Source organism: Thalassophryne amazonica, chromosome 6 (genome assembly GCF_902500255.1).
Source record: "Thalassophryne amazonica chromosome 6, fThaAma1.1, whole genome shotgun sequence".
Taxonomy (NCBI): Eukaryota; Metazoa; Chordata; class Actinopteri; order Batrachoidiformes; family Batrachoididae; genus Thalassophryne; species Thalassophryne amazonica.
In genome coordinates this window covers 16,922,209-17,066,387 of record NC_047108.1, presented here as the reverse complement: position 1 = coordinate 17,066,387, position 144,179 = coordinate 16,922,209, and the positions used below count along the sequence as shown (strand labels likewise).

The 144,179-nt window shown below is 42.2% G+C and overlaps 2 protein-coding genes and 1 long non-coding RNA gene across 5 annotated transcripts; 1 reads left to right on the top strand and 2 right to left on the bottom strand.

The window, feature by feature from the left end:
* Positions 1-2,397: 2,397 nt before the first annotated feature.
* On the bottom strand, positions 2,398-2,714 carry LOC117511894. Its single transcript, XR_004561121.1, has 2 exons — positions 2,669-2,714; positions 2,398-2,533 (listed from the first exon to the last, which is right to left on the bottom strand). It is a non-coding gene; the product is annotated as an uncharacterized LOC117511894 (long non-coding RNA).
* A 28,895-nt stretch (positions 2,715-31,609) lies between these two features.
* Positions 31,610-41,275, bottom strand: LOC117511417 (CMRF35-like molecule 5). Its single transcript, XM_034171444.1, has 2 exons — positions 41,181-41,275; positions 31,610-31,974 (listed from the first exon to the last, which is right to left on the bottom strand). Exons 1-2 carry the CDS (start codon positions 41,218-41,220, stop codon positions 31,610-31,612), a joined length of 405 nt encoding a protein of 134 aa, XP_034027335.1. The 5' UTR covers positions 41,221-41,275.
* A 28,320-nt stretch (positions 41,276-69,595) lies between these two features.
* LOC117511890 (CMRF35-like molecule 5) lies at positions 69,596-143,930 on the top strand. 3 transcript variants are annotated; one of them, XM_034171809.1, is made up of 7 exons: positions 69,596-69,667; positions 116,574-116,915; positions 126,051-126,215; positions 131,521-131,619; positions 131,706-131,746; positions 138,083-138,238; positions 143,679-143,930. In XM_034171809.1, exons 1-6 carry the CDS (start codon positions 69,628-69,630, stop codon positions 138,227-138,229), a joined length of 834 nt encoding a protein of 277 aa, XP_034027700.1. In that variant the 5' UTR covers positions 69,596-69,627; the 3' UTR covers positions 138,230-138,238; positions 143,679-143,930. The 3 variants fall into 3 exon arrangements, with proteins under 3 accessions (XP_034027700.1, XP_034027701.1, XP_034027699.1); XM_034171810.1 differs by having other exon boundaries at positions 116,571-116,915; positions 126,156-126,215; XM_034171808.1 differs by having other exon boundaries at positions 116,571-116,915.
* Positions 143,931-144,179: the final 249 nt, after the last annotated feature.

Sequence of the window (144,179 nt, the reverse complement as noted above, 5' to 3'; positions counted from 1 at the left end):
TTGTTGCTGTGAAATGTCACTGTTTGTCAGCTGGCCCCGCCCACAACTGAAGTAGGCTGTCTTGGGCAACAACACCCCGACACCAGGGGCAGCACCACCCAGGGTCCAGACCTCCTCTCCACACACACACACACACACACACACACACACACACACACACAAAAGCACGTGTGCACATCAGGACGAACTTGAGGGTTAAAGATGTTTCTCAAAGGCCCTCAGGAATTTTCCGTTCGGACCTAATCAACCCCCTCCTTGACCTAAGTTCCCTCCAAGCCGTAAACTTTGATGGTCTCAGATGAACCCTGACTACAACAAGAAAAGTTTGCAGTTCCTTGACTGGCCATTTAAGACTGGCTCCAAAAGTGAGCAAGTTCCCACTGAAGTCCATGTCAAAATGTCCAACTTTAAAGCAGAAATAAACATGTTTACAGTTTGGAACAAAAACAGTTTTGGTCTGTATAGATACTTCCTGCCTCCATGACAACTCTACGGGGTGAATTTTTTTGTAACTTCTGAGTTTAAGACTTTTTAAGCCATAAAATTCTGTATAAGTAGGGGCGTGGTCGCTTTGAGTGACAGCTGCAGAGCCCAGTAAAATCCTGTAAAATCTTGTAAAATCCTGAGGGGCTGCAAGTGGAAAGTTTCAGGCAGGTTCTGACACAAGGGGGCACCACCACTGTTGGGAGAACGCTGGAGCATCGCAGGAATAGGGCTGGAGTGTGGTGGGAATAAACCTGGAGCATCATGGGAATAAAGCTGGAGCATTGTGCGAATAAGGCTGGAGTGTGGTCGGAATAAAACTGGAGCATCGCAAGAAGAATCCTGGAGTGTTGTGGGAATACAGCTGGAGCATCACAGGAATAAAGCTGGAGGGTGGTGGGAATAATGCTGAAGCATGGGGGGAATAAACGTGGAGCATCACGGGAGCAAGAGCAATTGGAGATTTCTGACATCTGCCAATCCGAATCCAGATCACCTCCAAAATTCAGTGGCGTCTTCCATGGCCAAATATCTATCTGTGGTGCAAGTTTGGTGAGAATCCGTGAAGTAGTTTTGATGTAATTCTTCAAAACCTATAAGAAAGGGAAATCTTGATTGAGAATCTGGATCCGGATTCGGATCACCTCCAAAATTTAATGGAGTCTTCCATGGCCTAATATGTATCTGTAATGAAAATTCTGTCAAAATTTTGTCATGGGGCCATCTGTTAGGGTTTTTTTTTTTCGTTGATTCCTGTCTGTGCTCCCTTTTAGTCTTGTTTGTGTTTATGTGTTTCTTTTAGGTCTGTTCCACTTCTGCGTCCTCTCACCTGTTTGTCTGGTTTTGTCTTTGTTCTCTTCACACAGCCTCTTGGACTTTCTGTTGTATCAGCTTGCATTGTGTTTCTTTTCCAGTATCCTTGGTCTCTTTGATTATTCTTTTTGGAGTGTCTCTGTGTTTTTATTGGGTTTGCATTTAATTCTTAAGTGTACTTTTAGTTGTGTCATAGTCTTAAGTTAGGTTCCATCACTTAGACTTGTCTTCGTATTTGCTGCCACCTTGTGTTCCCTTTGTGTCAGTAGATTTTCTTCTTTTTTTTTTTTTTTTTTTTTTTTTTTTCTTTTTTTTTTTTACAGTCTAATCATGACAGCTGGGTCCAATTAGTCCAGCTGGTTATTTAAGGTTACTCTTTTTGTTCCTCTTTGTGGGTTGTTGTTGCTTGTGCTTCTCGTGGTGTAGTGGTATGTAAAATACTGATCACGGAAATTCTTTATGTTTATTTAGTCAACGTGTTCAGGTAATTCCCAGGGGCTTTAAGCATTTTTGTCTTTTTGTTTGTACTTTCTGCTTTACTGCTTTTCCCCTCATCCTGCATACAGGGTTAGTTTGTATTTTAGTTGTAACCTTCCCCACTCCTGCTGGGTTTTTTTTTTATACCACACTCCTAATCGGATAAAGAGTGTATTTTTGTTGAATCCTTACCCACTCCCGTTTTTGTATTTTTGGCTCACTGACTGTGTATTAAACATCGGCTTCTTTTTGATCTCACCCTTGTCTTGGCTGTTTTGCATTTGGGGTTCTTGTTCCACTTGATGTAATAAATGATGTAATAGAGCTGGAGTGTGGTTGGAATGAAGCTGGAGTATGTTGGGAATACGTTCCAAAATGTCACAGACTGAGTGGGAAATTTGGTGGAACGTGACCAAAACATTTTCCTGTGGAGGTTTTTGGTGTCAGATTTTCCAGATTACTTTTACAGTGTATTTTAAACATCAGTCAGTGAACTTTATCTTCTCACACTCATGGCCATTTTCAGACTGAAAGCAGAAACTCACCGTCTGTGACTGATCAGAATCTTGTATTTGTGGTTCTCAGCAGAGTTGCCATCAGCTTGAAGAAGTGGTGTTTTTGTTTTCACATGTTTCTCTGCAGATTAACTTCCTCCTTCCAGGGCAATAAAATCTACATCCAACTGTGATATCTTCTCCTTCTCTTCCAGAATGGACCTCTTGTGCAGTGATGATGTCACTGTGTCGACCGCACAGAGCTGCTGAACAGATCAACAATCAGTAGTTAGGATCAGAACTTTCTCTGATCACTAACAAAATGACAAAGATCATAAAAACCCAGAGGTCTGTTTTGGAATTCTGACATTTGCAGAAGATTAAAATAAAAGTTTACTCACTGAAGAAGAAGAAGCAGCAGATTGCAGTTTGAAGGACGTTCATGGTGATGTGTGTTGACTTCACCCTGCCTCAGGGTTTCTTCAGCGACAAAACTTCAGAGAATTTATTTCTCAACATGAGATCTAACTCTGGTTATCGGAGGTGTGTGTGTGTGAGTGTGAGAGATCGGGGCCCTGCCAGGGATTTTGGACCCCATGAAAAGAAACCTTACTGAGCCTCTCCATAGCCGGCCACTAGGCCGGAGGGAAATTTTGATAGTTTTACATAAAACTATGCATTTTAATGATATTTTTTACTATCATTCCCATATTTGTAGGAAGAAAAAAATAATTTGACAGTTACTTGTTAGGGGAAGCACTGAAAATACAATGAAATTCATTTAGATTCAATTACTTGCTGCAAGACTGATACTCTAGATTGACAAAAGATGGTGGCGACAAAGGCAAAAACTGGAATGACTCAATATTTGAAGGACAAGCCAACAAAATGGGGCCTGAAACGTTTTATGTTGGCTGTTTCAAGTAATGGCTACACACTCACGTTCACATTACACTGCCAAGACTGTGATCACAAGTGAGCACGGGCTGTCATACAATGTGGTCATGAACCTGATCCAGCCATTCTTGCTTGGTACTGGGTACCACATTTACATGGACAATTTTTACACGAGTCCCAAACTGTTCATGGACCTGGCTAACATGAAGTTTGGGCCATGTGGCACATACAGGGAGAACACATGAGGATGCCCCAGAGGGAGGTCAAATGCTCTCACAAAAAAATCTGAAAGAGGATCTATAAGATGGATAAGAGAGGGGCCTCTGGTGTTTGTAAAGTGGATGGACACATGGGAGGTGTCTGTGTGCTCCACCATCCATCATGTGTTTTCGGGTGAGACAGTGCGGAGAAGGGTGAAGCATGAGAAGGATGGACACTGGACAGTGAAAGACATCCCCTGTCCTACCCCAGTGCTGGCTTATAATATGAGTAAAGTGTTGTGCAGCAGCACAAAGCTCACTCATGGTACAGGGGGTCCTAAACAGGAAGTGTCAAAAGCCAAGTTCACAGTGAAACAGGAAATGTTCAAATGTCAAACACTTCCTGGTTTGACAGACGAGATCCCATGGAATCTCACAGGAACTCAGTGGCAAGCTCACACTCAAACAGGAAATGCCGAATTCTCAGTCACAGTGAAACAAGAAATGTTGAACACTTCCTGGTATGGGTGGAGCTAGAGCGGAGGCCGGGGTTTCACAGGACTCCCCTGAAATCTGATTGGACACAGATGACTGACATGTCATGCCACCACGTGTCTGGTTGAAAGAGCTGCATTTTCAAATCAGTGAGTCACACTGACTGCTAGGTTCTTCCTGTCCAGTAGTTTGTGCTGTGTACCACAAAAAGTTCTAATCCAACTTAGTAGAAGAAGAAAAATGTTTGCTTCAGATTTGAACTGAACACATCGTTTGAACTATGGACTTCTAATGACATCAAACTTATTTTGGTGAGTAAACGACCGTATTTTATGCCAGAAATGAGGTCCAGGTTGTTAAAAGCAGCATTTCTCCTTTAATTCAGGTTGCCATGTCTGTCTGTTAGCTGTTTAAGAGTGCAAACATGTTTAAGCTAACAGACAACAGCTGGTTTGTGTTGGCTTATTAGTGCAGCAGATAACTGAAACAATCCTTCAAATGGTCATACAAGCATGAAATTCAGCACAAATACAGCTGGAGCAAAATTAATGGAACAACTTTAAGTTTTGACCCCTGTACAAACTGAAACTGACCTTTGTCACCATTCTTATCACTTATGTTTCCATCTCTTGACTTGTCTAAAGAAAACTGGCAATAAAACTGATTTATTTACAGGTTTTATAGGTTTGCTTTCAGTTTGAGTTTGAGGATGATAATTTTAGAAATTTTTATTCTTTATTTTTTGTTTTTCTTGTATTTAAAATGGCATAAACAAGTTAAAATGTATGAAATACCAAGTGTTCCAATACTTTTGGAGGGCACAGTATCCAAACCTTTTGATGAGTGCAAAATGAGTGTGGTATTATTACTGTTAGTTTAAGAATGTTTAATTTTCACTGATGCTGCACTTTGTGTCAAATCATAGTCTATCGTCATCGTATATCATATTGATATGAAAATTCAGTAAGGTATATCTTCTATTATACATTCCAAATCTCAGGTGGAACTCTACTAGTGTTTACTAAGGTACACCGAAATAGCTTTAAAAAAGAGTAGAGTCAAGCCACTGAGGTGCCTGGTCTTGAGAACCAGGGATAGTATGTTGTAAAGCTTTTTTATCCCATGGGAACTCTCCCTACCCACCTAATAATATGACAATATTGTGATATGATAATGTGGCCATATTGTACAGCTCTACTGTCAACTAGCTGAAAACTTTGAATATTAATTTACATCTATATTTTAAAAAAATGCTTAAAGTGGCAGGGGGTTAAGAGGGCTGTAATGAGGGGGGTCAGCTGAAAAGCAAAAAAAGAAAAATGCTTAAAAAGGTGGGGGGTATGGGGGGGCGGAGCTCCCCCATAAGCTGAAAGGTTTTAGTCATGCTCCCAAGACCCATTCTACTGAAACATCTGAAGGACCTAAAGGACATGGTTAAATGGCGAGGAGCTTTTCCAGGCATGTGAGGGGTAAATAAAGAAAAATGCTTAAAAAGGCGGGGGCGGAGCCCCCCCAAGAAGCTGAAAGGTTTTTGCTATGCTAATGCTCTGCTGAAGCATTTACTCAAAATAAAGTCTGAAGGACCTAAATGACATAATGAGATGCTGACGAGCTTTGCTTATTCATGTCTGCGACATATGCATATTAAAAGCATGGGTGGAGTCGACCTATCTGACGAGCTCATCCAGTTCTACTCCACCCATCGGAAAACTGCACGCTGCTACAGAACAGTGTTGCTGCACTTCCTTGACATTGCAACCACAAATGCATTCATCTTGCATTGTGAGATCAGCAGTGTCAAGCAAATGCAGCCCATGTGTGTCAACTGTGTGGCACAGACAAAACAGGTGTCCCACAGAACAGGAGCCAGAACCACGTTCCTGTGCCAACTGTGACAGGCACAGATCCTCGCCAAAAAGCCACAAAAGGTAGATTGAGGTGCCAACGGTGCCTTCAGGTGGACAACAAGAGAAGTGACACACCGTGGAAGTGTCAGGCCTGCGATGTGCCCCTCTGTGTTGTGCTGGACAGGAACTGTTTTTTTGAGTGGCACAAATAATTTGTGTTGCATCCAGGGCTGGACTGGGGAAATTTTTCAGGCCGGGCATTTTTAACCAAGACCAGGCCACCACCAGGTATCGAAGGGGAAAAAAAATTAAGCCTGCTGTGACAGTGTGTTTTTTTTTTTTGGTCCCTTAACCGATCAATGTGCACCAGGAGACACATACATTTTAACACTATAAGAAGCATTATGAAAAGTTCTCCCGAAATACAGTTATCATAGGCTTATCAAAAGTACGATCTATTGACAGTAGGTCACATTACTTTTTAGACATAATAAGCCGTCATTTCCTTCAGCCTTGTTACTTAAATTTAGAAATAGAAATTATAAAAACATTTGTTATAGAAATACTGTAGGCTATACTATAAATAATATATCATTACTTGTGTGATACAATTCATCATATAAAGCAAGAAATGACTGGATGACTGGACCAATGACTGGATACAAAGGTTGAACTTTTGAAACTGCAATACACAAAAAGGCCACAAGATGGAGATAGTTGTCTATCTCACTACAAGCTACAAGTAACATCAAGGATTTATTTTATTACCAATTTGTGTTGCTAATCAACTTAGAGAATGACTCTCAATTTAAAGTAAAATGTTAGGTATGTGAAATTATGCCAGCTTGGGAAAATACATTTTAGACAGGGACACCGTTATACCACGCCACCGCACCGCAGACAGTGCAAAACAGCATACTTCGTATGACCGACGCACGACCGTCACACAAATAGAATAAAGAATAAAGAAACAACCTGGTGGCGACAGCATGGTAGCGAGCCATGCACACCATTTGCACAGGTTACATTGCTAGGCTAGGTTACGTGACTGGCAGTGTTAGCACGAATGGAAATAATATCCAACCTTAATTCATATCTGAGTGACCCAGTTAGACAGCACTTTACTTCGGACCAGAAGATCAGAATGTCTCTCTCACACACAGATGTCTGATTTATGAACAAGTTAGGTTGCTGTTCATTTAATTAATAGCTGAAGTTAAACTTCACTTACCATCATGGCCGTAGTGGTCCCCGCCTCACTTTATAGTCACCCTTTCTTGACTTCAATGAAAATATATACTTGTTTTCTAAAAAGTAAAATAAAGACCTCTTTCTTGATTTCATATTTAACTGTTGACAGCACTGTAACAGTAAAACTTGTAATTTCTAACCTACATTGTTAATAAATGTAACTATTAAATTCTTTCTAACATTTTTCTAACATTTAAATTTTCTCTAAACATTTTACTTGTCAAAATTATTATTATTTTAAGTAGTATTAGTGCTGGGAAAGTGTAGTGACACGGACCCACAACAGGGGGCATAAATAAACGGTCAATAGATGAGCCAAAAGGTAACGATTTAATGTTGTGAATGTGCACAACGAAATACAGACAATCACAGAATTTGATATCAGTCAATATACAGAGGTGACGTGTGGGCAGGCTCGAGGATAGAAGACGTCTGTCCAGAAAAGAGTCGGGCCCCACACGATTTCCACTGCCACCGGATCTGGAACACACCGGAGTCGCCAAGTCCTGAATCCCCAGGTGGCCACCGTCTCCGGCTGTCGGATCTGGTACTGCTGGCAGGAGGAAGAAAAACAGTCAAGGGTGAGTGTGAGACAACACACCCAGTAAATAGTCAGCAAAACCAGCAGTTCTTCTCCAGGTGGGAAAAACATCTCCACCTCAAACACAGTAACATAGTTGTGCAGAGCCTGAGAGCTACTTATCCGTTTTGGCGTGAGGGGTGAAAAGCGTCACTCCTACACACTCCACAAACCCAGCACCCAGCTGAAAGTAGCTACAGAAACTCCTGCAAACACTCAGAGCACAAATACAAGTGTGTTTGGTACAGAACAGAATGGCTGAGAGTTTACCTATAGGGTAGACGATATCTCGGCAGGGAGGTGGAGTTGCTGCCCGGCTGTTATGGAGATGGTGGTTTGTGGTTGATGAGTGACAACTGGCGATGAGTGACAGCTGTCACTCCCGGCTGCTCCTGCAAGGTGGTTGCGCCCTCTCGTGCCTGTAGCCCGCACTTCAGGCAGGGCGCCCTCTGGTGGTGGGCCAGCAGTATCTCCTCTTCAGCGGCCCACACAACAATTAGTAGTTGTAGTAAAAAAGGTGTTGTGTGTGGGCCGCCAGAAGAGGAGGTACTGCTGGCCCACCATCAGAGGGCGCCCTGCCTGAAGTGCGGGCTTCAGGCACGAGAGGGCGCTGCCGCCATGGACACAGCAGGGGGTGACAGCTGTCACTCATTACCTCTTGACAGCTGTCACCCATCTACTCAACGTCCTCTCACTCCATAAAGACCAGACGTCATCTCCACCTCGTTGCCGAGATATCATACTTCATTGGAGGTAATATCCTCAGCCATTTGTGTTTACTTATAAGCTGTATATTGTGAGTGTTTGCAGGAGTACCGGTCCTTTTTGTGGAGGCTGTGCAGGACGGCACTCTTTTTCCTCTGAGGTATCGCTGCAACATATTGAGTGAGAGGTGGAGGTGGCATTCCCACCGCTGTTGTTACTGGGTGTACACACACCCACACTTGACTGTCTTTGTTCTTCGCCAGCAGTACCAGATCCGACAGTCGGGGACGGTGATCACCTGGGAATTCGGGACTTGGCGGCTCCAGTATTCACCAGGTTCTGTGGCTGGCGGAAATCATGTGGTTCCGGCTCTTCTCAGGACAGACGTCTTCTATCCTCGAGCCTGCCCACACGTCACCTTTGTGGATTGACTGTAATTATATTCTGAGATTGTCTGTATGTTCGTTGTGCACATTTCACAACATTAAATTGTTACTTTTTGGCTCATCTATTGGCCGTTTATTTGCACCCCCTGTTGTGGGTCCGTGTCACTACACTTTCCCAACAAAAGGCTTCAAAACTGGACCTTTAATCTAGGGGTGTTGTGAGGGGGGGACATCCTTGCCCCATGCCCCCATTCCATCTGGATTCGCCCCTGCTTTTGCGTTTGACCACAAAGAATGGATAACATTTATTTATGCAGAAAACATGACCAGATTTACAGGTCAGAAAGTTTTATTGTGTTTTCACATCATGCGCTCCCCAGAAAGAGATTTTAGGTGCATTTGAGTGGAAAATAGTGTTAGTTGTTGACGCGTCGCGGAGGATCAGCTGTTTTAACGAGGAGATACGGAGCAGCTCGGCTCAGCTCTAAATAAAGGAGGAAAAAAAAAGCATAAAAATGTCTTTGTAAAGCTCAGTACAGGTGTGCTGTTATCACCGCGCTTTAAGAGGTGAGGACGAGTCGTAGCTGCTACAAAAAAAAAAAAAAAAGCCAGTAGGCCATCAGGCCACGCCCGGTGTGCAATACTATCAGTCCAGCGGTTACATCTTATTTTGACATGTGATTGTTTTGTAAATAGTTTAGTATTAGCATTTCCTGCACTATATGTTTTTGAAATGTACAATTTCATATTTACATTCAGCAGGGGTGGTGGCCAAGTGGTTAATGCACTTGGTTTCAGTTCAGAAGGTTCGAGTTCAAATCCCACCCCTGCCACATTTCTCCATGTAATGTGGAGTTGTGTCAGGAAGGGCATCCGGCGTAAAACCTGTGCCAATTCAACATGCAGATCCACCTTGGATTTGCTGTGGTGACCCGAGTGCAAACAAGGGGGCAGCTGAAGGGACTTACTTACAATTTATATTTACATTCTAAATCTTAATGTGATATCTGACTGTTTTGTAAATAATTGTACAAAAACACCTTAAGCATTTCCTACATTTATGTAAATAGTTGCATTTAACTTTGTGTTTTTGCTGCATTTGTACATATGTTTTTGAAATTTACAATTTATATTTACATTAACTTTACATAACTGTAAAGTCCCACAAATGAAGTTGCGCTGAAAAAAAATGACACCAAACAAGGCCAGGTAAACACTTTTAAAGATAATTATAAAGGTAAAACCAAAAGTAGTCAAAAATGGCCAATTATACCCTGGACTCCAGAGGGTTAATCTTCTGATTTTCAAAAAATGGAAATATTTCTCTGATTGGATTGAGAGCAGTCACCCAGTCTGCATGCACTAGAAATGTTCTCTGTAGCTACTGCAAAGCATGGGAGTGAGAGTCCCAAACTACTGACCAAACATTATATTTCAGTGATAGTTGATGCTTTTGAAACCATTGAAATCATTCTGAAATAAACACAGAATATAGGCTTTTTAATTTCAAAATTATTTTTTGTTTTTTAAAGATTTGGCTCCATAATAACTGACTAATTCAACACATAGCTGCTCACCTCCTTCCTCAAAGTATTTGGGCTTGTTCAGGAGGGGACTGAAAGTCATGCTGCTGCTGCTGCTGCTCCGGATGTGTCTGTTTGGAACATCATATTTTTAAACAGAGCAGTTTGCTAAACGTTTGCCTCCATTGATTCTTTAACTAAAACAACAGTGAAATGTATAAATCCAGAGTTTTCTTCAGAAATATGAGCTAATATGGAGAGAAAGGTGAGCTAGCTTATAAACTATGGACAAAGTTAGGAACAGACAACAGGCTAACATTCCAGAGCTTTCTATCACAGACCCACCTTGCCTACGACAGAACTTGGTGATATACTGTTGACCCCTTGCATTTCTCCTGTCTGAGCTTTTTTCTTTACTTTTTTTTTGCTTCCTGAGCGCTGAGGTATACTGCCGTCTGCTGCTCCACTCGTTGTCTGTGAAAAGTGAAGGAGCAGGTGGACTGAACCATTTTATGTAGATACCCGGGTAAGGGGGTGGGGGAGGGTAAGCATTGAGAAATGTTTCCAAGACAAAAATACCTACTGTTTCCAATACATTGTAAATAAAATGTGTGATTGTAAGTTTATTATGCTTATGTCACTGACATGAAAGTGACATGATGATGAAGAGTGAAACTCTTCATCATCGCACCATGTCATTTAGGTCCTTCAGACTTTTTTCTGGTAAATGTTCTGGGGAGTATTAGCATGGCTAAAACCATTCAGCTTCGGGGGAGCTTTGCACCCCCTCCCCCCCCCAACTACAGCCCTCTTAACCATCTGCCATTTTAATCATTTTTCTTCATTTGCCTCTCACATGCCTGGAAAGTCCTCACCATCTAATTTAGGTCCTTCAGACGTTTTTCAAAAATGGTTCTGGGGAGCATTAGCATGACTAATAACCTTCATGTAATTCACACAATAAATAGTCTGACCTCATGTGCTGTCAAGGTGTGCTTTAGTGTCAACTCAATGTTTGGCATTTCCTGTGCGAGATCTCTATTCATGCGAGGTCTCTGCTTTGTCTTTTTTATTTTATATTTTTATTGAGACAAACAAATATTAACACATAAACCTTACAGAGGATGAACATACCACAGCAAAAACAATGTATTGAAAAACAGGCCACTCTCTTGTGCCATGAATGAGCTTGGGCTTGCACCGTTGGTGGTGTCTTTTAGCTCATGTTATTGAATGTTATATTATTTTGTCAGTATTATAATTGTATTAGGGGTCTCTCTGGGCCCCGTCAGTTATGGGCCACTTGAATCCTTCTCTTTATTCTCCACACACTTTTCCACAGACATGAAGACAAATCCAGTCCACACAGGCTTAATGAGGCTGCTCCACCAGGCTCACTGCCAACACGTCTGGGTTAACTGAAACACTACCCTCAATCGACTAAGCTATTTTAGCAAGTAAAATGACCTGGTGAGATGATTTATGACGCTGTATACCATGCATCCAGAAAGTATTCACAGCGCTTCACTTTTTCCACATTTCCACAGCTACAGAGCACAGATACAACAGCTAGGTTACGTCCATTTCAGTTACATAATAGTCTTGTGCAAGCTGCTTATAAAGTTCAAAACTACATGAGTCAGAATGAAGGCGAACGGGAGCTCTGGCTCCCACACGTCCCGCACAGCCTCCGCACCCCCAGCAGACGGTGGACACGGCCGACTAGAAACTGCAATCCAGCATGGGAGGAGCGAGTCTTCGCCTTGGCTCTGGTTTTACCGCCTGTTTTGCTGTTATGCTGTGTATAAGCCATCTCACAGTTATGAGTATGCCTGTGTGGGAGAGCCTATAGCACTTCCAGGTTTTGGGATAATTCAGGGGTCTCCAGTGACTTCGCTCTCCCCTGCTTCCCTTATCCCGTGCATCCATTGATTTGAAAAAGGGTTTTGACCAGCTATTTGAATTTGAACACAATTACTCTGAGGGCTAGACCACCACCCAGAGATTTATTAAAACAGAATTTAAATATCACAGTATTTGACAGAATTTTGAGTTTTACAGAATGAGTGAGATAAACAAAAGCATACCCAGACGTTCTGAGGGTCCCAGGAGCTGCAAGCTTCCAACCAGCAGTCTCGTGTTCCAGCAAGCTGACAGCAAGGAGGAACCCCGAACAGTGGGCTTGGCTCTGTTTTTATACTCCTCTGTCTTCCTATGCTAATACAATGATTCATGCTAATCTTAGGCGTTGTCCTTCATCTGAGTGGTCTTCATCCCTCTTCTTCATGGCTTTGGTCCTGCCCACACGCGCCATGGAGTGTTCTTGCTTCCTCTTTCTCCTAAAGTGACACTTGTGCCTAAACTGATAGGAAATTGTTTTGGGCCAGAAAACTACAAACTGCAAGATTGCCAGCAAGTCTCATCACGCGGTTATACCACAAGAATATTAACACATCTCAAAATTGCACAATATTCTAACAAACAAGTCTAATCATACCGTGTATCAAGTTTAGTCTCCTTATCTGACTGTTTGTGGTCAGTACTGGTGTCCTGTTCCATATGCTGTTTGCAACATGTTTCTCAGTGTATCTTCAGGGCTTTACCGAAACAGGGATACATCACATTACAACACTTTGAAAATTATTATATAAGTAAATCATCTTTATAACAGCATGCTAAGAAACTGAACTACTAAAGCAAAAGCAAATCTTGAAACAAAAGCAAATATAATCATAAACATAACTTTAATTTGGTACACACAATACACAGTTCAAAAGCATATATTTCAAAAGTATTTGAATATATACAGTAGTGTTCAGAATAATAGTGCTATGTGACTAAAAAGATTAATCCAGGTTTTGAGTATATTTCTTATTGTTACATGGGAAACAAGGTACCAGTAGATTCAGTAGATTCTCACAAATCCAACAAGACCAAGCATTCATGATATGCACACTCTTAAGGCTATGAAATTGGGCTATTAGTAAAAAAAAAAGTAGAAAAGGGGGTGTTCACAATAATAGTAGTGTGGCATTCAGTCAGTGAGTTCGTCAATTTTGTGGAACAAACAGGTGTGAATCAGGTGTCCCCTATTTAAGGATGAAGCCAGCACCTGTTGAACATGCTTTTCTCTTTGAAAGCCTGAGGAAAATGGGACGTTCAAGACAGTGTTCAGAAGAACAGTGCAGTTTGATTAAAAAGTTGATTGGAGAGGGGAAAACCTATACGCAGGTGCAAAAAATTATAGGCTGTTCATCTACAATGATCTCCGATGCTTTAAAATGGACAAAAAAAAAAAAAAAACAGAGACGCGTGGAAGAAAACAGAAAACAACCATCAAAATGGATAGAAGAATAACCAGAATGGCAAAGGCTCACCCATTGATCAGCTCCAGGATGATCAAAGACAGTCTGGAGTTACCTGTAAGTGCTGTGACAGTTAGAAGACGCCTGTGTGAAGCTAATTTATTTGCAAGAATCCCCCGCAAAGTCCCTCTGTTCAATAAAAGACGTGCAGAAGAAGTTACAATTTGCCAAAGAACACATCAACTGGCCTAAAGAGAAATGGAGGAATCTTTTGTGGACTGATGAGAGTAAAATTGTTCTTTTTGGGTCCAAGGGCCGCAGACAGTTTTTGAGATGATCCCCAAACTCTGAACTCAAGCCACAGTTCACAGTGAAGACAGTGAAGCATGGAGGTGCAATCATCATGATATGGGCATGTTTCTCCTACTATGGTGTTGGGCCTATATATCACATACCAGGTATCATGGATCAGTTTGGATATGTCAAAATACTTGAAGAGGTCATGTTGCCTTATGCTGAAGAGGACATGCCCTTGAAATGGGTGTTTCAACAAGACAATGACTCCAATCACACTAGTAAACGAGCAAACTCTTGGTTCCAAACCAACAAAATTAATGCCTCGTAGATGTGAAGAAATCATGAAAAACTGTGGTTATACAACTAAATACTAGTTTAGTGATTCACAGGATTGCTAAAAAAGCAGTTTGAACATAATTGTTTTGAGTTTGTAGCGTCAACAGCAGATGTTACTATTATTGTGAACACCCCCTTTTCTACTTTTTTTTTTTTTTTTTACTAATAGCCCAATTTCATAGCCTTAAGAGTGTGCACATCATGAATGCTTGGTCTTGTTGGATTTGTGAGAATCTACTGAATCTACTGGTACCTTGTTTCCCATGTAACAATAAGAAATATACTCAAAACCTGGATTAATCTTTTTAGTCACATAGCACTATTATTCTGAACACTACTGTAGATATCATGTAATTAACCTTAGCTATTGATTATGTGTTTAATAAGCATTGATAAATATTGATCACTATGAGCATTTGAGTAATATGTTCTTCAACAGCAACAAGCTCTATTAATATATAAGTAATCACTTCCAAACATTAGAACACACTCATAAATGTAACAATATATTCTTGGCTCAATAAAAGATAAAGAATAATAGGATGATTCTGAATGGAGGGGGGAAAAGCACAAATGGTTAATGCATATTTTAGCACATTTAGGATATATTCCTTCACGGGTTAATGGTCAAGTAGCCCAAACACTGGCTTGCTGCAGACTTAAACAATAAGTAAGTAAGTAAACTTTATTTATATAGCACTTTTCACAGACCAGGGTCACAAAGTGCTTCACATGATAAAATCAATAAATACAAAATAACACATACAAACATTTAAAAGAAAATCAAGCTAAAATGCAATTTTAAAAAGGTGAGTCTTAAGTTGCTTTTTAAAAACATCGACAGAGTCTATCGAGCGAAGGGAGCAGGGAAGCTCAAAACTGGGAAGCTCAAAACTGCTGGATCAACTTGCCGAGAGGGATGATATACAAAAGAAATAAAATAGGTCCCAGAACCGAGCCCTGCAGCACACCCCACAAAAGGTCAGCAGACTCAGACATCACATTATCAACAGACACACTAAAAGTTCTACCAACCAGGTAGGAGCTAAACCACTCTAATACAGGACCCGACATCCCCACCAGATCCTGTAGTCTCCTGATCAGGATGCCATGGTCAACTGTGTCAAATGCAGATGACAAATCCAACAAAACCAAGACAGTGCATTTGCCAGTGTCAGCGGCCATCATAATGTCACTCGACACTTTCAACAGAGCCATTTCAGTGGAGTGAAACTCACGGTACCCAGATTGAAAAGTGTCATAAATGTTGTTAGTCTGCAAAAAGAAAGTTAGTTGGACACAGACCACTTTTTCCAGGACTTTAGCCAGGAAGGGGGTTTTTGATATTGGCCTAAAGTGCTTCAGATCTGTAGGGTCCAGTCCAGCTTTCTTAAGCTGTGGCTCCACAACAGCATGCTTAAAAGAACTGGGGAACACACCAGTCGACAGGGACATATTAAACATTTTGGCAACACATGGCCCAATAGAATCAAATACATTCATGAAAAGTCTAAAAGGAAGAACATCTAGTGTACTAGAAGATGGTTTCATTTTGCTGATAATGGATAAAATGTCCTCCTGTGTAACAGGAGCAAATGATGCCCAGCATTGAGGGGGTGGTCCCATATGCTGGGGGCCTTGACAAGGTGGCACTGACTGTGGCAGTCTATCTTTTATAGCCCTGACCTTATCAATAAAGAAAGTCAGAAACTCATCACTAGTAGTTTTATAGTGAACAGGAGTGACATAAGTAGCAGGTGCCACAATAGAGCTAATAGTGTCAAAGAGCGCCTTGGGATTTCCTCTATTAGAGGAAATCAACAGATTGAAGTAGTTACAATACAGCTGGAGTTTGTGTGTCTGCTTTTTTCTGAACTACTGTCACAATTACCCATGTTTTTTCTCAATCTCATGTGGCTGAACACCACTTATAGGGACTCTAAGAAGCTGGCGCCGACCGCACGGGGCCACGTAACTAGTTAGTATGACGGAGTCTTGTTTGTTATCGGAATTAACCAGACAAATTGCTCCACCAACTAAGAAGGGTGAGAATAAACAGGAGCCAGTGGGAGCAAAAGAGTGATCATTCTGCTCATCCTTTCCGTGGCTGAGTGGAACAGTACATGACAGTAATTGTAGCTATGTTACTATATAAACAGAAGCTAAGATATCAAATGTTTTAGGTTTCTATCTAACGTTTACCCTGCTAGCAAGGTTACGAATTACTACTATAGGCAGACAAATTCCATCTTCTACATGCTTTCTAATGGAAACCCCAAACGTAGATACTATCTCTTGATATGTATTTAAAAAATCTTTTAAAATGAAGAACCAATTTGTCATACAGAAACCCTTGTTTAACTAATCTACTAGTAAGTTTGCAGCTTGGCACTCCGACGAGGGTGGTCGCATCTCCTCCACTCTCCCTTATCTCTGTTCTCTGCTTTTAACTTTCAAGTCCCTACTTCACCAGACTGTGAAGTCCTCAAATTATATTGGATTCTCGATCTATTGGACTACTATTGGATTAACCATGGAATTGATCAGCTGGTCTCTGAACGCTATTGACACCATTTTTTCTACAAGAATGTCAGGACCGGGGATCCTACCTGCCCAGATGGAACGTATCCTGTGGGCTATGTTCTTGACTCCTGGAGTTCCTGGCGTGTGGCATGCTTGGCGCCTTTCTCCACTGAGGATGTCGAGGATTTATTCATTTTTGGTCTTTTGGTAGCAGGGCTGGTACTTTTTGGCTTATGTGCTACCCTGATCTACTGGAAAATTGGCAAAACGGCGGCATCAAGAACCATGGCCCCTCGCTTGTCCGTCATGATTAACAAGGTTGGCAAGGCAGTGGATTCTCAGATTGCGATGACTCTTGAACTCAGACGCAAATTGAATGACATCTTGGAGGAGATGCGTGCCTTGCAGTTGAAGTTGAAGATTTCAGAGGCCGGTGAATATTCTTAATTCATAATTGGGAATATTCTTAATTCATAATTGGAATTTGGTTGTGCAAGTGGAACTGTTAAAAAGTGGTTTTCACTGCTAAAACCATAACACTACAGGCTTATCAAGCCTGAAGGTCAAATTGCCCGACTGTTTTCCTCCAGAGGAATTTTTTTCGGCCTGGGGAACATTGGCTGTTTCTTATCTCAACTCACAAAGATAATAAACTGCTTTTCACAGGACTGAAGCATGCTCCATTCCCTCCCCCACCCGCCTCCTATCCCCCATCAACACTCCCCTCTCTGGCACCTGCTAACATCACTCTTTTCCCCTTCGGCGGGGGCAGTGCAGTTTTAGCTGCAGCCCCTGTTCTTCCACCCAAGCTGATGGTGGCGCATCTCAGGGTTGCTGCGTGGCCTTCACCCACTTGCCTCAATTCAGGTAACGGACTTCTTCAAACTTAGTGCACATAAACAATGTCAAATGTGTATGTGCTGTCTTTAATTCTGATGTGTGCCATTATTGCAGTAAACAAGTAATAATTGTGGACTAATTGCTGTCTGAGGTAACTGGAGTGTAAACATAATTTCTCCACTGTGAGATCAATAAAGTATATCTCATCTCATCTCTCAAGTTTATGGTGTCTAGTGGAAAAACTTCCAAAAAGTCCAATTCTGATGAGTTGGGAGGTGTAAATACCGTATGTAGGTTTACTGAGTATATTACTACTCATGTAAGGAAATTTTACAATATGAAAGTCAAAATCATCCCGTTTGTCAAAAACTGCTGTTCTAAACTGTCTATCTATAATGCTCAACTCAATATCTAAATATGAATGTTTGTTATTGTTTTCTGTAGTCTTTTAAATCTCTAATTCTGATGGATAAATGTTTTTAATTTCATTCTTAAAATTAGGGTTATTTAAAGTAATTAGGTCATCAATGTAACAGAAGATATTACTAAAGGTTTTTGCTGATTGGCTATCTTTTTTAAGTTTCTTTCATAAATTTATATTCATAATAAAAAAGGTAAAGGCTAACTAAAAGTGGAGCACAGTCTGTTCCCATAGGTATCCCTATTTGCCCTATTGACGTATCCCATAATCCCTTGCGTGCCAGAGTCGCTGCAGTCAAAACAACATAGAGAATCAACACGATGACAGTTGTAAATTATTATACTACAAAAATGTAATTTTTTATGCTTTTCATCATGTTAATAAGAGACTGCATGCATGATACCCTGAAAACTTGCTAAAACAATTATAACAAATAATCTGTGTCTGTTATGTTTAATCTGCGTGGAATTTAATAAACGTAAACCGAATTTCATACATATTATATATTAGTCTCGAACAAAGAGGACAAACAGTGTTGTAAAGAACAATAATCAAGACGTTAAAGAGCAAACTTGTCTTTCCTCACTCTCCTCCTTCTTGTACAGTCACTCAGTTTTTGAGAACTGTCTACTCCACACAGATTTACCACAGAGTGCCAAACTGTTTGTATTTCTTCATAACTGATGGAAATAACATTCAAGACATATTCAGTGACTTGGAAATGTTCATGTATCCATCCCCTGACCTGTCTGAAGAAAACTGGCAATAAAACTGATTATTTACAGGTATCATACCAAAGGGGCTGATTACTTATGCAACCCATCATCTTGGCTTTTATATTTTTAATTCATTTGTATCAAGTTGTAGAGATTTGCTTTCAGTTTGATTTTAAGGAAAATCATTTTTGACATTTTTATTTTTTTTGTATTTTTTAATTTGAAATGGCATAGACAAATTAAAATGTGTGAAATCCTAAGTGTTCCAGTACTTTTGAAGGGCTCTGTAGATAGTTTCCTCCTCTACAATACAACAACTGTGGGCGGGTAATTTGTTGTTCTAACTTTTTAGTTTAAAATGTTTTAAGCCAAAATGTTCAATATAATTGGGGGTGTGGTCACACTGAGTGACAGCATCTCCACCTCTCACAGCGTTCGACAGTAACCCAGAGTCCGCTGTCAGCGGCCGCCAGCTGTTGTGGAAGCTGTCTGTCATTTTGTCATTTTATTACAAACACCTGGAATAATCAGGCTTGTTGTTTGGTGAAACACCTTAGTGGATCTAAGACGTCTCTGCTGCAACATTTACACTCACAGAAATTATTGTCATATTTAATGTTGTATGCTAACCGCATTAGTACTTTTAGCAGCTATCAGTAACCTGATCCGTTAAGTCTTGTTAATGCATGATTACTGATAAAATAAACACCTCTTAACTAGTAATGTCCACAACAAATGAGAACCACCACACAGTCCCCGAAAATATGATTTAACAAACACCCAATCCAAGGTTAGCCTGTTAGCACAGCTGGTTCAGACTCAAAGAGAGGGGCGTGTTCAGGCTTATTTCATCACCCACACTCCTCCCTTTTATGCATTAATGACGCCCAGAACGACGCCCAGAACATGAGCTTCATATCGGCTGTTCAGGGTCTCGATAATTAATTTACTCCATTTTGAAATCAGGCTGTAGCATCACGAAATGTGGAAAAAGTAAATATTGTCTGGATGCACGGCATATACGAGCTGTTGTTTTGTTGCAGCAGAAACTTTGAGATAAAACATGAGACACTTAGTTCATATGAACCAACAAGGTTTTTGGTACCACATCAGATGACTAAATGACACCATCCAGCCTCAGTGTAACATGGCCTCTACAAACTGTATGGTGGCATCCCAGGTTTCAATCCATAGCCAGATCAGGGTCAACAATTAAAAATGCTCCATTCATATGGAAACATCAATCACATTATTTGTCTCATCATAGGGATTCCAAAAAGGTATCGTTTGGACAATCTGTGACTGAATGTTATGGAGTTTGGGGTAAATCAGTAAGAATGGTGACAAAGGTCAACTTCAGTTTGTACAGGGGTTAAAAGTTAAATTTGCTCCAGTTTTAGTATAAAGTGATAAATTATTGGTTGACCTTATAGGATTAATAAATGGAATAGTTTTGACTGTGTTGAATGTTTGGTCTCCAAAGTAAAGCTCAAACAAGGTTGATGTCTATTGGATTCTATGACATGTGACATATGTTACCCTGTAACTTGATAACTAAACATGACACATGGTGCAAACTAGTCCTTTTAAAAACCCGATTAGCTCAACCAGTAATGTGTTCATGTCCATAGGTGTGGACAGGACAGTAAATTGACTGGTAAATTGAGAGTCTGAGCTGAGCTCCTTCTTCACCACGATGGTCTGGTACAGCGTCTGTAAAACATCAGATGCCAACCCAATCCATCAACCGATCTCACGCTCCATCTTACCTCGACTCATGAACAAGAACCTGACATACTTAAACTCCTTCACTTGGGGCAGTAATTCTCCGCTGACCCAGAGGGGACAGTCCAACCTTTTCATCTCAAACCTCTTCAGTGCACATCAGAGGTCACTGCCTGATGAAGCCAACATAACCACATCATCTGCAAAAAGCAGAGGTCATCAAACTGAACACCCTCTGGTCCCTGACTGCACCTTGAAATCCCGTCCATGAAGATCACAAACAGGACAGTCCTCCTGGAGTCCAACACCCACCGGGAACAGGTCTGATGTGATGCTGAGAACATGGACACAGCTCCTACTTTGGTCAAATATACAGTATAACTTGCATAATGCATTCAGGTGGACCAGGTAATTTTGTCTGTTACAATCGAAATGTGATATATGTATAAAATGGACAGAATCCGTCATTTGTATGTCACGGATTAGTTACAATCAGGAGGTGCCGAACAATCTATATGCAATGACGCTGACGTGTGCGTTACCCTTTTGAAGTTCTCTATTGTGTCTTAAAGTGTAGGTGATATGATATGTAATATTTTTTTGGAGTATTTCAATCAATCAGCATTTATTGCTAAAGCGCTTTACAGCACCAGATGGTGTCCAAAGTGCTTAACAGTAAAAACACAGATTCATAAAAATAAAACACACATACAACAAAGTAAAAACAGCACATAAAAACAGAAATAGGTGTTAAAAGCCAGTTTAAATAAATTAGTCTTTAACTTAGATTTAAAAAGTGCTCAGTCAGGAATAGTGGGTAGGTCGAGGGGTAGCTTGTTTCATAGTTTGGGTTCATGTACCGCAAAAGCAAAATCAGCCCAGAGTTTGTATTTTGACCTCGGAACATCTAAGTAAAGCTGACCAGACGTCCGTAATGTCCTACTGTAAGTGAGCAGAGTTACAATTTCAGACAGGTAAGGAGGTACAAAGCCATAAACAGCTTTAAAAACAAACAAAATCTTTAAATCAGTTCTAAAAAGGCGGCTAAAATTAAACAACAGTTTGAAATGAATGCTTTCTCAGTGCAACCCCTCTCTCAGCAGGTGTCAGCCAAATTCCAGGTGTCACACACAAACATCCAACACCTCTCTCTGGACATTTAGAAAAGGCGGGGCTATTCGCACTCCTGGCAGAGTAGAGAACAGTTACTGCAGCTCTGCACATCACCCTTGTTCTTAAAAATAGGAACCAGCACACTTCTAACTAGAGATGTACCGAATCCTGATTTTTAAGGTTCTGCCGAATACCGAATCTACTGCTTAAGATTTGGCCGAATCCGAAACCAAATACCGAATCCTACTCCAATCATCAGCTAGTACATTATAATGCAATGAAAACCATTGCACAGTGTATTTCCTTTCCTTAACAGTAAGATAAAACATAGGCAATAACTTCTACCATTATTTTTTTTATTTGAATGTAGTCACACTTACAGAACACCACTGAAATGTTAATCTTAAAGCCATTCAGTGTACAGGCTTAGTGTTCTGTTCATTCCAAAGAACAAAGAAAGAGAGCAAAAAGGTTATCTTCTCTTAAGCCTGGTTCACACGACAGGATTTTAAAATTATCTTTAGGTTTCCAAAACCTGAGAGACCACACGTGAAGATAAAAAATCATAGCTCTAACAGGTTTGGTGGTACAGTGTGTGGTGTTTAGCCACACGGTAAGAACAACAACACGAACAGATTTCACGCACGGACATTCACAGCTCAGACAGGAAATCTCGCAAAATCTCTCGAGATTAAACATGACTTCAGAGTAAACAAATGGAGATTTGAAACAGAGGGAAAAAAGATACAAAAAAAAAGAAAAGAAAAGGCGTTCTTTAAAGGAGTGGAGACAGCGTGACCACTCGACTTTCTGGTAAGTCAGAACAGCTGTTTTGATTTTATTTTCCGCTCCATACATCCAGTACCTCGCGTTATGATTGGCTGAATGTCACATTCAGCAGGCTGCGTGCTTGTTTTGGTTGGAGGACAAACACACACAGTGATATCTGCCCTTCCGAGCAGATCAGAGCGCTGTGAACACACCACACACGGGAGGAATATCTGATAAGATTATCTTTAGCATCATCACGATTGTCGGGGTGTCCTTAAGATTGTCGGAAGGGGAAGATCGGGTCCGATATTGGCCTAATTATCCTGCCGTGTGAACCCGGCCTTAAACATTAACGACGTAATCACGTTGTGCTAACGCGCGGTCGGATTCGGTTCGGTTGGCGCTCTAGGGTTCGGCCGAAACCGAACCCCGTCAACAAGGCCAATGTTCGGCCGAATCCGAAACCAAATCTTGGATTCGGTACATCTCTACTTCTAACACACTCCAGAAATCTCCTTTCTCCTTCAACTCACAACCTACCTGTGGGGCATATGCACTGATGATATTCATCATCACCCCTTCAATTTCCAACTTCACACTCATCACCCTGTCAGACACTCACTTAACCTCCAACACGCTCTTAACATACTCTTCCTTTAAAATGACCTCAACACCATTTCTCTTCCTGTCCTCACCATGATACAACCCCTGGCAAAAATTATGGAATCACCGGCCTCGGAGGATGTTCATTCAGTTGTTTAATTTTGTAGAAAAAAGCAGATCACAGACATGACACAAAACTAAAGTAATTTCAAATGGCAACTTTCTGGCTTTAAGAAACACTATAAGAAATCAGGAAAAAAAACTGTAGCAGTCAGTAACGGTTACTTTTTTAGACCAAGCAGAGGTGAAAAAAAAAAATGGAATCACTCAATTCTGAGGAAAAAATTATGGAATCATGAAAAACAAAAGAATGCTCCAACACATCACTAGTATTTTGTTGCACCACCTCTGGCTTTTATAACAGCTTGCAGTCTCTGAGGCATGGACTTAATGAGTGACAAACAGTACTCTTCATCAATCTTGCTCCAACTTTCTCTGATTGCTGTTGCCAGATCAGCTTTGCAGGTTGGAGCCTTGTCATGGACCATTTTCTTCAACTTCCACCAAATATTTTCAATTGGATTAAGATCCGGACTATTTGCAGGCCATGACATTGACCCTATGTGTCTTTTTGCAAGGAATGTTTTCACAGTTTTTGCTCTATGGCAAGATGCATTATCATCTTGAAAAATGATTTCATCATTCCCAAACATCCTTTCAATTGATGGGATAAGAAAAGTGTCCAAAATATCAACGTAAACTTGTGCATTTATTGATGATGTAATGACAGCCATCTCCCCAGTGCCTTTACCTGACATGCAGCCCCATATCATCAATGACTGTGGAAATTTACATGTTCTCTTCAGGCAGTCATCTTTATAAATCTCATTGGAACGGCACCAAACAAAAGTTCCAGCATCATCACCTTGCCCAATGCAGATTCGAGATTCATCACTGAATATGACTTTCATCCAGTCATCCACAGTCCACGATTGCTTTTCCTTAGCCCATTGTAACCTTGTTTTTTCTGTTTAGGTGTTAATGATGGCTTTCGTTTAGCTTTTCTGTATGTAAATCCCATTTCCTTTAGGCAGTTTCTTACAGTTCGGTCACAGATGTTGACTCCAGTTTCCTCCCATTCGTTCCTCATTTGTTTTGTTGTGCATTTTCGATTTTTGAGACATATTGCTTTACGTTTTCTGTCTTGATGCTTTGATGTCTTCCTTGGTCTACCAGTATGTTTGCCTTTAACAACCTTCCCATGTTGTTGTATTTGGTCCAGAGTTTAGACACAGCTGACTGTGAACAACCAACATCTTTTGCAACATTGCGTGATGATTTACCCTCTTTTAAGAGTTTGATAATCCTCTCCTTTGTTTCAATTGACATCTCTCGTGTTGGAGCCATGATTCATGTCAGTCCACTTGGTGCAACAGCTCTCCAAGGTGTGATCACTCCTTTTTAGATGCAGACTTTTTCCCTCTGCTTGGGAATTTTTTTTTCCTGATTTCTTATAATGTTTCTTAAAGCCAGAAAGTTGCCATTTGAAATTACTTTAGTTTTGTGTTATGTCTGTGATCTGCTTTTTTTTCTACAAAATTAAACAACTGAATGAACATCCTCCGAGGCCGGTGATTCCATAATTATTGCCAGGGGTTGTACAACAACTTGAACCCACCGCCGATGCTCCTGCTCTTACTTCCCTTCCATTTGGTCTCTTACACACACAATATGTCTACCTTTCTCCTCTCTATCATATCAATTAAATTCAATTTTATTTATTTATATAGCACCAAATCACAACAAACAGTTGCCCCAAAGCGCTTTATATTGTAAGGCAAGGCCATACAATAATTACGTAAAAACCCCAATGGTCAAAACGACCCCCTGTGAGCAAGCACTTGGCGACAGCGGGAAGGAAAAACTCCCTTTTAACAGGAAGAAACCTCCAGCAGAACCAGGCTCAGGGAGGGGCAGTCTTCTGCTGGGACTGGTTGGGGCTGAGGGAGAGAACCAAGAAAAAGACATGCTGTGGAGGGGAGCAGAGATCAATCACTAATGATTAAATGCAGAGTGGTGCATATAGAGCAAAAAGAGAAAGAAACAGTGCATCGTGGGGACCCCCCAGCAGTCTAAGTCTATAGCAGCATAACTAAGGGATGGTTCAGGGTCACCTGATCCAGCCCTAACTATAAGCTTTAGCAAAAAGGAAAGTTTTAAGCCTAATCTTAAAAGTAGAGAGGGTGTCTGTCTCCCTGATCTGAATTGGGAGCTGGTTCCACAGGAGAGGAGCCTGAAAGCTGAAGGCTCTGCCTCCCATTCTACTCTTACAAACCCTAGGAACTACAAGTAAGCCTGCAGTCTGAGAGCGAAGCGCCCTATTGGGGTGATATGGTACTATGAGGTCCCTAAGATAAGATGGGAACTGATTATTCAAAACCTTATAAGTAAGAAGAAGAATTTTAAATTCTATTCTAGAATTAACAGGAAGCCAATGAAGAGAGGCCAATATGGGTGAAATATGCTCTCTCCTTCAAGTCCCCGTTAGTACTGTAGCTGCAGCATTTTGAATTAACTGAAGGCTTTTCAGGGAACTTTTAGGACAACCTGATAATAATGAATTACAATAGTCCAGCCTAGAGGAAATAAATACATGAATTAGTTTTTCAGCATCACTCTGAGACAAGATCTTTCTAATTTTAGAGATATTGCGTAAATGCAAAAAAGCAGTCCTACATATTTGTTTAATATGCGCTTTGAATGACATATCCTGATCAAAAATGACTCCAAGATTTCTCACAGTATTACTAGAGGTCAGGGTAATGCCATCCAGAGTAAGGATCTGATTAGACACCATGTTTCTAAGATTTGTGGGGCCAAGTACAATAACTTCAGTTTTATCTGAGTTTAAAAGAAGGAAATTAGAGGTCATCCATGTCTTTATGTCTGTAAGACAATCCTGCAGTTTAGCTAATTGGTGTGCATCCTCTGGCTTCATGGATAGATAAAGCTGGGTATCATCTGCGTAACAATGAAAATTTAAGCAATGCCGTCTAATAATGCTGCCTAAGGGAAGCATGTATAAAGTGAATAAAATTGGTCCTAGCACAGAACCTTGTGGAACTCCATAATTAACCTTAGTCTGTGAAGAAGATTCCCCATTTACATGAACAAATTGTAATCTATTAGATAAATATGATTCAAACCACCGCAGCGCAGTGCCTTTAATACCTATGGCATGCTCTAATCTCTGTAATAAAATTTTATGGTCAACAGTATCAAAGCAGCACTGAGGTCTAACAGAACAAGCACAGAGATGAGTCCACTGTCTGAGGCCATAAGAAGATCATTTGTAACCTTCACTAATGCTGTTTCTGTACTATGATGAATTCTAAAACCTGACTGAAACTCTTCAAATAGACCATTCCTCTGCAGATGATCAGTTAGCTGTTTTACAACTACCCTTTCAAGAATTTTTGAGAGAAAAGGAAGGTTGGACATTGGCCTATAATTAGCTAAGATAGCTGGGTCAAGTGATGGCTTTTTAAGTAATGGTTTAATTACTGCCACCTTAAAAGCCTGTGGTACATAGCCAACTAATAAAGATAGATTGATCATATTTAAGATTGAAGCATTAAATAATGGTAGGGCTTCCTTGAGCAGCCTGGTAGGAATGGGGTCTAATAGACATGTTGATGGTTTGGATGAAGTAACTAATGAAAATAACTTAGACAGAACAATCTGAGAGAAAGAGTCTAACCAAATACCGGCATCACTGAAAGCAGCCAAAGATAACGATACATCTTTGGGATGGTTATGAGTAATTTTTTCTCTAATAGTTGAAATTTATTAGCAAAGAAAGTCATGAAGTCATTACTAGTTAAACTTAAAGGAATACTCGGCTCAATAGAGCTCTGACTCTTTGTCAGCCTGGCTACAGTGCTGAAAAGAAACCTGGGGTTATTCTTATTTTCTTCAATTAGTGATGAGTAGTAAGATGTCCTAGCTTTACGGAGGGCTTTTTTATAGAGCAACAGACTCTTTTTTTGATGAACTGATTCTAAACATCTTTCTATGACATTTTTCTATTATAGTCCTATAGTACATGCTCCATTTCCTGTGTTTAGTTTATTTATAGATATGTTTATATTGAGGCAGGTTGCTTGATGTGTGTACATGTGTCTGTGTATATATATATATATATATATATATATATATATATATATATATATATATATATATATATATATATGTGTGTGTGTGTGTGTATATGTATATTGAGCTGTCTTATATGTCCATGTCTTTTATATACAGTGAGGAAAATAAGTATTTGAACACCCTGCGGTTTTGCAAGTTCTCCCACTTAGAAATCATGGAGGGGTCTGAAATTTTCATTTTAGGTGCATGTCCACTGTGAGAGACATAATCTAAAAAAAACAAAATCCGGAAATCACAATGTATGATTTTTTTTAATAATTTATTTGTATGTTACTGCTGCAAATAAGTATTTGAACACCTGTGAAAATCAGTGTTATTATCTGGTACAGTAGCTTTTGTTTGCAATTACAGAGGTCAAACATTTCCTGTAGTTTTTCACCAGGTTTACACACACTGCAGCAGGGATTTTGGTCCACTCCTCCATACAGATCTTCTCTAAATCTTTCTGGTTTGGAGTTTCAGCTCCCTCCAAACATTTTCTATTGAGTTCAGGTCTAGAGACTGGCCAGGCCAATCCAGGACCTTGAAATGCTTCTTACGGAGCCCCTCCTTAGTTGCCCTGGCTGTGTGTTTGGGGTCATTGTCATGCTGGAAGACCCAGCCATGACCCATCTTCAATGCTCTGACTGATGGAAGGAGGTTGTTTGCCAAAAGCTCACAATACATGACCCCATCCATCCTCCCTTCAATACGGTGCAGTCGTCCTGTCCCCTTTACAGAAGAGCACCCCCAGAGTATGATGTTTCCACCCCCATGCTTCACGGTTGGGATGGTTTTCTTGGGGTTGTTCTGATCTTCCAAACATGGTAAGTGGAGTTGATTCCAAAAACCTCTATTCTGGTCTCATCTGACCACATGCCCTTCTCCCATGCCTCCTCTGGATCATCCAGATGGTCACTGGTGAGCTTCAAACGGGCCTGGACATGTGCTGGCTTGAGCAGGGGGACCTTGCTGCCCTGCAGGATTTTAAACCATGACAGCATCATGTGTTAGTAATGTAATCTTTGTGACTGTGGTCCCAGCTCTCTTCAGGTCATTGACCAGGTCCTTCTGTGTAGTTCTGAGCTTTCTCAGAATCATCCTTACCCCACAAAGTGAGATCTTGCATGGAATCCCAGACCGAGGGAGATTGACAGTCATCTTGTGTTTCTTCCACTTTCTAATAAATAATCATAACAGTTGTTGTCTTCTACCAAGCTGCTTGCCTGTTGTCCTGTAGTCCATCCCAGCCTTGTGCAGGTCTACAGTTTTGTCCCTGGTGTCCTTAGACAGCTCTCTGATCTTGCTATGGTGGACAGGTTGGAGTGTGATTGAGTGAGTGTGTGAACAGGTGTCTTTTATACAGGTAACAAGTTCAAACAGGTGCAGTTAATACAGGTAAAGAGTTCAGAATAAGAGGGCTTCTTAAAGAAAAATTAACAGGTCTGTGTGAGCCAGAATTATTGCTGGTTGGTAGGTGTTCAAATACTTATTTGCAGCAGTAAAATACAAATAAATTATTAAAAAAATCATACATTGTGATTTCCGGATTTTTTTTTTAGATTATGTCTCTCACAGTGGACATGCACCTAAGATGAAAATTTCAGACCCCTCCATGATTTCTAAGAGGGAGAACTTGCAAAACCACAGGGTGTTCAAATACTTATTTTCCTCACTGTATATAATATGTTTCACTGTGGTATATAGGTATATATCTATTTTTTTTTATATATTATTGCATGAGTTTTATGGATATGGATGTGTATATTGTGAAAGGGTTTTTATGTTTTTTCTATGACAACATCCTGTGATGTAAGCAGCCACACCCTATTTAAGATGGCTTTTCATTCATAGAAATTATTTGCTTGATGATGGTCATTGGCCGAAACGTTGCTTGATTAAATTCACCTTTGTGTTGCAAGCGAGGCAGTGTGCAAGAGTTTTTTTGTTTTCCATCTTTTATTATTATCGGTGATGTATGTATGTGCAAAATAAAATAAAACACTACTCCAGGTATGTTTTTGACAAGAATATAACATAACTTTGTTACAAGGTCAAACGTTGATTTTGGGTGATAAAGGCCTTTTAATAATAACTCACTAAAAGAAATAATGGCAAAACTCACATGTAAGTAAAAAAAACCAAAACGATTAATCAAAAAAATAATTGACCGATGAACTGATTAGTAAGATAATCAGTAGTTGTAGCCCTAATGTTTAGGCTGAAATAAAATATGTCTTTCCTAAAAAATGAAAGTCCAGATTTCAAAAAAGAAGAGAAAAAAGGACAGGGAAAGAAAACTAAATGAGGAAAAGCAGCTGCTAACCAAATTCTTTGAAAACAGAGGTGAGCTTGAAAGCTAGCTATATTGAGTTGGGGGGGTCTGGGGGACAAAATTGCACCATGGTGCAATTTGGTCCCCCAGACCCCCCAACACAATATTGCTCCCCCAACTTTAAAAAGGGTTCTGACTCCCACACTGTAAAAAATGTCTGTGAAAATTACAGTGAAAAACTGTGAAATGGCAACAGGAATAAACCGTAAAGCAAGAAGAAGCTTATTGTTGTAGAATAAACATTGAATTACCATAAATTTAAAAACTGATGAATGTTATTTTTAATTGTTTTAACATGTGAAATATATGGTGAAAAGCTGAAATGGTGACAGCATTGGACAGTCATATTAAAAATAGCACATTACTGTATTATTCATGGAATATCACCCAAGTCATCCAGAGGCATACATTTTTAACTTCTGGTTCAAATTTTAACCTACTCATTTTGGACAAGTTATTTAAAATTACTGTCATGTCTGAAGTTTTATAAAGTGAAAATATCAGATATATGTTTTCGTTTTAAAGTAATGTGCTAATTTTTAAGAACCAATCAGTGTTTAGCAGAGGGCACTTTTACCCCAGAATGCTTTGGCGGTCTGTGTTGTTACAAAAACCTCAGAATTAGTGCATTATTCAACATTAAAAGATATATGTTATATTTTAACTTTGTACAAATGACAGAATTGACATTAATGGAGTTATTCTATCAGTATTTTCACAAAACCATAACTTAGTATGACTTTATTTTTCAAGACCTCCGCCTGACTGGAGCATTATGATTAGTAGAGAACTGATTTTGTGGGTGCTCTCAGGATTTGTCTGTGCAGCTTCCTACAGGGGGCAGTATGGTCAAACATGGAAATATTGGCTCATTCTGTGGGTCTTTTGTCGCTTTTGATGCTTTCAAAAGCGATCGTGTTAAAAGTCAATTTCAGCTTCTTAGTAATTGCAAATGTACCAGAAAAAACACTGGAATTTTCGATTATCTGTAACTTCTGATACATTTTTGTGCTGTTGTTTTTAGCAGGAATAAACCATAAAATAGGGTAATAACTTATGTGGAATGGATAGAAATTCACCTTAAAAGCAAAGGGTTTATACTGTGAATTGAACAGTCATACCGTCAAGGCATAAATAATTGTGCTGTTGTTTTAACAGAAATTGACCATAAAATAGGACAATAAATGCTGTGGAATGGATAGTATTTCACTTAAAAAGCAACAGGGTTACATTGTGAATTGTACAGCTATACCATGAGCCTATATACAATTTCACCGTTATTTTAACAGTAACTCATCATTGGAACATTTTCAAACTGTTGTTTTTACAAGTGTTAATATACCTTACCGTGAAGCCATATACAATATCACTGTATTTTTTACGGTGAAAAAATGGCAACCACAGCTGCCAGTTTTTCACCGTAAATTTGACAAGATTTTTTTTACAGTGCAGGTGTAATCAAAGGGAAAACATGATTTAGACCTGGTTTGAGTATGCATTAGAAATTTGGTGTTTGCGTTAATAAAAAAGAACATAACAGTGGGGGGAGGGGGGGGGTCTTCAATATGGCTAGTACGTAGGGCCCAGAATTTGGTGCTACGCCCCTGCGTGTGTCCCTCCCAACAGCAGGTGGAATGTTTCACGGTTCCCCATTTTGTTTCTCCTTCTTTCATCCAATGTCGTGTTTTGTGTGAAAGGACCCTTAAAAATCACCGGCCTTGAATTACGCTCGGCCTCGTTTAGGTGCCGGGTCTGAGCACGGTTTGAAAAAATAAACGACCGGCCTTTCAATCACAGAAATAAGGTATGTTCTTTCCTTGAATTGGTGAGTGTTGAACTTCGCTTCATACCTCTGTTACTGGGCACGTCCAGACTGATCTGTTTGGTATGTGGGAGGGGTTTTTAATAGAAATACATTACGAGGGGACGGGACGTTTAGTCCGATGTGAACAAAATCCGTTATATACAGCTTTTATTACATAGAAAACCAAAGCATTGGGACTTTTGCTTTGTCTGATGAGTGCGAGTATCGGGTTTATACAGTGACGGTTTAGGCGAGTTTTACTGTAGATCAGATCGCTCGTTGCAGTGTTTCTGGTACTGTGAGATGCTCATAAAAATCATATGACATATGACTAAAAATCAACAAACATCCAAAATGTACTTAAAAAAATCACTGTTCTTCAAAAGATATTACTTTATATTTTTTACAGTGTATTTTAAACATTTTAAAACATCAGTCAGTGAACTTTATCTTCACACGTTCATGGACATTTTCAGACTGAAAGCAGAAACTCACCGTCTGTGACTCTGATCAGAAAGTCGTCTTTTCTGTCTGAGATCCACCTTTCCACTTCACACCTGTAACGTCCTTCATCAGATTTTGTCAGATGTTTGATGGTCACATCCAGAATGTCGTATTTTAGAATGTCCCGTTTTATAAAAGTGATCTTGTATTTGTTGTTCTCAGCAGAGTCACTGTCAGTTTGAAGAAGAATGTTGTTGTTGTTATCACATGTTTCTCTGCAGAACATCCTGCGTCCAGACCAATAGAATCTGCATACAACTGTGATATCTTCTCCTTCTCTTCCAGAATGGACCTCTTGTGCAGTGATGATGTCACTGTGTTGACCGCACAGAGCTGCTGAACAGCTCAACAATCAATAGTTAGGATCAGAACTTTCTCTGATCACTAACAAACAAACATTTATTGATCAAACATTTATCACATTTTGACCTTTAAGGTTTAATTTTTGCTGCGTTTGGATCAAACTCAGAATTCTGAACTTTATGACGTCTGAAGCTTCAGTTGAAACAACACTTTTACCCTCCGCGGTGTCGTGGACGTGGTGACACGCGGCACCAGACTTGACTTTCTAAATATTGTCCATTGGTGAATAAATCAACTGAAGGTGTGAGTGAGAGAGTGAATGTGTGTGTCAACATGTATGACAGGGTGCTGGGATTGGACCAAACTGAAGATCCTCCTCCCCCAACTACACGTCGATATCCTGTCTATGAATATCACAAACAGGATCTGTGACAAGGCGCGTCCCTGGCGGAGGCAAACGCCCACCGGAAACGAGTCTGACTTACTGCCGAGCTTCCGAACACAGCTCTCACTTTGTGAGTACAGAGATTGAACGGCCCTGAGAAGGGACCCCCTAACTCCATACTCCCACAGCACCTCCCACAGTATCTCCTGAGATACCCAATCATATGCCATCTCCAAGTCCACATACTCATAGCCCCCCCCACCAGGATCCTTGTGAGAGTGAAGAGCTGGTCGGTTGTTCCACGACCAGGACGGAACCCGCATTATTCCTCTTTCTTAATATTTCTTATTTTGAATACTTTATTTATGCATTTTTAAAACATCAAGATACAGAACAACCCAAACAATTACCACCTTCTTCCCACCCCCCTCCCCGAAAACAGGCTGGAAAAAAGGGGGGGGGGGGCTGTACTCTATAATAATAATATATATATACTCTATAATAAAATAATACTTAAATAAATAATACTTAAAAGATTACAAACAAATATTGAAACACAGTCAGAACACTGAGTTGTCATGAGGGTCGCTGTGTGACATAATCAAGAAATGGTTACATATCTGATGGAATCTGCCTGATGTCCCTGACAACTCCAATCGGATTTTTTCCATATATAAAGTATTTGAGATTTCTGTGAGCCAGGTTTAAAATCTTGGAGGTATATCTTTGTTCCAGACATTAAGAACAATTTTCTTAGCAATAACCATCCCATACTGGATTGACAGAGCCTTCTCAAGACTAAAAGTCTCAAGTTGATGAGACCAGCCACGGATGCCTGTCTCTGGGTCTGGCAGGAGATCATGTCCATAAACTTCAGAATAGAAATGGAAAACTTTACGCCACAATCTACAAAGTTTGCTGCAGAACCAGAACTTATGTGCCAGTGTACCATCGGACAGTTTACATTTTACACATAATAGTGAAGTGGATGAAAAGAATGAGTGTAGTTTAACACATGAATAATGGAGTCAGTGTATAATCTTATACTGAATTAGATGGTGTCTTGAATTAATTGAACATGTTCGTATATTATTCAAACATTTACCCCACTCATCCTCTGAGATGATGGTACCTATTTCTCTCTCCCAGCACTCTCTCAAATGTTGTGTATCTGCAGCAGTTTGAGCTACAAACCGATTTACAAACATGGACACCAATTTTTTGGTCTTGGGCACCTTTGCTAAAAGAGAGCAGACTTCATCTTGTGGTTTATAAGTTTCAAAATTTAAAATGTTTACTCTTGTGTAGTTCCTGATTTGTAAATATCTGAAAAAGTGCGACGGTTGTAAATCAAATTTGCCTTTAAGTTGATCAAATGAGGCAAAAACATTGGCAATATACAGATCTCTTACAGTAGCCAGGCCTTTCTCTTTCCAGAGAGAGAAAACAGGGTCTGACTGAGAGGAATGAAATTTGTTAGCTCACATGTTTTTTTTTTTAATTTGGTACCACACCTTTAATGAATGTTCTACTATTAGTCCCACCCCCTTAAATGGTCCAGGACTTCTCTTTGTTGCATGAAGTAATGCAACATCCTGTTCTATGGCTAGCCATGAAGGGGTAGCGTCATTAGGCTCTATGGGGTAAGCTCGCTGCCAATATACAAGTATTTGTGCATTAGCTGCCCAGTAATAATGTTGGAATAGAGGGAGCCTGAGTCCACCCAGTTCTTTTGACTTGCAAAGGTGTTTCTTACTTATGCAATGAGGTTTATATCCCCAAATGAAAGGCATAATGATTGAGTCCAATGTTTTAAAGAACTTTTTAGACAGAAAATAGCTATATTCTGAAACATATACAAAAATCTGGGTAAAGTCACCATTTTTATGGCGTTAATTCTGCCAATCATTGACATGGGGAGTGTTCGCCAAAATTCAATATCACTTTCAAGTTTATCAATCAGGACTTTGTAGTTTAATGTATGAAGCTGATCACATTGTTTGGGGATTGTAGTGCCCAGATACTTAACCTGGGTGACCACCTTTATTAGATTCGTGAGAAAATTGGGGCCCAGGTCCTCACTCAGAGGCATGAATTCACATTTTGCCAATTTATACTGTATCCTGATATCTTTCCAAAAATTTCAGTTTGGCCCAATAATGGTGGGACTGATTTTTCAGGCTGTGACAAAAGCAGGATTTTTTTTTAGACTGGCTTATCATTAATCTAATTTGTTTTTATGTTTGCTTTGTAATTTCTTTTTATTCTACTCTGTTTTATCTTTTATTGTGCTTTTCTTGATTTTAATTTTGATTTTAAATTACTTTGTGTTGTTATGAATTGTGTGAAGTGCCTTGGGGCAACTTTGTCGTGAGTTGGCGCTGTATAAATTAATAAATTGAATTAAATTGAAATTGAATCATCAGCGTACAATGCAATATAATGTTCTATTTTGCCCAGATGTATAGGAAAAATTTCTGGATTACATCTAATGGTTACTGCAAGGAGCTCAATACATAAAGCAAACAACAATGGGCTCAGAGGGCAGCCTTGCCTAACACCACGGCAAATATTGAAAGCGTGAAAACCTGTCTGAGTTGGTCAGGACTGATGCAGTTAGGTGCTCATAAAGCATTTCTACCATGAACTGAAATTTTCACCCAGGCCAAATTCTCTGATTGTTAACAGCATATATTTCCAATCAACCTTATCAAATGCCTTGTGTACATCAAGTGTGAGTACTGCCGACTTTGACTTATTTTGTTTACTATATACTATATTTAGTAATCTGTGGACATTAAAAAAAGGAAAATATCCTGGGAATAAACCCCACCTGGTCCGGGTGTATTATAGTTGCAACATGTTTATTCAATCTGTTTGCTAAAATTTTGGTGAACACTTTGAGGTCACTGCCGAGAAGGGCAATAGGCCGGTAAGATGATGGGTCCTTCTGATCTTTATCTTTTTTCAATATTAAAGAGATGTTTGCCATATATAATGAATATATTCTTAATCATTCTCAGCAGCAGGGGGGCACCATCGACAATAAGTGCTTTCTAAAACTCAATGCCAAGGCCATCCGGACCAGGTGACTTTACACTTGCTTCCTTTATGGCTGTAACAACCTCCTGCAATGTAATTTCAATGTTAAGTTCATCATGTGCATTGCAACCTATCTTAGGAAGTGGAAGGGAGCCCAGGAATTGAAGAATATCCTCTTCTACTGCGGAGTTTTGGGGTTTGTATAAATTTTCATAAAAGTTCCTGAGGCACTCATTTATTTCGACAGGGTCTGTAGCAATGGAACCTGTCTGACTTTTAATTTCATGTATTGTCCTGCTAGCCTGCGCCCCTCATAGTTGCTGTGAGAGCAGAGGACCAGGTTTATCCCCCATTTCAAATTGTCTGTGCCTCACTTTTAACAGCAAAGTATTGATTTGTTGCGAAAGAATGCTATTCATGTTTTAACGCAACAATCTCCTTCTACATAGATGGAGATGGAGCCTCTCGATATTGTTTTTCAAGGAGGGCAAGCTGTGGATCTATAGCTGATAACCTTTGTCTCTTCTGTTTTTTTGTGTAGCTTCAAAGGATAAAACAAACCCTCTTATCACGGCCTTAAAGGCCTCCCATAAAGTTGAGTCTGAGATATCACCTGTGTCATTAAAAGTAAAGAGTCCTTTATCACAAGACTTGTATTAAATCGCCAATTATAATGGGGTTTCCTCCATCCAAAGTCCATACCAGTAGAAACGGGGCTGTGGTATGAAATTACACTGTTGTGATATTTAAATGACTTAGTATTTGCTGTTAGGTTAGAATCAATTAAAAAATAGTCCTAGTGTATGTGTTGTGAACTTGTGAGAAAAAAATTATATTCTCTCTCTGTGGGATTGCAAATCCTCCAGATATCCATCAGGTTAAGCGACTTCATCAAATTATTTAGCACAATTGCGGAGTCTGAAGGGTTAACTGGGTGGAGGGAGGACCTGTCTAAAAAGTGTCTAAAACACAATTGAAATCACCACCTACAATCAAATTGGTTGTTGTTTGATCAGGTATTTGACAAAAAACACCTCGAAAGAAGCCAGGGTTGTCAAAGTTTGAAGCATGTAAGTTAAGGAGGGTAACATGAACCGTCAAAATAGTACCAGTCACAATTATGAAACCACCATTTGGGTCTGTTTTGGTTGAGATATGTTTGAAGGGAATATTCTTTTTAATCAAATTGCCACACCACGTGCTTTGACTGAAAAGGTTGACTGAAAGATTTGTCCTATCCATTTACATCTGAGTTTTAAGGCCTCTGTGTGTTTAATATGTGTCTCTTGTAAAAACAAAATATCAGCATGTAAATCATGTAGATGAGAAAATACCTCGGCTCTCTTGGATGGGTTATTTAAACCTCGGACATTCCAAGTTAGATTAATGATGTTGTTCACCATATGATCACTCATGACACCCCTTTAACATGGAAATGCAAGCTGTCACTATATACGAGGTCTGTCCAAAAAGTATCGTACCTTTTTATTTTTTTCAAAAACTATATGGATTTGATTCATATGTTTTTACGTCAGCCAAGCTTGAACCTTCGTGCGCATGCGTGAGTTTTTCCATGCCTGTCGGTTGCGTCATTCACCTGTGGGCAGGCTTTGAGTGAGCACTGCACCACCCCTCTCTCCCAGCTCTCCACAATTTCTCTTATACTCACTCGACTGGTAAGCACTGAAAGCCGAGATAGGCATGTCCCAACTTGTCCTTTAACACTCCAAAACGGAGGTGTTCCTTTGTCTCGCTTCATCAGTGAATCAGTCGTGACGCGCGAAGCCTCCGCGCGGCTTTCCATGACAAAATCTCGTTAAAAGTGAAATCTGCCGGAAAATGGCTGATGTCCAGCTCTTGTGATAACCAGAGAAATTGCACACGACGGTCCCAGCTCCACACAGCCATCCGTTTAGAAATGATGTGGCGGTTTCTGCCTCTCGATGGCGGCTCGGAGCGCCGTGCGCCGAGCACCATTGTGGGCCGTCCTTAAAGCTGTAGTAACACTCCTTATTCTCTGTGAAGCCCGTAAAATTTTCACCGAAAGCCAGATAAATTTTTCGAATGGTTTCCAGCTGCCTGTCTCTAACAGTTTCTGAAAAAATTCTGATGGAAAAAAAGCCCAAATCATTCCGCCATTTCCTCGCAATGAAACAACGACGAGAGGGGTGGAGCAGTGCTCACTCAAAGCCTGCCCACAGGCGAATGACGCAACCGACAGGCGTGGAAAAACTCACGCATGCGCACGAAGGTTCAAACTTGGCTGACGTAAAAACATATGAATCAAATCCATATAGTTTTTGAAAAAAATAAAAAGGTACGATACTTTTTGGACAGACCTCGTACATACAAAATATAGTGAGTAAAGCATGAGAGAAACTGAAAAAAAAAAACAAATTCCCCCCAAACTCCCTACTTTGCCATCCCTAAAGAAAAGGGGCAATATAAACCCCATGTAACTGCGGGGCTACTAAGAGAGGAGCCTGTACATGCAAAGCCCAGAAGTGAAAAGCAAGGTAACATCTTATCTCTATCCCAAGCCCTTACGACCCTCCTGAAAATAAATTGTTAACACTCCTTTCCCCTTCCTAATCTTTTCTTCCAAAACATATTAAGTCTTTGTAAGGTATCAGCCAATCACAGTGACAAGAATCAACAATAACGTAGCACAGACATCGTAAATTAAGGCAACAAAACTGAACTCTTGTGTCTGAGTTCTATGATTACTGCAAAATATGTCAGCTTTAATCTCACCGCTCATTTGGTCCAGATCTCCATAATGAAAAAGTAAAAAATAAAAAAGGAAAATAAAAGTAGAAGCTACACACCAGTGCAGGCAAACCCATATAAATCATAGCTACCGTGTTACATTGGCGGTGCCCAGTCATTCGGTGTCTTCAGCTATTTGTCAGCATAGGTGGTTGCCTTTTCCGGTGATTGAAATATTTTGGTTTGACCAGCGTGAATGAAAATCAGATGTGCTGGGAACAGAAATCCATGTCAGATGCCGGCTCTTTTCTTTCTCTTGGCTTCAGTCGGACTGCATCAAACTGCTTGCGATGCTTCATCACCTCTGCTGTAAGGTCCAGGAATATGTTGATGCGCTGCCCCTCACAATTTAGCGAGTCTTCGTTGCGATCCACCCGTATTATCTTCTCTCTCACTGTGTTGTGATGTATCCTCGCGATCATGATCCGTCGTCAGTTACTTTGCGCGCCGATGCGGTGGGCACGGTCCTCTTTAATTCCCTGGGAAAATGCTCAGCTCCCAGGAGTTTAGGCAAAAAGTCAGACACAAATGTAGTTGGAGAGCCTCTTTTAATATTCTCCCATAATTTTGATATTTTGTCTCCTTGAGTGGCCCTCTAAATCGTTCACTTTAGCTTTCAAAAGCTTATTTTGAGCACACAGGTCGTCGTAACTTTTTTCAGCTCGGTCAGGTGCCTGTCACACTCTCCGCGCCATTCTTTTAGGTTTATAACACGGGAGGTATTGGAGGTGACCACATTTTTAACCCCATCATGAGTTGTCTCCAAGTTGTCAAACCTCGCATTCATAGAGTTTTCCATCCGTCTGATGGCCCCCAGAATGGACAGTGGGGAGGCGTCCTCCTCCGGCGTCTCTCTCTCAGTCTGCTCAGGGCTGGTCAAGTGAGATGTGCTAGCATTACCTAGCTCGGTCGGCGGATTGTCTTCGGTCACTGAGGGAAACTCGAGTGTTTTCTGAATCGGTTTGTTACGCTTGACCATTCTTTGCGCCTTCTAAACGAATTTCACCGTCCAAAAGTGGAAAAAAAGGAGCATTAAATACTTATATCAAGTTGGAGTGGAGGAGCTGACAAAAACACTGCCTACTACATCGCCGCCTCTCTAGCCCCTCCCCCCAAGGGATTAATAAAGCTCTATCTAATGTAATCCAATCTAATCTTCAATCTGAGGTTTGACTATCGGACAAACCCTCCTTTCCAGCACCCTGGAGTAGACTTTACCAGGGAGTCCGAGTAGTGTGATGCCCCCATAATCTTCACCATTTCTGGACGGATCTCATCAACCCCCGCGGTCTTGCCACTGTGGAGTTGTTTGACTATCTCAGTGACGTCCACCAGAGAAACTGATGCTGATCCCCTATCAGCTTCCAGCTATGCCCCGACTATAGAGGGCGCTCTGGTCTGATGCAGGAGTTCCTCAAAGTGTTCCTTCCAGTGGCGGATTACCTCCTCAGTTGAAGTCAACAGAGTCCCATCCTTACAGTAGACAGCTTGAATGGTTTCCCGTTTTCCTCTCCAGAGGTGTCTGACGGTCCTCCAGAAGCACACTGGTGCCGACCAAAAGTCCTTTTCCATGGTTGCTCTGAACTCCTTCCACACCTGCTGCTTTACCTCCCCCACAGCAGAGGCTGCTGCCCTTTAGGCCTGTCGATACCTTGCAACTGCGTCCGGAGTCCTCAGAGATAACATATCCAGGAAGGACTCCTTCTTCAGTCGGATGGCTTCCCTGACCACCGGTGTCCACCACGGTGTTTGAGGGCTGCTGCTCCTTGAAGGCACCTAAGACCTTCAGGCAACAGCTCCCTGCTGCAGCTTCAGCAACGGAAGCTTTGAACATTGTCCATTCTGGTTCAAAGCCCCCAACCACAGGGATGAAAGAAAAGCTCAGCCGGAGGTGTGAGTTGAAGATCTGTCAGGCATCTGGCTCCTCCAGATGTTCCCAGTTCACCGTACTATCCGTTTGGGCTTACCAAGTCTGTCCAAAGTCCTCCCCATCCTCTGATCCAACTCACCACCAGATGGTGGTCAGTTGACAGCTCTGCTCCTCTCTTCACCCGAGTGTCTCTCATCTACTGGGGTAAACTCCAATGTAGCAGCACTCATCCAGGGACTGGTGAGATTCCACACACCTGCCCAGCGCCTCACCCCCTGGGCAACTCCAGAGAAGAATATGGTCCAACTCCTATCAAGGAGAGTGGTTCCGGAGTCCGTGCTGTGCGTGGAGGCGAGACCCACCAGATCTAACTGGAGGCGCTCCAGCCCCCTCACAAGCTCCGGCTTCTTCCCCCACAGCGAGGTCATGTTCCACACCCCCAGAGCTAGCCTCTGCCACCTGGGTCTGGTCCACCGAAGCCCTAAACTTTCACTGCCACCCAGTGGACAGCGCACCCGACGCCAGTGTTTTCCCCTGCGGGTGGTGATACCACATTGTGGCGATAGAAGATAGAAGGTCCAGAAGGGCCTTTTGTGTTCAGTTATATTTTCATTATCTTGACATCTAACAGCTGATAACTTTGTCTGTGTGAAAAATTTAAAATAAGGTGGATCCAAAGAAATATTATTTTAATCCTCTAAAATAAAACTTTTAAAATGCAGTTTCCTGTGAAGTTATAAAACACTGAAGACAAAACAATAAATAAAATTAAAATCAAAGAGTAAAATTCAAGAACTATTTGCTGATTTTTAAATAAATTCACCTCAAACTGAATTTTCAAAGAAAAATCTCCTTTACAAAGTCTATGTTTGTTCAGAACAATTAAGCATTTAAAAGTTTTACACCAAGTTTTTTTTTTAAACATTTTAAGTAAAATAAAATATGTTTGATGAATCAGGTTTGTGACGTTTAAACATTAAAATCCTTAAAAAATGTCATAGAATCATCAGGTAAACATTTAAAAGCTTCTGATTTGAACTTCTTCTGATTTTAACGTCTTCAAAGTGAAGAAGACGAGCAGCTGCTTTGGAGACAAATGAAACAAGTCGTCCAATTCATCCGTTTATCATTAAAGACATTTGGAGAATAAGAAAATCAGATTTTACTGACTGAGGAAGAAGAAGCAGGTCGCAGTCTCTTGGAGGCTCATGGTGATGTGTGATGACTTCACACTGCCTCAGTTTATCTTTAAAGACAAAACAGGAACTTCACAGAACTTAGTTCTTCACATGAGGCCAGAACAGGAAGGTTAAAAAAAATGGTGAAAAAGTCACAGAGGCATCGTGGAACAAAACCTGACACAGTTAACTGATATGTGAAGCCTGACATCGATTTAAAATAACATTTCTCGATATCATGCACTCAGTCACACCTTTCAAGGATGATGGACTCAAACAAAGACCTGAACCATGGATGTCAGTTGAGATTATGGATTTAACTGGGACCTGTGATCACTGTTTTAGCAAATACAGGAGAAAGAAAATCCAGGCAGATTATGATCACTTTATAGGAACAAAGTCAAGTACGTGAAGAACAAAGCAAAATCTGAACACGATGTCAGAAAAATAAGAACCAGCCAAAGAAATGATGGCAAACTCTTAAAAGATCGGGTCCATCGACTAAATATAACATCTGGCAACATCGTTCTTAACGTACAGTGAGGAAAATAAGTATTTGACCCCCTGTCAGTTTTGCATGTTTTCCCACCTAAAAAGAATGGAGAGGTCTGTAATTTTTATCGTAGGTACACTTCAACTGTGAGAGACAGAATCTAAAAAAAAAAAAAAACAGAAAATCACATTGTATGATTTCTAAATAATTAATTTGCTGGACCCACTTTCGTTATTGCTCCCAGCTGGCCGCGTGGCTTCTGACGCGCCGGAGTGGTTCATGTCATATGGTAAGGTTCTGTACTCTTGTCTTGGCCCAACACACCAGCCACAGTAGTGATCGGATATTTAGCTGTGATCTGGGTCTCTATGTGTGGATAGTTGCGTGTTTGTGGCCGTCACCACAATTCAGTTTTTGGGTGCTCTTGTTCATGTGTGGTTGTTTGTCATGGTGTGTTGTATGGTTGGGGCCCCGTCTCCTTGGTGTCTCACGTCACAGTTATTGTCTTCACCACTTCTCTCTCGTTCTTGTCTGTCTTTGTGTTATTTTGGTGGTCAGCCCTTCCTGATAGAAGCTGTCGGTTGGCTTTGAGTAGGATGTTGTAGGCTGATCGAGAAGGGCGGATGGAGGTCACACACACACACACACCACATTCACTCATGCACTACATACCTTCTGTCTTGCAAGAATAAATTGCGTATATGCCTATTAATGTTCATAAATGGTTCTCCCAGTGTGGCACTTACCATTACTATATATGCTGACAGGGGAAGAAAAAAAAATTAATTAATTTGCATTTTATTGCATGAAATAAGTATTTGAACACCTACCAACCAGCAAGAATTCTGTCTCTCACAGACCTGTTAATTTTTCTTTAAGAAGCCCTCTTATTCTGCACTCTTTACCTGTATTAATTGCACCTGTTTGAACTTGTTAACTGTATAAAAGACACCTGTTCACACTCAATCACACTCCAACCTGTCCACCATAGCCAAGACCAAAGAGCTGTCTAAGGACACCAGGGACAAAACTGTAGACCTGCACAAGGCTAGGATGGACTACAGGACAACAGGCAAGCAGCTTGGTAGAAAACAACAACTAAGTAATGAGTATTTGATCCCCTAGAAAAACAGAGCTTAACAATTGGTACAGAAACATTTGTCTGCCATTGCAGAGGTCAGACATTTCCTGTAGTTCTTTAAAAATCATACAATGTGATTTACTGGATTTTTTTTTTAGATTCTGTCTCTCACAGTTGAAGTGTACCTATGATAAAAATTACAGACCTCTCCATTCTCTGTAGATGGGATAACCTGCAAAACTGACAGGGGGTCAAATACTTATTTTCCCCACTGTAGATTGTTCTCTTGTATTTGAAAATCTACAGCAGCCAAACATTTTTATGTGTTTTCCAACAGTATTGCATCAAAACTTGTGTATGAACTCCCAACTGGTTGATTATGTGAAAGGTTTCTATCAAAACCTTCATGTTACCGATAATGTGTTTAGATTTAACCAGGTTTCATATGTCAAAGTGTTCAAACTGTTGATGGCTATGAGTTCCAGTAAAGCAGCAGGCTTGGATAACTTTCTTGTTCCATTTGTGAAGGCAACATCAACGTGAACACATGTTGTCATCCTGTCATCATGTTCAGGAATGACTCCAGAGGAACTCAAGCTTGCAAGAGTGATAAAGAAGACCTGAAAATTCAGTTAATTTAGCCATATTGCACAGCCCTACTGTCAACAAGCTGAATAGTTTGAATATGAATTTACACCTACATAAAAAAACAAAAAACAAAAAAAATGCTTAAAGTGGCAGGGGGTTAAGAAGGGCATAGTTGGGGTGTCAGGGTTTGGGTTGTTTCTCGTATCATGGTGTGTTTTTTAGGTCATGCGTGGTGACTTTTCTTGTCTGTCTTTTTCTCCTTGGGGTTTTTCTGTCTCTGTTTCTCTTGTCTATCACTTGGTGCTCAGTGGTGGGTGTGTTCCCCTGTCTTTCCACTCCCACACTCTGGATCTTTCTCTCACCTTTTCCTCATTGTTTGCTTATCACCCTCCTGTATTTAAACCTCACCTGGTCCACCTGTTTCCTGTCAGATCGCTGTGGTCCATGCCTTCACGTCCAGCTGTGTTCATTGTGTTTTTATCATCCTGCTTGCCTCTCTGTGTTTTCATGACCACCTGTTTGTTTTTTGGACCATGTCGCTGCCTGATGAACTTGTTGCTTTTTCTGGACTGCCTTTTGTGTACTGAACCCTGCCTGCATGTTTTACCAGTAAACCTTTTCAACAATTCCACTCTGAGTCTGAGCCTAGCACTAGTGTCCAGCCACTTCGAATTTCAAAGCCCGATAGAACGATCTGGCCTGAAAGGGACCCAGCTGGTTTAGACCCATTCCAATCATAACCAGCAGCTGGGGCATCAGGAGGACCGGCTTGCCGCATTGAGCGCCAGGCTTAGTGAACTTGCTATGTGTCAGGACAAGTTCATGTCGTCAGTTAGCTCGCAAATTGGGCAATTGTTGGACAAATTCAACCCCCGGGCCTCACCGTCACGCCAACAGTAACCACCTTCAGTGCACTTCCGGGTGCACCGTCCCGGCGGGACTGCAGACAGCACTGGCTTCAGAGACAGTTTTTTGTAATCAACTATCACGACCTGAACGTCTTTCCAGAGAATTAGGAGACATCAAGCCGTTCATCATGCAATGTCAGTTACATTTTGAACATCAATGTTTCTGTCTGAAAAGATGAAGATAGCATTCATGATCATTCACCTTATTGGCCGTGTAGGTGCTTGGCCGATGGCTGAATGGAACAGGCAAGCCTCATCATGTGAAACCCTCAAATCTTTCACAACTGCTTTGCAGCAGGAGTTTCAGCATACATTCCCAGGGAGCTTCCCTGGGACCTAGACAAGCTCATCATGCTGGGCATCAGAGTGGACAGCTGGATGTCGAACTGGCCACAGAGGAAATCCCGCTTCTCCAGCCAGTGGCCAGCCACTCCGCCCAGTCATTCCGTGACGCCAGTCTGCTCCATTACCAGTTCGCCCCACGGCAGCACCGAAGAGCCCATGCAGCTGGGGCACACTTTTCTCTCCACGGAGGAGTGCTGTCGATGCCGTGAGGAAGGCTTGTGTTTTTACTGTGGTCAGCAAGGTCACGTGATCTCAAGTTGCAAGTCTTTAGTAAGACCAGGGCTAAAACATTACCACCTCACTGCAATTATGATTGTGCTATAGCGCTCCTCCTGGGGACAAGCCCCCCTCAGAAGCAAATTATATTCACTGTCTGCACCCGAATGACAGGGTATGAATGAGTACATCCAAGAATCTCTGGCAGCAGGGCTGATTTGTCCATCTTCATCGGCCGTGGGGGTGGGGTTCTTTTTAGTTGAAAAGCAGGCTAAGTCCCATTGCCCCTGCATCAATTACCGGGGCCTTAATAACATTACTATCAAGAATTGGTATCCTCTGCCTCTTACTGCCTCCACGTTTGAACTTCTGGATGGGGCTACCATTTTCACTAAATTGAACTTGTGCAACGCCTATCATCTGGTCAGGATCAGAGAGGGAGGCGAATGTAAAACCGCGTTTAACACCCCTACAAATAATTACGAGTATCTAGTGATGCCCTTTTGGCTAACAAATGCCCCCGCATTTTCCAGAATCTTATTAATGACATTCTCAGGGAGTTTTTAAACAAGTGTGTGTTTGTGTACTTGGACGACATTCTCATGTTTTCCCCTGATGCAGAGTCTCATTCGCAGCATGTTCCAGCTGTACTGCAAAAATTGATCCAGAACCAGTTCTATGTGAAAGCTGAGACGTGTGAGTTCCTTAAATCCTCTGTGACATTTTTGGGTTTCATACTGGCTGAGGGAGATATCAAGATGGACCCTAAGAAGGTCTCAGTGGTACAGGAGTGAGCAGTGCTGTGCAATCGCAAGGAGGTACAAAGGTTCATGGGCTTCGCTAATGTTTATAGGAAGTTTGTTTGAAATTCAGTACGGTGGTGTCCCTGTTGCACAACTTGACTCCCTCCCTCCAGTTGTTCGTTTGGACACCAGAGTGTGACAAAGCATTCCGGGTCCTAAAATAATGCTTTACTGCGGCCCTTGTCCTCCCTGATCCTGCTCAACAGTTCATGGTGGAAGTAGATGCTTCGGACATTGGTATTGGGGCAGTGCTATCACAGATTCACCCCACTGATCAAAGACTGCACCCTTGTGCCTTCCTGTCTAAGACGTTGTCCATAACATAATTACGATATTGGTGACCAGAAGCTGTTGGCGGTTAAGGCGGCCTTGGAGGAGTGGTGCCACTGGTTGGAGGGGTCATAAGTGCCGTTCCAAGTGTGGATGGACCACAAAACTCTAGAAAAGAATGCACAAAAACAATAAAGTTTATCAGTTTGAACATTAAATTTCTTGTCTTTGTGGTGTATTCAATTGAATATAGGTTGAAGAGGATTTGCAAATCATTGTATTCTGTTTTTATTTACATTTTACACAACATCCCAACTTCATTGGGATTGGGGTTGTATGTTCCGGACCTCCTAAGAAGGGATGTTATCAAGTGGGAACATGATAGGTGTTTTTCCTGCCATCTGGGGATAAAGAAAACCATGTTCATTGTACAACAAAGGTTTTGGTGGCCACGTATGCATCATGACATTGCCAGTTATGTTAATGCCTGCCGGTTTGCGCGATGCGCAAGTCTTCCACACAATCTCTGTCAGGTATGCTTCTTCTGCTTCCTATCCCCAAGTCTGCGTGGTCAAATATTTATGTGGATTTTGTAACAGGTCTTCCTCCCTCTAGAGGAGATACAGTGGTGCTGCCTGTTGTTGATATTTTGTCCAAGATGGCTCATTTTATTCCCGTCTAAGCTCCCCTCAGCCAAGGAGGCGGCTGAGGTCATGTTATCTCATGTTTAAATTACATGGTTTTCCCGAAGAAGAAGGCGTTCCACCGTGTCCCTCGTGGGCACCCTGTGGGGAGTGCTCCGGGAGTACGGGGTCCGGGGTCCTTTGCTAAGGGCTATCCGGTCCCTGTACAACCGCAGCAGGAACTTGGTTCGCATTGCCGGTAGTAAGTCAAACCTGTTTCCAGTGCACATTGGCGCTTCGCCAGGGCTGCCCTTTGTCACCGGTTCTGTTCATTATTTTTATGGACAGAATTTCTAGGTGCAGCCAGGGTGTAGAGGGGTTCTGGTTTGGGAACCACAGAATCTCGTCTCTGCTGTTTGCGGACAATGTGGTTCTGTTGGCTTCATCAAATCAGGACCTTCAGCGTGCACTGGGATGGTTTGCAACTGAGTGTGAAGTGTCCGGGATGAAAATCAGCACCTCCAAATCCGAGGCCATGGTTCTCGACCGGAAAAAGGTGCTTTGCCCTCTTCAGGTCGGTGGAGTGTCCTTGCCTCAAGTGGAGGAGTTTAAGTATCTCGGAGTCTTGTTCACGAGTGAGGGACGGATGGAGCGTGAGATCGATAGACGGATCGGTGCAGCATCTGCAGTGATGCGGTCGCTGCATCGGACCGTCGTGGTGAAGAGAGAGCTGAGTAGGGGGGCAAAGCTCTCGATTTACCGATCGATCTACGTTCCAATCCTCACCTATGGTCATGAGATTTGGCTCATGACCGAAAGAACGAGATCGCGAGTACAAGTGGCCGAGATGAGTTTCCTCCGCAGCGTGGCTGGGCACTCCCTTAGAGATAGGGTGAGGAGCTTGGTCACTCGGGAGGAGCTCGGAGTCGAGCCGCTGCTCCTCCACGTTGAAAGGAGTCAGTTGAGGTGGCTCGGGCATCTTTTCCGGATGCCCCCTGGACGCCTCGCTGGAGAGGTGTTCCGGGCACGTCCCATTGGGAGGAGGCCCCGGGGAAGACCCAGGACACTCTGGAGGGACTACATCTCTTGGCTGACTTGGGAATGCCTTGGGGTTCCCCCGGAGGAGCTGGGGGAGGCGTGTGTGGATCGGGAGGTCTGGGCGGCTTTGCTTGAGCTGCTGCCCCCACGACCCGACTCCGGATAAGCGGAAGGAAATGGATGGATGGATGGATGGATGGATGGATGGTTTTCCCGAAGACAATGTATGAAATCACTCCCCACAATTCACCTGTCAGTTCTAGAAGGAGTTCTGCCTGTTATTCTGGGCCACCTCAAGCCTTCGGTCCCTCAATGAGCTCCACTTCTTCATACAATCATCCAGGGGCGTAGGCAGAAATCATAAAACGGGTGGGCCCAGCAAAAAATCAGACGGGCCCAACCTTTGGGGTTGTAGGTAAGGTGTAGGTATTATAATACACCGTTTGAAAAAGTGTGCCTCGTTTGGATATCGCAACCAATGTTATCACTTAGCCTACAGCACTGGCAAAGTGAGCACACAGACACAACACGTCAGACACAAGTACACTTCATGGATAATGCAAGCTACACACACACACACACACATTCAGTGCAAGTCTGGTAGCCTATTTGGCTCGGCCTAAACCCAAAACATCAATAGGTATTTAAATAAGGCATTGTTTCAAAAATGAATTCCAAGTTTAATGATGAACACATCTCAGCCAACTGCACAGACGCTGTGTGCACAGTTACACAGACGCAAAGTGTCAGACACAAGCCCATGGACAATGCAAGCAGCAAGGCAACGCTTAGTCATGTAAAGTCCTTTAAAATAAAAATTCAAAATATATCCGCAACATGAAAACAGGTTGGCTCGGTGGCCAAATTAAAAACGATCAGAACGGACACCAACATGATTTGTGGCAGTTGCAATATAATATTAACAATTAGGCCTATTTAGAAGAAAAAAGTAATTAATGGTCTCACACTTACATTTGATGAATCCTTTTAATGCTACAGCAGGAGACGACGGGGTTTTTTGTTGAACTCTCTTATCATGTCATCATAGTCCAACGATTCGGTCAGTTCTCTTTCAAGGGAAAGCACGGAGAGTGCATTCAGTCTGTGAGTCAACGTGGATGTTCTGGTGGACGTTTTTATCCATTTAACAGTAGAAAACAGCCGTTCGACGGTGCATGTTGTTATTGGCATTGTGATGAGGGCCAGCAGAAGACTATTTATTTGAGGAAAAATGTGCTCCCTTGTTTATCGCGGGAGTTACGTTCAAAAATAACCCGCGATAAACGAAATCCGGCGAAGTCAGCGTTAGTTTTTACAATTATTATAGACGTTTTAAGGCTGTAAAACCCCTCACTACACACTTTATACACTTTTCTCAAACAGGCATTAACATTTTCTCACTTTTCTCTCCTGTGTAAACACTCTCTTTATTCTTCTGGGCGAGAAGATTATAAACAGACACACGCAGAACACAATGCGCGTGCTCTTTAACATAACATTTGCATGGAACAATAAAGGACAAGATTTCAACAAACAGGCTCTGTTATCTATGTTTAATAATAAAGGTTCTATGTGCTTCTTGAAATTTTTGACAGTATTTTTGTTTCAAAACATGAATAATATACTTGTGTTATAATCCCTGAAGGAGTCTTCCCAAGGGATTAATAAAATTCTAAATAAGGTTCTATCTAATCTAATCTAATGCGATTGTGCCATCATAAAATACTGTATGTAATGGAGATATAAATTGTGAAATGCTTGTGAAACTCAGGACTTATGACCATTTTACTTAGCCGCCGCTGGTCGTAAGTTAATGTTGCAACCCCACAGTGAGGTTTCATCATGGTGGACTGGAGTTGCACAAAGCATTATGGGAATCAGACAACTGATCGGCTGTCTGTGTGAAAGCAAATGTCCAAGATACATGAACCAGCATTTATGGTGAAAAGTAGCTTTTTTGTCCTTAATGAACCTTTAAGAAACATTCACTAAACACTGAACAGCAACTTCAAACTGCAGTATTTATGTATTTAAACAAAGTAAAATTTTGTAACGGCGGAGAAACTGCTGTTAATTTACTGATAAAGTACAAATGTAAGAACTGCAGGTGTTTTAAAAAGAGGAACTGATCCTCTGAAGATGCGGTCACACTGCAGAGAAGGATGTGGTTTCAGCCACATTTAAGACATAACATACAGTTTCACAGCACTTCACTTTTTCTACATGTGAACGAATGAATGAATGAATGAATTTATTTATTCGACACACAGAATAGCAACACAGATAATAACAAAACTCATAAAAAGAACAACGTACTATGAACCCATGTGGCAGAAAGTATGACGGTAGAAGCAAACCTTGTAAATACCATAAAAAATAAAGAAAGTATAGAATGTATACATATATAAATATATATACTCATAACAACAATACAAAAGAAATGTGCACAAACAATACAATTCAGTCAATGCACCAGAATTTCAAAACACAACCAAATGAGCAACAGTGCACAAACCTAAGCACAACAAGAATGGTAAACCTAATTCTTCAAACTATAACGGGTAAGTATATTGTTTTTGTAAAGCCTGTTAAGGCCGACTAAGGTACCAAGTAACTTAATATTATCAGGACAATTATTCCAAATTTTAACACCTTTAACGGAAACACAATGACTTTTTACGGTAGTTTGGATCGTCAGTTTCTCAAATAATAATGTTACTCTCAAAATGTAGCTGGAATCCCTCATTTTAAACAGATCCTGCACATGTTGAGGCAAAAGCTTATTTTTTACTTCATCCATAATTTGCACTGTGATTATGATCAACCAAGTCCCAGAATTTTAAAATTTGCAAACCAGCAAATAATGGATTCGTTGGCTCACGATATGGCTTATTACTGATAATTCTTATACTGTAGCTTTCTTTTGCAACAGAAATATTGGATTAGTATTAGTTCTATATGTATTTCCCCAAACCTCAACACAGTATGTCATATATGGAACAAGTAATGTATAATACAAAATGGCCAGAGAATGTTGGGAGAGGAAGTCTTGTGCTTTATGCACAATTGCAATGACTTTTGACATTTTAGATTTCACATAGTTAATATGCATTTTCGAGCTTAATTTATCATCAATATAAACACCAAGAAATTTTGTATCTGTTACAATTTCGATATCATGTATTACTTTACATACTTTACAATTTCTGGTCCAGGTTGCTTGTATTTTTTTCTGTTTTTGAAAAACTCTATTTTGCTATGTTACAGCCAAATGGAGTAAATAAAATTTTTCCCTCAAAATTCTACACACAACACCCCATAATGACAATGCGAAAAAGTTTTTTTTAAATGTCTGTAAATTTATATATAAAAAAAAAAACAAGCTAAGAAATCACAAGTACATAAGTATTCACAGCCTTTGCTCAATACTTTGTTGATATACTTTTGGCAGTAATTACAGCCTCAGGTCTTTTTGAATATGATGCCACAAGCTTGGTGCATAGTAGAGAAGCTTGAATCTTCGACTGGACTGGGTTGCTTGACGCGAGGATGTTTCGCTTCAAATCGCAGAAGCTTCCTCAGCTAAAATTCTTGCTCTGGTGGTCTGACTTCTGTCTTGACTCTTGTCAAGAAGAATGATCTGAAGTCACAAAAGCTGGAGTTTTAAACCTAACCAGACCCCTCCTACCGAGAGGCAGAGTGCTAAGGCTAGTGACTAAACCAGGGGTAGGCAGCCTGTTCCAGAAAGAGCCATGAGGGTGCAGGTTTTCTTTGCAGCCACTGACTCCACCAGGTGATTTCACTGATTAACTGATTCCATCTGCTCAAAGTGATATTAATCAGTAAAATCACCTGGTGGAGTCAGTGGCTGCAAAGAAAACCTGCACCCTCATGGCTCTTTCTGGAACAGGTTGCCTACCCCTGGACTAAACAATAGCTCTAATTAGAACCTATTGTGCTCTAGTTAGCACCCTCCTAATGATAGGGCAGCTGTGGCTCCCTTGACGACTCTGCTGATGACGTGAATGACTCATTACCATGAACAAAAGACTGAAACTGCTTTGACCTGAGTACCCCATTGTAAACAGGGGATAAAGCGTGTCTCAGACCCCCTCCCCGGTTAAGGCTGGGTTTCAAACGTTTCACAAAGAATACCTCCTTGACCCCTCTCTCAAATCATTTCTTCTCTTTGGCTAATATTTTAACTTCCTTGTCTTCAAACGTGTGGTTAGTGTCTTTAAGGCGGAGATGAACTGCAGACTGAGGTCCACTGGCACCCTCTCTGCAGTGCTGGTATAGCCTTTTGTGTAAAGGTTGCTTCGTCTCACCTATGTAGTGTTCGTTACAGTTTTTCTGACATCTGATAGAATACTGCTACTTGCTCGGTTTGTAACTAGGGATCATGTCCCTTAGGGTGAACTAATTCTGTCTCAAGGTGTTAACCGTTTAAAGTAACTGGGATTTTGTGCTGTCTGAAGATCCTCTGTAGTTTTCCCTACGCCTGTAAATAAGGGAGAGACACTCCTCTTCTGTGTCTCCATCTCCTGTCTATCTGTCTCTTTGTTCTCTGGGAGCTTCTGCACTTTGTCCAGGGACCTCGTGGGTACCCACATACTTGTGAGGGCTTTCCGGACAAGTTGTTGTTCTTAGGGTTAGGCCCTTCCCTCTGCAGTTGTGGGCACCTGTAGGGCTCTGTGTTGAAGCGTGCCTGATCACCCCGAGCTTGTGTTCAAGGGGGTGGTTTGAGCCAAAGAGCAGATATTGGTCAGTGGGAGTTGGTTTTCTGTAAACCCCTGTCTGGAGCTGCCTGTTCTCTCCATCGTAACATCACAGGTCCAAGAAGGCTAAATGGTTGTTTCTTGGCATCCTCACGTGTGAACTTGATTTTGGAGTCCACCGAGTTGATGACTCTGTAAAGTCTCACCTCCTGTTGCTTGATTTTAAACCATGTGTCATCAACATATCTGAACCAGTGACTGGGAGAGATGCCCGTGAAAGACGTCAAGGCTGTCTTCCTCCACTCGCTTCCATGTAACAGACTGGCCACAATGGGGGATACTGGAGACCCCATCACACAACCATGAATCTGCCTGTAGTAATTCCCCCTAAACAGAAAATACGTGGTGTTGAGACAGATCTCCAAGAGTTGGCAGATGTGGTCTGGTGTGAGTTTGGTCCTTTCAAGTAGAGACACATCCTCCAGCAGTCTCTGCCTCAAGCTTGGTGCACCTATCTTTCGGCAGTTTTGCCCATTCCTCTTTGCAGCACCTCTCAAGCGCCATCAGGTTGGATGGGGAGCGTCGGTGCACAGCCATTTTCAGATTTCTCCATAGATGTTTAATCGGATGCAGGTCTGGGCTCTGGCTGGGCCACTCAAGGACATTCACAGAGTTGTCCTGAAGTCACTCCTTTGATATCTTGGCTATGTGCTTAGGGTCATTGTCACACCATCACAGCATGATGCTGCTGCCACCATGCTTCACTGTAGGGATGGTGCCTGGTTTCTTCCAAACAACGATGCCTGGCAATTCATGCCAAGAGTTCAGTCTTTGTCTCATTAGACCAGAGAATTTGTTTCTCATGGTCTGAGAGTCCTTTTGGCAAACTCCAGGTGGGCTGCCATGTGCATTTTACTAAGGAGTGGCTTCTGTCTGGCCACTCTACCATACAGTCCTGATTGGTGGATTGCTACAGAGATGGTTGTCCTTCTGGAAGGTTCTCCTCTTTCCACAGAGGAATGCTGGAGCTCTGACAGAGTGACCATCGGGTGTTGGTCACCATCCTTGACTTAAGGTCCTTCTTCCTCTGATCGCTCAGTTTAGGCGGGCGGGCCAGCTCTAGGAAGCGTCCTGGTGGATCTGAACTTCTTCCATTTATGCGTGATGGAGGCCACTGTGCTCATTGGGACCTTTAAAGCAGCAGAAATGAAAAAACATCTCAAGGATGATCAATGGAAACAGGATGCACCTGAGCTCCATTTTCAGCTTCATGGTAAAGGCTGTGAATACTTATGTACAAGTGATTTCTTAGTGAAAAAAAAAAAAAAAATAAACTTGCCAAAATCTAAAATAAATAAATAAATAAAACTTTTCACATTGTCATCATGGAGTGGGGGTGCTCTGTGTAGAATTCGGAGGAAAAAAAATGTATTTCATGTATTTTGGAATAAGGCTGTAACATAACAAAATATGGAAGAAGTGAAGTGCTGTGAAAACTTTCCGGATGCACTGTCACTCTCAAAAAAGTTCCTGTTTCATTTTTGATGATGTGTGGCTCTACACATCCATTTTAATGTTCTTTTTTCTTCTTGTGCACTTTTTTAATCACCTTACAGACTTGGACCTTTCGCAATTTAATACAATTCTAACATTATATCAAAACGATAAACAAACATGCAATCACCAGGAAAGTTCTCTGCATGATGTCTGCTCAAAGTATTTTCAACTGAAAAGAAACACAAATCCCAAACTTGTGCAAGACAAAAATGAACACAAACAGAAATTAAAGTAGACCTGCATTGAAATAAATGTGGTCAGATCTCAGAAAGAAATAGCTGATATGTATTTATAAGACCCTTATGAATGCAGTAAAGTAAATCTGCAAGCCCAAATTTGTAATTCAGCGGAGAAATCTTCATTTAAAAAAGACAAATTTGCAGCTAAAATTTGGCCCTTAACGAAAACTGTTTGTACGAGGTCTATTAGATAATAAACCGACACTTTTATTTTTTTTTAACTATATGGATTTGAATGACGTGCGATTACACCAATCATGCTTGAACCCTCGTGCGCATGCGTGAGTTTTTTCACGCGTCTGTGATGGTCATTCCCTGTGGGCAGGCCTTGAGTGAGATGTGGTCCCGCCCTCTCGGCCGAATTCCTTTGTTTCACACGCTGCTCTAGATGGCGCGCGTTTGCTTTATCAAAATTTTTTCTGGACCTGTGAGGAATATCCGAGTGGACACTATTCGAGAAATTAAACTGGTTTTCAGTGAAAAGTTTAACGGCTGATGAGAGATTATGGGGTGTTTCTGTTGGTGTAAGGACTTCCCACGGAGCGGGACGTCCCGCAGCGCTTCCAGGCGCCGTCGTTTCGACCTGAAAACATCCTAATTTAAGGCTTAATTCACCCAGGATGTTGTGAGAGAACAGAGAAGATTCAGAAGAGGCCGGCATGAGGACTTTATGCGGACATTCCACTGTTTAAGGACATTTTTTAATGAAAGACGTGCGCGCAAATTCGCCGAGTCGTTTCATGATGACTCGGCGAATCTGTGTGCGCCACGACAGGAAAAACACCTCCGTGTTGAAAACCATTTGTAAAATTCAGGCAGCTTTTGATGGCTTTCAACAAGTGAGTAACTGAGAAATTGTTTAACAGCTTGGGCATGTTCCAACTTGCCCATTAAGATTTCCAATGGAAGTGTTTTTCCTGTCGCGACCCCCCGCGGTCGGGTCCGGCCCGACATGCGACTCTGCCCGCACGTTCTTTCATTACAAAATGTCCGTTAACAATGGAATGTCTGAATAAACTCCTCATGCCGACTTCTTCTGAAAGTTCTCTGTTCTCTGACGACTTACTGGGTCACACGTGATTCAAATCCATATGGTTTTTGAAAAAAATAATAAGGTCGGATACTTTTCTAATAGACCTCGTACATCCGGGACCTTGCAGTGACGTCCGGCAGAAGACGGAGCGCTCCCGCCTTCAGTCCGATCCCGCATTAAAATTGATTTTATCTGTTAGTAATGTTACTGTTATACACATGCTGGTTTCAACATCCAAAAGTAAGCTGCAATGAATGTGAGATACAGCTCTGCATGCTCAGATCAGCGGCGACATCAACAGCAGGCGATGTTCTTCCCCAGACGCCTCGCTCTCTGCCTCCGATGCGCTTACCCAGTCTGCGGGCTCGGTAAATGCCGAAGCGGGCCACTCACATCGCCCCCGTGTCTGCTGTGCTGCTGGCACCACCTCTCTGTCTAATGAATGGAGGTGCGGCCAACTTGGCACAAGTCCAGAGACTAAGCTCGCTGTTTTGATGCGGAGCGCCCGGTGACACCTGTTGCTTGCAAGGACAGACTTCTTGCAGCAAAATCCGCAGCGCCGCACGTCTCGGTAATCGGAGCCGCAGAGCTCCGTGGCCGCTGAGAGAGATTTATATCTTTTTAAGGACTTGAATTCTTTGCGGGTCCCGCCTCCGTACCCCGCGACGGTAACACCGGAGGCGAAAGACAGTAGATTTTCAATGCAACACCACTCAATCAAACGGGCATATGAAAAAGTCCCCCAAAATCATTTTCAAGCACAAATAAAAGAAATGTGTACTCACTAAACGTGCCGTAAGACAATATGAAGTTTTTAAAAAAGTAGATCCTTCCATATAAGACAAGAAAAAGGTGCAGATGCAAACTGACGTAAATCCACAAATTACAGTTGGCGCACGCAATGCATGCTGGGATAGGGTCTTCTCCCTGACGTCTCGGCAGCATCCTGGATGTGATGACAGTTTTGCGTTTTGCGGAAGGCTAAATTTTAGCTGTAAATTTGTCATTTTTAAATAAAGATTTCTCCGTTGAATGACAGATCTGGGCTTGCAGATTTACTTTACTACATTCAGAAGGATCTTATGTGTAAATATGTCATTTTTTGGTCCAAAGATCTGACTGCATTTATTTCAATGCAGGTCTACTTTAAATATTCATATCAGTTCTTCATATGTTTTCTGAATCTGTCATGGTGTCACAGGTACTAAACACTGAAGAACCAACAGACAATCTGACAAATAACCAGGAAAACTGTATCTACGTTCCAATGTTATCAAGCTGGAGTCAAGTGAGAATTGTATTTTTTTTTTACTCCAGAACATGGCTGACATGTCTGGAAGTATATCTGGTATCACAATTAATCTTTTAACTCTGCATTTGGGTAGAATTTCTGAAAATTACATTAAACATTTGTAAACAACATGTCCACTTCCAGATCATGGCTTTGCGCATTTTTCAGGAATCTTGTGCAGTAGCGCCATTCTGGTACCATCCTGGTCTGTTAAAAATATATAATTTTGGAACCTGATAACACCCCTGGAGTGATTTACAAGACATTTTGCGGATACTAGCATGAATGCTAACTTCCGCTAACTCAAAGCTAACTCTTGTCAAAAGCTCATGTGGACATTAGCTGACAGCGAGGACACATGCATGTACCAGTGTGGACAGTGACAGAGTGACAGTAAGCCCATTCATGTGACAAGGGACAGGGGACAGGCTGGCCTGACCTTTGGTCACTCCGTGTGTGAGGGAGGGAGGGATGTTTCTATTTTATTTCATTTCATTTCATTTCATTCATGTACTTTCATTAGGTCCTTGCTTACTTCCATGGGCATGGTTCATGAACTAAATGAACAGAAGGATGATAATTCTTGTATTTTCTGCTCTTTATAACATTTCTCATCACATCTTCAATCGCTTATCCGGGATCGGGTCGCAAGGGCAACAGCTCCAGCAGGGAACCCCAGACTTTCCTTTCACAATGACTGGGGGATCCCAAGGCATTCCTAGGCCAGTGTGGAGATATAATCTGTCCACCTAGTTCTGGTCTTCCCCAGGGTCTCCTCCCAGATGGACATGCCTGGAACACCTCCCTAGGGAGACACACACGGGGCATTCTTACCAGATGCCCGAACCACCTCAGCTGGCTCCCTCCAACACGAAGGCGCAGTGGCTCTACTCCGAGCTCCTCACAGATGACTGAGCTTCTCAGGGAGACACCAGCCACCCTCCTGAGGAAGCCCATTTCGGCCGCTTGTACCCGTGATCTAGTTATTTTGGTCATGACTCTTTATAACAGGAATTAAAAAAGAAATTCATTTGTTTCCTCAATTCCAACACAGATGCCGTCCCAACATGAAGTCATCAAGCATCAATTAAACATCATTACCAGTAACATGATTGTCTTACATTTAAATGGTACATTGATTGTTCTTACAACCCCAGTTCCAATGAAGTTGGGACATTGTGTGAAATGTAAATTAAAACAGAATACAATGATTTTCAAATCCTCTTCAACCTATATTCAATTGAATACACCACAAAGACAAGATATTTAATGTTCAAACTGATAAACATTTTGTTTTTGTGCAAATATTTGCTCATTTTGAAATGGATGCCTGCAACACATTTCAAAAAAGCTGGGACAGGGTCAACAAAAGACTGGGAAAGTTGATAAATGCTCAAAAACACCTGTTTGGAACATTCCACAGGTGAACAGGTTAATTGGAAACAGGTGAGTGTCATGATTGGGTATGAAGTGTTTTGAGAAACTCATTATCCCTCACATTAGATCTGTCATCCCTGATGAACTACACCAGTTTGCTTACCGAGCAAACAGGTCAACAGAAGATGCTGTGATCACAACTCTCCACACAGCCCTTACTCACCTGGACCATCAGAACACATATGTAAGGATGCTATTCGTGGACTTCAGTGCTGCCTTCAATACAATTACACCCTTTAAACTGGTTGAAAAACTGAGCAACCTGGACCTGAGCAGCTCACTGTGTGCATGTATCTTGGACTTTATCAGTAACAGACCTCAACACATCATGATGGGGGCTGCACATCCTCCGCCTTCGTCCTGAACACAGGAACACCACAGGGATGTGTCCTCAGTCCTTTCCTCTACTCCCTTTTTACTCATGACTGCGCCCCCAAGCACACCACTAAAACCATCATCAAATTCGCTGACGACACCACTGTTGTAGGGATCATCACAAATAACAATGAGACAGTCTACAGGGAGGAGGTCCAGCTTCTGGAACAGTGGTGTCACAATAATAACCTGGATTGCAACATCAGAAAGACCAAGGAACTGATTCTGGACACGCACAGAACACTATGCCACCTGCATTAACTGCGATAAAGTAGAGACAGTACAGAGCTTCAAATTTCTTGGCGTGCACATCTTAGCTGACCTCACGTGGGCTGTCAACATCTCCTGCCAGGTGGGGAAGGCCCAACAGAGGCTCTACTTCCTCAGGAAACTGAAACAGCCACACCTCTCCCAACGGCTGCTGATTAATTTCTACCTAGCCACTATGGCGAGCCTTCTGATGTACTGTTGCCCAGTGTGGTTTAAGAGCTGCACTGCAGAGGACAGGAAGAACCTTCAGCGTGTGGTGAGAGCAGCCGAGAAGATCATCAGAACCATACTACCCCTCTTAACCTCTTAAACTCAAGAGTCTCCAAATGAGACGTACATCAGTCGCCTCCAGAAGAAGGCCTCTTCCATCACAGGGGACCCCACTCACCCTGGTCACCTCTTTATCTCCCCCCTCCCCTCAGGAAAAAGACACAGGTCTATGAAGTGCCACAGCGACAGACTGAAAAACAGCTTTTACCCTCAGGCAGTGAAAGCCATCACCCCATCCCCAATCCCTGTGACACCCAACCATCCCCATCGTCATTGCCATCCACCATCCAACCTCCCAGCTCATAAACCATCAGACACATCCCTATTTCTCTAAAATTCACACAAGCCACGGTTAATATGTTTACTTTCTTTGCTGCTGCAGAGGAGAGGATGCTAAACTGCATTTCACTGTATGAACTTTGTTTTTATATTGACAATAAAGATACTGATTGATAAAAGGAGCATCCCCAAAAGGCTCAGCCATTCACAAGCAAAGATGGGGTGAGTATCACCTCTTTGTGAATGACTGAGTGAAAAAATAGTCCAACAGTTTAAGAACAATGTTTCTCAATGTTCAATTGCAAGGAATTTAGGGATTCCATCATCTACAGTCCATAATATAATCAGAAGATTCAGAGAATCTGGAGAACTTTCTACACATACGCGGCAAGGTCGAAAACGAACACTGAATGCCCGTGACCTTCCATCCCTCAGGCAGCACTGCATTAAAAACTGACATCTTTCTCTAAAGGATCTTGCCGCATGGGCTCAGGAACACTTCAGAAAACCATTGTCAATTAACACAGTTCGTCGCTACATCTACAAGTGCAAGTTAAAACTCTACCATGCAAAGCGAAAGCCATACATCAACAACATCCAGAAATGCCGCCTCCTTCTCTGGGCCCGAGTTAATTTGAAATGGACAGGCACAAAGTGGAAAAGTGTGCTGTGGGCTGATGAGTCCACATTTCAAATTGTTTTTGGAAATCATGGATGTCATGTCCTCTGGACAAAAGAGGAAAAAGACCATCCAGATTGTTTCCAGCGCAAAGTTCAAAAGCCAGCATCTGTGATGGTATAGCGGTGTGTTAGTGCCCATGGCATGGACAACTTACACATCTGTGATAGCACCATCAATGCTGAAAGGTACATCCAGGTTTTGGGGCAACACATCCAAGCAACTTCTTTTTCAGGGACGTCCCTGCTTATTTCAGCAAGACAATGCCAAGTTACATTCTGCATGTGTTACAACAGCGTGGCTTCGTAGTAAAAGAGTGCGGGTACTAAACTGGCGTGCCTGCAGTCCAGACCTGTCACCCATTGAAAATGTGTGGCACGGACTGTTGAACAACTGAAGTCGTACATCAAGCAAGAATGGGAAAGAATTCCACCTACAAAGCTTCAACAATTAGTGTCCTCAGTTCCCAAACGCTTATTGAGTGTTGTTAGAAGAAAAAGTGATGTAACAGTGGTAAACATACCACTGTCCCAGCTTTTTTGAAACGTGTTGCAGGCATCCATTTCAAAATGAGCAAATATTTGCACAAAAACAAAGTTTATCAGTTTGAACATTAAATATCTTGTCTTTGTGGTGTGTTCAATTGAATATAGGTTGAAGAGGTTTTGCAAATCATTGTATTCTGTTTTTATTTACATTTTGTCCTTACACATTTTCTTTGATTTGTGGACATTTGTACAACATTTAATTGCTTCCACTGCTGTGAGAGTGCAATGTGGTATCACACCTCTCACTGTGGTCACACTGTGTTCGTGCACGTACACACGATCTTGTATGAAACCATTACTGCAGGATTGTACGGCATCCGTACACGACTGTTCAACCATCTGTCCCTCCCAACTACAGCTGAACTTTTTTTGGTTTTCGCACATTCAGCCTGTTTGTGCCTCATTCTTCAGTGTTTTTACCCTATATGAATGCCTTTTGAGTAATTTTTACTGTGTGTGTGTTCACATGCTGGTAAAGACTCTGGTGCTTTTTAGCTTCCGTAAACTGAGTTTCCTGCTGCTTATCTCAAGCATGAAGGCACTTAAAGAAAGTTTTTGAATCTGATCACCATGACAGCAGCAGAGATTTTAAATTCTCACTTGAGTTTTATTGACGTAGAATTTCTGTATCAATCTGTACACATCACACCTACAAAACCACGCAACCTGCACATGTCGTCATGCTAAGCATGTTTTAGTGTAGTGAGGAAGTCGTCATCACGTCATCAATTGTCACATTGCGGGAGTGAGATTGCATCAGAATTTTGGCTCTCTGTTGGGACTGTTTACACAGAGACTGCTACCTGCTGCTTTGGACTTGAACTAACAGTCTTTTTCAAGACTTTTTTACTTTTTACCTTTTTACTTTTTTTAACTTTTTTACTGTGCTCCAACGCCTAAGGAAGACCTCTAACGGTCGAAACATCGCGACGGAGCACTTTTATCAGCTAACTTTCATTAGCGTTGGCAGGCTAACTAGCTTGCTAACGCTTTCGTTTTAATTTTTTTATTTTTTTATTTTTAATTTTATTTTATTTTAGCACCGTTGTCGTGCGTTCGCTGTTGTCGTGCGTTGCCTGTGCTGCTTCATGGCCTGTTTGGTGCCTTGATTGTGGCACTCCTTCTGCTGAATCACCTCTGGATTATTTGCACATTATTCACTTTGTGTGTTTTTAGGAATCCGCTGGCTTAGCGCAGCTACTAGCTCTTAGCCGATTTAGCATGGCGGCTTCTCCTGTCTGTAGCAGTAACGGTACTTGTAATAAGTGCAGCTTATTCGTAGCTTTGGAGGCCAGGCTGGGCGAATTGGAGGCTCGGCTCCGCACCGTGGAAAATTCTACAGCTAGCCAGGCCCCTGTAGTCGGTGCGGACCAAGGTAGCTTAGCCGCCGTTAGTTCCCCCCTGGCAGATCCCGTGCAGTCAGGAAAGCAGGCTGACTGGGTGACTGTGAGGAGGCAGCGTAGCCCTAAACAGAAGCCCCGTGTACACCATCAACCCGTTCACATCTCTAACCGTTTTTCCCCACTCGACGATACACTCGCCGAGGATCAAACTCTGGTTATTGGCGACTCTGTTTTGAGAAATGTGAAGTTAGCGACACCAGCAACCATTGTCAATTGTCTTCCGGGGGCCAGAGCAGGCGACATCGAAGGACATTTGAAATTGCTGGCTAAGGCTAAGCGTAAATTTGGTAAGATTGTAATTCACGTCGGCAGTAATGACACTCGGTTACGCCAATCGGAGGTCGCTAAAATTAACATTAAATCGGTGTGTAACTTTGCAAAAACAATGTCAGACTCTGTTGTTTTCTCTGGGCCCCTCCCCAATCAGACCGGGAGTGACATGTTTAGCCGCATGTTCTCCTTGAATTGCTGTCTGTCTGAGTGGTGTCCAAAAAATGAGGTGGGCTTCATTGATAATTGGCAAAGCTTCTGGGGAAAACCTGGTCTTGTTAGGAGAGACGGCATCCATCCCACTTTAGAGGGAGCAGCTCTCATTTCTAGAAATCTGGCCAATTTTTTTGGATCCTCCAAACTGTGACTGTCTAGCGTTGGGACCAGGAGGCAGAGCTGTGGTCTTATACACCTCTCTGCAGCTTCTCTCCCCCTGCCATCCCCTTATTACCCCATCCCCGTAGAGACGGTGCCTGCTCCCAGACCACCAATAACCAGCAAAAATCTATTTAAGCATAAAAATTCAAAAAGAAAAAATAATATAGCACCTTCAATTGCACCACAGACTAAAACAGTTAAATGTGGTCTATTAAACATTAGGTCTCTCTCTTCTAAGTCCCTGTTGGTATAATAATTGATCAACGTATTGATTTATTCTGCCTAACAGAAACTTGGTTACAGCAGGATGAATATGTTAGTTTAAATGAGTCAACACCCCCGAGTCACACTAACTGTCAGAATGCTCGTAGCACGGGCCGGGGCGGAGGATTAGCAGCAATCTTCCATTCCAGCTTATTAATTAATCAAAAACCTAGACAGAGCTTTAATTCATTTGAAAGCTTGTCTCTTAGTCTTGTCCATCCAAATTGGAAGTCCCAAAAACCAGTTTTATTTGTTATTATCTATCGTCCACCTGGTCGTTACTGTGAGTTTCTCTGTGAATTTTCAGACCTTTTGTCTGACTTAGTGCTTAGCTCAGATAAGATAATTATAGTGGGCGATTTTAACATCCACACAGATGCTGAGAATGACAGCCTCAACACTGCATTTAATCTATTATTAGACTCTATCGGCTTTGCTCAAAAAGTAAATGAGTCCACCCACCACTTTAATCATATTTTAGATCTTGTTCTGACTTATGGTATGGAAATAGAAGACTTAACAGTATTCCCTGAAAACTCCCTTCTGTCTGATCATTTCTTAATAACATTTACATTTACTCTGATGGACTACCCAGCAGTGGGGAATAAGTTTCATTACACTAGAAGTCTTTCAGAAAGCGCTGTAACTAGGTTTAAGGATATGATTCCTTCTTTATGTTCTCTAATGTCATATACCAACACAGAGCAGAGTAGCTACCTAAACTCTGTAAGGGAGTTAGAGTATCTCGTCAATAGTTTTACATCCTCATTGAAGACAACTTTGGATGCTGTAGCTCCTCTGAAAAAGAGAGCTTTAAATCAGAAGTGTCTGACTCCGTGGTATAACTCACAAACTCGTAGCTTAAAGCAGATAACCCGTAAGTTGGAGAGGAAATGGCGTCTCACTAATTTAGAAGATCTTCACTTAGCCTGGAAAAAGAGTTGTTGCTCTATAAAAAAGCCCTCCGTAAAGCTAGGACATCTTTCTACTCATCACTAATTGAAGAAAATAAGAACAGAACCCCAGGTTTCTTTTCAGCACTGTAGCCAGGCTGACAAAGAGTCAGAGCTCTATTGAGCTGAGTATTCCATTAACTTTAACTAGTAATGACTTCATGACTTTCTTTGCTAACAAAATTTTGACTATTAGAGAAAAAATTACTCATAACCATCCCAAAGATGTATCGTTATCTTTGGCTGCTTTTAGTGATGCCGGTATTTGGTTAGACTCTTTCTCTCCGATTGTTCTGTCTGAGTTATTTTCATTAGTTACTTCATCCAAACCATCAACATGTTTATTAGACCCCATTCCTGCCAGGCTGCTCAAGGAAGTCCTACCATTATTTAATGCTTCAATCTTAAATATGATCAATCTATCTTTGTTAGTTGGTTATGTACCACAGGCCTTTAAGGTGGCAGTAATTAAACCATTACTTAAAAAGCCATCACTTGACCCAGCTATCTTAGCTAATTATAGGCCAATCTCCAACCTTCCTTTTCTCTCAAAGATTCTTGAGAGGGTAGTTGTAAAACAGCTAACTGATCACCTGCAGAGGAATGGTCTATTTGAAGAGTTTCAGTCAGGTTTTAGAATTCATCATAGTACAGAAACAGCATTAGTGAAGGTTACAAATGATCTTCTTATGGCTTCGGACAGTGGACTTATCTCTGTGCTTGTTCTGTTGGACCTCAGTGCTGCTTTTGATACTGTTGACCATAAAATTTTATTACAGAGATTAGAGCATGTCATAGGTATTAAAGGCACTGCGCTGCGGTGGTTTGAATCATATTTGTCTAATAGATTACAGTTTGTTCATGTAAATGGGGAATCTTCTTCACAGACTAAAGTTAATTATGGAGTTCCACAAGGTTCTGTGCTAGGACCAATTTTATTCACTTTATACATGCTTCCCTTGGGCAGTATTATTAGACGGTATTGCTTAAATTTTCATTGTTACGCAGATGATACCCAGCTTTATCTATCCATGAAGCCAGAGGATACACACCAATTAGCTAAACTGCAGGATTGTCTTACAGACATAAAGACATGGATGACCTCTAATTTCCTGCTTTTAAACTCAGATAAAACTGAAGTTATTGTACTTGGCCCCACAAATCTTAGAAGCATGGTGTCTAACCAGATCGTTACTCTGGATGACATTTCCCTGATCTCTAGTAATACTGTGAGAAATCTTGGAGTTATTTTTGATCAGGATATGTCATTCAAAGCGCATATTAAACAAATATGTAGGACTGCCTTTTTGCATTTACGCAATATCTCTAAAATCAGAAAGGTCTTGTCTCAGAGTGATGCTGAAAAACTAATTCATGCATTTATTTCCTCTAGGCTGGACTATTGTAATTCATTATTATCAGGTTGTCCTAAAAGTTCCCTAAAAAGCCTTCAGTTGGTTCAGAATGCTGCAGCTAGAGTACTGACGGGGACTAGCAGGAGAGAGCATATCTCACTCGTGTTGGCCTCTCTTCATTGGCTTCCTGTTAATTCTAGAATAGAATTTAAAATTCTTCTTCTTACTTATAAGGTTTTGAATAATCAGGTCCCATCTTATCTTAGGGACCTCGTAGTACCATATTACCCCATTAGAGCGCTTCGCTCTCAGACTGCGGGCTTACTTGTAGTTCCTAGGGTTTGTAAGAGTAGAATGGGAGGCAGAGCCTTCAGCTTTCAGGCTCCTCTCCTGTGGAACCAGCTCCCAATTCAGATCAGGGAGACAGATACCCTCTCTACTTTTAAGATTAGGCTTAAAACTTTCCTTTTCGCTAAGGCTTATAGTTAGGGCTGGATCGGGTGACCCTGGACCATCCCTTGGTTATGTTGCTTTAGACGTAGACTGTGGGGGGGGTTCCCATGATGCACTGTTTCTTTCTCTTTTTGCTCCGTATGCATCACTCTGCATTTAATCATTAGTGATCGATCTCTGCCCCCCTTCTCGGCATGTCTTTTTCCTGGTTCTTTCCCTCAGCCCCAACCAGTCTCAGCAGAAGACTGCCCCTCCCTGAGCCTGGTTCTGCTGGAGGTTTCTTCCTGTTAAAAGGGAGTTTTTCCTTCCCACTGTGGCCAAGTGCTTGCTCATAGGGGATCGTTTTGACCGTTGGGGTTTTTCATAATTATTGTATGGCCTTGCCTTGCAGTATGGAGCGCCTTGGGGCAACTGTTTGTTGTGATTTGGCGCTATATAAGAAAAAAGTTGATTGATTGATTGATCACCTCACCTCTGAACGTTCTGTTGCTGTGCATCTTTGGACCAGCTACTTATGGGAGACGGACAGAGCAGGTTAAAAATTAAAGCCACAAAGTCTGTTTTCTGCTTGTATGAGGTGTTCAGACAACCTGCTTTTAGTACACTAAGCTCCCCGCCGCAGCCCAAATATCAGTAAAAGGAAGTGAAGCCAACAGATAATACAACTGATAGAATATAGCCGGTGAAGTAATTTTACCCCCCCCCCTTTTTTTTTTGGCGTGGCACAGTGTCAGACTGTTCATTGAGTCGCCCATCTCATCTCTGTCATTTATCTTGAGCTTCCTTGTTGTACTTTCGGCTGCTTCCGTTTTGGTTCGGGGTCACCACAGCGGAGCTTTCTTATCCTGTGCAAACCTGCCATAAATATTCAACATGCTTCACTCCACCTACTCATTTAAAATGAATCCTGTTTGAAAGGGATTTAACCATCATAGCTTCAGAGCATTTTGGGAGTTTTTTGACTGCCAGTTAGTAGTAGCCTCCTGGACTTTATCCAGAGCTCATTAACTAATCCAGAGTTCATTAATTCAGCCAGGGGCGGTCCTGGAGGCGGGCCGACCGGGCAGCATTGTGGGGGGCGGGGGGGGAAACGGTCCAAAAAAAAAAAAAAAAAAAAAAACGGGGTGGGGGTGGGGTTGTCCTGACGGGGGGGGTTGGTGGTTACATTACGGCAGAGCGGCGCCCCCATCTTCCCCCTCCCTCCCCGTCCCATGGTGGGAGGCACGCATCTGGAGCCTGTACAATCCACTATCCTCAGATCACATCATCATCTGTCATCACGCTCTGCTCTATTATTGTATAATATTTCAAATAAAGGTTTTGAAATTCTCTACATTCCCATTAGGTTTGATTCTGTTTTGTGTATGATGAAGCGAAGGAATTCCCAAGATTATGGTGGTCGTGGTGGTCAATTGGTCAAGTTGAAATGGTTCAGTGACAGTCTCACCTCTCGCGTTAGGTGAGTAACGCTGCACAGTGCAGAGTTTGTGCAGGGGGAGGGGATGTTTGGACGAGGAGGTGGTCGAAACGGAGTAAGACATAATCATGGATAGGAAACGATCAATGCCATCAGGTGCCCAATTTCGAAAGAAAAAGAAGAGAAACGAGCAAAGGAAAAAGGTATGTATTGATTTATGTATCGATTTCAGTGAGTGACATGATGAATTAGTGGCCTAACTAACCTGATGATAACCTGTTTGCTAAATCGGACGGCCTAGCCGAAATTAATTTCAGCATAAGATTAGGCTTAAACTTTTAAAGTTATTGCTGTCATCACCTTGGGTTAATGTTGGGCTCTGTGTTAGCCAACAGAATGGTAGCCCCATAATACACGCCGACGCCGTTCCACCAGTGGAACGCTGTAATAGTCATTGAAATGTTGACTACAAAGTACTACACTACTACAGAGGCGATTGCTCTAAGACTGCAAGGGAAGCTCAGCTTCCCCTAAAATGTCAAAAAATAAGTGATCAAATATATACTGTTGTGTGTACGTCATTGACTAAATATGCGCTACAACGCGCTCAACTTTTGTTCAGAATCAGCTTCTTATCACTGGTAACGACGCGGCTTTCCTCTCACTCAAACCTGCAGCTTCACAATGCTTTAAACAGTGTGGACGCTCAGCGTTCAATAGCGAAGCAAAGAGTGCAGTGAAACGAGACGAGTCATTGGATAAATGCTGGGCTTTGTCCCGCCCATCGGACGCTCAGCGTGTCTGGGGGTCTATGGGGCAGTGGGCTGGCCTCAGCTGGCCCGGACGCTCAGCTTCTGCATGATGATTGGATGATCTGTCTGAGGCTGAATCCCTTTTTGATTGACAGCGAAGTGAGCGAATCAGCGATCTTTTGGTGTAAACATCTGTGGGAGCATTGTTTAATTTTCATTCTGTTCTGAGGCTTTCCTAATCCTCTTAGCGGCATTTTCTTTGTTAAAAACGACTAGCGACAAATCAAGCTTCTATTTCTGGTGTTTTTTTTTTTTTGTAGCTGCTTGTGTTTGGAGACTGACTTCTATCACTCTTTCTGACTTCTATCGCAGTTTCTGTCCCTACCGAGCAGCGGGTGCTGAGCTCCTCCACCGTCACAAAGCACTCACAGGCGGACACACGTCACACTAGCCTCGCGCCAGTCCCAGCTAGCGAGCTAGCTAGGTAGCAAGCTGCACATAATGGCAGACAATTTGAATGTTGTGGACCGGTCAAGCCATGAAGAAGCCATGGCTGCTGTCATGGCTTCAGCTCTCAATGGTTTGCAGGCCAAAGTTAAAGCAATAGCCCCCAGTGCAATGTTTGTGTATTGCTATGCACACAGACTGAATCTGGTTCTGTCTCAGGGGGCTAAATGCTTATCTGAGTGCAGAATATTTTTTGCATCACTCTCTGGGTTTGCCACATTTTTCTCAAAATCCACAAAGAGGATGTCTTTTCTTGAGTCTGCAGGCTGCTCAAGGTTGCCCAGAAATGCTCCTACTCGATGGAATTTCACATCACGGATAGTGAGCACTTATTTATATGGTGCGACTTTAATGGAGGTTTAAGTCTTGTTCATTATGGTGAATGGAACTCTATGATAATGCAAAGTGCACTCTGTTGGTAAAACTGAATGACGTGCAATATTTTGACTATCGGGTGGTGCTGTAGTGCAGTTGTGCTTTCTTAAATACCTGTACTGTACATAGTTGTAATGTGAAGTCACTGAGTATTTGTCTTTTTTATGTTCAAAAACTTTATTGAAGTAATTATTGTTTATCTTTGTGTTTGTTATTGCAGTAGTCATTAAAACCGGAAATTTGTTCTTGAAAATAGCTGTTGTGAGTTAATTTGTGGGATTGTGGGTGTTCTGGACGAAGTTAGTGTTTTCATGGGTGGTGGGGTGGAGGTGGTGGCCACGTTAGTGTGCGCGGGGGGGGGCACGCAGAGGGTTTCGCCCGGGAAGTAAATGACTCTAGGACCGCCACTGAATTCAGCCTGAGTTCATGAGTTAATCCTGAGTGGACTTTATTTGTATATTGTGTGCGTGTAACGCAAGTGTAATTATTTAGTGTGTTGGTGGTCTGGCTAGGCCCTGCTTCCTCTAACAGAGCAGAAATGGAGGCTGATAATCAGCAGTGAGTTACTCCAGTTCATTGGCTGAGAGCTCTTTGCACTGAGCTCTTCTGATTGGCTCATAAAGATGTGGGCTGGTTCCCTCCACCTCATTTGCTGATTTTATGCACATTTATTTTTCGCTGCATAAAGTTGTATTATCACATTTTTAGCCCAAGTGTGACTTTTTCATGAACTCAGAAAAACCTCATTTGCTGTGCAGAAAGTCTGAAGGTGACATCCATCAGAAAATGCAGCTGTAATAAACGCATAATTTAACAAATTTGCTCTGAAATACGAGTGTTTTAGGCAACACAACTTACCTGATTTGGATGAAAATGGATAACAGCAGTTGGTATTTTATAGTCAGGATGTGGAAAACTAAACAGAATGAAACAAAATTAAAGTACATCCGGGTTTGCAGCCACGCTTCCAACTGGAAGCAGAGGCACGTGCTGTGGGCTCTTCTGGAAACAACCTCCGGGCTTTCGTTGGTTACCCACGTTAAATAAAAACCTCGACCTCCTGTGTGACGCCACTCAGGCAGGTTTCTGCCTGTTGTGTCAAGATGTGCCCGCCTCCTTTAGCATCTGTGACTTTCTCACCATTTTTTTTTAACCTTCCTGTTCTGGCCTCGTGTGGAGAACTAAGTTTTGTGAAGTTCCTGTTTTGTCCTTAAAGATAAACGAGGCAGCGTGAAGTCATCACACATTACCATGAGCCTCCGTCAGACTGCGACCTGCTTCTTCTTCCTCAGTCAGTAAACTTTTATTTTATTCTTCTACAAATGTCTTTAACGATAAACGGACGAGTGGACGACTTGTTTCATTTGTCTACAAAGCAGCTGCTTGTCTTCTTCACTTTGAGGACGTTGTGAAGTGAAGTTGATTTTAAACATCTACCTGATGATTCTTCAACACATTGTAAAGATTTAAATGTTTAAACTTTACAGATCTGATTAATCAAACATTTTATTTTACCTAAAATGATTTCAACAAACGCACGTGTAAAACTTTTAAAAGCTTAATTGTTCTGAACAAACGTAGACTTTGTAAATTTCTTTTAAATGTTCAGTTTGCAGTGGAATTATTAAAAGTAGCAAATAGTTTTTTTAATTTGCTACTTGATTTGAAATATTTCGTTTTTTTGTCAGCATTCTTCTGTAACTTCACAGAAAACTGAATTTTTAAGTTTTATTTTAAACAATGAATAGAATATTTTCATTTTTTACAAAGGCGAGGAGCACAAAGTTAGCAGCTTTTTGACTACAAAACAACTTAAATATAACACTGTTTTATTGTTGTTATTATTATTAGCTGGTTGCTGTAATCACCGTTGGAAATAACTTGTTGTGAAAGTGTATGGACACGGACCCACAACAGGGGGCGCAAGTGAACGGACAAAGGAATAAGTCAAACTCCAACAATTTAATGTTGTGAATGTGCACAACTGAAACAACAGACAACACAATTTGGTACAGCAGTCAATTAATCAAGGTGACGTGTGGGCAGGCTCGAGGATAGAAGACACCTGTCCAGAGAAGAGCCGGATCCCCACACGCTTTCCACCACCAACGGATCTGGAGCGCCCCGGAGCCACCAAGCGTAGAGTCCCCAGGTGGACACTGCCTCCGGCTGTCAGATCGGGTACTGCTGGCAGAGAGAACAGACAAGTGATGGTGGGTGCGTGAACACCCAGCAAACAGTTTGAAGAGGGTGGGAAACACCTCCACCTCTTAATCACTACAGTCCAGAGATACATGCAGATACTGCTGTTATACTTAAATAGTCACCAATCCGAGGAGCGGAGTACGCCAACTCCCCAACACACGACTATTCCTCTCGTATAATCAGGTACATCTGCAAAATCAACGTTACACACACACACAGAAGTAAAGACGTACAACTGTTGTGTCTTTCCCAGCCTGAGCTGTTTACCTTAATGGTAGACGATTTCTCGGCAGTGAGGTGAAGAGGCTTTTATGGCGAAGTGATTTCAGAGAAGATGAGTGACAGCTGGTGCTGTTGATGAGGGACAGCTGTCACTCCCAGTTGTTCCGGTGCCCTCTCGTGCCTGAAGCCCGCACTTCAGGCAGGGCACCCTCTGGTAGTGGGCCAGCAGTACCTCCTCTTCTGTGGCCCACACAACAGGACCCCCCCCCCTCAATGGGCGCCTCCTGGCGCCCGACCAGGTTTGTTGGGATGACGGCGGTAGAAATCGGCCAGGAGGGCCGGGTCCAGGAAGACCTCTTCACCCAGCTCCTCTTCACAGAGGAAGCTCCTCTTCACCCAGGAGCGCTCTTCGGGTCCATAACCTTCCCAGTCCACCAGATACTGAAACCCCCGACCCTTTTGACGGACGTCCAGGAGCCTGTGCACGGTCCAGGCAGGCTCCCCGTCGATAATCCGGGCAGGCGGTGGCGCCGGTCCGGGGATGCAGAGTGGTGAGGAGTGGTAGGGCTTGACGCGGGACACGTGGAAGACAGAGTGAATCCGCAGTGAAGCTGGATGCTTCAGCTTCACTGCGGCTGGACTGAGGACTGAGAATGGGGAAAGGTCCAGTGAATCTGTCCTTGAGTTTATGGGATTCCACTTGCAGGGGGATGTCCTTGGTGGATAGTCAAACCTCCTGCCCGGGCTGGTATGCAGGGGCCGGGGAACGCCGGCGGTCTGCATGGGCCTTGGCCCTCGTCCGGGCTTTCAGCAGGGCAGAGCGGGCGGTACGCCACACCCGACGGCACCTCCTCAGATGGGCCTGGACCGAGGGCACCCCGACCTCTCCCTCCACCATTGGAAACAATGGGGGCTGGTACCCCAGACACACTTCAAACGGGGAGAGGCCGGTGGCAGATGAAATTTGGCTGTTATGACCGTACTTGATCCAGGCCAGATGGTTACTCCAGGCCGTCGGGTGCGCGGAGGTCACGCAGCGGAGGGCCTGCTCCCAATCCTGGTTCGCTCGCTCTGCCTGTCCGTTTGTCTGGGGATGGTACTGTCGCGGCTCGTCTTTAGTCTTCTCAGGATGTCGTCTTTTAGATAACACAAACTAATTGCAAGTGATATGCTAGAAAATGACACAACACTTTAGAATAATTCAGCCTTAAGCAAGATAAAATGCACAGAGTTTTTAAGTTTATTTAAGCCTTCGACACAAAGCTTAGACAAACTGAGTCCTCTAGAGAGACTGAATATGACAACCGCGCTCGTCTATTTATTGGAGACCCGCGGGCATCGCTCCTCCTTCGACTTTTTTATTTATTTCATTCCCAAGACATGGTTTTCTATTGGAAGCGTCCTCTAGTGAACCCTAAGCAGGTGTTAGGCCATTATTTCAATGTGACAAACGCTCCCATTAAAACATGAAGGATTTACAACTGATTTTTTTAAAAGACCTTCAGCCACAGGTGCAGCTGGCCTGAGGCCCCCTCCGCACGTGGCCTCAGCCACACGTGCAGCTGGCCTGAGGCCCCTGCACGCGGCCTGCGGGAAAGCACCTAAAAGGCCTTGGAAAGCCCCTGACAGACTAAATGACTAATAGAGCCCTTTTTTTGGGTTGAACACCTGCTAGTTCAACCAGAGGACATACAGTTCGGATCAGGACACTTGATAGTTCATCACAGTTCAAATATGGACCTAAAAATTCTTCTACAGTCCGTCCTCTGGGACTCGAAAGAGTCCCATTACATCAACTATACTCTTGGGTTGTTTACTGACAAGACATCCTCATTTGTGCATTGCAATATAAAAGAAAAACACAGCACTCGACTTACTGATAACTCTGGTGCGGATATGAATATCAGTGATACTTCACACGGTAAATATATTGCAGTGCAGGTGAACCTACATACTAAGGCACAAGGTGAGCAATTAGCTGGATTATATCAACACAAGGTGACATTCAAACATTGAGTTTTGGTGTAATTCAAGGCACTTAAAATGGCCACATAAAACAAGTTACATCAACCTCTTAATCATGGCAAAGTAAAGGCTTCACATTGACATCAGTGCAACCAATCATCTTCTGGCATCTATTGACTCACTCAACCAGAGGCTCCAACCCATTATACTTGGTTCTACATATTATTTTGTTAAAGCATCACACATTTATTATTTAAATGCATCAAATAACCCCTACGTTACCACTATTTAGTCAACCAATCAAGTAACTATTCTAAGGTTAGCGCAGCTATGTCTAGTTAAATGATAAACACAATAAATGGTTTCCCTTCATGTCCGTCCTGAAGTCATTTGCCTTAGTCAGTCGTATAATGGTTTTCATTATAGGCCATTTCTCAACATTCTCCACTTTGTTTTTCTTCTTTTTCAGCTTGTTTTCTAATGCCCGTTTTGGCCAGACACCAAATTTAGGCAATGCATGTCTCTTGAGGCATGCTATAATTTAAGAAAAAAGGGGTCCCTATGGTGCATCTTTACTACTAAATCTACAAACACGCCGTGTAAGGGTCCCCTTTTTATAACTTTGCAATGTGATATCTATGTGTATGCATTTAGCTTTATCTGTGTTACGCAGATGATGGTAAGGACAGACATTTACCCAACTTTCGTTACTAACATATATCCTTCTTTGTTTTATTTACACTCAGATTTCTGAAACCAGTCCGCAATTCAAACTCAAGAACCAAGATCATAGTCCGTGTTCAGTGCCATTACGTCAGTCCGCACTCCTCAGCATTTACTCAGCATCTGAAGTTTTGGGAGAAGTTGGGGAACATGGGGAGGTTGGCCTTTCAGGGGTAGTGGGGGGAGGATCAGGAATTCTGGCTTTCAGACAGTCGTGCAGTTCTCTGATGGATCTTTCCAGCTCCTTGTGCTGCTTGGCCAGGTTGTACAGGGCCCCCAGAGAATTCTTGCCCACATTCAGGGTGGTGGTGGCCAGCCCTAGCTGTTCCCTTTCCATATGCTCCATCATGCAGGCTAGCATGTCCATACTAGACTGAAGACCACACAGTTGAGTATGGAGGCCCTCCTGAGCACAAGAGATGTTGGCATTGTCACGGTGTATCCTGAACAGGTATGCAGCTGTCTGACTTAGTTGTGGCATGATTTCCTCAAATAGCTCATGGGGAATGTGATTTGTGAGGGGCAGGAGCTGCTCCAAGGTTTTTGGAACAGACTCTTGTGGAAGACGAAGCTCTCGAACCAAGATTGCCATGTCCTGTGGGGTGACCATGACCAGATTAAGGTTGTGCAGTCCAGGGGACAGGAAGTACAAGGGGGAAGGCATTTCGTGTGTGGGGGGAGTATTGTTGATGTCGCACAGGCAAGTGGGTGGGACACTCTGGGCATTTAGCAGCCTGTACAAAGCTCCCCTCTGTCCTGGTGGTGAGTTCGGCTAAGGTCTACCCCTGCTGATCCTCCTCCAGAGGTACTGGGCTGATCAGAATATCTCTCCTGCCTTGGGGGTGGAAAGCTGGGGACAGGTCCTAGCAGTGAATTGGGTCTAGGATGCACTCGGGCAGTTGCTGCATATGGCCGACCTTGGCTGCCTCCCCTGGAGGGTATCGTTGCCACTGGCACATGTGACTGTCTCCATGGCATCTGCGGAAGGGGTGTGTTCCTGAGTCCAAAGGGTCCTTCAGGTGATGGTGGAGTCCTCGGGCCGACTCTTGCTGCAGGCAGATTCTGTGAAGCCGTCATCGCCAGGTGCTGGAACGATGAAGATCCTTCTGTTGCCAACTGGTTTAGCTGCTGGATGGAAGGCGGCTGTGGCGACCAATCATGTCTCGACCATCCCTCCTGCATATCCTCTTCTCCAAACAGTTCTGAGAGTCCAATCAGACTTGATAGAGGCAGATCAGGCATAGGTCCCTGATCAGGGGAGTCTGGTCTCTCAGCCATACTCCTGTGTCCTAGTAATATACATATACGTTCATTATTACAGCTCCATGTCATTCTTTCAGATATTGTCTATCCTATCCCTCATTTTTGTGGGTGCATGTGTGTGAATGTAAATGTGCGTGCATGTCTTCTTCCTCGTCTACAATATCACCAAGCACGGTCCATCCCAGTCCTCCCTATCTGGGGTGTACGCCACAATATTAGGGAGCTGGGGGCTGTCGGGGAGGATAATTGGTATTTCATCCATTTCCATATATTCTGGTTCTCTGTCTGTTTCGTTTGTGCTTTCTTCTAGGGCTCGGATGGCTAGCAGTGGGAGCTGTCCTACTGTGGATGAAATCAATTTATTGACCAGAAATTTTATCAAGGGAATACCACAACATATTACCAGCAAGACCGCCACCCCTGTTAGTGCCAAGATTACACCTATCTGGTACAACCAGTCTTTCCATGATATCCACCCTCTCCTTAGAGTCCCAAACAGTGAAAACAGTGGGCCAATATTCATTCCATTCCCTACAATGTATCCAGAATCGTCAGTTTCATTTCTCCCTCCTATGGAGTTACTTAACAGTTCTTGTTGCATCTCCTCAAGTGTGATTAAGAGCTCTGTCAAATTTCCGTCTTCCCCTGTACGCATGGGAATAGCTGTGCAACATTCGGTGGCTTTGATCATAATACAAACTCCTTGTTCATCAGCCATCATCATCTCAATAGCTAATCTATTTTGCATTGTCATTAGCGAGGTGGCGTGCAGTTGTTCGGTTAAGGCTCCTACTGCTGCCAATGTCCAGTTCAGGTATCTTTGTTGATTATACCACAAGTAATTAATCCACTGCACCTCCTGGAACCTAGAACGGATTTTTGGAGTAACCCCGAACAGAGCCAATGCCCATCCCCATTTATCCGCATCTTCATCTGCTTTAACTCTGCTACTGTCTATGGCTTCTAACTGTCGGGGTATCCCTTCTGGTATCCCGTTTCTTACTGTGATGTTGTAGTCTGTTTTAAACGTCATTATTCCTCTTTTCTTACGAAGTTTCTGTGGCATGGGTTGTATTGAATTTGGCATTTCAATTACTGTTATAGCTCCTGTGAGCATCACAGGAGCACAAAGGCCCTTCCAATTAGGGGACAGCGATGACAGGAGTTTCCTTCTTTGTCCGCATATCCAAAAGATGTCAGCTAAGGGTACCGTTCCCTTAGCTAAATTTGGAGTAGATACCCATGAAGCATGGGTGAGATTCAGTCCAATTACCGACCCCCCTGTGGCCGGTACTATTTGTTCACACTGTATGCCTGCTGCTGGCAGGGTGTGACAGACGGTAATGTTCCATGCTGTTTTGGCCGGTTTGTATTCTTGCTGCTTTTGCATACACTGTATGTGGTGTTTTGGCTGGGTCGTCCCTACCTGCCAATCGCTTATGTATTGTGCTACTAAGCCTTTAGCTATACAGAATGGGTGTATCATCCCTTTCTCTATTTTAATCATAGGTGGAACGGTTCCTTCTGTACTTAGGGGCACTGGACAAAGTTTACTGTCGGCAGCATATTTTTCATCACCTACTGCCATTTTCATAACACATTGTGTATAGCATTCTGCTTGGTCTGAGTTATGTTGGGGACTCCTATAACAGTTGTTGATATCAGGTAGGGGTTTAGCCTGAGGTATCACACCTTTCCGGTGACAGGCTATGCAAGGCTTTTCACTGATCTGCCTAGCCGAAAATTTCAACCATTGGTAAAATAAATTGGTCTTCAACCCTTGTGTGCGGGCTAGGTCTGTACTGGGATCCCATCTCCCTAAGTGACTGCTTGTTTCTAGGCTTCTAATTGTCCTCTTTTTCCTTGGTTTGATTTTTACCCATTTTGTGGCTTCATGTACTGTAACAGTTACGTCTTGCTTGGTTTCCCTGCATCCTCTTTTATCACAAATTACCTCTATGTTGAGTGTTCCCTCCTCTTCACATTTGATGCTAATGGCTTCGCCTAATATGTAATCCCCCAGCTTTCCCTGTATTCCTATGTTCTTGTAGGCTTTTGATTTAATGTATACCAAATTATATGTTTTTCCTGTGTTTAGAATGCCTTGTTTAGCTGCTATTGCGGCCATGGCCACGGCACAGTCCGTTGTATGTTTTGGATGTCTATTTTCTCCCATACTGACCACCAGTAGTACTGTCAATCCCTTGAATAATTCCTTAATCATTGCTCTGATGACTGTTGAGATGTGCTACTAGATGTGCTACTAAGTGAGCCGTCACTAGATGAGCTGTCACTAGGGATGTGTGGTGTATCTGTGCTTTGTCTGGGTTGTACTTCCTGCGGTTCTTCTGTCGGTAAATCTACTGAGTTGCTGTCCGAGTCTGATGTCTCCTGTGGCCTGTCTATCTGTCGCTCTGTATTTCTGTCTGTCTGTTGGCCTACGTCTCCAGTTGTCTCTGAGTCTGCATCTGAGTCTGTCGCTGCTCTATCTGGCAGGGATCCACTACTCTCTGAAGCTGTGCGTCGTCTTTGTTCAATCAGTCTCTGTGAGCGCCTTGGCCGGTGTTCGCCTGGCTGCAGGGAGGCGTGGCCTTCCCTCGGTGCTTCTTCTGGCTGCAGGGAGGCGTGGCCGTCCCTCGGTGCTGCTGTAGGGTCTCTGGCTTCTCCTGCTTCCCCCCTTGGCCCGGCGGCTCTGCCAAGACGAGCTTGCCGAGGCCGCAGGGGCGCTGGGCCACCAACCCTACAGCAGTGGTTTAAATGAAACCAAGTGTCCTTACCGTCTACTTTGACTGCTGTACGTGAGGCAAGAATAACTTTAAAAGGACCTTCTCGGCGGGGCCTGTCCCACTTCTTTTTGAACACCTTGACGTAAACCAGATCACCAGGCTGGATGCTCTGATTTTCGAGTGGAATCTCTGCTTCTCTGTCTTCTGTAGCACCTTTGACCTGCAAAAAGATAGTTTTGTGTATTTGGGTTAACTGTCTCAGATAATTATGCCATTCGTCTTGTAGCTGCTCCAGCGATGGTCCTTCGTAGGGTCCTCTCAGGTATGGAATAGGCATCGGCCGACCTGTAAGAGCTTCAAATGGTGTCAAATGGGTTAGTCGGTTAGTTTGTGAGCGCATTGACAATAAAGCAAGCGGCAACGCATCCAGCCAGGTTAGTTTGCCATTGCTGTCTGCTATGATTTTTGCTAGTTTGTTCTTTAAAATGCCATTAGCCCGTTCCACCGCCCCATTTGATTGGGGGTGATAAACACACCCAAACTTCTGTTTGATACCCAATTGTTTGAATGTTTCTTGTGTAACCTTGGCTACAAAAGCCCTACCGTTGTCAGATGAGATAGTATCTGGAATGCCAAATCTTGGAAAGACGTCTCGGCACAAGAATTTGGCTACCGTTTTATGGTCTTGATTTGCAGAGGCTACTGCCTCAATCCATCGGCTGAATCTGCATATCACTACCAAAACATATCTCATTCGTTTAACTCGATTTTCAGCTCCCATGTCTATGAAATCCATCATAAGATGTCTGAATGGCCCATCAGGGACCGGAATGTGGGCTAAAGGGGCTGTGAATGATTTCCGGACATTGTACTGTGCACATACCTCACACTCATTCAACAAACGGTCCACTGTTGCTGCCATATATGGTGACCACCAGACAGCTTTTAGTTTGTTCATAATTTGGACTCGCGAACAATGATCGGGTCCGTGGGCCCAAATGATTGCATGTTGTAATAAATTGGTGGGTAACACAAAATGTCCATGACTACTGCGCCACAGCTTGTCCGCTGGCCCCTGACTGCGTGTCTCAATAGCGCCTCGTTTAACCCACATTCGTTTTTCTTCTCCACTGGCCCTACTTTGAGCCACTATCAGTGCGTCAAGTGAAACCAGTGGGGCACAATCTTGGATGGTTAGCAGGGGAAACATATTTTCTCCTTGTGCTCCTTTGCGAGCTGCGTCATCTGCTAGATTGTTACCTTGAGCTATGATGTTATTATTCTTTTGATGACCTGCACATTTAATGATGGCTACCTCAGACGGTAATTGGAGAGCTTGTAACAGTTGGGAAATCGCTTCTCCATGAGTGACAGGGGTGCCATCTGCTCTCAGGAATCCCCTTTGTTTCCAAATGTTTGCATGTACATGACATACGCCATAAGCGTAGGCTGAGTCTGTGTAGATATTAACACGTTGATCTTTAGCTATCTGGCAAGCCATAGTTAAGGCTTTGATTTCTGCCAGTTGGGCTGAACAAGGCTGATCAATTCCTTGGGACTCCAGTAATTCAAAGGTTTCGCCATCCGTGTTTAGTTTAACAATCCCCATACCCGCATGCAATCCCGCGGCATCCCGAAAGCATGAGCCGTCCACGAACAGGGTTAGATCTGCATCTATGGCATGATTATACAAATGTTCTCTGGCTCTCAAAAATTTCTCTGTCTCTGCCACACAGTTATGTGGAGTACCATCTAACGGTGTGGTCAATTTGGTGGCGGGATTCACCGTGTGACAACGTTGTATTGTTATTTCTGGAGCGGACAACACAACTTCATATCCAGTGCGTCTAGCTTGTGTTAAGACAAAACGTTGACTGGTTAGCAGGGCATGTAACTGATGCGACGTGTACAACGTTACTGCATGTCCCATGATTATGGATGATGCTTTTTGAAATGCAAAAGCAGCTGCTGCTAGACCCTGATAGCATGGTGGCAATCCTGTTTCAATGTTGTCAAGCTTTGTACTATAATAGGCCAATGGTTGTTTTCCTTCATTTGTTTCCTGCATTAGTACAGCACAAGCATATCCAGTTTTTTCAGTAACATACAAATGGAAAGGTTTCCCATAATCTGGGTTACCTAACGCGGGAGCAGATTGCATGTCTGTTTTTAGGGCCTCAAAAGCTCCCGTTGCCTGATCTGTCCAGACGAGGAGAGCTGCATTGCTTGTTTGCCCCACTGCTCTAATCATGGCACGCAAAGGTGCAGTTTTTATAGCATAATCACAAATCCACGGCCGACTGTACCCTGCCATCCCAAGGAATGAAAGCATCTGTCCCACTGTTTGGGGTTTGGGAGCCTTGATTATAGCCTCCACTTGGCTTGGGGCTATACATCGCGTGGTCCCACACAACTGTCTTCCCAAGTATTCTACTTGTTGTTTGCAGAACTGCAATTTGTCCTTACTTACTTTATGACCTCCATCTGCCAATGCATGCAATACAATTAATGAATCTTTTTCACACTGTTCTTGAGTCTCTGATGCAATAAGGAGATCATCCATATATTGCACCAATGTACTGGGTATGTCAAGGTGTTGTAAATCTTCAGCCAGGACTTTGTTAAAGATGGCTGGGGACAGGTTCAGTCCCTGAGGTAGCCGTGTATACGTTAGCTGTTGTCCCAGAAATGTGAATGCAAACAAATGTTGTGAGTCTGGGTGCACAGGCACACTGAAATAGGCTGAACACAGATCAATTACTGTGTACCATTTTGCTCCAGCAGGGATGCTTGATAGTATAGTATGCGGATCAGGTACTATAGGTGCATCCATTTCTATTATTGCATTGATAGGACGCAGATCATGTACCAGCCGATACTCTTTGGTATTGTTTTTAGGGATAGGATAGATAGGAGTATTGCATGGGCTTGCAGTTTTTATTAGAACTCCAGCTGCCATTAGTCCCTTAATTACTGGTTTTATGCCTTCAATAGCCTGAGGTTTTAATGGATACTGCCTTTGGTGAGGCAGTTTTGCTCCCGGTTTTACTTTTATTTTTACTGGTAAGGCTGTTTTTACTAGTCCTACATCCGTTTTGCTTTTGGACCACACCACTGGTGGTATTTGCTCTAACAATTTCTCTTGTTGGGCCGATAACACCATCTGTCCCTCTGGTCTAGGATTGAGCTCCACTTTTTGAGCTATAGCCTCATCATTTACTTTTAAATTAATTCGTATAAACTGCTGGTCTTTTGACAGATGTACTTGTGGACTTTCCATGTTTTGCCATTCTTCAACTTCTGAGGCTGTCTTTACCATTGGATCTAGGTCATGGGATTCGTACTTTTCTGAGACTAAAAGGGTCACATGAGGTGTGGCATTCGGCACTTGATACCATTGTTGTTCAGCTGAAGTTAGCTTGACAGAAGCTGCGGCCCCTTGGGGGCCTAAATAAATTTCTGTGGTGGTTATGTGAAACAGCCGTTGATTCATCAATGCATCCCAGCAGCATGCATAGTCAGTTTGTTCTTGTTTGGCGTCGAACATCAGGGTGACATGTAAAGGTAAACTAGGTGTACATACTGCTTCATAGTGTTGTTCTGCCCAGGGCTTCCATTTTTCCCATTCCAGTTGAAGATTTGAATTTTCTGGTTGTAACTTCAGCCAGTATACCATGGGTTGCACAGGTCGGACCTTGTTTTCCATGTCCATAAGCACCATAATGTTGGCGAGTGCTTCGTCGGGAAAGTGTATTTGCAGTCCTTGATGGGTACACACTATCTGGGTTTGTAGCTTACATAAAATGTCTCTTCCCAGCAAATTCACAGGTGTATTTTGTGAGTATAACAGGGGTGCTTCAATTGTTTTTCCTGCAATCGTTACAGGAAGTGGGCGTGTAAACGGTATTATTTGAGTCTTCCCAGAGAAGCCGATGGTCTTAATTACAGACCCAGAGAGGGGGAGATGAGCGCCCATTTTCCCTATGCAAGAGTATGTTGCCCCTGTATCCACCATGAAAGGGAAATCTCTGTTTTGTATATTAACAGTGACGGTTGGCTCTTCCTTAGGTATCATCGAAATAGCCAATGCCACCGTTTCCCCCTCTGTCTTCTCTAGGCCCCCCTATTGCCAATAGGCAGAGGGTCCAACCCAAGGTCGGGCCGGACAATTTCTCATTCGATGTCCAGGTTGTCCACAGCTCCAACACTCATTAGAGGGTTGATCCCCTATTGGGGGTGTTGGTCCCATAGGCGGTCCCGCTTGACTGTTCCTGGGAGCTGAGTTTTGGAATCTGTTTCCAAATGAAGGTTGGCGAGATCCTCTTCGCCACCCTCCTCTTTGACCTTGAAAGTTCCGTGACTCTCCTCTCCACCCATGACTGTAGGTGGGTCCATTTCCGGGTGTGCCAGTGCTATGGTAGTGATAGTGATGCTCCACTGGTGCTGAGACTTCTCCTGCAGCAGTGCTCCCTGCTGCTCCTTGGGGGCTCTGTGTGGCTGTTACCACAGGTGCCTGTATGGTGGCAGCAGTGTTTGCCGTAGGGCCTAGGCTTGCTGACTCAGAAGGAACAGGGGTCATCATTGGTGCCTGGGTCTTTGTTTTTTCTTTCTTGACTTTGGTTAGCTCTCCCAACTGCATCTGCACCAATTTTTTCGTCAGGGATTTTGCTGCATCTTCTTCTTTTTGTTTTTCTTTCTTGTAGATTTCAAGATGGTGACAAATATGCTCAGAGTATAAAGCCCAATTCATTTTTGATAGTCCCACGACTCCATCTAGGGCTTTCTGAACCTCATCTGGTAGAGCCTTTTTTACAGTTATTTTAAACAGGATTTCAGTTGCTGGAGAATGGTTCCATGCATTTCCTGTTTCCTCCACCCATCTCTTCTGGAATCGGTGCAGGAACTTCTTTGGGCACTCTTCAGGTGTCCACTCCTCATCATCCAATTTAGAGGGATCCAAGACCTCAGGGTACTTTCTTCTCAGTCCTTCCCACATGGAGTTTCTATAGCGATTAAAGGGGACTTCATCATGTTGATTAGTGCCCATCATTTGTGTTAGTCCAACCTTTCCTGCTAATTCTTCAGTGTCATGTTTTCCCATGACATGCATTAGCAAGGCTTTTATGTCACCTAAAGACAAGGTTACCCCTGCAGTGCCTTCTTCTAAGGCAGTTATCCATCTCCCAGCTCCTTGGGTGATGTCTGGCAGCCTGTTGGCCAGCCCCACCATGTCTGTCCAGCTCCATGGGGTATACACATGATGACCATTTCTAACCACCAATGGGCATATGAGGTCTTCGTTCTCCTCTTCTTCTGTGCGGACTCCATACTGTCTTCCAGATCGAGTGCGACTGACTGGCTCCAGGCAGTCCATCCAGTCGGTTATATTCTGTTCTAAAGCCGCTATGTCTTTGGCTACACATTGTTGTCTTTGCCTGAGTCGGGCCTCTTTTGCAGTCTCAATGATGATCTCACCAGAAATTTTCGGGTGGGTGGCTGTATAATGTGATTCCCTTGATTGGGCGTCGATTGTTGTAATATTCTTCTTTCCTCGGCGTCCCTATGTCTTTGTATTCTTTCCTTTGCTAGCCGAAGTTGCTCTGCTAGTTCTTCATTATCTCTTCTGGCCAGATCCAGTGTGTCACAGAAGCTCTTGTGCCACTCTTCGGAGCCTCTATAGCCTGTGAAGGTCCAGTCGGCTGACTTATGGTGGGAGGGGACGGTTTTCAGTGGACCTCGATGTGCAGGCGGAGCCTTCAGGTCTCTCTCTTTATCCTCGTCTGCCTCCGTGTCACTGTTATTTGTGGCCCCCCCTGCTGGTCGTGGTGTGCGACCACTTACTTTCGGACTTGGAGACCTTGTATGATCCATTTGACAGACTGAGGACCTGTCTCCTTGTGGCTCTCGAGCGTTTAGTGTCAGTGTGAATTTGCCCTCCACATCCATGCCTTGGTCCTCTTCACGAGTTCCTAATACAAATTGTCCAGCTGTCTTTCCCATATCATGACGTTTATATGGGGGTGGCTCTGCTTCCCAGCTCGGTGCACTGGCTTTAGTCTCTTTGGATCTTTCCTCTGTCATTTTTTCTCTTTTCTGCTGTAGCCTCTGTGCTTCCTGCTTGAACAAGGCTAAAACTTCTTTTTCTTCAGTGCGTTTTTTGTTGTTTTTTACGTTCTTCTGCTGATCTTTAATTTCTTTTTTCTGTATTTCTACCGCAACTGCTTCACACATCACCGGATCAAATGATCCCTCCAAAGGCCATTGCCTGCCCCCATGTGACCTTTTGTGCCACTTTCTCATACATTGGTTGGCCTTAGTGCGTTTTCCTGGATATTTTCTTAGTACTAAGTCTAGCGGGGTACTTTCCCGACCTTGACCTTGAGAGTTACCCATGTAACCCTGACAAACGCTATGTGAGGTGTTTCTATGGTGTTCTGGTAGTCCCTCAGGGGCTGTCCTGATCCAGACCAATAACTTGCTGGCTGTAACACCTGTTTTGTATTTTAAACCCTTAAAAGGATTAAATTTCCAACTGCTATGCCCGTCTTCTTTTTCTTTAACTAAATATGAAAATTTACCTGTTTCCCACCGAACCTTCCTTGGGACCACAGTCAGAGTCAACCTAGGAAACAGTTCTTCACCTGGATCGGTTGGTAGTGTTACTAAATGATTTAATGGTATGCTAAGTTCTTTATTAGGGTCAGCACAAAGCAGCTCCAGCCACGGGGTTAAACCCTGATGCCACAGACGTCTTATCAGCAGCTCCCAATTAATTAGAGGGAATTGTTCTTTCTTTTGCTTCAGATTGATTACCTTAGTAATCTGCCATAATTTCTGATTGATCTCTTGTTCGTCCTGCCAATGTTCTGCTCCTACCCTGTCAAAATAGGTCCTTTCCAGCCAAAAATGTGTCCTGATTCCCTGGGTTTCGATGTCTCCGTCAGTCAAGTAATGTTCTGGGAGTATTATTTCATCATCACTTAAGTCTCCCATCAAAGACTGTCCCAAGCATTGATCAGTCTGTCAGCTTTTTCACTATAATCTAAGCTTTAACTCTTTTGATTTATAACCAACTTTATTTATTTAATCCTCTTACAACCCTAACACCTCCTAATGTCTTTGCTCCCGACTTTCTATTTCCCTTCTAATTTTTATTTTATTTTATTTTTAACTTTCTGCTTCTCGTCTTTTTCTGCTATGTTTGTTTATTAGTTTTCTCTCTTTGAAATAATATCTACCTTCTCTGTATTTACATAGCACTCTTCTCCTGTCTTTTTCTTCACTGCCTCTGTTTCACACTTTCCTCTCTGCCTGTCATGCACCTCCCAAGTCCTCCTGTTGGGTCTAAATACCTCCCCCTCGTACTCTTTCACATTAATCTTGTATGTCAGCCAGCCTGCAAGTTCTCACAGCTTTACACAGATTACTCTCCACTCTCCCACACACCAATCTTCAAAAGCTTTATACACAAAAATTATTAAAAATAACTTTCTATATATCTCTATCTAGACTTCTGCCACTTTTCACTCCGCGGCTTTAAACAACCTTTTTATTCACTTAACACCAATGTGTTCTGTTTAAGCATGTATCTCTTCTTCACGTTAGACAGCTTCTCCGGCGCTGTCAGCAACTTCATATATTACTTTTTTCAAGCCCTCTTTGAGCGTACAATATTTCATTTACTTCTACGCCTTACCGCGCCTCGCGTGCGTATCCTGTGCTTAATATATTATTTTTCACCAGCTCCTTTCTGAGCATACAATATTTCATTTACTTCTACGCCTTACCGCGCCTCGCGTGCGTATCCTGTGCTTACTATATTATTTTCACAAGCTCCTTTCTGAGCATACAATATTTCATTTACTTCTACGCCTTACCGCGCCTCGCGTGCGTATCCTGTGCTTAATATATTATTTTCCACCAGCTCCTTTCTGAGCTTACAATATTTCATTTACTTCTACGCCTTACCGCGCCTCGCGTGCGTATCCTGTGAGAGAGAAAACTGACCCACCTTTCGTCAAAAAAGTGACAGCTGCCAATCAAAATCGACTACGTCACTAAGCCCCGCCCCTCTATGACGTCATAGCCAATCAGAATTGATGACGTCACTATGTCCCGCCCCTAAGCCCCTCCCCTAGTCCCGCATCCAAGTCCCGCCCTTATGACGTCACAGCCAATCATAATCGATGACGTCGCTATGCCCCGCCCCTAAGCCCCGCCCCTGGTCCCACATCCAAGCCCCCGCCCTTTATGACGTCACATCCAATCTGAGTCGATGACGTCAGTATGTCCCGCCCCTAAGCCCCGCCCCCGGCTCCTCCCCTAGTTCCGCCCCTGGCTCCTCCCCTAGCCCCACCCCCCAAGCTCCTCCCCTAACCCCGGCCAAGCACCGCCTCCAATCCATACCTCCCCTCCCACCCAGGGTCTAATATTTTAATGTCATTTTATTTCATGAATTAAAGAATGATTAAAAATACCTAGATCTTTTTAATGTATTAAAGAATTAACTAATTCTGAAATAATTAAACATAAATCAGTGTCTATTATTTAATGCCCCTTTAATATTTTTAATTCTTAAATTATTACGTTTCCTTTTCTGTTTTTTAATTCGTAAATTAAAGAAGGGAAACAAATAGCCGTCTCTCGGCTGTAAGTCTTTGCAGCAAGACGGTCAAATACCCACGCATAGAGCCGCTCGCGGAAACATGACCCCACGGCTGTAAAACCTGTTGCAGACGCTAACTGTGTGTGTGTGAGTGTGTGTGTGTGTGTGTGTGTGTGTGTGTGTGTGTGTGTGTGTGTGTGTGTGTGGCGGGACACCCGCTGATCGGAGATGCCGCCCCGAGGTGATGAAGGCGGAAAAAAAACAAAGTTTCTTCTCCGTCACTCCCGGCAGGGTGGCTGGGTGTCAGGCCAGATGGTATTTTTAGAGCAAAAGGTGCCAGTAAGTGTTTTTCACAAAAAACCTCGTTTGAAAAACAATTTACCCTTTTCAACAATATTATAGGAAAGAACACAGGCTGTATAAGGTTTAGAATATGTGCTTTATTACATTCATTAAAGTCACACACAGAGAAAAAAGCAATTGTTCATGTTTATTAAACACAGCATACGTGAAGGAAAACATTAAGAAAAAAGTATTTGGTCCACTTACATGAAGAAAAAAGTATACGTTCATGTTTATTAAACACAACATACGTGAAGGAAAACATTAAGAAAAAAGTATTTGGTCCACTTACATGAAGAAAAAAGTATACGTTCATGTTTATTAAACACAACATACATGAAGGAAAACAAGAAAAAGTACTTGTTCCAGTTACCTGAAGAAAAAAGCATATGTTCATGTTTATTAAACACAAATTTGGTCCACTTACATGAAGAAAAAAGCATATGTTCATGTTTATTAAACACAAATTTGGTCCACTTACATGAAGAAAAAAGCATATGTTCATGTTTATTAAACACAAATTTGGTCCACTTACATGAAGAAAAAAGCATATGTTCATGTTTATTAAACACAAATTTGGTCCACTTACATGAAGAAAAAAGCATATGTTCATGTTTATTAAACACAAATTTGGTCCACTTACATGAAGAAAAAAGCATATGTTCATGGTTATTAAACACAAATTTGGTCCACTTACATGAAGAAAAAAGCATATGTTCATGTTTATTAAACACAAATTTGGTCCACTTACATGAAGAAAAAAGCATATGTTCATGTTTATTAAACACAAATTTGGTCCACTTACATGAAGAAAAAAGCATATGTTCATGTTTATTAAACACAAATTTGGTCCACTTACATGAAGAAAAAAGCATATGTTCATGGTTATTAAACACAAATTTGGTCCACTTACATGAAGAAAAAAGCATATGTTCATGTTTATTAAACACAAATTTGGTCCACTTACATGAAGAAAAAAGCATATGTTCATGTTTATTAAACACAACATACGTGAAGGAAAACATTAAGAAAAAAGTATTTGGTCCACTTACATGAAGAAAAAAGTATACGTTCATGTTTATTAAACACAACATACATGAAGGAAAACAAGAAAAAGTACTTGTTCCAGTTACCTGAAGAAAAAAGCATATGTTCATGGTTATTAAACACAAATTTGGTCCACTTACATGAAGAAAAAAGCATATGTTCATGTTTATTAAAGGGTAACCATCAGGCTGTCGCGGTAAATTAGCTGATAGATGATGATTATGTCTCCAGCTGCGTATAATAAACTCAAGTCTGCTCAAAGCCACTTTTTTAAGGCAACAAGTTCGCATATTTTTTTGTAAAGTCAACTTATTATATTTTACACATTTTGGGATTCAAACATCAAATCCTTATCTCAACACTTCACGGTAACGTTCACATGCCAACGGCTTGGATGTTAAGTCCTAAATCTAAACATTTTCTTTGCTCACTTGTATCACTGCAAGTTCCTGCTTTACCACCTCATTCTGACCAAGAAACATCTGAAGTGGGTCAAAAAATAACTGAAACTGTTCTTGAAAGCAGCTTTCTCCTGGTTAGTTTTTAATACACCCTGAAGACATCAAGATTCACCGATCACATTTCTTGGGAGACTTTCCAAAAGGGAGACATCTATTGTTTTAATATGAAAATCAGCCGTCAGCATTTTATGTCAAGTGTTCCCTGAAAATCACAGATAACTGAATGACGGAGAACTGAAGCAACAACTTTGAAGTTTCAAATAAAACAGGGTTCATCAGCATTTTCTGGTTTATCAGAATCTGAATCAGAACAGCTTTTAATGGCCAAGTATCCACAGAATACATGGAATTTGACTTTGGTTTGAGCCGCACTCTCTCTGTACACTGTAAATGCATGCAAACATACAAACGAATTAAGTTAACCAGACTCAGTTTTCAAGCTGTAGCTTCAAGAAAATTAAGTTGACCTGAATATGATGAATGAACAAAACTATTTTGAGAATTAAGCCGTCACTTGCTGGATGCTCACAGTAAATACATTACTGTAATTTAATTTTTTCAGTACAGCAAAATAAACAAGTTACTGTAATCTAGATTTTAAGTGTATTTGAGTACTGCACACTCGCAATAATTAAGGTAATCAAATCTGCTTCAAGACAACATAAATTACTTTGTAAGGGAGCAAGTTTGCATTTTTAGTAAAGTCAACTTATTATTTTTTACAGTGTAAGGCATGTAGAAATACCCTAAACAGCGAATAATCCGCAGTAAAAATTGTACAACGTGTTTTTAAAAACCGCTTGTAATTATGAACAAACTAGTTTAGCTAACAACTGCTACAGAAAGGTGAACATTTATTAAAATGAATCTGAAATACACGAGTTGACCAACATCAGGAGGGTAAGAGTTCTAATGTTAAAACTCGCTGTTGTTACTCCGCTGTTTTATGATTTGTAAAAAGCTGCACCAGGCACTTGAAAATTGCACATTTCCGACCAATTCTGTCAAAAACATTAACAGCCTGTGAGCCGACACACTGCTGTCAGTGTGACAAGAGGAAAGTGTGTCATGTAGAATCTGTGCATTTGTTCAGAGCGTATAATTATAAATCTAAAGTCGTTTTAACGTGGATAAAGATTTAAATGCGGTTGTTTTGCAGAAGTTCCACTGAAAACACACAGAAGCTGTAATTTTTACAATTCACACGCCGTATCTTTGATAGAAACAGTCGGTGGTCATTTATTGAGAAATCTAACTGGCGGAGGGTTTTACGCTTTAAACGCTTATTTGGTTGTGAAAAGCTCCACAAAAACTTCTACTTTTCGAGCTGATGCTGACTGTTTGCATAAATTTTTGGCTGAGTGGGGAAACGTCTGACATTATATAGCCAATATGTTTTTTTTTCTTACTTTACGGACCTTTAAAAACTTTAGTCATATTACTAAATCATTGTTTTTCTTTTTTTCTTACCTCATGAAGGCGACTCTCTCTCTCTCCGGCTCCCCGTGTCGTCTAATAACCCTCTGGGCTTAATTTGTCTTCTTCTTCTCGTTAAACCAGAATAAACTTTTTATGCATCGCAATTATTCTCTCTCAAAAACATTCATTAATACCAGTCCAAAATATCCTCGAACCTCCGGGCATCTTGCAGGAGCGACGGTCACGTCTCGCCACAAACTGAAAGAAAAGATGCGACTTATTAAATATTTAGCCTACACTTTAAAAAAAAAAACGTCATGATGTGATTTTTTCTTCTTACCGTGTAACACGAGTCCGTCCCCGCGGCGCCCTGTTGACGGTTCGACAGACCTCCGTCGGTTATAACACACCAGCTCCGCGTTATTAACCTGTATTTTTAATATAAATGAGATTTCAGAGGGTTTACTATCTCTGCTGCTGTGTCTGGGGGAAAAAACTTGATTAAACAGCGTTAAATAAACTCCTAACAGAATATCCACAAACTGTAACACAGACCATACTTATTAATGAAATATTTACACTTTAAAAAGTTTTGAGCTGATTTTCTTACGTCATAAAGGAGAGTCTGTCCCTGGTGCGTCGTGTCGTCTAAATGATCCTCTGGGGTTAATTTGTCAGGCCGAATTCTTCTGCTCCATCAGAATAAACTTTTCTCACCGTGGGGCTCTATATCTAACAAAAAAACATCATTTAAAAATGTTTACCGCCGAGGATCTTTTTAAAAAAAAAAACAGAAGCATTTCTATCAAAAGATTACTTAATTCACTTGCCGTGAAAGACTTTCGCACTCTGAAGAAAAATAAAACTTCATCCTGAGAGAATGAACGTCTGCTCCGGTCAGCGGCTGGAATGAAGGAAAAACACTGCAACAGGAGGCGGGACAGAAAACTGGACCAGCCTCCAAAACAAGCTCATTACCCACAGGTATCAGGTTTTATGGTGGACCCAAAAAACACACGTAATCATCGATCAGGGGATTTAGCCTGACACCTCGGACCGAGGGACACAGCAGGACCTCATAAAAATATTGCTTCAAACGGGACCTGTGACGCTGGTCCGGTTTGTCAAAAGAGGTGCGACCTTTTGCGCTAAACACCCCAAATACACACACACACACACACACACACACACACACACACACACACACACACACACACACACACACACACACACACACACACACACACACACTTTTAAGAGCAGATATCCCCAGCCCCGCGCGTGTAGTGGTCCCATACTATGAACAAAAGTGGATGTATAGCAAAGTCATGACGGATAATACAGAAATAGTGAACCTTTTAATAGTTGCACTAAAAGAATAAAACGCTACTCACAGGAGAATTAGTTTTCCCAGCTTCAGCCTGTCTTATTCCAGACATGTCAGAAACCACATGAACAAAACATCTACATATCTTTAACACCAAAGAGATTTAAATATATCCGTACATACATATGTACATACTCATATTTTTTCCCATTTCTATTTCCATGTTTCCGTTTTGTGAATATTTACAAATAAAATAAAGGTCACTGCGTGTATTAAATATATATCAGCGCCACCGGGGCGTTGTACCAAGATGTGCTGTCTTTATACACCGAAAATACTATCGCAAACGATGATCTGGTTTCTGATTTTGTGAAAAGATATCGTAATTGCCTTAAGAAAAGGGGTAATACCTCCTGTATCCAGCTACAAGGACCTTCGCACACTTTTAAATGCTGTGACAGCTTGTGTTAACCTTGATCCTAATTTTTTTTAATGTTTTTCACGTGAAAATGTAACCCCTGTCTTGGGACAACCTCCCGATCATACCTTTTAAAGTTTTATCATGTTTGCACGCTTTAAAACATTGTTATTAAGTACAGAAAGAAGTGTTAATCTTTGATCCTAAATTTTTTTAATGTTTTTTTTTTCACCTGAAAATGGGTTGGATGTGTGAGAGCGGCCTTCCGATCATACCTTTAAAGTTTTACCGCGTTTGGATAATTTAAAATGTTGTTATTAAGCGCAGAAAGAAGCGTTGACCTTTGACCTTGAATTTTTTATGCGCGTTTTTTTGTGAAAAATGCTTCTGGTGTGTTGAGAACGCTCTCCCGATCATACCTTTAAAGTTTTACCGCGTTTGGACGTGTTTAAAAATTGTCACGGCTCGTGTTAATCTTTGATCCTAAAATTTTTTAATGTTTTTTTTGCCTGAAAATGGACCGGATGTGTTGAGAGCGGCCTCCCGATCATACCTTTAAAGTTTTACCGCGTTTGGACGCGTTTAAAAATTGTCACGGCTCGTGTTAATCTTTGATCCTAAAATTTTTTAATGTTTTTTTTGCCTGAAAACGGACCGGATGTGTTGAGAGCGGCCTCCCGATCATACCTTTAAAGTTTTATCGTGTATGCACGCGTTTAAATATTGTCCCTCACATAAAACATGTTCAAGCTAAAATATCTAAAAATATTTCTAGTACCCTCAACAAAGCAAAAATATTTATTGAATTACAAAGCTCTACATATTTTATATCATTCACTTGTTTCGCCATATCTGAATTACTGCGTGGACGTTTGAGGCAACATTTACAAATCCTCACTTCGACCATTACCTTTATGATACCTTGTCAGTATTCATGACAGCCAATTAAGCAGTGTCTTTACTATAACCTTGATTAGCAATTTTAATGTGTATTCTTTATTCTATACAACATATAGCCTATTGAAATGATGTAGTTAACTAAGGTGCAGCAATACAAATTCTATGGAAAAAAAGAGACTTACATGATTAATTATAACATTTATTAAAATAAGGGCTTACTTTCATCAATCAGCAACTCCGTCACTACATAAACGGAAAGTTCACCCCTTAAAAGTCAAAATTCAGCCAAAAGAGGGGCACCTATTCTCGTTTTGAGCTTCTCACAAACCTTCATGCACTGCGTCTCCTGGAACTCACCGTGGAAGAATATGAAGAGCTATTGTGGAATACTTTCGAGCAAAACTGCTGACAAAGATGTTCAGATGGTTCTCGCAGGATGCTAAGGTGACACTCCATGTGGTCTGGCTGCTGATGGTCTATTTCAGAGAGCCCACGGACCTGTTGGAGTCTGATGGGGAGTGATGGCCACCAAGGTAGATCTTTTTTCTGACCATGGAGACCCCATTGCGACCAGCCTGCAACACTAGTGAGAGTGACAGCGAGCAGAGGCCGTATTTCAATCGCAACTGGGTCGTGGACTTTGTGTAAATGGGGTGTTAACAAATTCCCTCCCACACATAAATGCGTGTGCAAACATTGGAAGTACATTCACCGATTCACAGGTGTAGCGTATTTTCAGAAAATAAACCACACCTTTTTATTTGTATTATCTGCTCTTTAATTTTTTAATTTTTTGTAAATTTTGTGCCCTGTACTTTTTGTCATTGGTATTTGTTCTTTCATTATTGGAGTTTTTGTATAGTGCCTCATATAAATAGTTATTATAATAATTAATATTAGTAATAATAAATGCTTGATTTTTTGGGGGGGGCAGCACAGTGGATTAGTGGTTAGCAGAACCTTGCCTCACAGCAAGAAGGTCACAGATTGAGTCCCACCTGTGGAGTGTGTATGTTCTCCCCGTGTTTGCATGGGTTCCCTCTGGGTGATCCGGCTTCCTCCCACATCCAGACATGTAGGTTATGTAGATTGGAAACTTTAAATTGTTCGCAGGTGTTCGTGCGAATGTTAATGTGTGTGTCTGTCTATATATGGCCCTGTGACAGACTGGCGTCCTATCCAGGGTGCCCCCTGCCGCACGCCCTGTTACTGCTGGTATAGGCTCCACCCCCCAACGATCCCATCTTGGAGCCCCTAATTGGAGTAAGCGGTTGAAGACAAGTGAGTGATTTTCTTTTTTTTTTTTTCCTTTTTTTTGGTATACGAGTAAAAGTCGCACTGGAGTATAGGTTGCAGGACCTCCCAAACTAGTTAAAAAAAAAAAAGAGACTTGTAATCTGGAAACTATGGAACAAGTTTGCAAAAAGTGAAGGTGCCCATTTAAATTTACAGGTGTGTGTGTGTGTGTGTGTGTGTGTGTGTGTGTGTGTGTGTGTGTGTGTGTGTGTGTGTGTGTGTGTGTGTGTGTCTGCAAGCAGACACACACACATACACCAATCTTCCGTCAGCCGATAGGAGTCTTTGAAGCCTCCACTTCCACAGCCTCTCCCACTCAAACCCCACTGGCTTCCGATTGTGTTTCTCTCCTTCTGAAGCTCCAGCCCATTTTTCAGACATCTTGATTTCCTGTTGGCCTTTTGCTGTGATTGCAGTGTGTTGTGTAGGTGAAGTTGTCAGTGATGTGTGGGTGAGGTGGCACTAATGTGCTTGTGATGTGGGTGCGGTGGTTGGGGGGCCCTTGGAACCCTTTCTCAGTTTGGGTTTCTGTGAACCTCTTGCTGTCTAAAGTAAAGCCCAACATTTCCACAGCATTATTTGTATCAGTCCAGTAATAGGTACAATATGTAACACAATGCTGCTGGTCCGAGAAAATAATAATAGGGCTGCAATTAAGTTATGTTCGATGTAAAATCATCTTTTTTTGTAAAATGTATGAATTGCCAAGAAAGCACCAAAAAACATATCATCAGCTGTCACAAAATCAAACCAGTTCAGTTAAAAAATGTTGAATACAGATAAAAGGAAAGTAATTTTTGAGAAAGCATAGCAGTACAAAGTTGACAAATTTTCCTTAATAAATTAGCCACATCATTTTTTTTCTGTTTGTAGACAGTTAATTGCTGAATTGTTCCAGCTCTAAAGTCCATACTGCTTTATTTTCATGTTCTTTTATTTGCACTGCTGTTAAAACTCAGCCTTTCCTTCAGTCGTTTCGGAACAAAGCAATGAAAGTCCTCATCTTAACGTTCTATAAAGATTATTGCTGCATTAGTCTTACAAAGAGGTCGCCCAAAATTCAACCATTTGTTGCACAGACGTACATGAAGCACTAGCTAATAGTCTGACCCCATTGTGACTCACAGCCATGGTAAGGTTTGCTTTAGCCCACCAGGAAATGGTAAAATCCATTGTGCTCCACCTGAAACATGTAAATAATCAAAAGAAATCCTTTTAGGAAAGCAAACAGTTTATACCTACTGAACTGCTGGGAGGCTTAACCTGAAACAGATGGAGTGGTGAGTATGGAGTTTGCATTTACAGCAAAGAACAGCAGCAGCAAATTAGTTATGATTTCAGAGTAACCAGAGAACACACAAATGCATTTTGTTCAATTTAAGTAGTGCAAAGTGTAGCTACTGAAATTATTTTAATTGTTTTGCAGGACACTTTTGGTTTCAAGCCGCAAAACTCCCATTGGTTATCTTTCCTCTACTAATCCTAATTTCTTCTTAATCCAAAAGGAAATAAAGAATACAAAATTTGCCTGACAGATGCAGGTTTTTCTGCATGTTTGTGTGTGTGCGTGAGTAGTTTAGGGAGTAGATAATGATAATGATGTTCTCTCTCTTTGCGCCACACATATGAACAGAACATAGTCCTCTCTGTTGCAGACCATTTGAAACTGAGAGATGAAACATTTTCTTCAAGTCAAAACTTTAAACAGTCAAATGAGATCATAAACGGAAAAGGGTGAAAGAGAGGGCTAAACCTTTTCTACCCAGGAGAGGAAAGTAAGACACTGTGCTTTTCAGAAAATTCATGTGAAAGTGAGAGATGAAGGGAGGTGGAGGGTGTGAAACTAGTGTATGCTGCGCTAGTTTCACTCTGTGTGTGGAAAGGCAGAGGACAAAGGTTAAAAATGTTGTTTATGCTATATTTGTCTTGTGAAAAAACACTGAATCTCTATCAGCAGATGCTGACTTGGTGTTCTTACCTCACTGACCATGAAGTCAACGAAGTAGTGCACCACATACAAGATCAATTAATTGTTGCTTGTGTATTTGCTCAGCGGGTGGGTAAGGTTTATGTCTTAGTTTGTGGTGTGTTGGAGCAGCCACTACATGTATTATTTTGATGTGGTGCTCTATACATGACTTGAATTGAATTCATTGTCGATGTCAACAGCTTCCCGGAGCTGTATTAGAGGCAACGTTCATTCAGCGATTGCATGATTAAGTCACACATCTTTGCACTGTTCATTGATTCATTTAAATAGTTCCAGTTAGTACACCTTTAAAAGTGCAAAAGTTAAAAGGCTTAATTATCAGCACTAGATAATGTTTCAACCCCCCCCCCCCCCCCCACACACACACACACACACATATACACATTTGTCGTCTGATCTGATTAATAATATACTGTTGCAAAGACATACACACACTCCTGTGCCTGCCTTGCAGCCCCATTCAGTTTCTCAGTTGGGCCGTGAAATTTCCCTAACTCTGTAAAAACTGCTGCATATTCAGTTCTGAAATTTTGGGTTCTGATAGATTCAGGCGAGGACCAGTCAACCTCCTATCTTTTACCATGTGGGCATGTTCCTACATGCACAATGACTGTAACATAAAATAAAGACATATAAACTTGACTTGTTGCTAATCGCAAGATCCTGGTGGCCTGGAAGATCACTGTTGATTGTGATATGTCATTTCTTTTTCCTGTGTTGCACAATCCAGTTGTAAACATCTATTAAAACCAAGATACAGTGATTTAACTATGTTGGACAGTTGAATAATATCAACATAAAAATGCAGTTTAAAATCAACACTGTAGTAATGACATCAGACATCAGTCTCTGGCCACATTCGCCAAGTGCCTTGAAGAATTATAGATCATTTATTAAAAAATACCAAGACTTTATTGATGTTCTGTTATAGAGAAATGATTGGCAGACATTTTGGTTTTGTTCCAGTGGAGCTTCTGTGCTGCCTCAGCTGCAACCTTGAAATGGCCAGATCTCAGTGGGTGGGTACACCTTTTCGTTTCTTCACCAACATGGTTAGCATACTGAGCCAGTGGCAGCTGCTGTGGCAGCCCAGTGTCTTCCTTCCAATGGTGTTCGATGTCACACCTGTCAGTGAGCATATTTTGAAGCTGAGGATTACACTCAAGCATTCTCTTTGTGTTATGTTAGTTGTCTCAGTCTGCGTTCCGTGATGCCTCAATGAGCGAGACTTTTTATGTGCAGCGCATTGTGTGGCAGCACCCTGACATTGGGGTGAATGTGAGGCATTATTGTAAAGTGCTTTGAGCATCTGATGCAGATGGAAAAGCGCTATATAAATGCAGTCCATTAACCATTTCTCATGGAATAATTCTGGAGACTTCTGCAGAACTGTGGGGTCTACAGAAGTGCCCATTTTGTGAGTTCTAACTACAGATTTTATGGTTTCCTTGAGGGTTCACTTGAAGTCTTGTAGACTCCTGTGTGCTCAGTGCTCAAGATTAAATATGCCAAGGATTCAAGATTCTCTCTCTCAAATCTACAAGGAATCTGGCTAGACCACTTGCAAACATGGACTGAAATAGGTGATGCCAATGAATTGTGGGAGTTTTTCCTTGTTCAGATAGTGAAAGTTGCTGAGGATTGTACTGCAGTTGCTAGTGTCCACAGGAGAAGGTGTTTCATATCTGAGGGCACTCTGAATGTCACTCTGAGGGGTCATGGAAGCTGTAAAACAGGCTATGATTGCCCTGAGAGTAGATAGGGAGACATTTGTCAGAGGAATCTTAGATCAGGAGACTCATCTGTGGGCTACTGACTCCCCAGTTTGCTTACAGAGGAATCAAAACACTTTATTCCTCCAAACAAACCTGTACCATGTCCAACTGCAGGAGTGGTAGATGGCGGCTTGGCCCTGATAGGTACCGCTTTTGTACTGTCTCATTGGACTGATTACTTGAAGCTTTTCTATAAAGCTGAACCTCCAATTTGAATGTTTATCATTTCAGGTGCCAGAGTTCTTGTGACTGATTCTCCAGTCAACTGTAAACCAACTGGTGTTTGAAATGTACATGCATGCAAGGATTTTCATAACAGGATTCACTTCCAGTTACTTGCCATTCAGCAACCACAGCAGTCTGGTTTCACACCTAAGAAGGCAACCATCGACCACATCCTGCATTAGTTTATTTCATGTTTTGCCCAAAATACTGAGTAATTGAGTGACTAAGTGCAACCCCCTTGTGCACTGTACCCTACTTTGGACTCAGATTTTCGTACTGTGTAAATAGGGTTACAGATTTGGACACTCCCCATATATGCTGGTATAGTCCATATGCCATCGACAGACATAATAAGTCCCTCTATCTCCAAGGTGCTTAGGCCCAAACTGACCAACCCTAGCATGGTACAAACAAAACTACCTTAGAATATGATGAGCAATGATTTTGTACCTTTCTAAAATTAAATTGTCCACTGTTTTCACCTTAAGGTCCATTATGTACCTAATAGGGTACTTTTTGAAAAATACCTCTTGGGTGCATGAAATTGTACCCCTTTTTTACTGCCTGTAGTCCCAGTAAGAGGACTGATCACTATAGCAACAGTGACCTCATTTAGATGACCTTTTTGTTGAGGTCATGTGGTCCTCCAATGCAGACTTTTACCTGGAGCCTGACGAAGATTTTGCCATTCACAGCTTCTTGTTGAAAATGTTTTACTGTTATGCCTTTTAAACTGTCTTTATAACGTGTGTGTGTGTGTGTGTGTGTGTGTGTGTGTGTGTGTGTGTGTGTGTGTGTGTGTGTGTGTGTGTGTGTGTGTGTGTGTGTGTGTCTTAATCCAGATAAGTTTGACCAGTTCTGGGCTATGAACAGGAAATTGTATTTGGGGTGTTTAGCGCAAAAGGTCGCACCTCTTTTGACAAACCGGACCAGCGTCACAGGTCCCGTTTGAAGCAATATTTTTATGAGGTCCTGCTGTGTCCCTCGGTCCGAGGTGTCAGGCTAAATCCCCTGATCGATGATTACGTGTGTTTTTTGGGTCCACCATAAAACCTGATACCTGTGGGTAATGAGCTTGTTTTGGAGGCTGGTCCAGTTTTCTGTCCCGCCTCCTGTTGCAGTGTTTTTCCTTCATTCCAGCCGCTGACCGGAGCAGACGTTCATTCTCTCAGGATGAAGTTTTATTTTTCTTCAGAGTGCGAAAGTCTTTCACGGCAAGTGAATTAAGTAATCTTTTGATAGAAATGCTTCTGTTTTTTTTTTTTAAAAAGATCCTCGGCGGTAAACATTTTTAAATGATGTTTTTTTGTTAGATATAGAGCCCCACGGTGAGAAAAGTTTATTCTGATGGAGCAGAAGAATTCGGCCTGACAAATTAACCCCAGAGGATCATTTAGACGACACGACGCACCAGGGACAGACTCTCCTTTATGACGTAAGAAAATCAGCTCAAAACTTTTTAAAGTGTAAATATTTCATTAATAAGTATGGTCTGTGTTACAGTTTGTGGATATTCTGTTAGGAGTTTATTTAACGCTGTTTAATCAAGTTTTTTCCCCCAGACACAGCAGCAGAGATAGTAAACCCTCTGAAATCTCATTTATATTAAAAATACAGGTTAATAACGCGGAGCTGGTGTGTTCTAACCGACGGAGGTCTGTCGAACCGTCAACAGGGCGCCGCGGGGACGGACTCGTGTTACACGGTAAGAAGAAAAAATCACATCATGACGTTTTTTTTTTTAAAGTGTAGGCTAAATATTTAATAAGTCGCATCTTTTCTTTCAGTTTGTGGCGAGACGTGACCGTCGCTCCTGCAAGATGCCCGGAGGTTCGAGGATATTTTGGACTGGTATTAATGAATGTTTTTGACAGAGAATAATTGCGATGCATAAAAAGTTTATTCTGGTTTAACGAGAAGAAGAAGACAAATTAAGCCCAGAGGGTTATTAGACGACACGGGGAGCCGGAGAGAGAGAGAGTCGCCTTCATGAGGTAAGAAAAAAAGAAAAACAATGATTTAGTAATATGACTAAAGTTTTTAAAGGTCCGTAAAGTAAGAAAAAAAAACATATTGGCTATATAATGTCAGACGTTTCCCCACTCAGCCAAAAATTTATGCAAACAGTCAGCATCAGCTCGAAAAGTAGAAGTTTTTGTGGAGCTTTTCACAACCAAATAAGCGTTTAAAGCGTAAAACCCTCCGCCAGTTAGATTTCTCAATAAATGACCACCGACTGTTTCTATCAAAGATACGGCGTGTGAATTGTAAAAATTACAGCTTCTGTGTGTTTTCAGTGGAACTTCTGCAAAACAACCGCATTTAAATCTTTATCCACGTTAAAACGACTTTAGATTTATAATTATACGCTCTGAACAAATGCACAGATTCTACATGACACACTTTCCTCTTGTCACACTGACAGCAGTGTGTCGGCTCACAGGCTGTTAATGTTTTTGACAGAATTGGTCGGAAATGTGCAACTTTCAAGTGCCTGGTGCAGCTTTTTACAAATCATAAAACAGCGGAGTAACAACAGCGAGTTTTAACATTAGAACTCTTACCCTCCTGATGTTGGTCAACTCGTGTATTTCAGATTCATTTTAATAAATGTTCACCTTTCTGTAGCAGTTGTTAGCTAAACTAGTTTGTTCATAATTACAAGCGGTTTTTAAAAACACGTTGTACAATTTTTACTGCGGATTATTCGCTGTTTAGGGTATTTCTACATGCCTTACACTGTAAAAATAATAAGTTGACTTTACTAAAAATGCAAACTTGCTCCCTTACAAAGTAATTTATGTTGTCTTGAAGCAGATTTGATTACCTTAATTATTGCGAGTGTGCAGTACTCAAATACACTTAAAATCTAGATTACAGTAACTTGTTTATTTTGCTGTACTGAAAAAATTAAATTACAGTAATGTATTTACTGTGAGCATCCAGCAAGTGACGGCTTAATTCTCAAAATAGTTTTGTTCATTCATCATATTCAGGTCAACTTAATTTTCTTGAAGCTACAGCTTGAAAACTGAGTCTGGTTAACTTAATTCGTTTGTATGTTTGCATGCATTTACAGTGTACAGAGAGAGTGCGGCTCAAACCAAAGTCAAATTCCATGTATTCTGTGGATACTTGGCCATTAAAAGCTGTTCTGATTCAGATTCTGATAAACCAGAAAATGCTGATGAACCCTGTTTTATTTGAAACTTCAAAGTTGTTGCTTCAGTTCTCCGTCATTCAGTTATCTGTGATTTTCAGGGAACACTTGACATAAAATGCTGACGGCTGATTTTCATATTAAAACAATAGATGTCTCCCTTTTGGAAAGTCTCCCAAGAAATGTGATCGGTGAATCTTGATGTCTTCAGGGTGTATTAAAAACTAACCAGGAGAAAGCTGCTTTCAAGAACAGTTTCAGTTATTTTTTGACCCACTTCAGATGTTTCTTGGTCAGAATGAGGTGGTAAAGCAGGAACTTGCAGCGATACAAGTGAGCAAAGAAAATGTTTAGATTTAGGACTTAACATCCAAGCCGTTGGCATGTGAACGTTACCGTGAAGTGTTGAGATAAGGATTTGATGTTTGAATCCCAAAATGTGTAAAATATAATAAGTTGACTTTACAAAAAAATATGCGAACTTGTTGCCTTAAAAAAGTGGCTTTGAGCAGACTTGAGTTTATTATACGCAGCTGGAGACATAATAATCATCTATCAGCTAATTTACCGCGACAGCCTGATGGTTACCCTTTAATAAACATGAACATATGCTTTTTTCTTCATGTAAGTGGACCAAATTTGTGTTTAATAACCATGAACATATGCTTTTTTCTTCAGGTAACTGGAACAAGTACTTTTTCTTGTTTTCCTTCATGTATGTTGTGTTTAATAAACATGAACGTATACTTTTTTCTTCATGTAAGTGGACCAAATACTTTTTTCTTAATGTTTTCCTTCACGTATGTTGTGTTTAATAAACATGAACGTATACTTTTTTCTTCATGTAAGTGGACCAAATACTTTTTTCTTAATGTTTTCCTTCACGTATGCTGTGTTTAATAAACATGAACAATTGCTTTTTTCTCTGTGTGTGACTTTAATGAATGTAATAAAGCACATATTCTAAACCTTATACAGCCTGTGTTCTTTCCTATAATATTGTTGAAAAGGGTAAATTGTTTTTCAAACGAGGTTTTTTGTGAAAAACACTTACTGGCACCTTTTGCTCTAAAAATACCATCTGGCCTGACACCCAGCCACCCTGCCGGGAGTGACGGAGAAGAAACTTTGTTTTTTTTCCGCCTTCATCACCTCGGGGCGGCATCTCCGATCAGCGGGTGTCCCGCCACACACACACACACACACACACACACACACACACACACACACACACACACACACACACACTCACACACACACAGTTAGCGTCTGCAACAGGTTTTACAGCCGTGGGGTCATGTTTCCGCGAGCGGCTCTATGCGTGGGTATTTGACCGTCTTGCTGCAAAGACTTACAGCCGAGAGACGGCTATTTGTTTCCCTTCTTTAATTTACGAATTAAAAAACAGAAAAGGAAACGTAATAATTTAAGAATTAAAATATTAAAGGGGCATTAAATAATAGACACTGATTTATGTTTAATTATTTCAGAATTAGTTAATTCTTTAATACATTAAAAAGATCTAGGTATTTTTAATCATTCTTTAATTCATGAAATAAAATGACATTAAAATATTAGACCCTGGGTGGGAGGGGAGGTATGGATTGGAGGCGGTGCTTGGCCGGGGTTAGGGGAGGAGCTTGGGGGGTGGGGCTAGGGGAGGAGCCAGGGGCGGAACTAGGGGAGGAGCCGGGGGCGGGGCTTAGGGGCGGGACATACTGACGTCATCGACTCAGATTGGATGTGACGTCATAAAGGGCGGGGGCTTGGATGTGGGACCAGGGGCGGGGCTTAGGGGCGGGGCATAGCGACGTCATCAATTATGATTGGCTGTGATGTCATAAGGGCGGGACTTGGATGCGGGACTAGGGGAGGGGCTTAGGGGCGGGACATAGTGACGTCATCAATTCTGATTGGCTATGACGTCATAGAGGGGCGGGGCTTAGTGACGTAGTCGATTTTGATTGGCAGCTGTCACTTTTTTGACGAAAGGTGGGTCAGTTTTCTCTCTCCTGTGCTTAATATATTATTTTCACAAGCTCCTTTCTGAGCATACAATATTTCATTTATTTCTACGCCTTACCGCGCCTCGCGTGCGTATCCTGTGCCTTTCTGCACTTTCTTCTGCCTTTTTTTTTTTTTCACTTACTGAGCTCCTCGTGAGCTTAATGTGCCTTTGCACTGAAAATATTCTCTTTTTCTTTTCTTATAAAAAAAACTCATATTACTGTGTACTTAATTACTTATTCTTCTCCCACGCCCCACAAGCGTGTATTTGGTGCCTTACTGCACTATTTTCTGCTTCATTAATTCTCATGTATTCTGCACTAACTCTATTTATTTTATTATTTTTTTATAGTTTTTCTCTTTTCTTAAAAAATGACGTCCTTTATTGAGCTCTTTTACTTACTGTCAGCTGTGCTTCTTTGCACTTTTCTCTTTAAATCTCTTTATCACGTACGGTATTTCTACTGCGCCCCCTCAGGCGCTTATCTTGTGCTTTCTCTGCACGTATTCTCTTGTTAAACTCTTTTTTCTCACTTATTTCACTTCAGTCTCTGTTAAACTCTTTAAATAACCTTGTATTACCTTGTATCTATTTGTCAGTATACTCCCCTAAATTAACCCCTACAGCGCATGCTATCAGCCGGCACGTTAGTAACGAATTTCAACACCAATTATTCCCCAAGCATCCAGGTTAGTTCTCCACGCACTCTTTCCGCGCCAGAGTTCATGAACATTCCTGACCTTTCACTCACATAGACATTCTTTTTCCCGGGAACACACACACCTTCTGAGCATTTTATCTACAAGGCCTGATAATTTTCAATCTTATCTTTTTTTAGTCTCTTATCAATTTTCTTAGTCCAGGTTCTTTTGGGTAAGAGGCAATTAAAAAATATCACCTGTCAACTTGGGCGGAAATCCCGACTCACTCCTCCAGATCGTGCAGAAATTATAAAAGGTTTCTGCTTAGCTTTTAGTCGTGATCACTGTTATTTACGGTCTGGAGGGATGAGCTGGACTGCCCCAGGCTGCCGGAATGCCCCTGGACCCTCCTGAAGCTGGCTCGCCAAGTTCTGTCGCGGCTCGTCTTTAGTCTTCTCAGGATGTCGTCTTTTAGATAACACAAACTAATTGCAAGTGATATGCTAGAAAATGACACAACACTTTAGAATAATTCAGCCTTAAGCAAGATAAAATGCACAGAGTTTTTAAGTTTATTTAAGCCTTCGACACAAAGCTTAGACAAACTGAGTCCTCTAGAGAGACTGAATATGACAACCGCGCTCGTCTATTTATTGGAGACCCGCGGGCATCGCTCCTCCTTCGACTTTTTTATTTATTTCATTCCCAAGACATGGTTTTCTATTGGAAGCGTCCTCTAGTGAACCCTAAGCAGGTGTTAGGCCATTATTTCAATGTGACAAACGCTCCCATTAAAACATGAAGGATTTACAACTGATTTTTTTAAAAGACCTTCAGCCACAGGTGCAGCTGGCCTGAGGCCCCCTCCGCACGTGGCCTCAGCCACACGTGCAGCTGGCCTGAGGCCCCTGCACGCGGCCTGCGGGAAAGCACCTAAAAGGCCTTGGAAAGCCCCTGACAGACTAAATGACTAATAGAGCCCTTTTTTTGGGTTGAACACCTGCTAGTTCAACCAGAGGACATACAGTTCGGATCAGGACACTTGATAGTTCATCACAGTTCAAATATGGACCTAAAAATTCTTCTACAGTACCCGGACGAGAGGCTTACGGTGGCCCCCAGTTCCCTACAGAAACTCCTCCAGACTTGCGAGGAGAACTGGGGACCATGGTCTGAAACGATGTCGGATGGAATCCCATGCAGACGTACGACATGGTGGACCAGGAGGTCTGCGGTCTCCTGGGCCGTCGGGAGCTTCGGGAGGGCTACGAAGTGGGCCGCCTTGGAGAACCGGTCCACTATCATGAGGATGGTGGTCATGCCCTGGGACGGCGGGAGGCCCATGACGAAGTCCAGGCCAATGTGGGACCAGGGGCGATGAGGCACAGGCAATGGATGGAGGAGTCCTTGTGTCTTCTGATGGTCTGCCTTGCCCCTGGCGCAGGTGGTACAGGCCTGGACATACTCCCGGACGTCGGCTTCCATGGACTCCCACCAGAAGCGCTGCCGGACCACTGCCACGGTTCTTCGCACCCCTGGGTGACAGGAGAGCTTGGAACCGTGACACAAGTCCAGGACTGCAGCTCTGGCCTCTGGTGGGATGTACAGTCTGTTCTTTGGGCCGGTCCCCGGGTCCGGGTTCCATGCCAGGGCCTCCCGGACGGTCTTCTCCACGTCCCAGGTGAGGGTGGCCATGATAGTGGACTTGGGGATGATGGGATCCGGTGGATCTGACAGTCCAGTTTTGACCTCCTCTTCGTGGACCCGGGACAGGGCGTCAGATCGCTGGTTCTTGGTCCCGGGGCGGTAGGTGATCTGAAGTCAAAACGCCCGAAGAACAGTGACCAGTGGGCTTGCCTGGGGTTCAGCCTATTGGCGGTCCGGATGTACTCCAGGTTCAGATGGTCCGTGAAAACCGTGAATGGTACCGCAGCTCCCTCCAACAGGTGTCTCCACTCCTCAAGAGCCTCTTTCACCGCTAGGAGTTCCCGATTGCTGACGTCATAGTTCCGCTCTGCTGGGGTCAACCTGCGGGAAAAATAGGCACAAGGGTGGAGGACCTTGTCGGACTCCCTGCTCTGGGACAGCACAGCTCCTATCTCTGAGTCAGAGGCATCCACTTCAACAACAAATTGGCGATTGGGATCGGGCTGCACCAGAACTGGTGCAGTCGAGAACCGGCGTTTCAACTCCTTAAACGCGGCGTCGCACCAATCCGACCAGGTGAAGGGGACTTTAGTGGAGGTAAGGGCCGTCAGGGGGCTAACTACCTGACTGTAACCCTTAATGAACCTCTGGTAGAAATTTGCGAAGCCGAGGAACTGTTGTAGTTTCCTACGGCTTGTTGGCTGGGGCCAATCTCTCACCGCCGCAACCTTGGCCAGATCAGGGGCAACAGAGTTGGAGGAGATTATGAACCCCAAGAAGGACATAGAAGTGCGGTGGAACTCGCACTTCTCGCCCTTCACAAACAGCCAGTTCTCCAACAACCGCTGTAGGACCTGACCCACAAGACGTCATTAACCAATGCTTGGAACGTCGCGGGCGCATTGGTGAGGCCGAACGGGATGACCAGGTACTCAAAATGACCTAACGGGGTGTTAAATGCCGTCTTCCACTCGTCTCCCTTCCGGATCCGAACCAGGTGGTACGCATTCCTAAGATCCAATTTTGTAAATATTTGGGCTCCATGCAAGGGCGTGAACACCGAATCCAACAGAGGTAACGGGTAACCGTTGCGAACCGTAATTTCGTTCAGCCCTCTGTAATCGATGCATGGACGGAGTCCGTCGTCTTTCTTGCCCACAAAAAAGCAACCTGCACCCATCGGGGAGGTGGAGTTCCGGATCAATCCGGCAGCTAAAGAGTCCCGGATGTAGGTCTCCATTGATTCACGCTCTGGACGTGAGAGGTTGTACAGCCTGCTGGACGGGTACTCAACGCCCGGGATCAAATCAATGGCGCAATCGTATGGCCGGTGCAGGGGAAGAGTGATTGGCAGATCTTTGCTGAAGATGTCAGCAAGATCGTGGTACTCCTCAGGCACCGCCGTCAGATTGGGGGGGACTTTGACCTCCTCATTAGCTGTCACACCGGGTGGAACAGAGGATCCTAAACATTCCCGGTGGCAGGTTTCGCTCCACTGCGTCACAACCCCAGACGGCCAATCTATCCGGGGATTGTGCTTCACAATCCATGGAAAACCCAAAATCACTCGGGAGGTAGAAGGTGTTACAAAAAACACGATCTCCTCCCTATGATTCCCAGACACAACCAATGTCACAGGCTGTGTCTGGTGTGTGATTAATGGGAGAAGGGTGCCATCTAGTGCCCTTACCTTCAATGGAGAAGGGAGAGCCACTAGAGGGAGCCCAACCTCCCTAGCCCATCTGCTATCCAGCAGATTCCCCTCCGACCACATGTCCACCAGTGCTGGGGCGTGAACGGTTAGATCCCCACTCAGGATCGTCAATGGGATGCGTGCAGATTTGCGGGATTTTTTCTCGTGAATGTTATGGCCCACCCTTAGCCCAGTCTCTAAGGGCGGGCGTTGTAGTTTAACCGTTTGGGGCAGTGTTTCTGTATATGCTCACATGAGCCACAGTAAAAACATTGCGGGCCAGCCTCCGTTGTCTGTCATTAGACTTAACTTTGGCCCTGCTCGTGTCCATAGCTTCGTCAGCAGGGGGAGCTGTTGCCACACGGAGCTCTCCGGCTGTGGAGCGTGGGGACGGCGGCACCCTTTCGGACCCGGAAGGGAGAGGGACGGTTCGCGCCCGGCCATGTCCTTCGCCTCGCTCCCGACGATGTTCTTCCAACCGGTTGTCTAACCGTATGACCAGGTCGACAAGCCCGTCAAAATCCCACGGCTCATCCTTAGCCAGCAAGTGCTCCTTCAGGACTGGAGACAGTCCGTTTACGAAGGCGGCGCGGAGTGCAACGTTATTCCAGCCGGACCTCGCAGCCGCGATGTAGAAGTCGACTGCATAAGCGGCTGCACTCCGACGCCCCTGTCTCATTGACAGCAGCACGTTTGAAGCGGTCTTGCCTCTATTGGGATGATCAAACACCTGTTTAAACTCCCTTACAAACCCAGTGTATGTGGTCAGGAGCTGTGAATTTTGCTCCCAGAGTGCCGTAGCCCAGGCGCGTGCCTCTCCTCGAAGCAAGTTAATGACATAAGCTACCCGGCTAGCATTGGACGCGTACATGACGGGACGCTGTGCAAAGACGAGCGAGCACTGCATTAAGAAGTCAGCGCACGTCTTGACACAGCCTCCGTACGGTTCCGGGGGGCTTATATATGCTTCAGGGGATGGGGGGGGGGATCGTTGAACCACCACTGGAATGTCTGTATCCAGTGCTCGGTCAGCAGGAGGAGGTGCTGCAGCAGCGCCCTGCGGGCGCGCTTCCACCTGGGCGGTGAGAGCCTCCATCCTCCGATTGAGAATAACATTCTGCTCTGTCACCAAGTCCAACCGAGCAGTGAAGGCGGTTAAGATTTGCTGTAGCTCACCTAACACGCCTCCTGCCGATGCCTGTGCACCCTGCGTTTCCATTGGTGGTTCACTCGATGGTTGACGCCCCTCGGGATCCATGACGCTGGCCGAGAAATCCTGTTGTGAAAGTGTATGGACACGGACCCACAACAGGGGGCGCAAGTGAATGGACAATGGAATAAGTCAAACTCCAACAATTTAATTTTGTGAATGTGCACAACAGAAACAACAGACAACACAATTTGGTACAGCAGTCAATTAATCAAGGTGACGTGTGGGCAGGCTCGAGGATAGAAGACACCTGTCCAGAGAAGAGCCGGATCCCCACACGCTTTCCACCACCAACGGATCTGGAGCGCCCCGGAGCCACCAAGCGTAGAGTCCCCAGGTGGACACTGCCTCCGGCTGTCAGATCGGGTACTGCTGGCAGAGAGAACAGACAAGTGATGGTGGGTGCTTGAACACCCAGCAAACAGTCTGAAGAGGGTGGGAAACACCTCCACCTCTTAATCACTACAGTCCAGAGATACATGCAGATACTGCTGTTATACTTAAATAGTCACCAATCCGAGGAGCGGAGTACGCCAACTCCCCAACACACGACTATTCCTCTCGTATAATCATGTGCGTCTGCAAAATCAACGTTACACACACACACAGAAGTAAAGACATACAACTGTTGTGTCTTTCCCAGCCTGAGCTGTTTACCTTAATGGTAGACGATTTCTCGGCAGTGAGGTGAAGATGCTGTCCGGCGAAGTGATTGTAGAGAAGATGAGTGACAGCTGGTGCTGTTGATGAGGGACAGCTGTCACTCCCAGTTGTTCCGGCGCCCTCTCGTGCCCGAAGCCCACACTTCAGGCAGGGCGCCCTCTGGTGGTGGGCCAGCAGTACCGCCTCTTCAGCTGCCCACACAACATAACTGTTGCTATAGCAACTAGTTATTTCTGTGTTGCTGAGAAATGATGAACAGTTCATGAAAGCAAGCCGGAAGGAAACTGAGTCAAAATCACAGAGAAATATTACATTTAACTATTTTTAAAACAATTTAACGTTCACTGGACACAAAGTTACAAAACGGGCGGGGCATGAATAACTGTAAATGAGTGTGAAAATAACATTATTCTCTAGTTTTGTAGTTTTGTTGAAGATGGTCATAACAAAGACATCAATTTATACAATTAATCTTTTTTATATTTTGTTGCTTGTTAGTACAAGTAATTTTCAAATTTATGATCTTGTTAACTTTGTTTTATTGATTTTTATGTATTTAGGTCATTGTATTTTCACTCTGGTCACTTTTAGCAGGATCAATTTTACTGTTACTTTTATTTGAATTCTTCCTGTTCATCTCTTGTTCGGGTTCAAGGACCACAATGTAATTAGGGACCTACTTTGGAAGCTTTGTTAGTGTTATTTTCTGCAATAGTATTCTATGATATACGATTATATATATATATATATATATATATATATATATATATATATATATATATATAAGTTAGCTGAGTTATTTGTTCTACATGTTAGATAAAATGTACTGTACAAACATGATTCATTTATTATCTTATTATTACATCTGCTCTTTTAAATTCTGCAAACTGTTTCTCTCAGATATTCCCAGATAGATAGCACAGCTGCAGGAGCCAAGTCAGCCTGTTTACCGTTTGACATTTAGCAAGCTTCAGCAAAACCGCTCACTCAGTACCTAAGATTGGAATGATTCAGTTGATTGCAAATGTATCTGCGCATGACTAATTGCACATGTTGTAACTGTGAACTCATGTATCCCCCCACCCTTATCTTTGTTTTTTTACTCAATAAAAGGGCCTCGCACAGAATGACACAGTTGGAGAAGTGCAGATAGTCTCCCCTTTCTGTGTCTTGTGTGTGAGTGTCTCCCCTTTGCAAAGCTCACTAAAGACATCTCAACTCTCTGTCTGAGTTCTTTCTTGTATGTCTAGGCAAGGTCAAACCTGACACTACACACGGGTAATAGTGAAGAATTTGTCCATGTCATTGTATATTTCATATCCCTTTATTTAAGGTGTAGTAAGTTGCGTTGCATTGTGTGTATGTTGTCATCATTAATTTTCAAAGAGCAATTTGTGACATTCATGAGACTCAAGTGAATGATGATAAAAAGGTGACAGCAGGTCATATCACTGCAACACTCTGGCAGCCGCACACAGCAGCTCCATTTTAACTGGAAAAACGCACGCATTAACTTGTACGCGATGCGCGCTGGCCTGTTCGGATTCTAATTAAAGTCCACCCTCACCAGCTGTGACTACATAGTAAGTAAAGTGTGATGCTGCTACCTGACCTGAGTACCATGTGAGCGGGTTATGATCTAATATACAACCCCTGGCAAAAATTATGGAATCACCGGCCTCAGAGGATGTTCATTCAGTTGTTTAATTTTGTAGAAAAAAAGCAGATCACAGACATGACACAAAACTAAAGTCATTTCAAATGGCAACTTTCTGGCTTTAAGAAACACTATAAGAAATCAAGAAAAAAAGATTGTGGCAGTCAGTAACGGTTACTTTTTTAGACCAAGCAGAGGAAAAAAATATGGAATCACTCAATTCTGAGGAAAAAATTATGGAATCACCCTGTAAATTTTCATCCCCCAAATTAACACCTGCATCAAATCAGATCTGCTCATTGACATTGACCCTATGCCATGACATTGACCCTATGTGTCTTTTTGCAAGGAATGTTTTTGCAGTTTTTGCTCTATGGCAAGATGCATTATCATCTTGAAAAATGATTTCATCATCCCCAAACATCCTTTCAATTGTCCAAAATATCAACATAAACTTGTGCATTTATTGATGATGTAATGACAGCCATCTCCCCAGTGCCTTTACCTGACATGCAGCCCCATATCATCAATGACTGTGGAAATTTACATGTTCTCTTCAGGCAGTCATCTTTATAAATCTCATTGGAAAGGCACCAAACAAAAGTTCCAGCATCATCACCTTGCCCAATGCAGATTCGAGATTCATCACTGAATATGACTTTCATCCAGTCATCCACAGTCCACAATTGCTTTTCCTTAGCCCATTGTAACCTTGTTTTTTTCTGTTTAGGTGTTAATGATGCCTTTCGTTTAGCTTTTCTGTATGTAAATCACATTTCCTTTAGGCGGTTTCTTACAGTTCGGTCACAGACGTTGACTCCAGTTTCCTCCCATTCGTTCCTCATTTGTTTTGTTGTACATTTTTCGATTTTTGAGACATATTGCTTTAAGTTTTCTGTCTTGACGTTTTGATGTCTTCCTTGGTCTACCAGTATGTTTGCCTTTAACAACCTTCCCATCTTGTTTGTATTTGGTCCAGAGTTTAGACACAGCTGACTGTGAACAACCAACATCTTTTGCAACATTGCATGATGATTTACTCTCTTAAGAGTTTGATAATCCTCTCCTTTGTTTCAATTGACATCTCTCGTGTTGGAGCCATGATTCATGTCAGTCCACTTGGTGCAACAGCTCTCCAAGGTGTGATCACTCCTTTTTAGATGCAGACTAATGAGTAGATCTGATATGATGCAGGTGTTAGTTTTGGGGATGAAAATTTACAGGATGATTCCATAATTTTTTTCTCAGAATTGAGTGATAAGTGGTAAAGGCACTGGGGAGATGGCTGTCATTACATCATCAATAAATAAAAAGTTTACGTTGATATTTTGGACAACTGAAAGGATGTTTGGGGATGATGAAATCATTTTTCAAGATGATAATGCATCTTGCCATAGAGCAAAAACTGTGAAAACATTCCTTGCAAAAAGACACATAGGGTCAATGTCATGGCATAGAGTCAATATCAACGAGCAGATGTGATCTGATGCAGGTGTTAGTTTTGGGGATGAAAATTTACAGGGTGATTCCATAATTTTTTCCTCAGAATTGAGTGATTCCATATTTTTTTCCTCTGCTTGGTCTAAAAAAGTAACCGTTACTGACTGCCACAATCTTTTTTTCTTGATTTCTTATAGTGTTTCTTAAAGCCAGAAAGTTGCCATTTGAAATTACTTTAGTTTTGTGTCATGTCTGTGATCTGCTTTTTTTCTGCAAAATTAAACAACTGAATGAACATCCTCCGAGGCCGGTGATTCCATAATTTTTGCCAGGGGTTGTATAAGACTGAACGTGTGTGTGTGTGTGTTTCAATCTAAGGGCCCCAGTGACCTCCCCCTTGGTTCCCCCAGTCACCATACCAAGTTTGATGTTGATTGGTTAATTACTGTGGCTGTGCATAGCGAACACATGCACACATCCTGCCATTGCACCATTGGAGGTGTGGCAAGCAGCAGTGCTCAGAAGACAGTTACTTGCCTGTGCTACTGTCTGACAGTGATGAGATGCACCGTAGGAATGACAGACTCATTCAAGGTGGAGGTGGGATTACACCAAGGATCAGCTCTGAGTTCTTTCTTGTTCTCAATGGTGATGGACAGGTTGATGGATGAGATCAGACAGGAGTCTCCATGGACTATGATGTTTGCAGATGACATTGTGATCTGTAGTGAGAGTAGAGAGCAGGTTGAGTCTAGCCTGGAGAGGTGGAGATATGCTCTGTAAAGCAGGAGAATGAAAGTCAGTTGGAGACAGACTGAGTCCATGTGTGTGAATAGGAGGGAGCTGAGTGGAATAGTGCAGTTACAAGGAGTAGAAATAGTGAAAGTACGAGGGCTGTCAATAAAGTATAGGTCCTTTTTATTTTTTCAAAAACTATATGGATTTCATTCATATGTTTTTACGTCAGACATGCTTGAACCCTCGTGCGCTTGCGTGAGTTTTTCCACGCCTGTCGGTGACGTCATTCGCCTGTGAGCACTCCTTGTGGGAGGAGTCGTCCAGCCCCTTGTCGGAATTCCTTTGTCTGAGAAGTTGCTGAGAGACTGGCGCTTTGTTTGATCAAAATTTTTTCTAAACCTGTGAGACACATCGAAGTGGACACGGTTCGAAAAATTAAGCTGGTTTTCGGTGAAAATTTTAACGGCTGATGAGAGATTTTGAGGTGATACTGTTGCTTTAAGGACTTCCCACGGTGCGAGACGTCGCACAGCACTCCCAGGCACCGTCGTCAGCATTTTATCCGGATATTCCACTGTTAATGGAGATTTTTTTAATGAAAGACGTGCGAACGGATTGCAGCGTCGGGACGCAGCTGGCGCAGTGCGGCGGCACAGGAAAAACACCTCCGTGTTGATAACCATTTGTAAAATCCAGGCGGCTTTTGATGGCTTTCAGTGGAGTGAGTATATGAGAAATTGTTTAACAGCTGGACATGTTCCAACTTGTCCTTAAGGCTTCCAACAGAGGTGTTTTTCCTGTGGCGGAGCGTCGCAGCGGCTGCGAGCCGACGCTGCAATCCGTCCGCACGTCTTTCATTAAAAAAATCTCCTTTAACAGTGGAATATCCGGATAAAATGCTGAAACCGACTTCTTCTGAAACTTCTCTGTTCTCTCACGACGTCCTGGATCAATAGAGCCTGAAATGTGGAGGTTTTCAGCTTGAAACAGGCTGACGATGGCGCCTGGGAGTGCTGTGCGACATCTCGCACCGTGGGAAGTCCTTAAAGCGACAGTATCACCTCAAAATCTCTCATTAGCCGTTAAAATTTTCACCGAAAACCAGCTTAATTTTTCGAACCGTGTCCACTTCGATGTGTCTCACAGGTTTAGAAAAAAATTTTGATCAAACAAAGCGCCAGTCTCTCAGCAACTTCTCAGACAAAGGAATTCCGACGAGGGGCTGGACGACTCCTCCCACAAGGAGTGCTCACAGGCGAATGACGTCACCGACAGGCATGGAAAAACTCACGCATGCGCACGAGGGTTCAAGCATGTCTGACGTAAAAACATATGAATGAAATCCATATAGTTTTTGAAAAAAAATAAAAAGGACCTATACTTTATTGACAAACCTCGTAGATGAGTTTAAAAACTTGGGGATGCTGAGGATGGAGCACAGACGATGAGTTTCTGCTTTCAGTCTGAAAATGTCCATGTGCCACCAGGCAGGAGAAGAAGAGGTGGACAAAGAGGAGGTTTATGGATGTGCTGATGGAGGACATGCAGGTGGTTGGTGACACAGAGGAAGATACAGAGGACAGGATGAGATGGAAATGATTGATCTGCCGAAGTCAAAACACACACACACACACACACACACACACACACACACACACACACACACACACACACACACACACACACACACACACACACACACACACACACACACACACACACACACACACACATCAGCCACTTTATTAGGTGCCCTTGTTTAATTGCTTCTGAGCACAAATAACTAATCAGCCAATCTCATGGCAACAACTCAGTGCATTTAGGCATCTAGACATGGTGAAGACAACTTGCTGAAGTTGAAACCGAGCATTAGAGTGGGGAAGAAAGGGGATTTAAGTGAACTTGAATGTGGCATGGTTGTTGGTGCCAGATGGGCTGATCTGAATATTTCAGAAACTATGCCATCAAGAATTAAGGGAGTTCTAACGGCAAAAGTGGGTCCAAGGGTCCATCCCAGTACTGGCAAGGTATACCGAATAAAGTCATAGGCTCTTCTTCTTCTTGCGTATGAGTGTTGTAAAGCTCATCCAACAATGTTGGGCAGGTATTGAAGCCATCTCTCCATATCGTCATCTATGGTTGTAAGGTCGTGATTGGTGGGGGGAAGGTAAAGGATCTTACATTCACCCAGTATGTGAGCAGTGGTCTGGGCCTCCACTCCGCACTCACATGAAGCTGTTGGTTTCAACACCCATTGGTGCATATCTGCACCAAAACGACCCACTCCGGCTCTGAGACAATTTAAAGTTACCCACAGACTACGGGGGAGGTCAGAACCTGAGGGTGTGGTAATATTAGGGGCTACCGTTAGCTCGGCAGGGTGATGGTTTTGAAACTGCGTCAATCGCCTTAAATCGCTTCACCCCTTCTCCTGCCAATTAGCAACTCTCCATAGCCACAACTACGAAAGTAGTAGGTATATACACTTAACAAAAATATAAATGCAACACTTTTGTTTTTGTTCCCATTTTACATGAGCTGAACTCAAAGATCGAAAACATTTTCTGTATACACAAAAAACCTGTTTCTCTCAAATATTGTTCACAAATCTGTCTAAATCTGTGTTAGTGAGCTCTTCTCCTTTGCTGAGATAATCCATCCCGCCTCACAGGTGTGGCATATCAAGATGCTGATGAGACAGCATGATGACTGCACAGGTGTGCCTTAGGCTGGCCACAATAAGAGGCCACTTTGAAATGTGCAGTTTTATCACACAGCACAATGCCACAGATGTTGCACATTTTGAGGGCGCGTACAATTGGCCTGCTGACTGCAGGAATGTCCACCAGAGCTGTTGCCCATGAATTGAATGTTCATTTCTCTACAATAAACTGTCTCCAAATGCATTTCAGAGAATTTGACAGTACATCCAACCAGCCTCACAACCGCAGATCACGTGTAATCACACCAGCCCAGGACCTCCACATCCAGCATGTTCACCTCCAAGATGGTCTAAGACCAGCCACCCGGACAGCTGCTGCAACAATCAATTTGCAGAACCAAAGAATTTTCATGAAAAATGGGAGCAAAAACAAAAGTGCTGTGATATATATATATGTATACATACATACATACACACATACAGTGGATGGCAAAAGTATTCAGCCCTTTGGTATTTAAAGCATTTTAATTTATTTATGGCATTTCAAATACAAAAAGTAAATCAGGCTTCTAAATATACTAATTTCTAAAATTATCTTCCTTAGACTCAAACTGAAAGTAAATCTCTACAACTTTATATAAATTAATTAAAAATATGAAAGCCAAGATGATGGGTTGCATAAGTAATCGGCCCTTTTGGTATAATACCTGTAAATAATCAGTTTTATTGCCAGTTTTCTTTCGATGAGTCAGCGGATGGATACATGAACATTTCCAACTCACTGAATATGTCTCGGACATATTTACATCAGTTATGAAGAAAAACAAACAGTGTGGCACTCTGTGGTAAATCTGTGTGGAGTAGACAGTTTTCAAAAACTGAGTGACTGTGCAAGAAGAAGAGTGGGGAAAGCCACCAAGACACCCAGACAACCCAGAAGAAGTTACAGGCTTCTGTGGCTGTGATTTGACATTGTACATTGTGTGTGTTTTGCATTTTATATCTCCCATTATACAGCTTCATGATGAGGTGGTACAGAGGAGGATTTTTTATTGAAAAGAAGACAGTGAAAGTTCAGCTACAATTTGCCAGAAGGTACATCTGAGATGCAAGCCTAGATTTGATGTTTTGGTGAAAGAAAATCTTCCTCTGTGCCACTTAATCATGAAGCTGAATAACTGGGACTTGGAAATGTTCCTGTATCCATCCCCTGACTTGTCTGAAGAAAACTGGCAATTAAACTGATTATTTACAGGTATCATATCAAAGGGGCCGATTACTTATGCAACCCATCACCTTGGCTTTTATATTTAGAAGCCCGATTTACTTTTTGTATTTGAAATGGCATAAACAAATTAAAATGTGTAAAATACCAAGGGGCTGAATACTTTTGCAAGATATATATATAATATGTGTGTGTGTGTGCTTTTATCGTCTAAAATAAATCAAATCAAACAGCAGATGAAGAAATGAAGCACATTCACTCTCTCACTCACACCTTCAGTTGATTTATTCACCAATGGACAATATTTATAAAGTCAAGTCTGGTGCCGCGTGTCACCACGTCCACGACACCGCGGAGGGTAAAAGTGTCGTTTCAACTGAAGCTTCAGACGTCATAAAGTTCAGAATTCTGAGTTTGATCCAAACGAAGCAAAAATTAAACCTTAAAGGTCAAAACGTGATAAATGTTTGATCAATAAATGTTTGTTTGTTAGTGATCAGAGAACGTTCTCATCCTAACTATTGATTGTTGATCTGTTCAGCAGCTCTGTGCGGTCAACACAGTGACATCATCACTGCACAAGAGGTCCATTCTGGAAGAGAAGGAGAAGATATCACAGTTAGATGCAGATTCTATTGGTCTGGACGCAGGATGTTCTGCAGAGAAACATGTGATAACAACAACAACATTCTTCTTCAAACTGACAGTGACTCTGCTGAGAACAACAAATACAAGCTCACTTTTATAAAACGGGACTTTCTAAAATACGACATTCTGAATGTGACCATCAAACATCTGACAAAATCTGATGAAGGACGTTACAGGTGTGAACTGGAAAGGTGGATCTCAGATGGAAAAGACGACTTTCTGATCAGAGTCACAGACGGTGAGTTTCTGCTTTCAGTCTGAAAATGTCCATGAACGTGTGAAGAGAAAGTTCTCTGACTGATGTTTTATAAATGTTTAAAATACACTGTAAAACATTATCTGGAAAATATCAGAATGACACCAAACACTGAAATGTGTTTTGAAGAGCATTGATGATTTGTTGGAGGAGGTTATTTTTTCGCCCATTTGTTTTTCTTTAAACAGCTCGAAGGCCACAACTTTTCATACCGAAGATCCATATCCTGATAGATCTGATTACATTTTCTAGGTCAAAGGTCAAAGCCAGGAAAAATCTTGGAAAACTGAAAAAATCCTGATTTTTAACATTGATCAATTTTTCAATAATTCAAAACTCTGTCAAAAAAGATCAAATTTCTTTCATATTTCAGAGTGTTAATGTAGTATAGTGTCCTTCATACCCCGTCACACTAGAGCATGAATGAGCACAAACAAATGGACATTCACATGACATTCGTGCAATTCAACCTGCAGTCGAACTGCATTCGAATTCCTCGGACAGCAGTCATCTGCCGCTTAGGAAAATATGGCACAAATGGCAAATTTGCACAGCCAGCATGAATGTAGAGAACAGACACCCTACTGTCGTGCTGTTGAATCGTCTTCCTCTGTCTCTGCTCAATGCCACAGGTGGGCTAAGAGCAGTCTTCAGTATCTTTAATATGATGCGAGCAGGACACGCAGCAGTGTGACACGGCAGGTCTTCAAATGAGTGGACCACAGCGCTCCACCTGCCGCACTCCTCAAACACGCCACCCCACCCAGACCTTGTGTGGCACATACAGCATTAGAGGAGCATTCTGCGTATTCCTGCTGCATTATGCTGGTTTTGACAACCGAATGGTCCCCTCTAAAAATCGGTCCGCCCTTCCTTCACTGCGCATGCATCATTTTGGACCACAGCAGCATTATTTCTGAGCGTCAGCAGTGATACGCCGATTATCGCCTCGTTTCTGCTTCAAACTGCCTCCAGTCATCATCGATCTCAGCGACAAGGTTTTGTACAACAAACATTTCCACATAAATTCAGCATTATTTCATAATAAAAGACAGAGGAAGTGATCAGAGCGCTGTGCATACGTGATTTCAAAGCATCAGTAGCGACTTACCGCTTATCACCTCATTTCTGCTTAAAACTGCCTTTAGAATGATTTAAGAGGTTTTACTTTGTCATCTGATCATTAATAATCACATTATTCCTTTTGATCCCTTTGGGTGTAGCGAATCAGACTCAGATGTGGTGCTGTGGTCCCAAATGACGTATGCACAGTGGAGGCAAGGTGGACTGATTTTTAGGGGGGACCGTTCGGTCGGCACACCTGCATTGTGGGGTTTCGCGCTGTGTTGTTTTTATTCTTTGTCTTTTTTATTTTATTCTGTTTTTATTTTTTTCTTGGGGGAAGGTTTATGTCCACATTCGACCTGCACTCTGGATAGTCGACCTGGATTCGGGGGCTGCTGCACTCTGAATTGCGCGACTCATTTGAGCCGGCTTTGTACCACACTCTGGGTATTTGTACAACATTTGTACACGACTGTACGAATGTCTGTCCCGTACGAATGCAGCTCGAATTCTATTTGTTTTTCTAATTCGTGTGAGTCATACAGCATTCATGTTCCAGTGTGATGGGGCCTGACTCGACTGACAGAGATTACAGATTTTGTGGCCATTTGCTGCTCCATCCCACTTTGGATGGCGCAGCTCTCATTTCTAGAAATCTGGCCAATTCTCTTAAATCCTCCAAACCGTGACTATCCAGGGCTGGGACCAGGAAGCAGAGTTGTAGTCTTACACACCTCTCTGCAGCTTCTCTCCCCCTGCCATCCCCTCATTACCCCATCCCCGTAGAGACGGTGCCTGCTCCCAGACCACCAATAACCAGTAAAAATCTATTTAAGCATAAAAATTCAAAAAGAAAAACTAATATAGCACCTTCAACTGCACCACAGACTAAAACAGTTAAATGTGGTCTATTAAACATTAGGTCTCTCTCTTCTAAGTCCCTGTTAGTAAATAATATAATAATTGATCAACATATTGATTTATTCTGCCTCACAGAAACCTGGTTACAGCAGGATGAATATGTTAGTTTAAATGAGTCAACACCCCCGAGTCACATTAACTGTCAGAATGCTCGTAGCACGGGCCGAGGCGGAGGATTAGCAGCAATCTTCCATTCCAGCTTATTAATTAATCAAAAACCCAGACAGAGCTTTAATTCATTTGAAAGCTTGACTCTTAGTCTTGTCCATCCAAATTGGAAGTCCCAAAAACCAGTTTTATTTGTTATTATCTATCGTTCACCTGGTCGTTACTGTGAGTTTCTCTGTGAATTTTCAGACCTTTTGTCTGACTTAGTGCTTAGCTCAGATAAGATAATTATAGTGGGCAATTTTAACATCCACACAGATGCTGAGAATGACAGCCTCAACACTGCATTTAATCTATTATTAGACTCTATTGGCTTTGCTCAAAATGTAAATGAGTCCACCCACCACTTAATCATATCTTAGATCTTGTTCTGACTTATGGTATGGAAATAGAAGACTTAACAGTATTCCCTGAAAACTCCCTTCTGTCTGATCATTTCTTAATAACATTTACATTTACTCTGATGGACTACCCAACAGTAGGGAATAAGTTTCATTACACTAGAAGTCTTTCAGAAAGCGCTGTAACTAGGTTTAAGGATATGATTCCTTCTTTATGTTCTCTAATGCCATATACCAACACAGTGCAAAGTAGCTACCTAAACTCTGTAAGTGAGATAGAGTATCTCGTCAATAGTTTTACATCCTCATTGAAGACAACTTTGGATGCTGTAGCTCCTCTGAAAAAGAGAGCTTTAAATCAGAAGAGCCTGACTCCGTGGTATAACTCACAAACTCGTAGCTTAAAGCAGATAACCCGTAAGTTGGAGAGGAAATGGCATCTCACTAATTTAGAAGATCTTCACTTAGCCTGGAAAAAGAGTCTGTTGCTCTATAAAAAAGCCCTCCGTAAAGCTAGGACATCTTTCTACTCATCACTAATTGAAGAAAATAAGAACAACCCCAGGTTTCTTTTCAGCACTGTAGCCAGGCTGACAAAGAGTCAGAGCTCTATTGAGCTGAGTATTCCATTAACTTTAACTAGTAATGACTTCATGACTTTCTTTGCTAACAAAATTTTAACTATTAGAAAAAAAAATTACTCATAACCATCCCAAAGATGTATCGTTATCTTTGGCTGCTTTCAGTGATGCCGGTATTTGGTTAGACTCTTTCTCTCCGATTGTTCTGTCCGAGTTATTTTCATTAGTTACTTCATCCAAACCATCAACATGTTTATTAGACCCCATTCCTACCAGGCTGCTCAAGGAAGCCCTACCATTATTTAATGCTTCGATCTTAAATATGATCAATCTATCTTTATTAGTTGGCTATGTACCACAGGCTTTTAAGGTGGCAGTAATTAAACCATTACTTAAAAAGCCATCACTTGACCCAGCTATCTTAGCTAATTATAGGCCAATCTCCAACCTTCCTTTTCTCTCAAAAATTCTTGAAAGGGTAGTTGTAAAACAGCTAACTGATCATCTGCAGAGGAATGGTCTATTTGAAGAGTTTGTCAGGTTTTAGAATTCATCATAGTACAGAAACAGCATTAGTGAAGGTTACAAATGATCTTCTTATGGCCTCGGACAGTGGACTCATCTCTGTGCTTGTTCTGTTAGACCTCAGTGCTGCTTTTGATACTGTTGACCATAAAATTTTATTACAGAGATTAGAGCATGCCATAGGTATTAAAGGCACTGCGCTGCGGTGGTTTGAATCATATTTGTCTAATAGATTACAATTTGTTCATGTAAATGGGGAATCTTCTTCACAGACTAAAGTTAATTATGGAGTTCCACAAGGTTCTGTGCTAGGACCAATTTTATTCACTTTATACATGCTTCCCTTAGGCAGTATTATTAGACAGTATTGCTTAAATTTTCATTGTTACGCAGATGATACCCAGCTTTATCTATCCATGAAGCCAGAGGACACACACCAATTAGCTAAACTGCAGGATTGTCTTACAGACATAAAGACATGGATGACCTCTAATTTCCTGCTTTTAAACTCAGATAAAACTGAAGTTATTGTACTTGCCCCCACAAATCTTAGAAACATGGTGTCTAGATCCTTACTCTGGATGGCATTACCCTGACCTCTGGTAATACTGTGAGAAATCTTGGAGTCATTTTTGATCAGGATATGTCATTCAAAGCGCATATTAAACAAATATGTAGGACTGCTTTTTTGCATTTACGCAATATCTCTAAAATTAGAAAGATCTTGTCTCAGAGTGATGCTGAAAAACTAATTCATGCATTTATTTCCTCTAGGCTGGACTATTGTAATTCATTATTATCAGGTTGTCCTAAAAGTTCCCTAAAAAGCCTTCAGTTAATTCAAAATGCTGCAGCTAGAGTACTGGCGGGGACTAGAAGGAGAGAGCATATCTCACCCATATTGGCCTCTCTTCATTGGCTTCCTGTTAATTCTAGAATAGAATTTAAAATTCTTCTTCTTACTTATAAGGTTTTGAATAATCAGGTCCCATCTTATCTTAGGGACCTCGTAGTACCATATCACCCCAATAGAGCGCTTCGCTCTCAGACTGCAGGCTTACTTGTAGTTCCTAGGGTTTGTAAGAGTAGAATGGGAGACAGAGCCTTCAGCTTTCAGGCTCCTCTCCTGTGGAACCAGCTCCCAATTCAGATCAGGGAGACAGACACCCTCTCTACTTTTAAGATTAGGCTTAAAACTTTCCTTTTTGCTAAAGCTTATAGTTAGGGCTGGATCAGGTGACCCTGAACCATCCCTTAGTTATGCTGCTATAGACGTAGACTGCTGGGGGGTTCCCATGATGCACTGTTTCTTTCTCTTTTTGCTCTGTATGCACCACTCTGCATTTAATCATTAGTGATCGATCTCTGCTCCCCTCCACAGCATGTCTTTTTCCTGGTTCTCTCCCTCAGCCCCAACCAGTCCCAGCAGAAGACTGCCCCTCCCTGAGCCTGGTTCTGCTGGAGGTTTCTTCCTGTTAAAAGGGAGTTTTTCCTTCCCACTGTAGCCAAGTGCTTGCTCACAGGGGGTCGTTTTGACCGTTGGGGTTTTACATAATTATTGTATGGCCTTGCCTTACAATATAAAGCGCCTTGGGGCAACTGTTTGTTGTGATTTGGCGCTATATAAAAAAAAAAATTGATTGATTGATTGATTTCAATATAACATTGAAAACCCCATTTAATGTATATTTTACATTATATCTTAATCAAATGTGCCCCAAGCACTCTCATATTTGTAAATGAGGTGCAGACCGACACTCACTGTCACCTCACAAAGTTTGATCTGAGCTGGATCGTGTGGACATTTGAATTTAATATTGAAAACCCCATTTGATGTACAGTTTACATTATATCTCAATCAAAAGTGCCTCAATCACTCATTTTTCTGTTTTGGATTTACCTGCACCAGCAAAACTGGATGGAGGTTCTAATCTTATGCCTGTTTGTCTTCCAGTTATCAGTCAGAAACCAAGTGGCAAAAAGCAACAACACATTGTGCACAGCAGAGTTAACCAATGTTCTGTGAAAATTATCTGAAAAAGAATTCAGAAACTCAAAAAAAAAAAACCCAACAAAAAAACAAACCAAAAAAAAAAAAAAAAAAAAACCCAGACAGTGCCACAAAAAAAAAAAACTTTGATTCAAGTACACAAATTAAATACATCCATCCTCCTGACATTTGACCACATCTAATTTAGTTTCTGAAAAGTCACTTTGAACAGGACTTTAACCCCTTAACACCTATTGTCGCATATATGCGACAATATTTGACTCAAATATGCAACATACCAAATTGACCAGTATGCCTGTTGTCGCAAATTTGCAACATACAATTATTATTATTATAACATAAATTATTACCAAAAATACCAAAATTACTATTTATTTTTTGAGCAAAAGTGTAATTAATAATCTCAACATTATTTACCATCTACTTAAAGGCAAAAACACACACAAAACATTTTTTTATATACAGCTATATAAATTCAGGCGTTAAGGGGTTAACCTTGAAATTTTTTTCCAAGGTAAACTTTTGTGGAATTGGAAACTAATGTTGCCAAAGGTTTGCACTCTGTGAGCGCGGGGCTCTAGTTTTACACATACTTTAAATAAATGAACTCATTCCCATTGAACAAACGGATATCTGTTGATTTTTCGTGGACAGCAGTCGTGTGATTTTTATGACCTCAACATCTCACAGTACCAAAGCCATGATCCGGTCTCTATATGACAAAAGTAGGAGCTGTGTGCGTGTTCTCAGCATCACATCAGACCTGCTCCTGGTGGGTGTTGGACTCCAGGAGGACTGTCCCTTGTCACCAATCCTGTTTGTGATCTTCATGGAAGGGATTTCAAGGTGCAGTCAGGTTCCAGAGGGTGTCAATCAATCAATCAATCAACTTTTTTCTTATATAGCGCCAAATCACAACAAACAGTTGCCCCAAGGCGCTCCATATTGTAAGGCAAGGCCATACAATAATTATGAAAAACCCCAACAGTCAAAACGACCCCCTATGAGCAAGCACTTGGCCACAGTGGGAAGGAAAAACTCCCTTTTAACAGGAAGAAACCTCCAGCAGAACCAGGCTCAGGGAGGGGCAGTCTTCTGCTGAGACTGGTTGGGGCTGAGGGAAAGAACCAGGAAAAAGACATGCCGAGAAGGGGGGCAGAGATCGATCACTAATGATTAAATGCAGAGTGATGCATACGGAGCAAAAAGAGAAAGAAACAGTGCATCATGGGAACCCCCCCACAGTCTATGTCTAAAGCAACATAACCAAGGGATGGTCCAGGGTCACCCGATCCAGCCCTAACTATAAGCCTTAGCGAAAAGGAAAGTTTTAAGCCTAATCTTAAAAGTAGAGAGGGTATCTGTCTCCCTGATCTGAATTGGGAGCTGGTTCCACAGGAGAGGAGCCTGAAAGCTGAAGGCTCTGCCTCCCATTCTACTCTTACAAACCCTAGGAACTACAAGTAAGCCCGCAGTCTGAGAGCGAAGCGCTCTAATGGGGTAATATGGTACTACGAGGTCCCTAAGATAAGATGGGACCTGATTATTCAAAACCTTATAAGTAAGAAGAAGAATTTTAAATTCTATTCTAGAATTAACAGGAAGCCAATGAAGAGAGGCCAACACGGGTGAGATATGCTCTCTCCTGCTAGTCCCCGTCAGTACTCTAGCTGCAGCATTCTGAACCAACTGAAGGCTTTTTAGGGAACTTTTAGGACAACCTGATAATAATGAATTACAATAGTCCAGCCTAGAAGAAATAAATGCATGAATTAGTTTTTCAGCATCACTCTGAGACAAGACCTTTCTGATTTTAGAGATATTGCGTAAATGCAAAAAGGCAGTCCTACATATTTGTTTAATATGCGCTTTGAATGACATATCCTGATCAAAAATGACTCCAAGATTTCTCACAGTATTACTAGAGGTCAGGGAAATGCCATCCAGAGTAAGGATCTGGTTAGACACCATGCTTCTAAGATTTGTGGGGCCAAGTACAATAACTTCAGTTTTATCTGAGTTTAAAAGCAGGAAATTAGAGGTCATCCATGTCTTTATGTCTGTAAGACAATCCTGCAGTTTAGCTAATTGGTGTGTATCCTCTGGCTTCATGGATAGATAAAGCTGGGTATCATCTGCGTAACAATGAAAATTTAAGCAATACCGTCTAATAATACTGCCTAAGGGAAGCATGTATAAAGTGAATAAAATTGGTCCTAGCACAGAACCTTGTGGAACTCCATAATTAACTTTAGTCTGTGAAGAAGATTCCCCATTTACATGAACAAACTGTAATCTATTAGACAAATATGATTCAAACCACCGCAGCGCAGTGCCTTTAATACCTATGACATGCTCTAATCTCTGTAATAAAATTTTATGGTCAACAGTATCAAAAGCAGCACTGAGGTCCAACAGAACAAGCACAGAGATAAGTCTTCTTATGGCTTCGGACTGTCCAGTGTGATGACCTCAGAGTTACATCTCTGCTTTTTGCAGATGATGTGGTTCTGTTGGCTTCATCAGGCAGTGACCTCCGATGTGCAGTGAGGAGGTCTGAAGTCAAGTGTGAAGCAACTGGGATGAGAATCAACACCTCCAAATCTGAGACCATGGTTCTCTGTGGGAAAATGGTGGACTGTCCCCTCTGGGTCAGGGGTGAGTTACTGCCCCACGTGGAGGAGTTTAAGTATCTCAGGGTTTTGTTCACAAGTGGCAGTAAGATGGAATGTGAGATGGACAGATGGATTTGGGCCAAGTTGTGGTGAAGAAGGAGGTGAGACAGAAAATAAGGCTCTTGATTTACTAGTTGATTTATGCTCCTGAGGATACCCCCTGGTCATCTTCCAGTCATGTCCAACTGGGAGGAGACTCTCGGGAAGACCAAGGACACACTGGAGAGGTTATATTTCCCAGCTGGCTTGAGAACACCTCAGGACCCCTCGGGAAGAGTTAGAGGAGTTGGCCAAGGTAGGGAAGTGTGGGGTGAGCTGTTTTGTCTGCTGCCACCGCAACCTGGACAAGTGTCAGAAAATGAATGAATATGTATTTTATATATTTGCGTATGTGTGTCCTGTGTAGGCTATTCTCCATCCTCCTCCAGTTTCCAGGTAACACACACACACATATATAATGGTTTGCAAATCTCATCAGAGGCTCTTGTTTCTGCACTTTGTGGGAGGAACTCTGTTGCTGCCTTCCATTGGAAGCAAGCACATCCTCTGAAGGGGAAGTGAAAATACTGTTTGGAGTCTCATGTCTGGAGAAGAAAGCACGGGAGAACACCAAAGGTCTCATCTTTGGAGGACGGTGCAGTGCTGAGGGTTCATCCTGGGCCACCATATGTTTTGGTGTCGTTTGTAGTATAACAAGGCCGGATTCTTAGTAGTATCAAAACCCTCTTTGGGCCATGGACTAAGTGCCTTATGTTTTATCTCCAAGGTTTCTTATCAACCAAACAACAACTCGTATTTATTTTCAGGATTTTGATAAATTTTTGTTCCAGCTTCAACAACCCCCAAATTAACCTCAGCTGCTCGGCCTCCTTCGCCAACAGTCCAATCAACATCATTACCAGCTTTAAGCTCCACACTGCTTTCTGTGGTTCCAGAATCCTCCAAGCTTCCTGAACAGGAACACGACGAGATGACAACAACAGCTCCACCTTCAGGTACGTTTGTGTTTCAGTGTTCATTTCTGTTTATTTACACAGCGCCAAATCATTAGACCTGTGGCCAAGACCAAAAAAGGGCCCTAAAAAGGAGACATACCCCTCCCCATCTTATAACTAAATGAAACCTGTTTTTTTTTTTATGCATTTCTATGCCTACTAATAGAAAATCATGGTTGTATGATATTTAAGTGTGCACAACATGGTGAATTAACCCCTTCATTTCGGCTACATCTGAAAATTGTGAAATCAATACAGAAGCCCTATTCTATGATTTTCTGAGCTTATATGAACAAAATGGATATCTAATCCATGATATTTGTAGAAAATACACATCAGCATGATATTTGCAGTCACTTCTGTGGAAAAAGTATGATCCTGTGATACTCTTCACCCTTTGTTCCTGTACTAGGGGAGCTACGACCACTACCTTTGCACCCCATCCAGGACTAAACCAAACAACTGTTTTAGGTTCCTTAGATGATCCCAAAACACAATCAGGATGTTCCCAAAAATAAAAACTGGCCTCAAGCCAGTTATCCAAAATGGCCAACAGAATAGGGTTTTTTCACTAAAACACCTTTACACAACATATAAACAACTTAACTATCACAGAGATTCAATGGGAAGACCATTGCAGGTCACAGCAAACTCATTTGTGCCTAAACTAAATTAATTCATGGGTTTAAGATTCAAAATGGTGTCCAAAATGGCTGCCAATAGACCCTTATCATTAAAATACATAGTAGGAACAAACAATAGACTTAATAATGACAGAAATCATTGGTGTTTAAGTGAAAAAAACCCTGTTTTGGTGGCCATCTTGGATAACTGGCTTGAGGCCAGTTTTTATTTTTGGGAACATCCTGATTGTGTTTTGGGATCATCTAAGGAACCTTAAAAAGTTGGTTTGGTTTAGTCCTGGGGGGTTGCAAAGGTAGTGGTCGTAGCTCCCCTAGTTCTGTAATTTTGCATAGTTTTTGTTATATTATGCTCAGAAACAATTTGGTTTTATTTCTGTGGTTGCAGAATGGGTAGGATAGTAATGTTTCTGCTTTTGTAGAGATGTAATCTGTTCTTCTAGATAGAAAAGGGGTGATTATTTGCACTTCTGCAGAGTACAACTTGAATTATTTGCCTTTTTTACAACGCCCTCTCAAAAATGATGCAATCGATACCGCAGCCCCGATTCTAAGAAGCAACTGGCACTAGACTTCCTCCAAAACTGCATCAGAAAACAGTTTCTTCAGCTTTTTAAATCTGTCAGATCAACCCCCTACAACCCCCTAAGCTGAAAGCAGTTAGAGGCAACAGGTCAATGCATTTTTCATACCCTCAGCAGACTTTATTTAGACAATGATCGGGAACACCAACTTAGTCATCAGTGTCCTTTACCTCCTCACCTTCCAGTTGTGGCACATTTGACAGTGTTTACATTCACAAAGCTCAATCCAGTTGAGCCCAGCAAGAAGACATGGACATTTCTGCCCAGTTGCACAGTCTTTATGCAGAATAAATGTGTTAGGTCCCTCACTTCTGCTGGTGCTGATTCCTGCTTATACATGATTGGCTGTAAACATCCGTTTTCATCCTGGGACCATCCATTTCCCACTGGGTCCTTGGCAGGAGGCTTTGCATGGCGACTCTGGCACCATACAATAGTTTGGTACCTTGCTCTCAGGACATGTTGCTGAAAGGCATCCTCAGTGGGAGGAAGCATCGAAGATGCTTTGTCTGTCATCGTGGCAAATGTAATGTGGAAGCGGTTTTTCCTTTCTGACCATAAAGAAGAAAAACAAAGGTCTTGGCTGACTGCAGGTACTCCGGTGATGTATGGAATGTCTCTAAATTGGAGAGAGTGTCAGTGTTCTTAACCAAGGTGGAATAGGCCATATGCTTGCCAATATGAAATAAAGCACTTGTGCTGTCACACCCAGTCAATGCATGCATTGCTGGGAGGCACAAACAAACCCTCTGCCCTGTCTCTGTAGCCAACAGGTGTACCGGTATGTAGCGCTCATTTGTGGTCAGTTTTCCTGTATGTCCTGCATGCACATACACCTCACCAATCAGATGTCCTGTAGAATGGTAGTACAAAAGTAATACCAAAAGATCGGTATCGTCACACCTAACAACAACACGTTTGTGGCCTTGGGATACGTCGATGGCATGCAGAATCATCCTTGTGTCAGCCTCCTCATGAGTATAAAACAAGTCTTCCATTTGGGAAACACCTGACTCACTGACACACTTCAACACCTCTCCCTCTTTGAGTCCTCCTGCTATGATGATATAGCAGTCCTTGGTCAACCGTTCCTGGGCATTTTGCAGCACATACTGTATGATGAAGTCAGCAAGAGCAGCTTTGTTGCCACCTCCTTTCAAATAATGGCAGTAGTTAAACTTGTCAACTTGTCAAGTTGTGACTAGACGGCAGTATACTCAGTTTGCTCCTCTTCGCTGTCATTCATCCAGTTTAATGTAGAAGTCGAAGTTATCTGCCAAACAAGTACTATGACATCAGCATTTAGGGTTTGATTTTGACAGAGCCTCACCAGTGTTTTCAGGATGATCTCTGCCAAGTCATTGTACGTTTTGAAATAAGTCTCATTTACAGCTTGTACCCTGGACATTCCATCAATGACATGCAGTATCTCTTGCTGAGGCAATGCTAGAGGCCACTTCGGGAATTTTCTCACAATACACTTCTAGTTTCTTTGCAAGGTCTGACGTAGTTGACTTTCTCATGCTTCGCAGAGTTCCATCTTGCAACTGAAAGGAAAAAGTACAGATTACAGCTCTACAAAAGCAGAAACATGACTATTCTACCCATTCTGCAACCACAGAAATGAAACAAAAATGTTTGCGCATAATATAACAATTGTGCAAAATTACAGGAACAAAGGGTTAAGATTATCACAGGATCATACTTTTTTCCACAGAAGTGACTGCAAATATCATGCTAATGTGTATTTTCTACACATATCATGGATTAGATATCCATTTTGTTCATATAAGCTCAGAAAAATCATAGAATAGGGCTTCTGTATTGATTTCACAATTTTCAGATGTAGCTGAAATGAAGGGGTTAATTCACCATGTTGTGCACATTTAAAAATCATACAACCATGATTTTCTATTAGTAGGCGTAGAAATGCATCAAACAAAATGGGTTTCTTATAGTTATAAGATGAGGGGGGTAGACCATTTTTTTCATCCTCTGGCCACAGCTTCTATACAACATAAGTCACCTGAAGGTTCCTCACATGACGGAGGTGTAACCTGACCCAACAGTGGTCAGGAAAAACACCTCAGAGGAAGAAACCTCAAGCAAACCAGACTCAGTGGAGCGACCTTCTGCTTTAGTTGTACGACCAAAAACAAACGAATTACAACAAAGAACTGAGCAACCAAATGTAGAGTCCAGCGGTCACAGCGACCAACGGCTCAAAGGACGTCCAAACGACAAAGAGTAGAGTCCCAGCTAGGGTTGCCAGCTCCTTGAAATATAAATAAGTGACATCTTGTTGGCAAGGCTGGTCCACCCACTTGCCTTCACCTCTCCTGGCGTGATAAAATTTATTTATTTTTTTTGCCTTTTTTGTGTGTGTGAAACAATTTTTAAACTATTTGATGCGTTCTTTTTGTTTCTAAATATGGGACAATTCCTTTTTCAAGGGACAGTTGGCAACCCCTAGTCTCAGCAAATAAAGGACAACTGGTGAGTTGGTGATCAACACCAGTTCAGTCTCAGACTGTTGACTTGAATTGTTTTCATGGTGTCAGCTGGATGTTTGGTTCTCCTGTTGTATTCTTGGCAGAAATTCAACAATATGTTTGCAGTCACATCAGATCAGGAAGCTTTAAGGAACAACAACAAAAAAGGAACTTCAGCTTTTCTTTGTGTTTCCGAGACAGGCATGGATCTTTGTGTCTCCAGTGAGGCTCGAACACCAGATGTCTCACTCTCAAGTCCAATGCAGCCAAACTGGAATTCCCACTAGCCAAGCTCGTAGGAACATCTGACTTTCAGCCAACCCGTAACATTGAGGTGGTTTTGATCTCAGGCTGAATGTTGACCATTTTTCAGCTGACCAGTTGCAGTTAAGCCCATAGACTGTATCTATCCTGGACAAAGTCTGCATGATTAGGATTTATATAGAGACCTAGAACAGCCGATATGAAGTTTGTATTTGGGCATCACCATGGTGGCAGCAACGGCACAATGACGTCATTACTGCATAAAGGGGTGGGGCGTGGGTGGATCCGTGTCTGACAAAAGAAGCCTGATCAGGCCTTTATGTTTGAGGACTAACCAGCTAAGCTAACAGGCTAACCTGGGTTTGGGTGTTTATTAAGTTATATTTTTGGGGACTGTGCACTGGTTTGATTTGCTTTGTTGTGGACATTAAAAGTTATGAGCCGCTTGTTTTCTCGGTAATTGTGTATTAACAGGGCTTAAGGGATCAGGTTACCGATCGCAGCTAAAAGTGCTAATGTTGTTAGCATCAAACATTAAATTCCATAAGAATTTCACTCAGCTCAAATACAGTAAAACAGCAGGGACATCTTTGATGATCTGTGAAGATGTTTCACCACAACAGCAAGCCACATTATTCCAGGTGTTTGTAAAAAAAAAAACAAATACTCCAAACAAACAGACACAGCAACAACACAACAGCTAACAGCCACATTGAGTGGACTCCGAGTCTTGGTTGGACACGACAAGAGGCAGAGACGCTGACACTTGAAGCAACCACGCCCACAGACATGAACTTCATGTCTTAAAATCAAACTAAAAATTCACCCTCCGTCCAGTTGTCATGGAGGAGGAAACTATCTAGAGGTCAAAACTGTTTTTTGTACCAGGCTGCAAACATCTTTTTTCAGCTCTAAAGTTAAACATTTCAACATGGACTCCTGTGCAAATGTGCACTGCTTTTAAGACAGCCTCAAGTGGCCAGTCAAGGAACTGCAACTTTCTATTATTCCGGTAGGGCTTCATCTGAGGCCATCAAAGGTTACGGCTTGGTTGAGCCATTTTCTTGTTTAGGGGTATCAGTTCCACCCACAGTTGAAGACTTGACTGTGCAGGACAGCAGTCCCCTGGTTTGCTGTGTCTGTTTACTGGACCGATAAGCGCCACACCCGCTGCTGTGACATGGTCACCATTCTGCAAATCCCTGTCAATACTCCACCACCAACAACTTTGACTGGCACCGCCGCTGACTGATGCCTGATTCCATCGGGTCAGTGACCACATTCATTTAATCACCTTATGTTGGCCATGATCTTGACTAAACAGATCTGGTGGTGTACGTGCTGGTGGCGTGGGGCGTGATCTCCGGCCTGTTGGTTCTGTCAGTTCTGATCTTCTGTAAAAGGAGAAGAGCTAAAACCAAAGGTGAGTCCGTGTAAAATCCAGACATTGTCTTTCTTACAAGAAAACGAGATAAAAAACGCACATTAAAAATGTGACCTGTTTTTCAGATGCTGGTGCTGCTGCTGCGCAGTGCGCCAATATGATGGAGGTCAGTTTGAGGAAAACAGTTTTTATATGTAAAAAATAAATGAACAAAATCTGAATTTCTAAGCATGTTTTATTCATCAACCCTTTGATGCACAACATGGGTCAAAAATGACCCGCATTCATTTCCCAGGTTAGTGTTTCTTTGGTCTGTCTTTTGAAATCAATTCATTTTATGATTGAATACTCCAAGTATCATAGCAAATATCTTGACTTTACTTACCACCGATCATGATGTCCATTTTTTTTTTCATACTTTATGAACAAAAATAGTCTTTTTTTTAATCTTCCGTCACGTCACGTTTACACACGGGTCAAAAATGCCTCATTCATCCAAGTGTGATTTCAAATTTAATGACTGTAATAATAATTTCTTTGAAGTGATTCCTTTGGCAGTGCGTGGGGTCGAGGCCAGGCATCGTTCACATCTTTGTTGTTGGCACTGAGTGTGGCAACATCCAGCATATTGTACCAGAGAACCATGAGCCACCTCGAGGTTCTCCGCTTTCATGAGTAGTTGCTCACCATCTGATCAGTCTGTGATCATGCCTCTTGTTTTGTTACTGGATCACTTCTGGTTTGTTCTTCTGACTGCTGTCACCCACTGCTCTGTCAACATGCATGGTGCTCAGGAGGACAACAGTCTTTTCCTTCTTCTGCACAGAGCTCACGGTGGTCATGTTGCCATTGAATCCAAATTCTGAGCTGTGAATCTCCTGTGATTTGGAGGCTTCATGACAGGTGGTATGTCCAGCTTGTTGGTTCTTTGTCCAGGAGCTTCTCAGCCAGGGGATACTGGTGAAGATGCTGTCCAGTGTGAAATTGCAACGAAAACAATTGCTGTAATAAATGCATGTGGGTCATTTCTAACCCACGTGTGTAAACATGATGTAGAAATATAAAGCTGTACTTGTTCATAAAGCAACTACATCATAGAAACACTCGAGTCATACATGAAATAATATAGAAAATGGATATGGGCCATTTTTGACCCATGTTCTGCATTCAAAGGACAGTGATGCAAAAAGGGTTTTTATTTAAAAAGAAAGGACAAAGTAAAATAAGGAAGCATCAGTGGTGGTCACAGCTAACCAAAAAGTTAGCTTTGATAGCCATTAATCCGCTAACTGAAAAGTTTTCTTTTCTAACGATAAACTGCTAAACATTTATCGGATATTACAGATAACGATAACTTTTAGTATTGATTCAGACACAGCCACATCAGATTACACTATCGGCTTCTGATAAATCAGTTTCACTTACTTTAGTAAAGTTAGAAAGATATTCACAAATTCGAAGTTCACGGCTCAATAGATCTAAAGAGAAACATTGCAGAAAAACAAACACCACTAGTTTCTAACCTCAGGAAGGTAGACAACGAGCTACAACCTTTTTAACCATATGAGCCGTCTTCTGAGCTGGATAAAATAATAAAGCCACATTCACACCGCACGCGACACATGCCACAAATTGGCGATGGACGCGTCACCATCGCCCGGTGTGTCGCTCTGCTTTCGCTGCAAAAATTCGCCCCAGTGCTTCATCAAATAGGAGGAGCTTCCATTCCGTTTGCCGGCTCCAGTTGTCAGTCAAGTCAACATGCAGGACCTTGATCACATGGAGTGAGTTGCTGTGCTCTATTTGTTGTGGAAAGCTGACAAACGTCACCAGCGGTGCCATCCCTGGGTTCACAACATCCTCATGAGACATTCCCAATTCGTGGCCATCATCCAGACGCAGGAGCTGCATCTGGATGATGGCCACTTTCAGCGGTCCTTCCGCCTCGGCAGGACCCAGTTTGAGGACCTCCTGTCCCGTTCACGCGCGCACATGTAAACAATAACAAAATAAAAAAACCCTGCTGCTTGCTGTGGTGCTGCTACTCGCTCTCTGTCATAATTGTGTTTATAAACCAGTCACCATTTGTTTTATTATACAGTGGTCCCTTGTTTATCGCGGGAGTTACGTTCTAAAAATAACCTGCGATAAGCGAAATCCGCAAAGTAGTCAGCGCTATTTTTTGCAATTATTATAGATGTTTTAAGGCTGTAAAACCCCTCACTACACACTTTATACACTTTTCTCAAACAGGCATTAACATTTTCTCACTTTTCTCTCCTGTGTAAACACTCTCTTTTTTTTTCTGGTCGAGAAGATTATAAACAGACACACGCAGAACACAATGCGCAGCTCTCCCTTCACTCACTGCATCCGGAGGTACAGATGTGGGACCCGCAAAGAATCCAAGTCCTCTCTCGGTGGCCTCAGAGCTCTGCGGCTGCGGTCAACATCCGCATCAAAACAGTTAGCGTAGTCTCTGGACCTGTTGCCAGATTTGGCGCAGTTCCACACAGCAGAAGGATGCAGAACACAATGCACCGTAAAAAATAAAAAACATGCAAAATTGCTGTAAACAAAAATCTGCGCAACTGCGAGGCCGCGAAAGGTGAAACGCGTTATAGCGAGGGACCACTATACATCTGTGTAGTTAATAAATAAAATAATCTTCACGGATGAGTCGCTCATGCGCGCACATGAGTTTAAAAAAAAAAAACTGTCTGCTGCCGCTGTTGCTCGCTCTTCCCCCCAAAACTCTGTCATAATTGTGAAATAAAGGACAAAAGGGACGTAAGTCCTGCTCACAGGCTGGCTACCAGAGACAGGACATGTTCACGACCAACTCAGTCAAACTCCAGACATCTGCACGTCACTACATATTCAGTCCCTGATTGGTCATTGCAGCGCGACAAGACAAAAAAGTTCAGATTTTTCAACTTGGGGAGGAGGGCAACGTGACGCGATATCGCACCACAAACACACCATTCGCTCAAAATCGCTTAATTCGCGTCCATCACGTCGCGTTGCGTGGCACCACAACACGTCCTTCCATAGGGATTACATGGCAATCTGTCGTGGCTGTTGCTCGCGTCAGAACGCCACTGATGTGTTCAGTGAATTTGATGATATCACTCCTGATTATAATGATTTATTCAATAATTTTCTGGTGTCTTTTTCATGTTTGCACTTTGTAGACGGTCCCTAAGGCCTGGTTCACAGGCTGATATTGGACCCGATCTTCCCCTTCCGACAATCTTAAGACGGGCTTACACTGTGCGAGTTTTGGCCCGTTTTCAGACAATTTTTCACTCGTGCGAGAATTTTTTGGATCGCGCCGAGTTACAGCGTAATCGTGCGTCCTGCATTGTGCAGTCTACATGGAGTAACGAGCTGCATTTAACATCTCACGACCACCTCCCGATCAGGAATCGTATGGTCAGATGAAAATCAAACCTGTTTGATATTTTGGTCGGCCGTCGTGGCTCGTGAGGGTTCCGCGCACTGTGCATGAGCAAACACTGGAGAGAGCAAACAGTGATCTCATGTAAAGTCTTGTTTTTTTTTGTGTTCCCTCGCAATAACCTAATATCATATTAAAGTTCATGCCTATCAGCGCGCACAGTGAGTGGAATCAGGCGGTGGGAGACTGAATGTATATGCGCGCGCACACACAGCAGACAACAGCAGGATTTACGACAGATGAGGGAATGTTGCTGCACCTTGCACAGCTGTATGACTCCGTATGAAATATAATTTATTTATACAACAGTGTAAGTAGCAACACCTGTTATGAATGTTTGTTTTCTTTTTTTACCGTCCTCTCATGGATCATGTTGCTGTCTGCGTGCGCGCATATACGTTCAGTCTCCCCCACCTCACTTCACTCACTGTGCACACTGATAGGCATGAAATAAATTTTTATTTTTAAAGAAAAAAAAGCTTCTGACGTGTGGTTTTTGAACGTACAATGTGAATAGTCAAATCGCTTCAGAGCATCGGGCCGTACAGTGTGAGAACATGAATCGTGCGCTTTGAACTTTTAAACCCTGCGGTTTTGTCGCACAGTTTGAGCTGGAGCCAAGTACAATGATTGAAAATATCGTACAGTGTATGCCCAGCCTTAATTAAGCCTGGTTCACACTACAGGATTTTAAAATTATCTTTAGGTTTCCAAGACCTGAGAGACCACACACGTGAAGATAAAAAAAAAAAAAAATCATAGCTCTAACAGGTTTGATCGTACAGTGTGTGGTGTTCAACCACACGGTGAAGTCAACACACCACACACGAACAGATTTCACACACGAACATTCCCAGATCAGACAGGAAATCTCGCAAAATCTCTCGACATTAAACGTGACTTCAGAGTAAACAAACGGAGATACTTTGTGGACTATTTAAAACAGAGGGGAAAAAAAGACAAAAAGAAAAAGAAAAGGCGTTCTTTAAAGGAGTGGAGACAGCGCAACCACCGGACTTTCTGGTAAGTCAGAACAGCTGTTCTGATTTTATTTTCCACTCCCTGGGTCCGTCACCTCGCTTTCTGATTGGCTGCACATCACATTCAGTAGGCTGTGAGCTCGTTTGTGGTCGGAGGACACAACACACGCTGTGATATCGGGCCAAAAAAATCCAACATGTTGAACATCCCCGATTTGCAATCTGAGTGCCCCTGACGTCCTTCCGAGCAGATCAGAGCACTCTTAACACACCACACATGGGAGGAATATCTGAATATCTTTAGCATCATCACGATTGTCGGGGCATCCTTAAGATTCCGTTTCTCTGCCGCCTGTCCGTTCAGATCAGTGTTATTTTTCCGACTCAGAGGATGGCTCATATGGATAAAAATAAGGTTGTAGCTCGTTGTCTACCTTCCTGAGGTTAGAAACTAGTGTTGTTTGTTTTTCTACAATGTTTCTCTTAAGCCGTGAACTTCAAATCTGTGAATATCTTTCTAACTTTAACGAAGTGTTTCACTTTAAGTGGCACAGGGGCTGCTGGGTAAATTCAAGGATCACAAACACATAGGAATGCACGAAAAATGAATAAATAAAAAAATAAAACCCCAAACATTGTCATTATCTTTCAAAAGCAGTAAAACACAGTATTAGAAGTCACAGTTTATCTCAGTATTATATACATTGTCATTTACGAACTAAAAGCTGCTGCTTTTTCACACGCTTTGAAACCTGCAGCTTAAACAACCGAAATACATCCATTAATGCATTGATTGGCAAAGTAAATATAGATTCTTACCTGTTAGTTTCAGTGGGATTCATTAAATTCTGAAGAAAAAGAATAATCCAAATAAAGCATCCTGATTATTCAAAACGGTGTAGAAGTCCCTCTGTAACACAGCTGTGCTGTGAAAGCTCCTCTCTCCCACTGAGTCTTGGTGATTAAATTATAGAATAGAATGCTTTTTATTGTCATTATACACAAGGTACAACAAAATTAAAAGACAACTCCTGTAGTGCAAAGGTGTAAAAGTAAATATAAAAAATATAAATATAAAAAGACAAATAAGAATATATACATGTATTTACAAGGGAGCCAGTAGGTGTATAGAAATAGAGGTCTTCGCTATTCATTATTATTATTCGCTAGTCATTATTATCCTGTCAGCCACAAATAAATAAAATGTTAAAATTAAAAATGTTAAAATTGTTAAAAAAAAAATTTCTGCGTGGAGTTGGACAGCAACAGTGTAACGTTCAAAGTGAACCTGAACTATACTACCCACAATGCTCCCTGCATCGACCGGCCAATCACACCTTGCGCTTAATGGTGACGTCATCAATAAGCGACAGCCAGTCTGCCACAAACCACTGATCTGCACACAACAGGGACTAAAATGTTTGATTTTAGGATTTACAAACGTTTTTGACCGTTAAACTTTGCTCACTTTACTAGCAATAAATAAATAAATAAATAGGTCTGCTAATGGTTTTAAAAGTTATCTGCAAAGTTAATCCGCTAACAAAAACATTAGTTTCGATAATTATCAGTTAGCAGATTAGCTGAACTGTGCCCACCACTGGGATGTATGATGATCAAAAACAAGTTAATTGAGGAATCCCTTGAATCCTGAATGGTGAAATTAATTTGTTGCAAAGATGTAGAAAACTGAAACTCAGCTGGGTCACTTTTGACCCATGTTGCGCCTCAAAGGATTAAGTGTGGTGTTCCTCAAGGATTTATTTTAGGACCTTTTTTCCTCATTATTTGTACTATGTGTTTCCAGTGGGTCCTGTTGTGGTATTTCATTTCACTGTGATGGTGATGTTACAGTTGTTGACCTCACAGCACTGAAAATGACAAATTAGAAATCAAAAATGTAATTCAACTAAATTCAATGTAACAGAAATTGTTACTTTTTGCGGTTATTTTAGCTTTATATTTGCAACATGTCTTTATTTTTCAGATTTTTTGTTTTAATTTTTCATAATTTTAAAAGTGCTTTATAGATTAGTTATTTAACAGAGTTTGTGTCTTGTAGCAGGACAGTCGGGTATATGAGGAGATCAATGACGCGATTGGACAGAACAAATCTCCTGGTAAAATCTCAACAGTTTACGCTACCATCAACCACAAAGGAGAAAGAGATGATGGACTTCCTGAAGCCAGTGGATCCACCAAACTCTGAGAACATTCTGTAAGTTCAGTCCACAAAATGTAACAGAACATTTAGATTTTGTTCAGTTATGGTTTCTGTCAAACTTCGGGGTCCACAAACCCACACAAAGACCATCAACATCCTATGTCCTGAGATTAACATTTATTTAAAAGAAAAAAAAATTAGGGAGAGCAAATACTTAGAACAACCCCACACCAACCCACTTCCACGGAAGAGGACCTGTGCAGGAACACAACTACCAAGAAGTGGCCATGGAGACTACAGATCAGCCACCCAATGAAAGAGTGCACCTAATCTCTTTGCCCTCTGAGGATGAGATACAGAACACAAGCCCCAATTCTCAACACCAGACAGAACCCAAAATCCCAGAGAGAGAACCAGAGTCCCACCTAGGACCGTCCACTACAGCAAGAGTCAGCAACATGTCCAAGGATCTGAACATTGTTAATTGAACACTTTCACCCACACATCTACTGACCAGGTCACCAAAGCTCCCACCGGCTACCCCACAGCCCCTTCCATGGGGTACTGTTGCAGTTCAAACTTACACAATTGGAAGCGCATGATCCCAAAAATGAGAAGCAGGAAGTCCTACATGTCTAACATTCATTTAAAATTCAAGAAGGGTGGAAGACTGAACCAAGGAACACCCGCCCCAAATCCTACAAATTAATTGCTCCTATATTCCTACATGTATCATTGTGACTCGGGTGTGTGGAGAATAAACAGTCAGGACCAGAGCAAGGCCTACCCAGGATCAGTGCCAAATACCCCCAAACCCAGGAGGACACACCCAAACACTGGGGAAGGTGCCAACAGATGGGCAGCCAGGCAATGGACAGTGTTGTTAGGGTGCGGCAGGATTGAACCCAAAAAACTAAACTGACAGGAACGCTATGAACTAGTAAAACCCAGCAACTGAGGACTGCGCAGTGACAGACTTAAGCAGTAACACAAACGAGTAGACGAGTGACAGGTGGTGTGATGGGGAATGTGAAACAGCTGTGAGGGATGACAGACACACCTACAAGCAAACACACAGGTGCCGACAGAGACCAAGTGAAACAAACCCCAAAGAGCACCGGCGATGTGTTAAACCTAAGACACACCATAAAAAAAAAAAAAAAAAGAATCAAACTAAAGGGGAACCACAAAGTAACTCAGTACAAAAAGAAAGGAAGAAAGGCAGAAAACTAACCTGGAACTTAAAGTGTAGGTGACACCAAAAAATGTGCACAAATAATCACAAAAAATGATGAAATGTTGATATTTTAAAAAATTATGAACAATAAAAGTCGATAAGTGCGCGGGTGAAGGATAAACTACAGCTGTCTGAAACCTGCTCTCTATTTCAGCCCTCAACCTCGGCCATATTGTTGCTACGTCATCACCGGAATGGTACCTGTTGATTCAAGCCCAAATCAACTGTAAACACAGTTCAGTCTGAAAGTGTGTCTGAATAAGCTGTGGAAGAAACAGCCTTATGGTTTAAACTTTAAAGCCTTATTTAGATGACAGTGAGGGAGATAAAAACCCTGGAGGAAAACCTTCAGTCTGACAACAGTGATGATATTGGCAGAGTTCAGAACACAGAATGGTGACTATAAAATAAATACACTCAACAAAAATATAAACGCAACACTTTTGGTTTTGCTCCCATTTTGTATGAGATGAACTCAAAGATCTAAAACCTTTTCCAAATACACAATATCACCATTTCCCTCAAATATTGTTCACAAACCAGTCTAAATCTGTGATAGTGAGCACTTCTCCTTTGCTGAGATAATCCATCCCACCTCACAGGTGTGCCATATCAAGATGCTGATTAGACACCATGATTAGTGCACAGGTGTGCCTTAGACTGCCCACAATAAAAGGCCACTCTGAAAGGTGCAGTTTCACACAGCACAATGCCACAGATGTCGCAAGATTTGAGGGAGCGTGCAGTTGGAATGCTGACAGCAGGAATGTCAACCAGAGCTGTTGCTCGTGTATTGAATGTTCAGGTCTCTACCATAAGCCGTCTCCAAAGTCGTTTCAGAGAATTTGGCAGTACATCCAACCAGCCTCACAACCGCAGACCACATGTAACCACACCAGCCCAGGACCTCCACATCCAGCATCTTCACGGATGATGCGAAGGAGATGTGTTGCACTGCATGAGGCAAATGGTGGTCACACCAGATACTGACTGGTATCCCCCCCCAATAAAACAAAACTGCACCTTTCAGAGTGGCCTTTTATTGTGGGCAGTCTAAGGCACACCTGTGCACTAATCATGGTGTCTAATCAGCATCTTGATATGGCACACCTGTGAGGTGGGATGGATTATCTCAGCAAAGGAGAAGTGCTCACTATCACAGATTTAGACTGGTTTGTGAACAATATTTGAGGGAAATGGTGATATTGTGTATGTGGAAAAAGTTTTAGATCTTTGAGTTCATCTCATACAAAATGGGAGCCAAACCAAAAGTGTTGCGTTTATATTTTTGTTGACTGTAAATACTGCAGGTGATTTCAGCATGTAGGTGGAAATGATACTTTTTTGCCAGCTCTTTGATTAAAAAAAGTTTAACTATCTGTGACATCAGAAAAAAAGTGATGGTGCGAATTTTTTATTTCTGATTTTTTTTTTTTTTTGTCTGAGAAACAGGTACATTCAAATCTGAAAAATGTCACGAGGGACTTAAAATATCAGCTATTTTTAAAATCAATATTGTTTCCTTCTTGAATACATTATGTTAGCAGCATAACACGTTATTATTATTATTATTATTATTATTATATTAAAACCATTCACATAAGGAGTAAATATATTGTCTTTCCTGTCTGTTTCAGTGAGCTCATCTTCACAGTCTGATGAAAATGTCTGAAAATAATTTAATTTGTTGCCCTGGCTGAAGAAAAGTCCATGATGGTTCCAGTCTCTGCTGTACTGATCTGCGACTGGCACGGTCAGCTACAGGTGTAATCCTGGTCAGGGGAGGTGATGGTCTAGTGGATAAGCGTTGGGCTTGAGACCTGAGGATCCTCAGTTCAAATCCCAGCCTGACCGGAAAATCACTAAGGGCCCTTGGGCAAGGTCCTTAATCCCCTAGTTGCTCCCGGTGTGTAGTGAGTGCCTTGTACGGCAGCACCCTCACATCAGGGTAATGTGAGGCATTATTGTAAAGCACTTTGAGTGTCTGATGCAGAAGGAAAAGCGCTATATAAATGCAGTCCATTTAATCTGTTCATTGTGCCTGTGACTGATTGATCGAGTCTCTCCTGTTTGCGCTGCAAGTTAAAAGACTGGAGAAGCCGCTGACACCATGCGAGCGCGCTCAGCAATAAAAGTGCTCCACCTGCCATTCAAAAGGATTCTGTCGGCGAAAATTAACTGTTCTAACATGTTTAAAAAACGTGCATCACCGACTCGAACCACTCGGTGAAAACAGGGCTGTCAGTAGCCTGTAAAAATCCAAAAATTAATGGGGCTATTAAAATAATGGTCAACAATGAAACGCTGATATCACTTCCTGCTTCTTCTCCAATGTCGTGACTCGCCAGGAAGCTCTTGGTTTTTAGTGGCATGCAGTTCAAAATGCAAATATTTCACTCTTCAGTAACTGCATATTTGGAAAGGATAAATTTTAGACTGTTATTTAATTTTAGTCTTAAGTACTCAAAAAAAAACAAAACAAAAAAAAAAAACACTACATATCGTGTCACCTACACTTTAAGAATGGCTAAAGTGTGTAAAACAGGAAAACAGTATGACAAACAGATAAGATATGGACCGGGGAGAGACCACAATGACAACTAACATAAGGACATAAGACTGAGGGAGAGTCGCCTGTAAAACTGAAAGTGCTGATTGAATGGTGGCAAGGAGAGACTGAAGGGAGCTGGTGTCCGTAGGATTGGTCATGAGTGTGGGTGGAGCTGAAGGCGGACACAAAAGCCTGTGATTTGCCATCATATTTTAATAGTATTTGCAGTGCGCATGCTGATCACGAATGGATCAGAAAAGTCTGCACATTTACAGCACAAAGTTGATAAAAGAGGAAAATGTTCAGCTTACCTTTGATTTGGAGGTGATGATTGTAGAAAAAAAGCTTGTTGAGGGTCAAATTAGTCCAGAATAAAGCAGAATCCAGAGACAGAGAACTTTAAAACGGCTACATCATTGCATGACACAGAGTTACAGAGCAGCAGCTGCATAAATCAGGCTTTAAATTAATTAAATAAATCATTATGGGCAGCATGGTGGCTTAGTGGTTAGCACTGTTGCCTCACAGTGAGAAGGTCGTCAGTTCAATTCCCGTGGCCTTTCTGTGTGGAGTTTGCATGTTCTTCCTGTGTCTGCGTGGGTTTCCTCCGGGTGCTCCGGTTTCCTCCCACATCCAAAGACATGCGGGTTAGGTGGATTGGAATCTTTGAATTGTCCGTAGGTGTGTGTGTGTGTGTCTGTGTTTGTTTGTCTGTTTGTGGCCCTGCGACAGACTGGCGCCCTGTCCTGGGTGTACCCCGCCTCGCACTCTATGGCTGCTGGGATAGGCTCCAGCCCCCCGCGACCCTTAAATGGACTAAGCGGTAGAAGATGAATGAATGAATTAAATAAATCATTCTAAATTGTAAATTTATGTAAATTTGATAGCTTAACTATTTTTATATTTATTTTCATAGCACCTGCACCTGGATGTGTTGCTGTATGTGGTTAAATGATTTAAAAACATGTAGAAAACATAAAAGGTCCATTCAGTAGTTCAGCGCAGTTGGAACCCAAATGGCACCATGTTCTGAGTTGAGGGCACTCTCTCTATTAAGGCACTCTAGACTCCTCAAGTGAGGTTGACAACAACTTTTCAGGCAGATAAATCCAACTGTTGGTTCCTCTTATTTTTAAAGCGTTAACAGGAAGTTAAACATTTCTTTCTGAGAAACAGGAAGTAGTTCAGTGTGATGTAATCAACACCCACACACGTGTTTGTTTGTGGAAGTCAACAAACTGAACATTTACACACAAATATTTTTATCTTTGCCTCGCCCTCCGAGTGCCGGGAATAAACGTTTACAAACTGCGTCATATCCGGACCAAATATATTTGGATGCTGACATTTTTGTTCTTTTCTCTCAGTCAAAACACATTACAGATGATTTGGATCAACATGAGTTCTGATCTGATGTGGAATTATGTCACATATGTAAACAGTCGCCATGTGACTGAGGGATATCAATGATGTGTAGAGGGGGTGTGGCTTTGTTCCCTCTGCAGTGATGACTGGCTGTGACACGGTGCCAAACCCTGATCCAGGTTCTGTGTCAATCTGGGAGAAACCAGAGTCACACCTCTTATACGATTGTACAAATTCACTTTTTGACGTATTATCTCACCTCCTTTCTCATCATGACTTGAACTTTCAGAATAAAATGCCACCTGACTTTGAAACATTCCCCAGATTTTTTTTTTTTCCAGGTTGAAGAGGATTCCATCTGTTCAGCTCCACAGTGCCTCCGGTGGTGAGACGAATGACATGCTCTACTCGCTTATTCGCGTGCACACTGAAGACCAAGTGGCTCCACTGACAAATTGAAACAAAACCTTTTAATCCGTCACAGGACAGGACACCACACGGGTGTCGCTGACCGAACGGTCCCCCCTGAAAAATCGGTCCCCTGCCTTCACTGTGCATGTGTAATTTCAGAGGGTAACCCGCGGTTCACTGATTGTCACCTCGTTTCTGCTTCAAACTACAATCCAGTCATCATCTATCTCAGCGACAGATATCTGAAGCTTTTGTACAACAATCATTGCCACATAAATTTAGCATTATTTCATCATCAAAGACGGAGGAAGCGATCAGAGCGCCACAGCAGCCAGACAAGCTGCTGCTGCTGCGTTCACTGTGCCCCCCTCATTTCAAAGCGTCACAGATTATCGCCTCATTTCTGCTTAAAATGGTCTCGTTACTGCTTA

What these genes read in the sequence shown, in the direction of transcription:
- LOC117511417 (XM_034171444.1), bottom strand. Translation starts at nt 41,220, where the DNA reads ATGAGCCTCCAAGAGACTGCGACCTGCTTCTTCTTCCTCA. An exon ending in GACCTGCTTCTTCTTCCTCA is followed by an intron (nt 31,975 to 41,180) that starts GTCAGTAAAATC and finishes GCTGTTCAGCAG; the next exon opens with CTCTGTGCGGTCAACACAGT.
- LOC117511890 (XM_034171808.1), top strand. Translation starts at nt 69,628, where the DNA reads ATGAGCCTCCGTCAGACTGCGACCTGCTTCTTCTTCCTCA. An exon ending in TCTGATCAGAGTCACAGACG is followed by an intron (nt 116,916 to 126,050) that starts GTGAGTTTCTGC and finishes TTTTTGTTCCAG; the next exon opens with CTTCAACAACCCCCAAATTA. An exon ending in AACAACAGCTCCACCTTCAG is followed by an intron (nt 126,216 to 131,520) that starts GTACGTTTGTGT and finishes TTGACTAAACAG; the next exon opens with ATCTGGTGGTGTACGTGCTG.